This window comes from Lagopus leucura, unplaced genomic scaffold (genome assembly GCF_019238085.1).
Source record: "Lagopus leucura isolate 7727_CA_CO unplaced genomic scaffold, USGS_WTPT01 Super-Scaffold_1, whole genome shotgun sequence".
Lineage (NCBI taxonomy): Eukaryota > Metazoa > Chordata > Aves > Galliformes > Phasianidae > Lagopus > Lagopus leucura.
In genome coordinates, this window is record NW_024962250.1 from 39,272,463 (window position 1) to 39,411,859 (window position 139,397).

The 139,397-nt window shown below is 46.0% G+C and overlaps 7 protein-coding genes and 1 non-coding gene across 22 annotated transcripts in view; 3 read left to right on the forward strand and 5 right to left on the reverse strand.

The window, feature by feature from the left end:
- Positions 1-19,640, forward strand: part of DLGAP5 (DLG associated protein 5) — a 22,315-nt gene extending 2,675 nt beyond the window's left edge. For 2 of the 3 annotated variants that reach the window (XM_042872542.1, XM_042872550.1), the window contains 18 exons: positions 1-239; positions 1,884-2,092; positions 2,537-2,629; positions 4,193-4,277; positions 6,398-6,496; positions 7,582-7,652; positions 9,511-9,776; positions 10,019-10,137; positions 10,220-10,349; positions 10,726-10,811; positions 11,268-11,428; positions 11,949-12,041; positions 13,560-13,779; positions 14,797-15,028; positions 15,377-15,434; positions 16,960-17,158; positions 17,504-17,553; positions 18,435-19,640. The exon at positions 1-239 is cut by the window's left edge and continues 12 nt beyond it. In XM_042872542.1, the coding sequence (XP_042728476.1) occupies positions 1-239; positions 1,884-2,092; positions 2,537-2,629; positions 4,193-4,277; positions 6,398-6,496; positions 7,582-7,652; positions 9,511-9,776; positions 10,019-10,137; positions 10,220-10,349; positions 10,726-10,811; positions 11,268-11,428; positions 11,949-12,041; positions 13,560-13,779; positions 14,797-15,028; positions 15,377-15,434; positions 16,960-17,158; positions 17,504-17,553; positions 18,435-18,557 (2,533 nt within the window). In that variant the 3' untranslated portion in view covers positions 18,558-19,640. The remainder of the gene's footprint in view (positions 240-1,883; positions 2,093-2,536; positions 2,630-4,192; positions 4,278-6,397; positions 6,497-7,581; positions 7,653-9,510; positions 9,777-10,018; positions 10,138-10,219; positions 10,350-10,725; positions 10,812-11,267; positions 11,429-11,948; positions 12,042-13,559; positions 13,780-14,796; positions 15,029-15,376; positions 15,435-16,959; positions 17,159-17,503; positions 17,554-18,434) is intronic. The other variant, XM_042872559.1, reaches the window with a different exon arrangement.
- Positions 19,641-21,033: 1,393 nt separating this feature from the next.
- On the reverse strand, positions 21,034-24,378 carry LGALS3 (galectin 3). 2 transcript variants are annotated; one of them, XM_042865383.1, is made up of 6 exons: positions 24,291-24,378; positions 23,278-23,300; positions 22,582-22,818; positions 22,285-22,373; positions 21,877-22,045; positions 21,034-21,312 (listed from the first exon to the last, which is right to left on the reverse strand). In XM_042865383.1, the coding sequence occupies exons 1-6, from the start codon at positions 24,361-24,363 to the stop codon at positions 21,157-21,159; spliced, it is 747 nt and encodes a 248-aa protein (XP_042721317.1). In that variant the 5' UTR covers positions 24,364-24,378; the 3' UTR covers positions 21,034-21,156. The 2 variants fall into 2 exon arrangements, with proteins under 2 accessions (XP_042721317.1, XP_042721307.1); XM_042865373.1 differs by having other exon boundaries at positions 22,582-22,866.
- A 6,130-nt stretch (positions 24,379-30,508) lies between these two features.
- On the reverse strand, positions 30,509-38,940 carry MAPK1IP1L (mitogen-activated protein kinase 1 interacting protein 1 like). Of its 3 annotated transcripts, XM_042867448.1 has the most exons (5): positions 37,771-38,509; positions 32,769-32,796; positions 31,971-32,253; positions 31,540-31,751; positions 30,509-30,977 (listed from the first exon to the last, which is right to left on the reverse strand). In XM_042867448.1, the coding sequence occupies exons 1-5, from the start codon at positions 37,842-37,844 to the stop codon at positions 30,966-30,968; spliced, it is 609 nt and encodes a 202-aa protein (XP_042723382.1). In that variant the 5' UTR covers positions 37,845-38,509; the 3' UTR covers positions 30,509-30,965. The 3 variants fall into 3 exon arrangements, with proteins under 3 accessions (XP_042723382.1, XP_042723373.1, XP_042723363.1); XM_042867439.1 differs by lacking the exon at positions 37,771-38,509 and adding an exon at positions 38,857-38,940 and having other exon boundaries at positions 31,540-32,253; XM_042867429.1 differs by having other exon boundaries at positions 31,540-32,253; positions 37,771-38,507.
- An 8,161-nt stretch (positions 38,941-47,101) lies between these two features.
- SOCS4 (suppressor of cytokine signaling 4) lies at positions 47,102-60,234 on the reverse strand. 4 transcript variants are annotated; one of them, XM_042864180.1, is made up of 3 exons: positions 60,140-60,230; positions 54,622-54,704; positions 52,153-54,178 (listed from the first exon to the last, which is right to left on the reverse strand). In XM_042864180.1, the coding sequence occupies exon 3, from the start codon at positions 54,079-54,081 to the stop codon at positions 52,771-52,773; it is 1,311 nt and encodes a 436-aa protein (XP_042720114.1). In that variant the 5' UTR covers positions 54,082-54,178; positions 54,622-54,704; positions 60,140-60,230; the 3' UTR covers positions 52,153-52,770. The 4 variants fall into 4 exon arrangements, 3 of the variants coding, with proteins under 3 accessions (XP_042720114.1, XP_042720096.1, XP_042720104.1); XR_006177607.1 differs by lacking the exons at positions 52,153-54,178; positions 54,622-54,704 and adding an exon at positions 47,102-47,666 and having other exon boundaries at positions 60,140-60,234; XM_042864162.1 differs by lacking the exon at positions 54,622-54,704 and having other exon boundaries at positions 60,140-60,234.
- Positions 60,235-60,331: 97 nt separating this feature from the next.
- On the forward strand, positions 60,332-91,596 carry WDHD1 (WD repeat and HMG-box DNA binding protein 1). 2 transcript variants are annotated; one of them, XM_042863895.1, is made up of 26 exons: positions 60,332-60,389; positions 60,947-61,039; positions 62,496-62,607; positions 65,461-65,612; positions 67,324-67,435; positions 67,734-67,784; positions 70,122-70,217; positions 71,919-72,011; positions 72,459-72,565; positions 74,908-75,043; positions 75,574-75,769; positions 75,974-76,167; positions 76,781-76,965; positions 78,107-78,348; positions 78,816-78,953; positions 79,229-79,385; positions 81,041-81,155; positions 82,407-82,538; positions 82,891-83,108; positions 85,028-85,158; positions 86,789-86,845; positions 87,688-87,731; positions 87,874-88,026; positions 88,453-88,586; positions 89,815-89,950; positions 90,549-91,596. In XM_042863895.1, the coding sequence occupies exons 2-26, from the start codon at positions 60,963-60,965 to the stop codon at positions 90,747-90,749; spliced, it is 3,369 nt and encodes a 1,122-aa protein (XP_042719829.1). In that variant the 5' UTR covers positions 60,332-60,389; positions 60,947-60,962; the 3' UTR covers positions 90,750-91,596. The 2 variants fall into 2 exon arrangements, with proteins under 2 accessions (XP_042719829.1, XP_042719836.1); XM_042863902.1 differs by lacking the exon at positions 60,332-60,389 and adding an exon at positions 60,854-60,875.
- Positions 73,705-73,776, reverse strand: TRNAG-UCC. The gene has a single exon. It is a non-coding gene; the product is annotated as a tRNA-Gly (tRNA).
- Positions 91,597-95,441: 3,845 nt separating the features above from the next.
- On the forward strand, positions 95,442-114,690 carry GCH1 (GTP cyclohydrolase 1). Its single transcript, XM_042865443.1, has 6 exons — positions 95,442-95,812; positions 105,242-105,351; positions 107,551-107,606; positions 110,376-110,407; positions 111,578-111,662; positions 112,541-114,690. Exons 1-6 carry the CDS (start codon positions 95,512-95,514, stop codon positions 112,665-112,667), a joined length of 711 nt encoding a protein of 236 aa, XP_042721377.1. The 5' UTR covers positions 95,442-95,511; the 3' UTR covers positions 112,668-114,690.
- Positions 114,691-123,564: 8,874 nt separating this feature from the next.
- SAMD4A (sterile alpha motif domain containing 4A) overlaps positions 123,565-139,397 on the reverse strand; it is a 65,239-nt gene continuing 49,406 nt past the window's right edge. For 3 of the 6 annotated variants that reach the window (XR_006177809.1, XR_006177808.1, XR_006177811.1), the window contains 10 exons: positions 136,465-136,728; positions 132,228-132,337; positions 131,546-131,632; positions 129,952-130,246; positions 129,255-129,340; positions 128,487-128,605; positions 127,173-127,374; positions 126,702-126,828; positions 124,772-125,680; positions 123,565-123,783 (listed from right to left, as the gene is read on the reverse strand). Coding sequence is in view for 2 of the 6 variants with exons in the window: in XM_042865408.1 (XP_042721342.1) it covers positions 123,755-123,783; positions 125,597-125,680; positions 126,702-126,828; positions 127,173-127,374; positions 128,487-128,605; positions 129,255-129,340; positions 129,952-130,246; positions 131,546-131,632; positions 132,228-132,337; positions 136,465-136,728 (1,403 nt within the window). In the remaining 4 variants the exon portion in view is untranslated. The remainder of the gene's footprint in view (positions 123,784-124,771; positions 125,681-126,701; positions 126,829-127,172; positions 127,375-128,486; positions 128,606-129,254; positions 129,341-129,951; positions 130,247-131,545; positions 131,633-132,227; positions 132,338-136,464; positions 136,729-139,397) is intronic. The other 3 variants (XM_042865408.1, XR_006177812.1, XM_042865428.1) reach the window with 3 other exon arrangements.

The window sequence follows — 139,397 nt, forward strand, 5'->3', positions numbered from 1 at the left end:
GGCTGCTACCTCCCACTTTGTCGGTCGGTACAAAAAGGATTTGAGCACAGAAACCATCAGAACGAAAGTTGCTCGCAGAAAATCCATGCTCCAAAAGGAGAGCAGACACAAGTTGTTTGAAAAGGGCAGACAGTTTGGACTGACAGATGTCAATGTTCAGGTGTCAAAAACGAGGGGGATTTCTCAAGGAAGTGGGGCAAGCGAAACGTGCTCGCAGGAGAACAGCAGTTTGAAACAGAGTAAGTAAAGCCTGGTTATATAGCTTTTTAATTTGTTAAATGTGGTCTCCATGTTTTAATTTATAACTATCAAGAAAATAGACTTAATACCATCCTTTATGACTCCAGGACTGTTTTTAGTCTTAATTTTGTCCACAGCCTCTTAAGGAAGGATGCATTGTGCTGTTAATATTCGCTAGGATGGCTTTGTTATTCAAGAAGTGAACCTTCGATTTATAATCTCATCTCTGTAAAACTATCTGTCACAGGCTTTAAGAATGGTTAGAAATTGGCAATGTATCTTACAATTTTATTTTTAATTTACTCCTTTTTGTCAATTTCTCCTTTCTGTGGGAAAATGAGTCTTGCACATACTGGATTCTGCCTGTGTGGCTCTTCTGTGTGCTGATGGCTAAAGAACTAAGTAACTTTAATGGTATTAAAGTGTTCTCCACCTTCAGTATTTTGATAGGAAAAAATAATTGAAGGAAAGACTCAAATCCCTATGGAATCACATCAAATACATAACTTGAGAAATTCCAGCCTGGTCATCTTTGATGAACTTTAACATCAGTAGGTTTGTTTTGTTTTTCCAGACAGACACGTCACAAGGTTTTGTTCTCTCACATTTCATGTCATTTACTCTGAGCTTCCAGCAGACTTCAGTATTTGGTATCTAAAGCTGACTTGATCTTCAGCTTCCAGTGATAATTACACAACTGTAGAGTTGACTGCAACTCATTGAACATGGACATAAAGTCCATGCAAGTATTTCAGTAGAGAAAGCTGGTACAAAACAGCTAATCAACAATCTAATGCCTAAGTGTTTACTTTAGAACTAATAGCCTTGCAGGAGCAGCCTGTACACTATAAAATGGCATGAACTTGCAGCATTTCTAGCATGCAGATTTGAGGACGTGTATTTGTAAGCTGGAATTTATCACTGAATACATTGCAGAGAATTTAGGCTTTTAGCAAGCTGACAGTTTGTGCGTTTGTGTTATAAAACTTACATTGAAAAGTATAGGCATGTACTCCAGGCAGTCATTTTATAGAATTCTAGAATGGCCTGGGTTGCACAGGAGCACAGTGCTCATCCAGCTCCAACCCCCTGCTGTGTGCAGGTCGCCAACCAGCAGCCCAGGCTGCCCAGAGCCACATCCAGCCTGGCCTTGAATGCCTGCAGGGATGGGGCATCCACAGCCTCCTTGGGCAGCCTGTGCCAGTGCCTCACCACCCTCTGGCTGAAAAACTTCCTCCTCATATCCAACCTAAACCTCCCCTGTCTCAGTTTAAAGCCATTCCCCTTGTCCTATCACCATCCACCCTCACAAACAGCCGTTCCCCCTCCTGTTTATGCACTTTTCAAGTACTGGAAGGCCACCATGAGTTGTCCCTGGAGCCTTTCCTTCTCCAAGCTGAACAAGCCCAGTTCCCCCAACCTTTCCTCACAGGAGAGATGCTCCAGCCTTCTGATCATCTTAATGGCCCTCCTCTGGACCCGCTCTAAAAGTTCCACATCCTTGTACTCTTCTTGCTGACCTGGTGTGTTCATCTTGGGTCTTGCAACATTTGTCTAGCAGTTCTCCAACTTGCTTAGTTTCTGACTTTGACTTGGATGAAAAATATCTCCAATGTAATAAATCATGTCTGTCTTTACCTCAGAACAATCTACAGATGCAGCCACCAAGAGGGTGAATGAACGCAGGGAAATGCTTCAACGCTATAAAGAAGAGAAGGAGCTCCGAAAACTGAAAGAACAAAGAGAAAAAGCAAAAAAGGGTGTGTTTAAAGTTGGGTTATATAAACCTACTGCATGTGGATTTCTTTCACTTGCACCTGAAGTTCCCACAACAACAAAGCCAAAAGAAAAGGTAATGAGAGTAACATTAAATTTCTAAATGAGTCTTATGTAGCTTATGACGTTAAAATTTATGGTTATGTAAGTTTTATGCAAGTTATGTGAAGTAAATGTAGTATAAAGAATTCATAAATATTTTGTAGTAAGGAATGGTAATGGAGTAATTTCATTCTTTTTTTTTAACAAAGCAGGAAATATAAGAGATGTGTTAATTTTTGTAGTTGTGACTATGGCCTTGGTTCAAAAAATAGTGATTCACCTGCAAATAATAGAGCTAAGCTGTTTTAGAACTGGTAACTTGTTTGTATTCAGTCCATCTGACTTTTTCAAATCACTCGATATGTTTGGACTCTCAAGTGCACAGGCTTGTTGCTTTACCAACTTAGGCTTCACTCTGGCAGTGATGGCAGGGAGAGAAAGGAGTATGTTAACCTTGTTTCCTTGGGAATGTTTCCAGGCAGCTCCTGCTTTCTCTGAGAGGATTACTCGATCAAAGGCCAAGAACCAAACAGAAAAGGCTGCGATATCAACTGCATTGAAGCCCTCTACGGTTTGTCCCTTAAATGAACTTTAGTGAATAAACTGGGAGAAAAAGATGCGATTATCCTTGAGCCTGTAAATCAGGGTTGTATTCTGATGTGAAAAATGATACCTCCAAGCAGGTTTTCCTGATGAAAAGGGCAGATTAGGTCAGAAAAGCTTTCAGCAAGCTGATAGAATTTATTGTGGTGATTTGAGCGTTGTGTTGAACTGAGCTACAGAGTTTGATTGAGTCAATACAGAGAAAAGTGCAATGATCTTTCAGATTCCTTTTTCCCTGTGAAATATTATTGCAGTCAGCAAGGAATGCAAGTAAGAATAGAGGCAGTAATGAGACTGAAAGTAAATACTTTGGCTTGGAGAACCTGTGAAGCTCTCCTGGCCGCAGAAAGTCTTTTGTGAATGCAGACTATGAAGTCAGTTCTTCTTCTGCATTTCACTGCAGCTTCAGAAAGTTGAACCCAGCAAATGGACTGCTTGTTACACACTGTACGTTTTTGCTCTCACAGTGGGGAAGAGCACTTGTTCTTAAAATTCAACCTAAAAGCATTATTGTATGTTATGCCATCTTATTTAGCTACCTGTTTAAAGGTGTGTGATTGAGACGTCCATCAGACCCCATACATTTGATTGCATGGAGCCTGTAGTGACAGATCTGAAATCTGATTGATTTGGCATCTTAATTTCATACTGATGAAGTACCTAACTTGTAGAATATTTTACCCCACATTAATGTATGTAAGACTATCACTGCCAAATGTATTATTTTCAACAAGCTGGGTATGAAGCTGTTTTATTTTGAGAATTTCCTATGCAAGAAGATCTTTGTCTTGTACTTTCCACCTATTTTGGATAATAAGTAAGTAGAACCAGTGGCTAGAAGTCCAAGAAGACGTAGCAGTTGTGCAATCTTCCATTTAATGCTGCAGCCTTCAAGCCTTATAAATGAAGATGTATGTTGTTGGAAAGCAATTACTGTAGCTATCACCCATGATTAATCTTTACTGCTAAAAGTTGGAATCAATTCACTGTTGGCATATTTTACTAGGAATCTTGATAGGCTCGTGGTTTTATTTGTATTAAAAAGTAGGTTTTCTGAGGAATGTCATCTGCAGTAATCTGCAAAGGGAGCTATAATTTGCATCTAGCAATCTTGCCTTATGTAATTTGAATGCATTTGGAAGGTTTCCAATCCTGGCTGCGCAAAGGGAGAACTGGGTTAATTCTGATCTTTTTTTTTTCTTTCCTCAAAAGTGGCTTTTAGATCACACAATATGTACCAAGATGCAACAGTAATTACCATCTACTTTCAGAGTAAACTGAGTAATTTTCTTCATTCTGTTAGATAAAATCTTAATTAGTTGGTATTTTAATATCTGAAATGAGCTATTTTAGTTATCCTTAATATCACTGGCATTTTTACCTTTGTAAAACCTTTGTAAAACAAATACCTTGGTTCTATATTACCTGCCTTTTGTTTTACTGGAGCCTAGGAGAGCAAGATGAGGAAAGAAGCTTGGCTACTTCACTTTGGCAATCCTGGTGCTTCATGAAATGTGATGTTCCTTTGTAGGTCTGTGCCAACGGGCAGAGCGTGCGCCCCACACAAGCAGCACGTAAGCAGATGAGCACAGAGAAAATGGCTGCAAAGGGCAAAGGTATGAAACTAGAACAATCCCACGTCTGGGTCTGAAAGGACATGGCTGTTATTCTTTTGAGCCAGTAGTTGTAGCACTGTGAGAGTGAGGCAAGGAATGTTTTTAGGAAACATCCCCAGTGTGTGTGTTGTTGGGGTTTAGGGAACAACAGAGTTTTTAGGATGACAGTTTCTTGCAATTAGAACAAAGGCAACTGCTGAAAGACTATGGATCATGTGACTGTAGGTGTTTTATGTACTTGTAGCTTCTGTAGACTGGGGGAGGTGGAATGCAGGATATTTAATGCACTTGTGGTTACTGATGATCACTGCAGGAAAGGGAGAAGGAGGTCAATAGGCAGAATTGCATGGCTGCTAGCTGTCTGACAGCTGGAGCAATACAGAGCTTCCTATTTACCTCTAAGGGAAATATCACATGTTGCTGCTGTTATTATAGATTAAATGACTGGAAAAAACAAGAGATAGCTGATAGAAGTAAAATATGCATTTTGGTGTTACAACTGTCCCCCAAAACAGCTAATTATGTGAGCTGTAAATATTTTGAGTGAAGTTTGATACTATGCAGTAGTTATGCTACGTGAAACTTGTTGCATAACGTGACATTGAAATAGGTTTAGAAAGAATAGTCTTCTGGCAGAGCACGTGAGCATACAGCACAGGGAGCAAGAGCCCCAACTGCTGATACACACTGATGTAACTGAGCACATGTGTGGTTGTCTGCTTCCATAGATGACAAGCACAATCTGTTGTTTTCATATTTCAAAACAGCTCCTTCTGTATCTGTCTAGCTGTTGCACTTCCAGAGTGAAGATTCCATACATTTCTCGAGAAAACAAAACAAAATCAAACAAAACCAACCCAAGCCATCTCTGTTTAAGCAAGTAGAGAATACATTTAATAATAAATTCTTCCTGGTAGTGCTGCAGTGTCAAGGCTTCAAGTTGTTAATGCTAAGTCATGTAGAATAGTTAACACATGATATTCTGTAATTCAGTGTGAAGTTATTTTCACATCACCATGTAATTAAGTCAGCAAGCAGCAGATGTCTATTTAAATAAATTTCATTCATGCTTTCAGTGAATGCTGAACAGATTTCTCATCAGTGTTTGAATAACAATTAAAACATTAATTTAGATTGATCACTAGATTTGATAATGCTTTTGGGGAATGAAGACTATGCATTATGTGCTTAAACACTAGCATGAAAACGTTAGGGAAGTGTATGTTTGGGTAAATCCAACGTTATGGTTATTCAGCAAGTAATTTTTTTCCCAACTTATCAAACAGCAATTCTGTGGGAAGCAGAGCAGCATTGTAAGAGACAAATATCATTAACAATAACCAAGTGGGCTACTAGATTTCCTGCAGATATAGAAAGGCAGAGCATGAAATCAAGAGCTGTTAAATTTTTGTGTGTGTTAATGCTGCTGGTTTTGAAGGTAGTAAATAAAGGTACTAAAACACATGGATGAAAACGATTAAGATGGCAGTGCATGAACTTGAGTCATATTTTATAAAAAAATATTTCAGGTATGATTAAAATTAAAGGATACTTTAACGTAGTTTAATAAATTCACACTTTAGAATGCTTTACTGTAATGACCAAGGCATCATTGGGTGTTACAGAGTTGCTTAAGATTCCAGCTGTGCAGATAACTACCAGTTATTCCTCCAGAAAGCTTCATCTGAAAGATAGGATGATGTCAACTCAGTGATTGCAGGAGCACTGAGGAGGGTTCCTTAAGCCTTGTGCTTAGCATCTGGCACGCTGATATGTTGGTCTTATCGTGACACTGGAAGCACTACTGTACAATGAAGATGTTTTCTGTCAAGGTTCTGCAGAGCATTGCCTTGATGCCAAGGCTGAGCTGTGCTGCCTTTGTTTAGCACAGAAGTGACAAAACCACCCCTTGATTCTGGTTGGTGGCCCTGCCTGTGGCAGGAAGGTTGGAACTCAATGGGTCCCTTCCAACCCAAGGCATTCTATGATTCTATCAAACTAATGCAACTGATATTTACTTGTACAGCTTTCTGATCACTGCAAAACCAAAACTTTTTATTATACTACTTAAACACATCACCTGAGCAAGCTTTGTAATCTCTGGAATTAATATTTCTTAGTGTTGCAGCCTTCAGTCCAGACAGCATCAAATGTAAGAGTCACCAGAGCAGCTGCCTCTGCAGCTAGACAGGTGCCAAAAACAACTGCAGCTGCAACTGGTAAGTGAGGCAGTAAGTATAGCTGTGTATAACTATACATGTGTAGCTGGTATCTAAGGATTTCATATGGTGTACAGAGGTGTTCTGGCTGATGCTGTGTGCGTGAGTACTGGAAACGACGTGTGAATTTGTACTGCTGTTAAGTTCACTGTCAAGTGATACACCAGGACAGCATTGTCTTTAGGGTCTTGTTTATCCCAGACACTCTGCTCTACAGATACATATCAGCTTGTTCTGAACTGGTTAGCACACTACATTCTGCTGTGTAGCATCTCTTTGGAATAGATATTAGATAGACCTTAGATCTTAGACTTAGATAGACCAAAGCAATCGTGCTAAATTGTCACATAAGAAACTGAGCAAATACCCATGACTTAAAATCTCACCTGGACCTCTGTTGGAATATTTAAATAATGATGTTGAAACCAACGTTGGGCAGTTTGCTGTAAAAATCCATCTGTGTGGGCTGTCAATATCAATAATTATAGATTGAAAGAACAAAAACTGGACTGGTAAAGATTTGCCAGTTTGGTGCATTACTGCTTAAGGATTGATAAGACTCATAAAGAATAGCTATGTCTGCACAAGATGGGAGCCCATATTCTCCAACTCAGGAATTTTTTCTTCATGTTTGCTTACTCAAGTAGGGGAATTTGATGGTTTAATGAAGGGGATATTTTTAGTAGTATGATCTTGTCCTCATGATAGTAATGGTTTTGGTCCATCTGTAGAAGTCCTGTGCCATGCATAAAGTCACAATCTAAACTCATTTGACTTCAGTCACTTCAGCCTTTGAGGAAATGAGGTGACTCTTTTGAACACCTGACGATGTGTGAAGGCTAATGGCTTAATGAATCTCTTTTCCCAGTGATTTATCTCTTATTAGACTGTTAAATCCTAGGCCAGGTTTTCTTTTGAATGAACACTTGCAATTAGGTATCTGCCCTTTAGTTCCCTCCCACTCAAGAAGCAAAGCCATCTCTCCCTGTCTTTAACCACCAGACTTTTGCATCAATCTTTTGAAAATGCTGGTGAATGATTCTTTTAATCAGACGTGTTTTGACTTGGAGTTTGTTCCTCTTCAGGTAACGTGTCACAGAGAAAGCCAGCAAATGCAGCAAAGCAGAAGAAAGCAGTCAAACCTGATGTCATAGAGGTAGGTCATGAAATATTTGAAATGGAAAAGCTGATTTAAGAGCCAGTAAAAATAGTAGTGCACGTGTTTCTTAAATATAGTTGTACTCGTGTGTCAAAGTAACAGGAAGCTCACTGATAGATTTTGGGACAAAACTGTACTTATGTTGTACTGTTAAGACCTAAGACTAAATTTGCTTTGCAGGTGTGGATGACTTGTTTACCAATCCTCCAGCTTTGGACAGTGATTTAACCTTGAGATCTTGCATGACAAATCTTTTACGTGATGTTTCCACTACTTAAAGAAAAAAGACCTTTTTCAGTTTTCTGGTTCTATCTAATGTTCATAAACTTCATACGGTGCATTTATTCCTGCAGCTTACCCTGAATGCATCCCTTCAGTGATCAGGGAATAATAATGTGAGGCTTTAGAATCTGAGGATGAAATGCATGTTCAGTTTTTGAATGCCGAGAACATGGCGAATATCATAGGGGAAAAGATTCCCAGCTATAATTAAAGATGGTCACTTTTGTTATCCCACTGAAAATGCAGACCAAACTTCACTGCTTCTGTGTAGAGACCACTGTATTTGAATGCAGTGTGTCCTCCAATTCAGGTTCCTAAATGATTCACGTATGCATTCATGCCCTGACAGTCCTGTGCAGAAGCATCTGTTTCCTTCCCTCTCCCTACACTCCACTCTTCCCTCTCGCTTAGTGCTTCCCCCACAGCTCCCTTCTCCAGTTCTATTTCAGCAACTGCAGCTGTGTACAAGCATTGTCTTCAAGCTGGTTTCTTTGTGCACAAACACTGACAGGAGGTAAAAGGCACTTGAATCTTAATTCAGATAAGGATCTCTTCACAAGCAGGAGTTGCTAGATGCTGCCAGGTGGTAAGCCCTTGCTGTAACCGTAGTCATATTGCCACAAGAAATCTGTTAAAATTCAAAGCTTACATTCCAAGCAAGGGTATCTAAAGTACAACAGAACTTCCAGTGTCTTGAAGATGCATCTTTGCTCAAGAAACAGTCTCAGATCTTTTGGCTAATTTGAGCTAACAATATCTCAGTACAGGTACCTCAGAAATGTTCTGAGTAATTGCCTTGTCGCTCATCTCATAGGAATGTGAACTTCCTTCTCTTTCAACAACATTCTCTGCTTTTAAGTGCACTTGTACTCTCCTTTTCTTGGGCTGCATTCCTCGACTATCACAGAATCACAGAATGGCCAGGGTTGGAAGGGACCTCAAGGATCATGAATCTCCAACACCCCTGCCACATGCAGGGCCAACAACCTCCACGTTTAATGCTAAACCAGGCTGCCCAGGGCCCCATCCAACCTGGCCTTGAACACCTCCAAGGACAGGGCATCCACAACCTCTCTGGGCAGCCTGTTCCAGTACCTCACTACTCACTGGGTAAAGAATTTATCAACTTTTGTTAGTTTGTTCTTCAGCCTTTAAGTTAGGTTGTGTGTATAAACTGATTATTCCACAGGCCTAGTTGGATTTGGAGCCAGTATGCTACTCAGCTCTTGAGGAGCTCATCACCTTCAAGCATTTTCCTCTAACAGTGAGAGAAGCATCTGCTGGTTTGAATTACTGCTCCACTAGGCCAGGTGTTCTGCTGCTCTGGCCCCTTCAGTGGATTATTACATTCCTTGTAGTCAATTGCTACTCCTGCTGTGAGAATGATTTGCAGGTGTCAAAAGCTAGTTGGCCTATGGTAAATCAAGACTTCTGTACATGCATGCAGTTGTAGAAAGCAAATTACCTGAAATTGTTTATTTTTTGTTGGCTTTCAAGCAGTCATCTTACAATTCTGCTAACATCTATTAGTAAACACTTTGTGATTTGGTAATATGGTGCTTCTTTTGTGCAGATAATTCCTTTTAAACACGAAGTGAACGAAAATGCTCCACTGGATCCAGTGATTTGTTCAGCATCAGAACTTAAACAGGAACAGACATCTGTAGAAAAGAACAACTCTGCTTCTGGAAGACCCAGAACGCGCTCCTTTGCACCACAGAATTTTGTGTTTCAGCCCTTAGAAGGACTAACAGCCTACAAAGTTACACCCATGACTCCATCTAGGGCAAATGCATTTTTGTCACCTGATGCCTTCTGGGATTTTTCCAAATCTCCAGTGTAAGTTTGTTGCTTCTAATAACCTAAAATGCAATGCAGCTTTTGTGATGCTACAGAGGAAGTGGTGTTTCTGTCGTGAGATTCCATGTGTAACAAGTTGTTGATACACCTGATCGCAGTTGTTGTGTGAACCAAAAATAGTCTTCAGAATTTTGAGGTCTTGTGTGTTTGGTCATATTTGAGGTCAATTTCTCAACATTTCTGAATTCTTAAGCATATCTTTTTTCTTTTTTTCCCCTTAGTAATACAGTTGAAAAATCCAGTGAAACTAAGGTACAGGAGCCTAATTTAAGAAGTCAGATTTCACCTTCTGATCAAGACATTCAAGAACAGCAAGTGACTACAAGTTTGCAAGGAGAAGGTATCAAGTTCACATATGGTTGATCACTGTACCTTTTCTAGTTTTCACCAGATTGTGAGTAAATGCCTTCCATATTTCTCAGCACACGAATCAGATAAAGAGGCTTCCATTCAGAGATCCAATGAAACAATTCCTGTATCTACAGAAATGGCACTGACTGAAACAAAGTCGGGTGATATAAGAGAGCAAGAGCATGATGTGCCCTATTTCAGGTTTGTGTCTATTTGTTTGCCTTCCTGGTTGTCTGTTCTGGGTCCTGAACGAGTAACAACTTGCAAACAGTAGCTTATGATGGTTGATGTCTGTCAGTAGCAATTTTGGTGGTCATCATTGCTGTCTTTCCTTTCCTATTGTTAATAGCAAGTAAAGAATATAAAATTCTGAAAACCAATGCTCCATCCTGTGTACATAAAGCTTGAAAGTAATATAAATTACATTACAGCTAGTCTTAACTGAAGCAATCGAATGGGTTCTGCTCAAAGACTGTGTAACTTGTCTGAAAGCAAAAGGGGAATAATAATTAACAGTTACAAATAGTGACAACAGTTGGAACATCCTCAAATTACTTTTCTCATTATTTATTTTAAGAAACATTCTACAATCTGAGACAGAAAGACTGATGTCTCAGTGCCTTCAGTGGGATGGAAGACTTGAGCTGGACATTCCAGAGGATGGTAAGACTGAGCTGTGATAGGCATAATTAGTAATAGTAGGCTCATCTCCTAATGTTACATCTTAAGTGTGATGTTTGAAGTGACAGTAGTGAATGCTGAGCTGCTGGTAGTTAATGTTGAAGTGCCTCTTGCTTTTCTGTAAAGTCTAAGTATGTCTGAATGCATGAGATTTAAGAAATATATATAAATGTTTTAACTTGCCTGTGCTTTTTTTATTTTAAAGACTTGCAGAATTGGTAGCAATTTTATTTTTATTTTGTTTGAAAGGAAGGTTAGAGGATTTCAGTGGAGAGATGGGCTGCAGGTAAACTGCATTGCAGGTCTGAGCTTAGTTTAAAGAGCAAGCAGATTCCAAACTCTTCAGTTACTTATTTATATCAGTTGTGGAATGATGGCTTATTCCAGTATATTCTAAATATATTCTAATTTCTTCCCTTGGTTTCTTGTTACCATCAGCTAAAGATCTCATTCGCACAGCAGTTGGTCAGACAAGACTGCTTGTAGCAGAAAGGTTTAAACAGTTTGAAGGACTGGTGGATAACTGTGAATTCAAGTGGGGTGAAAAGGAAACGATGTGTACAGACTTGGATGGATTTTGGGATATGATTAATTTTCAGGTATGTCCTTGCAGGTTTACCTACTGTAATAAATGATGGAGGTACTTACAAACAATGCAGTGAATCTATTTTATTCATTTGAATATTCAGACTCAGATATTTTTTTCTGTTAAAAATATGCGTCCTTGCTTAACGTTTTGTAGCAGTGAATAGCACCAGCTGGTATGCTGTGGTTTTACACTTCATGGACCAGTCAAGCAATCTTTTGTAGAACCAGTTACTGGAAAAAGATGTCTAACTTAGGCTTGCTGTATCTCAGGGGGCAGTTTAGGTTTCTTCTGGTCATCTGCTGGTTTACATGGAATCACAGAATTGTAGGGCTTGGGGGGGACCTCTAGAGATCATGGAGTCCAACCCCATTGCAAAGGTTTAGTTTGCTTTGGTGTTTGAAGCAGAAGTATTTAACAAATATAAGCATGGCTGTGCATTTCATCTAACTTCCTAAACCAGTGGTTTTTTGTGTGTGTGAATCTTGTAAATCTTGTAAATTAAAGTTGGACTTCTCTGGGATTTCCAATAGATTGAAGATGTGAATAAGAAATTTGATAATCTGCAGAAGCTTCAAGATAACAAATGGCAACCAGTTGCTGTACCAGGCAAAGAAGCTGTCAAGGTATGTATGGCTCCTAAAGCATTCAGATACAACGATGTACTGAGATATTTAAAATAACTGGTAGGCTATTGGAGTCCTGAATACTTTTCTTAAATGAAAGTTCCTTTTAATGCCCTGCTTATGGATGTTGGTGATGATCAAAAAGTCCAGCGAAATTCTTCTCAAATTTCACCTTCCTTCCTTGCATCTTGCATGTGTGCTCAGAATTGGTGCTTTTGGTACTAGTTGCTCCTTTCTGTTGGGAAGATTAGAGCTGAGAATTAGCAGTGGCTCACAGAGTCCTTGAACTCTTTGTTAGTAAGGCAAATTAGTTAAATTTGGAACAGAAATTTACCCTTTGGATGTGAAACATTTTCTCTGAGCTACCAGTGTTGGCACTGATGTGTCACAGGAATTTAGAAATGCCTGGCAGTTTGAAGCAGTGAGTGCTAAGTGATAAAGGTGACTTATTAAGGTAGGACCATGGGCAGCTAATCCTCTGAGCATTAATAGGTCTGACACTGCCCCAAATGTGGGATTGATTATTGCAGAATAGGCTTTAATGTAGGTTATTTTATTGACATTTTGGTCTGGAATATAGAATCCTAGAATGGCCTGGGTTGCAAAGGAGCACAGTGCTCATCCAGCTCCAACCCCCTCCTGCGTGCAGGTCACCAACCAGCAGCCCAGGCTGCCCAGAGCCACATCCAGCCTGGCCTTGAATGCCTGCAGGGATGGGGCATCCACAGCCTCCTTGGGCAACCTGTGCCAGTGCCTCACCACCCTCTGGCTGAAAAACTTCCTCCTCATATCCAACCTAAACCTCCCCTGTCTCACTTTAAAACCATTCCCCTTGTCCTGTCACCATCCACCCTCATAAACAGCCATTCCCCTCCTGTTTATCCGCTCCCTTCAAGTACTGGAGGGGCACAATGAGATCTCCCTGGAGCCTTCTCTTCTCCAAGCAATATGTAGCTGTTCTTAATCACTCAGCATTAAGAATCATGTTCACATTGCCTGAACTCCATGCCATTCCTCAAGACTGCTCAACTGATCATAACAATGATGTGAAGATCAATAAGAAACTCCATACATGGAACTGGAGGAAGTGTAGTCTTACATCAGCTGACCATAAATGTCTCAACTGTAGTTACTGTACACGACACAAAACTTCCTTTGAAATATGAATACCAGGAGAGACTTCACTGCTTAACGAGTGTCTGCCCATGAGTTACTTTATGTCCGTGCCACTAGGAGTCCCTGCACCCCACTCTTTTCAAAAACGTGAGCTACAGCAGTTAGAGAAAGCACTAAGGAAAATTTATACCAAGTATTTGTGAGCTGAGAACTTGGTGTGAGAAACTGACTTAAAACTGCCATTGTAAATGAACCTTGGCAGATAAATGGCAGACCAAGACTTTCTAGAGATAAACAGAGATCTTGTCTCTAGCAGAGGCCTGCTGCTGTCTGTGTCCAGCAGCCTCCTGGATGTTCAAGTGCAGCTATTTGCCTGAAGCTTCTATTTTCTTTCTATTTCAGAAGCAGACTGTTCCAAATATGGTCTGTAAACCAAAGCTGGGAGCAGCTGGAAGGACTGCTGCCCGAAAGAGGCTTGCTGCTGTGAAAGCTGCTATGAGGGATAAAATGAAGCAGGATGGAGTTGCTGATAGTGCGTATCAGGATAAGCAACCAGAAGTAGAAAAAGTGGTTTTTGAAGCAGGATTTTTCAGAATTGAAAGCCCTGTAAAAAGCTTTCCAGGTGGGTGAAGCTTAATCATTATTTCTCTGACCTGAAAATGCTGAAGAGATTTGAACCAAGCTCACTGCAGACAGATTATGCTGTTTATGCTGGATATAACTCCAGTGCTAGGCACAATTAATGTTTCATCTAATGATTTGTTACGTCAGGGAACCAAAGTAAACCGTTGTGCATGATTGCCATAATTGCTCAAATCAGCACGATGTGAAATCTTTACCTACATACAGAGTTACAAGCAGTTGGACCCATTTTTTTTCTTAACGTACGTTTAGCAATGAAATTTTCATCTGGGCATTCCTAGACTTAGCAGGCAGCACGTTCAGAGTCAGTGCAGGCTGATGGCTTTTATTTGTAAGATAGGAATTGGAATTAGTGTGAACTAAATTTTGCTGGCTTCCAGCTTGCAAATACAGCACATCTGTAATCAGAATTCATGTGCAACAAGATTGCAGTATATTCCAATCTGCTAGGAAAGCTGCTGGAAGCTTTTCTTGAGCAGAAGCTCCAAAGAAGGCTGTAATTTGGGCATTTATCTTATTGCAATCTGTGAAGCTCGTGCTTTCTGTGATCCTGGTTTAACAGCTGTGCTGCTTCTCTCCCCTATTTCAAGTGCCAAAGATGATTTTGAGTTTCCAAAGATTCTCTCAATGAGTGTTATAAAAATCAATTAGGAATTTATCTTTTTTAATTCTATCAAAATTATATAATATGAGATATTGAGTTTCATGACAAGAGCTTCCACCGCGTAGATCTAATGAGAACAGCAAATCTCATTGTTTCAGGTTCTGTGTGAAGAGTAGTAGTGCTACATTGCTGAGCTGGTGTAAAGGTAGCTTTGTAACTTATTGCTGTGGTTGCCACCACATCATTTTTTCAGTTTCTGCTTGCAGTGTACAGAACAAATATAATATTTATGTAAAACACACAAGAAAAAGTAGAGTGTTACTAGCTAGAATCCTAACCATTCCATCTTCTGGAAATTGCTGTTGTAACAAAGCTTTAAATACTCTTTTTTAGGTTCACTTTCAAAGACGCCTCGCAGATCAGGGCAGCAGACTTGGGAAGGTCTGACAGCTCCAAGATCATCCAGGAGAGCTTTGCTGCAGGGCAGCTCTGTGCCTTGTAACCCTGAGGATACAACTGCAAAACAAACGACGCCACTGCTTGAAGGCTGCCACCCAGCACAGCGTTTGGAAGTGCACCCATGTCCCACTGAAACAACTCTCCCTGGTGGTTTTCTTGAACAAAGGTAGCCACGTTCAGGCAGCTGTTAATTGAGCTTTGTGCAACTAATTGTCCAGTTTCAATTAGAAGAATTAATCTTAATGTCCATTAAGTGTTAACTTTCTTTCAGTGGGGGAGGGACAAAGGTTGTGAAGTTGTTCTGTCTTTTCCATCCCTCAAGCAGACGTTAAGAGCTCTGCCCAAATGTTGCTTCATTGCAGGCTAGGAGTTTGGGGTTTTTTTGTCCAGAAAACTTTATATAGCTGACTTGTGCCAAACCAGCAAACACAGTTGGAGAGCTCATTTCAAATCAGTTGTGCATGTTGCAATCTTTTGATTGAGAAGAATTAAAAGATTGTTGTTCCTCTTTCAGCACTTCCCCAGCTGCAGAAGAACACAATCCTGTTGCTGGTGCAGCACAGGGCACCTGGGTAAGTCATGCTTAGTTCATGTATGTCCTTTAAACATCTTTCTGCTATTAACTGAAGACAAAGAGTGACAGATATTCACATCTTAAGTGGGTAGGCACCTTGATTCATTATCCTTGTGTGCAGAACAGTGATTTGATGCTTCAAATCTACCTATTGCAGCAGCTCTCGTTGCCTGAGGAAATTCAGTGCTGTGTTCAAAGCTTTTCCACTTGCTTCTTTCTTGCCCTGTCCCACTCAGGATAAGGGTGCCCAAGTGCCCAAACCTGATCTGCTGGTTTCACAGTTGGTTTTTATTAGCCCTGGGTACCTGGATATCTGATCAAACATTCAAAGTACCTTTGGTGTTCCTCAGGATGAGGCGTTTTCCTGTTCTGTAGGACAGACTGCTGCAGCTTTCTTGCATTCTCTCTATTTTTGGAGCTACCTTTTGGAGCTCTTGTTGGCTCTGCTGTATGATGCTCATCACTTGTCCCAGCACTGCTCCTTCAAGCCCCCTCCTGTTTTTCTGGTGTGAATTTTTAAATGGATTTGCATTTAGGGGGCTAAGCCTGAAAGGAATAATAGTCTCTAGCTCTCTGGGTCTCTGTTGCCACATCAAAGCACAAGGCTGTTAAACTGTTCAAAGGTGCAGCAAGAGCATAGTTGGTAACGCAGGCATCAGAGTTCAGAGGAATCTGTGTCCTGATGTGTCTGTGGGCTTGGTGACATGCCAGCTTCTGAGTAGCCATTAAAGTCCAGAATGCAGCCTCCATAGAAGTTCCTTTCATTGGGAATCCAGGGTCTTCATTTTTGTTTCTTCTTGGATCTGTACATTGCTGCAGCAGTCTTTGTATATACATACATGTGCACACGTACATGCTTGTGTTTTAAAGTCTGTTACTGTTTGCTCTTCTTTTTTTCTGCTGTTTTCACAAGTCACGTGAGGAATCACTTGTTGGTGATGCTACTATCTGGAGAATCTGGCAATCTGTAACATTTGGTATTGCTGGTGCTATTTTTCTGAGGCAAAGTCTCACAAGAGAGCAACCTCAGAATGCTTTTTGGCACTTTAAGTTCAAAATCCATTTGTGGAGGAATTTCCCTATATACTCTTTAAAAGATAATCCCATTTATGAGGGTGCTTGGCAAATAGTTCACGGGAAATAAATCGCAGTGTTAAGCTCACAGCTTTGCTTTTCCTGACCTTTGTACAAGCTCAAGTTCAAAAGCTCTCTCTCCTAAATTGCCAGTGAGACCTGTAGATGTCATGTATGAATTGTTTAACACAATACAGGTGTGTTGGTTTTTGTAAACTCGCTTCCCTTGAATGTCCTGGCCACCTCTTCTCCTTTGTGCTTGCTGCATCAAAGCTACCAAAGTGCCTTTTACAACAGACAAAACAGAAAAGGAAGCTTCCTGGTGTCATTCAAACTGCTTTATGTCCTGATTGTGCTGATGTTTTGCTTCTGCCTCTCTGGGAAGCAAACACAGCTGACATCTGAGCTCTACAGAGGGTTAGGAACAGTTAAAATTCCTGTTTTTTCAGGTGCTGGAAAACTGTAGCAGTGAATTAAAAGCAGTGGATGACATGGAAGAGATGGAACTGTCTGCTCCAGAGCAACAGGGCCAAGATCCCACCATGTGCAGCCCAGAGAAGGTTACGTGCACTGGATTCAGCTTCACTCAGCCTGGAGAACCAAAAACGCATCAGATGGGTACACATCTTCAAGCTGTTGCAGTCTGTGGTATTGCTGGGTTATGTTTGTTCTACAGACTTTATAGTCTAAATATTACTCTTTGAAATCACTGCTGTTGTAGCTTTGTGAGTCTGTGCGTGCTTGTAGCAAAACCTGTGTTTGTTAGCATGACTTATGTGTGCTCTGCACGTGAACAAACAGTTCCCATGGCTTTCCTATGTAGTTGCCCTGTGGTACATGAAGCAGAAAGCTGCTAGAAGAGGCTTGCAGTAAAAGTAGTTGCCAGCTGATCTGTTTTGCTTCAGTAAATGCAGGAAACAATACTGTTTTTTCAGCCTTAGCAATATCAGGCTAACCCTCAGAAGAAAATAACAAAGTGTTCTTATTTTTCAGACATTTTCTTGAGAGATTTGGCTTCCATTGACAGAAATCCTTCAGATACAGTAAGTTGACCTTTCAGTTTATTTGGCTACAGTCTGCTTGTTAACAATACCATTAACCTTTTCTGCAGAATCAGTTTCTACATGAAGTAAATTAAGCTCTGGAGGGTGATGTTATCAAACCAAAGCACACAGCTTACTCTAATAAATGCAGGCCACAATTCCTGTCCCCTTGCCCTGGCTCACACTCATTCCTCGTTGCATACATCACAGGACAAATTGAGACTTGTAACAGAAGAATGACTGATCTCTTTAGGCTGATCACTAAAATGACTTTTCTTGTGGATTTCCTTGTAGATATTTACTAACATAATGAACCACCTGACCTCTTCCTTCCACTTAGTTGGAGTTTTCCAACTCTGTTCCTTCCCATCTCTATAGTTTTATCTTCTGCAGACAGAAGCAAGGTGCAGCAAGGAAAAACAGATGTACAAAAGCTTTCAAGCAGCTAAAAGAACTTGGTTGTACAACTTTCTTGGTCTCAAATAGGAAAAAAAATCCTCTTTAACTCATAGATTACTGCGTTAAGTAATGACTGCCTTCATAAAGGACCACCTACTGGCTCCTTATTTTCTGCCTAGAAATAAGCTTGCAGGATTCCTTAGGAAGGCCATGGAACTTGCAGTGGTGAATGACTTCTTCAAAGCGACATGCACAGCTCCAAGCACCACATAAAGACAAGGACGTGAGCATTTCTGCATCCACCAAACTGCTGTGCATTTCAGGAAGGGTTTCAGATTTCCCTTTGCTGTGCATGTTGTGAAGCTGCAGTGTGCCCATAGGGGATTTGCCATTAGCTTGCTTTGTGTGCCCTTGCAGTGCTGGTTTGTAGAGCAGACACCAGTTGCTTTTGAGTGCTTATTTCCCACTGATTTCTCCCATAGCCCATGCTGGATGCTGAGCTTCCCTTCACTCCAGTCAAGAACAACGTCCAGAAGTTCACAGCAGCTGAAACGTTCAGTGACCTGATTGTATTTTCTCCTCTTTCTCCCTCTGGAGAAAAATGAATGACTGGAAATTTGAAATGAATAAATTGTATTCAGTAGAAAACAGAAGCTGTCTGGAACACCGTCTGCAACCCCTGAGCTGTGTTCTTTGTGACACCTGTGGTATTTTCAAGTGGAACTTGATAGAAAACTTGGTAACATTTCTGCTGTGAGCAGTGGTGCAGTCACTGCTCTGTGCATATTGCTGTGCAGTTTGCTGGCTTTACCTCCTGCATCCAATGAAATATTCTGAAATATTCTTATTTGTTTATAATTTCATGTATTTCTTGTCTCCTTCGAGTTATAAAACTGTCCACCTTAAACCTCTTCTGTCTTGGCCTTAATTACTTCGTGAGTTGTTTTTATGAGAGATGGGATATGGGTTGTGTAACAGACATGTTCCATTAGCTGCTCCTATCTCCATTTGTGATGAGGGTCTGTCCAGAGGTGCCTGTTATCTACCCCAAAGCACTGTTTTGTATTCAGTGCTGTTGCAGCCTTTAGCTCCAGTACTCTGTGCATTAACTGCACCTAATCAGCAGATGGGATGAGGTTAGATTCTTTCCTTTCCTGTGGGATTTTTCCTATTGCCTAACAATCACTTGCTTGAATTTCTGCTGTTACGAAGCATTTCAGAACCAGATAATATCTATTCCTTACAGTGTGTTAATAGGGAAGATGCTCAGTGGTGAGCTGTGTCATTAAGTACCTTCAAGCTAAATTCCATTTTCTTTTTCATCTGGCAGTCCCTTAACCACTCTCCTTGAACATTTGGCTGTTAACCTCAGCTTCCTCTTGCATCTTTCTCTCATCTGGACTAATCTATTTAAGCACAAGGAGTGTGCCAGTTCCTGCTACTCCAACATGGAGTTTATATGTAGTAGAGTACCTCCAGTTCTTATATTTTTAAGAGGTGCCTGATCAGCCTGCTTCTTGTGATGCTGTTCTTTGTGTGCTGCACACATTCTTCCACTGGCCTTTATTGTCAGCTAAGCAAATGCCACACAAACCCTTCAGCAGAAGGCATTGTTGTTACATCTGGGGCTTTGTTGTTTGACTGCAGTTCTGACTTGGAAGCTGTGTACTGATAGCAGTGAAATAAATGGAGGAAGCTGACCTGACCCAGGTTAATGTGCTGGAATGAACTTTTGGTTTTATAGATAGCTTCAAAAAGATAAAAGGCAAGTCAGTAAGAGCTCTTCACAGAATGGGTTGGGTTGGAAGGGACCTCAAGGATCACAAAGCTCCAACCCCCCTGTGCCATGCAGGCCCACCAACCTCCCCATTTCACAGCAGCCCAGGCTGCCCAGGGCCCCATCCAACCTGGCCTTCAACACCTCCAGGGATGGACGGGGCATCGCAGCCTCTCTGGGCAGCTGTTCCAGCACCTCACCACTCTCACAGCACACATCTTCCCCCTGACATCCAACCTCCATCTCCCCTCCCTCAACTTCAAGCTGTTTCCCCTTGTCCTGCTGTTCTCTACCCTTTCAAAGAGTTGCCCCCCATCTTTAGAGGCTCCCTTTAGGTACTGAAGGCCATACCTCTTCTCAGTGTTCAGAGCTGCAATGAACAGTGGTAACAGTGGCTCTACTCGTGGTGTGCTGGTCCTAGGCAAGAACTTTGAACGCTGGGGTTGTTGTTTGGCAGCTCCATGGATAAATGAAGCAACTGTTACAAAAGGCTATGGGATGTGTTGGAGAGATCCTAAACAACTCCAGTAGTGGCTCTTACGTTGTTGTTCTGCAGACAAGACTGGAAGAATGTTCCCTCTTCTGTGAGTCATACTTGATTTACCAGCGTGACTCATGGGCTGAGTTTGCCAGTAAACCTCCACCCCACCCCTGAAACTGCTCTTGGCTGATGGAGAAGTGCTGAGGTGGGAGAAGAACCACAGGGCTCATGCTCTGTGTGATGGGGGGTGCAGCGTATGTAAGGAGTGCATCTCCCTCGGGTTGGAAATGTGACAAGGATATGCAGATTTAGGCCACTCTAAGCAGCTGAGAAATGGAGAAGGGGGGCAGTTTTGCTTCCTCGAGCCTTAACTCTGAGCCCCCTCCTGAAATGCCTTGTCTGATCCTGACCAGAACACTTGAGCTTTCAGTGTTCTCTGGTGTTGCTTAGTTGCTTAGGTCACTGAAGTGGCACTTTGTCACTTATGCACAAACCTTCCCAGCCTGGCTATGCAATTCCTATTCTCGTTTCCCCTTTAGAGAGAACCAAAGCACCACTTTGCAGCACTACTTTGATACAGGAATGACTGCTCTACTAACAGAGGAACTGAGGCTAAAACATTGATCAGTTATCTGGGACTTCCAGCAGTAATCTTCAGCCCTATCTTAACTCATTCACAGGACAACTGCCTGTAGGCTACATACAGCTTTCCCACATATTCTTCCTGCAAATCAGAAATGATTCATAGTCATTATCCTCTGGCAGAGGTTCAAATTCTAAAGCAAGAATTCGGCTTTTTGCACATCCAAATACAGCTTGCATCTTAACCAAAACCAAATTTTACTTGTGAAAATGCTTTATTGCTTCAAAATAATCAGACAGCAAGGCACTCCTGTTACAATTCTCTGAAGAGTGCTAGACTTGTGTTAAAGGCACAGCTTGCTAATTAAATCATGGAGGTGAAAACGCTGGTGAGAGTGATGTCCCCAGCAATGCAGAGCTTGGTGATCTCATTCAGCTTCTTCTCACGGAAGCTGTACTGCAGCAGGTGAGCATCGTTCACTGCTACCTTGAAGTGATCCCCCTCACAGAGCACCTGGAGCTGAAAGAGAAATGCAAAGTGAGCCAAATTGGAACCATCAGCTGCAGGAACACCAGTGACCTTTGCCTTCCCCAGAGCCCTGCTGTGCTCATCTTCCTTGATGATTCAGCTGCAGTGTCTGTCCCATGACTACGCCTTTCAAGCAGCATGAAATGCAGGGAGGGCAGAGTGCACCCGTTTGTTTTGCAGGAGAAACAGACTGGGGAGAGAGCTGGACTGCACTGCAGGTTTTAGGAGGAAGTTTTTCCCCCAGAGGGTGGTGAGGCACTGGCACAGGTTGCCCAAGGAGGCTGTGGATGCCCCATCCCTGCAGGCATTCAAGGCCAGGCTGGATGTGGCTCTGGGCAGCCTGGGCTGCTGGTTGGCGACCTGCACACAGCAGGGGGTTGGAACTGGATGAGCATTGTGCTCCTTTGCAACCCAGGCCATGCTGTGATTCTGTGACAATGGATGCCTTACAGCAACCTGCCCAATAGCTGCTGCACAATGACAGCACCAGTAGGGAGAATGCAATAAGAAATGGGAATAACAGATTTTTTTTTAATTTCTTTTCTCTGTTGTTACCTTGAAGGGGGCTCCAGGTTCAAATGGAAATCTAGGAGCTGTTCTCTCCTCTTTTCCCCAGCTGTTGTGGAACATTGAGTTACAGACGATGACCCTTTTGTGGTCTTCCTTGAAACGGGGGTTAAAGTGGAAGGCAATGTCTTGCCCCCTCTTGAAATCCAGTGAAAACCTGCAAAGGCAATAATCTGTGAGCTGCTTTTTCTGCAGAAGACACGAGCTGTCTCCCAGGGCTGCTGGAAAGCAGCAGCAAGCGGACATAAATGCACAGGGCCTGCTAGGTAACAACAGGGCAGTTCTGGAGGATTTGCACGGTCGTTTTGAGTCACGTTTGATTTCACAGAAGGTGGGTGCTATTTGCTATTCAGAAAGTGAACTCTGCCCCTTAACGCTGTCGCAACCCATCCATACCTGCTGGGGTTTGGGTTCACAGTCCCCGTGATGGTTATGAGCATGCGAGGCATGAGTCCTGCTGGCAGGGGCAGATCGTAGGGGACTTTCTGGAGAGGACAGAGATTTTGGTGTTAGCAGAACAGCATGTTGGCGAGCAGCATAGGCCTGACGGTCAGGCAAGGGCTGGGTGTTGGTGTGACAGCAGTGTGGCTGCTCATGCAACTCCTAAAGACACACACCCCAGGTGCCACCCACAGCTGAGCACAACGAGCAACCAGAGAAAGCAAAAGCTTTCAAATATGTCTGAGCTGTTACCAGTGGAGCAGCTGGTGCTCCGGAGAATGGTGCAGCTGGTCCTCCAGAATAGGGTCCTGCTGCTGCTGGTCCTCCCGGATAAGGCCCTGGTGGTCCTCCAGGGAATGGTCCGGGTGGTCCATGATGTGGTCCAGGTGGTCCATGATGCGGACCAGGTGGTCCATGATGCGGTCCCGGTCCCCCAGGGTATCCAGGGTATGCCGGGAAGGCCCCAGGACCTGGGGGCTGGTTCCAGCCCTGGGTTGGGGGGGCACCAGGGTTGTGAGTAGGCAGGGCGTCAGAGAGCTGGGGATGGAGGGGAGAGTAGGAGGAGAAAGACAGGCAGCATCCGGTAGGGCTGCCAGCACCTGGCCTTCATGGCCTGCGCGACGCCAAGCGCTGCGTCTGAAACGGCCAGGAGCCCCAGTGGTGCTGAGAGCCCAAAAGTCCCTTAATGCTCCTTGATTGGTGTTACACGGATTGGTAACAACGCGGAATCGTAGAATCACAAAATCATTAAGGTTGGAAAAGACTTCAGAATCACCATTCTCACTGCCCACATCCCTCACAACGCATCCCCACGGTTCCTGAACGCCTCCAGGGATGATTTCCTCACCGCTCCCTGGGCAGCTGTGCCAAGTCCCACCACAAGTCCCCACCTTCACGCAATGACCACCACGGGGCCCCTGCGTGTTTGTTCAAGAAATCAATACTCACAGAGAAACCGTCCGACATTTTTCCTACAACAAAAAGAAGGAGGAGATCGTGAGGTCGTTTTGTGCCCCTCCCAGGTTACACGGCTGTTTGTGGTTCACCACCTCCATCATAACCGCTGCTGGGCCCAGAGGTGCCACAGAATCCCAAACCCAAAGGCCTGGCCTGCAGCTGGGATGGGATGGGAGAGGAGGGGTCCTACAGGGGGGACCCCCTGTGCTGTTCCTATGGGAGACGTGTGGTCTGCTTTGGGGTTTGCAGCCACCCCAAAAGGCGAAGCTGCGCCATGCAGAAATGCTGCGGCCTGGGGCTGAATTCCTGCTATCAAAGAGTGCATTCATAAACCAAGAGAGGAGAAAGAAAAAAACAAACAAACAGGGAGAGGCAGAAATGGGAGGGAAAAAGGAAAATTCCAAACGGAAAGCAGAGAAGTCTAATTCTCTTCAAAAGAAACACTGAGCAACACAAAGGTCTGAGTGAACCTGCTTCAGCAATACGGAAATCACGCCGAGTTTCCCCAGCACCAAACCCTTCCCCCAGCAAAAGGCAGCACAGAGCCTGCGTGGCTTCCAAGCAGTCCTGCAGGCACCGGCCAGGAGCAATGACTTTCAGCTGCCCCAACCTGGCAGTGCAGATATTTGCCTTCTGCTTTTTCCATCCCTCTGCTTCCCAGGGTGCAGGACCCAGTGCCCCACTAACTGCAGGCAGTCCCAGCACAGCCAGGCAGGTGCCAACGAACCCCACGAGTTCTGAAAGTCCCACTTTATAATTCGCTGGGTGGTTAAGGTTGGAAAAGACCTAAGATGGCTGAGTCCAACCATCACGTCGGCTCCTGCCAGGCTCAGCCTTTGCCACGCACTGGGAAACCATCTGGGAAAAGGATTTCGAAGCAAAGCAACCTCGATACGTGAAGGATGGTGGGCAAAGCCGTACAACCCAACTCGCCAAGGATGAGAGCTCTGTCCAACCCCGGACCCCCAGTGCCAGCACTCAGCCCCTTCCCGGAGCTCCCTTACCTGCAGGTGTCGGGCCGTGTATCAGGACCGGGTGTCGGGCTGTGCTCTGGGGCTGGGCAATATCCCCACCCATAGCTGCCCCAGCCCCGGGGCGGAGCAGAGCAGAGCCCAGCCCCGCGGGCAGCACGGCACGAGGACACCCGCGGCGTCCCCTCCCAGCTGTTAGGAATGCCACCCCACTGAACACGGAGGAATCGGATGCATTGAAGGTTCCAACTCACTGCTGGGCCATCGCCCATCCCGGCGGCGCCCGACGTGAGTCATAGGATCATAGAGCCATAAAACCACCGAGGTTGGAAAAAGACCTCAAAGATCGAGCAGCAGCTAACGCCCAGGAGCCCAGCACAGCACGCTGAATCCAATCCTGGAGCGATGGCAGCGCTGCTTAAAGCGGGGCGAAAGGCAAAGATGTGCAGGAGTGCTGGAATGCTTTTGCTGTGCAGGCAGGCTGAGGGTGCAGCCCAGGACAGAGGGCTTTTCCAAGAGGTTCTGGTGTTTTTCATCTCCTGCTGCAAAAGTGTTGCAGCTTCAGTTACACAACAGACACAGCGTTACAAAAGCAGAAATGAAAACAGGAAACAGAACCCGAGCGTGGGTTCATTCACAGAATCACAGAACGGCCCGGGTTGGAAGGGACCTGAAGATCACAAAGCTCCAAACCCCCGCCACAGGCAGGGCCACCAACCTCCACATTTCACAGCAGCCCAGGCTGCCCAGGGCCCCATCCAACCTGGCCTTGAACACCTCCAGGGATGGACGGGGCATCACAGCCTCTCTGGGCAGCTGTTCCAGCACCTCACCACTCTCACAGCACACAACTTCCCCCTGACATCCAACCTCAATCTGCCCTCCCTCAACTCCAAACCATTTCCCCTTGTCCTGCTGTTCTCTACCCTTTCCAAGAGCTGACTCCCCTCCTGTCTGCAGGCTCCCTTTAGGTACTGCAGGCTGCACTGAGGTCACCCCACAACCTTCTTTTCTCCATGCTGAACAAGCCCAGCTCCCTTAGCCTGTCTTTGTAGGGGAGGTGCTCCAGTCCATCATTCATCTGAATGGGCTCAGAAAGCCTTTGCACGCAGTGCTGTTGGGCAGCTGCAGCATCAAGGAACTGGAGAACTGATGGGTTGGACCACGAGGGCCAGAAACATTCTCCAAACACAACTTGCTTCCTCCTGAGTTTATCTGACGGCATCATTTTGTGGTAATCCAGAAACAAAGGCAGAGCTGATCTGTGGAGCTGAGTGCTCACCCCACCCCTGGTGCTGTTTCACAGGACATCCTGGCACCACCCGCCCTAAGACAACACAGCACTCAGCGTTTCCCTTTGATAGGCTGCCCTGCAATCATCCACAGAGCTTCAGTCTACTTAATTGTGTTTATTGAGGAGATTTCGTGTCATTGCCTCGTAGCAATATTTACTGTATGACTGCCATCTGGGTCAATTAACTGCATGCTCTGTTAGCTCAGGTTAAAAAGGGAGGAGAGGGCAAACAGGTTGCAGGTATGCTGAAGAACTGCACAAAACCAAGCAGAGGATGCAGCTCTGGGCAGCCTGGGCTGCTGGTTGGTGACCCTGCACACGGCAGGGGATGGAACTGGATGAGCACTGTGCTCCTTTGCAACCCAGGCCATGCTGTGATTGTACGAAAAATGAATTCAGAGACTGACCCAAAGCTCCTGTGCCCCTTTGCAGCCGCCAGTGATCACAGACTGGAATTACCAACCCCTTACCATCGGTCCCAGAATGCTTCACACTGACCTATAGCAAGACTTAATGCCTTACAGAATCATAGAACCATTCAGGTTGGAAAAGATTTTGGAGATCCCCAACCTCAACCAACCCCTGCCGTGCCTGCATCCCTCCGTGCCACATCCCCATGGTTCTGGAGCACCTCCAGGGATGGCGATCCCAGCACTCCATGGGCAGCTGTGCCACTGCATCACCACTCTTTTGCAGAAGAAACATTTCCTCACATCCAGCACGAAGCTGTGTGCTGCTTTCCATCATTCCTGGGGACACCGAGTCCTGCAGAGACAAAAATCCCAACCTCGATGGCAGAGCTATCTACGTGGGCTTAAATCACTTCAAACCAAGAAACTGCTGGCTGGAAATGAACAATTCCTGTCTACTTTATAGGGCTGTTTGTTTTTCAGTGAGCCATACAGTCAACCCATAAAATTGTGAACCATCCAGGCTGGCAAAAATCTACAAGGTCATCAAGTCCAACCATCAGCCCTATCACCGAACCCCACCCCTCCACCACCTCCAGGGATGGGGAACTCCATCACCGCCCCACGCAGTGCCTGATCCCTCATCCACATGAAGGAACTCCTCCTGATGTCCAACCTAAGCCTCTCCAGCACAACCCGAGGCCGGTTTCCTCACATCCTATCATTTGACACCTGAGAAAAGAGACCAACACCTCCTCAGCGCCAACCTCCTGCCTTTGTGGCTCCATCCTAGAAAACGAGAGCGCAGGCAAAAAACCAGCACTTTGTGGGAGCAATTTGTGTCAATGGAGACTACAGGAGCCCCCGGCCCCCTCCAAACCCAATGCGGTTTGATGCAGGTCTGTGCAAAGAAGCAAACTTACAGTGCCATCTCCCAACCAACCCAAGGGCGCTGTGTGAAGAATCACAGCATGGCCTGGGTTGCAAAGGAGCACAATGCTCATCCAGCTCCAACCCCCTGCTGTGTGCAGGTCACCAACCAGCAGCCCAGGCTGCCCAGAGCCACATCCAGCCTGGCCTTGAATGCCTGCAGGGATGGGGCATCCACAGCCTCCTTGGGCAACCTGTGCCAGTGCCTCACCACCCTCTGGCTGAAAAACTTCCTCCTCATATCCAACCTAAACCTCCCCTGTCTCAGTTTAAGACCATTCCCCCTTGTCCTATCCCAGAAGCCACCACCATCCCCAGCACCACCCCACACAGCAGCCCTCCTTACCCCAAACAATGCTGCCAGGCACTGAACTGCTGCAATTGTCTCCTTCCTTTTTAAATCCATTGAGTACGTTCAATGAGGATGTCTCAAAGCAGAGGTCCCCGAGGAGAGCTCTCAAACAGCAGCACTGCCCTCTGCTGACTCCGGCGAGGCTCTGCTCTGTACGTGCAGCCAGCAGCTCGTTCAATCAGCACCCGAGCCGTTTAGAGCAGGTAGCAGACGAGCAGCTTTTGCTCGGTGTCAGACGCTGAGGAGCAGCAGAGCACCATTCAGTGATGCTACAGAGCTCAGCGGTGCTCAGCTCCTGTGCTGTGGTGCCTCTGCTACCGTGCTGTCCAGTTCAATCTCCAAGGATGGAAACTGCACGGCCCCTTTGGACACAAGCACTGCAGCACTCCACCAGCCTCGTGGTGAAGAGGTCTCTCAGTTTTACAGCAGCACCACCCGCTGCTTGCTCTAAAACGCTCTCCCCACCAGCTGGAAGCTTCTCTTTAGACCTGAGCTGTGAGCAATGCCCCCCATCCCACACTGAGGATTTCAGCCGTAGCCTCAGTGTCAGCAGAACACAGCTGGCCATAAGAACATCGGGTTGCTCGGCTCCTTCCCAACCTCCCCCCAGGGTCAAACCTTCCCCAGATCCAGCAGCTCACCGTGGTGTCCCTGGTGATGGCCAGGGAGCAAAGTCAGCTCCCACGTGAGGCCTTCAGCCATTCTGCGATGCTCCACAGGCTGCTCTGGGCACACGCCGTCCTGCTGAGCAAACCTCTGTGGGATCTGCATTTCCTATCCCAAATCACAGAGCGAACTCCTGGCCTGCTATTAAGCACGGAGGTTGGTGGCCCTGCCTGCAGCACGGGGTTGGAGCTTCGTGATCCTTGAGGTCCCTTCCAGCCCAAGCCATTCTGTGGTTCACGCACAGCCACGCACCCCCTCAGCACTTGTGAACGTGCTGAAGGCACAAAAACCACAAAAGGAAGAGGAAAAACACACAAGTCCAATAATTCTGATTTTATATTCAGTCGTTGCAAACCAAGGACGTCCTGTTTCTTTACTGTTTAATTCAAGGCTAAAATAAAATAAAATAAAATAAAAATCTACACAAGCATGCCAAGGGCTGTGAGTGAAGAACAGTGAACACGACCGTCTTGAAAATACGTTTAATGTCTAATCTTATACAAAAGTGACAGCATCTTCAAAAAAATATCAAATCCTGTATTTATAGCTTCTCACTATCATACAGCAATATTTGTTTCATCTAAAGAAAATACAGCAGCAGGTGATAATCTATACTTTAAAGATGTGATTGCTTATATTTCATATTGTAAACAAATGCAGTATGTCAACCTCAAAGCACAAAACGAACTCCTCAGCAATTTAACTCAAACGATGCATAGAAATGGACAAATTCCATTGCAAAAGCTTCAGGCCAGAAGTTGCTCACACTTGACGTAACATGTGATAAAGTTACTACACGGCATATAGTGACAACTTGAGTTTTTACACGATAGATTAACAGGGATACCCTTTTTTTCACTGCTATGCAAAGAACTTGGCTCACAAAAACAAAGGGGTTATGAAACAGTTCTCATGACCTCAAGAAATACGAATATACATTGAAAAAACATCCCATATATACTGAATTTTAGCCTAAATGTTCCGGTAATTGATCCTGCCTACTTCAGGAAGAACCTGGAAGCCTGGTTACCAAAACAAATCCCCTTCCAGCAGTCATTCCTTGCTACGTTTGCTGCCCTCTCCTTTCCTACCTCTTCCCATTCCGCACAGAGACACAGAGTGCAATGTGGAACTGGAGGGTGCTGCACGATCCGCTCCTTTGGGACAGGTGTTGTTCATCACATTGATTTATAACCTAAGGCTGCAGGTATTGAAATTAAAAGCACTTGAGCAAATGTAGGCAGTGTTCTACTGTGTTTATTTGGAATTGGTCTTGCCAAGATCTAATGAAGTGCGCTGCCCGGGGGGCCAAGGGGTTTGTTTAAGGTAATACTGACAACTTTGGGTTCTGATTCCTAGGGTCAGAGCTGGCATTTATGCTGAAGTGTTAAGCATTTCTCTTCAGCTCCAGTGCCATCTTCCTATAACTGAGACAAGAGATGCTCGTACCTTCGGTTTTCACGGCAGACTCAAGGAGCCCCAGCTCTCCCCTGCAGGGACACCGCAGTGCTCTGCCATGGGCTGCCACAGCCAACAGGCACCACTGCCAGCTCAGCCCACTTGTTCTGAAGTTCATCACATGCATGCAGGAAGCCATGGCAAGGTTTGGGAAGCGAATTAACTTGCTTTCACAGTTCCACGATACGAAGACTCCCTAACGAGCTACACGTTAAGCAACACTGATTCCTAATTCTACCTACAGAGGCTAAGTTAGGAGATCCCCACCTGAGGAGAAGCGAAACGTCCACGCTCAAATCCAGGCTATGAAATGCCACCAGAGCTCCTCAGCAACGCGTGGCTGTGCCTCAGTAATGCCGCACCAGCAGTTACCCCAGCACAGATATGGCAAGAATATAAAGCTTCCTGCAGCGCCCCTTCCAGAGCAGGGGCAGCCACACAGCAGCACACAGCTTCTAAACATCCCAAATTATGCTCTCAGTGAGGTATGCAGGCACCTGGCCGGGAACGGAGCGCTGCTCTCCATTCCCACGTTCAGTGGAGCCCCGGTGAGGTTTGCTCGTCCCCAGCTGTGGCAGTAAGGATGGCACAAGGGAATGGCTGGAGCAGATAGAAAGAAAAGCCTCGCCAAAACCTGCTGGGAAGGGAATGGCCAGGCTGGTTTTCTTCACCTTTTAAGCTCAAGTTCAGTTTCTAGGGACTCTGAAAACACCCGCTGAGTTTACACAACTCGGCAGACAAGTCAAATTTTAAACAACCAGAACCCAGGTTAGATATAGGGAAGTACTTTACCTACGTGGGAGTTAATGCTTTACACAGACCAACTCAAACCTCCAACCACCACAGAACGAGAACTGGCAAAACGAAGTCCTCATTGGCATGCACGAAACTCACAGCGGTCCATGAAAGGGAACGGCACGTCCAGCTCACTGCACTGCACAGACAGCAGCAGGGCACTGACCAGTCAGACCCAGCATTCCAACACACGCCTCCTCCTCCTCCTCCGCAGTCCCAGACCGGGCCATTAACTGCGTGCAGGATTTACAGAGTGCTGAGAAAGCCTTCGAGTTCACGCTCTCCGTCTCTGTCGTTTCCATTGCTGTAGCACGTTCAAAAATTACATTTCTTGACCAAAAAAAAATCTTGAAATACTTTTTATTGACATTTTAGAATAACCTGAAAATAGACAAGATACGACCATCCATCCATTCAACAACCAGCACGAGTCCGGCAACGAGACTTAAAGCATTTGTGGAAATTTAAGCTGTTTCTGATTCGCAAGTCCTTGTGCCTGATTCTTTAGGATCCTTACTTGGCAGCTCTCATTTTCCCAAGGAATATTGGCCAGAGTAAGAACCACGGATTTCAGTTTTACTTCTGCTCTCTGTAGCTCGTTTTATTAAACCAAACAATTACGCCAACATACGAGCAAGTTAATGTTATGCAAATTGCTAAATTGCTCCTTCATACCTCAAATGCACATACAAGAGGCAAGTATTCTTCATAGCCCCAAACATTACTGAAACAAAAACTGTAAAAATCTCTGTAAGTAGTGGATGAAGGTGGAAAGCTACAGTACTTTGTTGCCCAGAACGTGTTCAACGGTAAGGCTGCAAGAGACAATGAGAATTGGTGGTCATTGCAGGGCTTTCACAAAGCAGTTCATTAGCATTACAGCACTTCTTAGCTCAAGAACATTTGACCATTGTTATTCCCCGTGCATCCTGAAAAGCAATCTCTCCAGACTACACACTACAGTATCTTTCATTCCTAACATTATTACAAGCTCTTCCCCTTTATTTTTTCTGTCTTTTAGAGAAGGCTTTCCAGCAAGTGGAAGACCACTACAGTGCAGTGCTCAGACACGCTCCACCTCGATGGAATGTGACTGCTCTGGTGCACGAAGTTCAATGTTTAAGCAGAAAATTGCCTGTTATTCCACTGACTACGCAGACGAGCCCTTAAAGTTCTTACCTGCATTAATAGGTCTTTCGCTACCCAATTCCCACGCTTAAAAGCATCAAGAACAATTCACTGATAACAAAAAACTAAGTCATAGAACGGGTTGAAAAGGACAACAGTGAGCATCTAGTTTCAACCCTCCTGCTACCTGCAGGCTCGCCCAACCACCAGAGCAGGCTGCCCAGTGCCACATCCAGCATATATACTCACATGGGGGCCGCCCGGCATGGACGGAGCACCAGCAGGACCAGACGGCACTTGAAAAGGATTAGGGGGCGTAGGATAGAGTCCTGGAGCCGGGTACGATCCTGCGGGTGGAGGAAACGGACCTGGCGGCGAAGGTCCCCACGTTCCAGGTGGGACTGTGCCCCACGGTACCGTCGGCGCCGCTCCCGGAGTCTGGGCAGGAGCAGAGTACGGCCCTGGGGGGGGATACGGCATGCTGGGTGCGGGATACTGCCCCGCCATCGTCGGTCCCCATGCTGCAGAGGGCATGGATCCCCACGGCCCGACGGGAGCGGGAGGCGCAGCCGGCTCCGTCGGACCGCCATAAGGTCGTGGAAGCTCTGGAAAGGGCATGTTTGGTGGAGGATACTGCCCCGGAGGGACGGGGCCCGGCACGGCTGGGGGCGGATACGGACCTCCGGGAGGAGGGCAAGAGGGTCCGCTAGGAGGAGGAGGAAATGGAGCAGGCGGTCCGGGGGGCATTGAAGGATACATTCCTGTAGGAGGAGGTCCGAAGGGCACGCTGGAAGCGGAGGTGTTGGGCGGCAGCGCCGAGGGCCCGGCAGGGGGAGCGCTCGGGTTGTTCCAAGGATTCGAGGGCGGCCAACCCTGAGGCGGCTGGGAGGGCTGCTGGCCCGGCTTCGCACCGCTCACTTTGGGGGTCTTAGCGGGAGACTGATCGGGCAAAGCATCTGCCAACTGAGAGAGAAAGGGCCGTGAGCATGGCAGATCCCTGTGGGAGCTGCTGGTTGCCCACCTTCACCCACTACACAAATGCACTGCAGCTGCCTGAACAGGAGGAAAAGAGCATCTGTCGCTGCAGAGGGCTGCGTTCACTTTGTGCAGCTTCTATGGTTAAAGGAGAGAGGCATCCTGACGTGCCACAGTTCTAAAGCCAAAGATAAAAGGCAACCTTCAGCAGTAGAATCATAAGCAATTCTGGTATAAATCCAGGAAGAAGAGTTGTAAGTTTCCACTGTAGCTATTCTGATGCTATCAGGACAAAAGCCCTCTGTGAGCAACGCAGCAGAAGAGAGCCTGCGAGGCACACCTGGAGGCCACAGACTGTTTGCTCTGCCCCAAAGCAAAGAGCTGCTACTGCAATGCCAAGGCAATCATCTCAGCTGAGAGCTGCCCCTCTTCTCACAGAAGTGCCTGAGCAGAACAAAGTAACACAACTGGCAGATCTTCAGGAACAAAAAGCCATTACTTACCGAAAAATCATCAGTTCCAGACATTTTGCTGAAAAGTAAGGTAAAATAGAGTGAAATTCCTTGAAAATAAAGTACATCGAGGAAGAGTTCGATAAAGAATAAAGAATCGGACATTTGTCTCATTCAAACCCAAAGGGATGTCCAGCTGGCAGAGCTTCTCAGCAATGGTTCCATCCCAACCACTGGGGTGCAGACAGACAGCAGCCACCCAAATGCTCTCCCTCAATACAGGAGCCAGGAAACAGCAGAACTGCAGCCTCCATCTCATCTCAGATGGGAGCAATGCAGTGTAAATGGGTCACAACACCAAGAAGAAATATTTCAGGTATTCGTGCCAAACGAGCAGCCTCTGCAGCAATGCCAGCAGGTATCCAGGCTCTATTCTAAACTGGGACTCGGAGAAGTTGGTGAAGTCAATGCCCCTAAAATTAAACACGATTACACCCCCATTCAGATCTTATTTTCAGAAGTACCAAACGTGGGTTTTAAATACACTGAAGTCGGTGGATGCTCCGATTTGCTTTCACTGACTTCAGCCAAGCAGCCTTGAATGTAGACACAAGGAAAGCCTCTAACAAGTGCCTGATTCCTGACCTCTCAACACCTAAAGAAATGTTGCAAGACGGCCCCAGCAGAAAGGCTTATAAGCCTCCCACTGAATTCCAATCTACATAATGCAAATATTTCACATGGAACTGAACCTGTATTAGTAAGGTTTGTTTTTAAATCGACACAATTTGCTGATGGTAAAACAGCACTGCTGTGGGCAGTGGGACAATGAGCTCAGCCCCCATTTCATCTTCAGCAGCGTCTGCAGGGAAGAACAGCAGCAATGACAGCTCAGTGCTTCCAACCATCCGAGGCACCTCTGTCACCTTCAGGTGATGCTCCTTCATTCTGCAGATCTGTTCTCACCCAGCCCTTCTCTGTGCTGCTCATTACTGTGTGTTCTTCCCATTCTCTTCCAGCCATTCCTCCTCCGTGCTGAGATGGAGCCGATTCCACTCACCCTTGCACAGCACCTATTCCATCCCCTCGAGTATCCTCACTGCTTCTCTTTGAGGTGCCTCCAATTCTTTTGTATCTCTTGAGATGAACGACAAGAAACAGCCACAAAGAATCCAAAACGTGGGAGAGCCATTGATTTATACAGTTCCATAATTACGTTCTGGTTCATCCTCTATTTCCTTCCCAATACTTGTTCATGTTTGTCTTCTTTTTGCTCACTGCTGAAACTGACTCCCACAGCAGTACTTTATTCTTCAGTGTTAAGGGTCAGCCCATCATTTTATATACGAAGTGATGCACACAATTTCACATTCAAGCTCTCTGAATCACATCACATTTATCTACATTGAATTATGTTTACCATTTTATTACCTAAGCCTTACTTTCCTGACAGCACGACTCTGCTCATTTCCCAGCAACGATCCATCAGGCAACCAAAGCCCTGCAGAAGCAGAGCGAACTCCTCAGCTGTAGGTGAAGTTATGGGATGGCAGAGACCATCTGCCATGGTTTAAGTTGGATGTGAGGAGGAAGTTCTTCAGCCAGAGGGTGGTGAGGCACTGGCACAGGTTGCCCAAGGAGGCTGTGGGTGCCCCATCCCTGCAGGCATTCAAGGCCAGGCTGGATGTGGCTCTGGGCAGCCTGGGCTGCTGGTTGGTGACCTGCACACAGCAGGGGGTTGGAGCTGGATGAGCACTGTGCTCCTGTGCAACCCAGGCCATGCTGTGATTCTGTGACAACGGATGGCTGCAGCAGAAAGAGGCCTGCCTGCAAAGTGCCAGCAAAAATCCCCAATATTTATCAGCTGATTATTTCAAAAGACTTCTGTGCTATGAAAATTAAGGAAACAACTCTGCTGTATGGCTGTTAGGAGAAAACCTGCAGCAAAGCACAGCTTCTGATAAAGATTTAGTGGCTCTCTCACTTTGGCAAGCAGACTGGAGCAACATTTGCTGGCAACATTTGGCATAACTGAGACAGTGCCAAGCATGTCAAGGATCCTCTTGCAGACAGGATGGCCTCGTCTGGGGACCTTCCTCAAACACCCATTTCATCTGTGCAGTGCCACCTCCATTTATTAAAGGAGTGACTCTGGTGCTGATAGACACACTCACCACACAAACCCATCTAGAATCCATGTGCCATTCCAGCTGCACAGCACCGAACTCCAGTCAAAACCTCCCTGAAATACCAGTTCTATCTGTAGCACTGCCCAAGGCATCCACGTGTTCATAAAGAAACTCTGACATTGTTGGACCGAAGATCTCAGGGTCCCCACTGCCAACCTGTGGGCTCACCATCTCAGAAAACACACTGTTGCATTGATGAGGCTTTTAGCACAAGTGGGCTTGGAGTCTCCCTTTGCAGTTCTGTGTAGAGAAAAGCCAGTCACAGAATCACAGCCCACAGATCAGACATCTCTTCCTGCTGCATTTAAACCCTACTTCAGACTGCACTTTCTTGGGGCGGGGGGAAAAAGAAGAGCGAATAGAAGGAGGAGGATTCAAGGAGTTTAAGTAATTTGGCAGGCAGGAGAAAGGCCACAGAACTGGCAGCATTCAATCCAAAGTCCTGCTTGCATCCACGCTGCTGCAGGACAACATTTCCTTTGTGCTGTGCAGACCAACGCCCCTGGCAGCACCCTGTGCTTCACAGAAGCACTCAGCCTGCAGCTCCAGACACAGCATAGGGCCAAAAACATCAAACTGAAGTGAGGCAAAGAGGAAACACCGGTGTCTGGGATAAACAGAGGGAAAGCATGAGGAGCAGAATCTCCCATCCTTTATCCCGAGCTGAAACTTGGCACGGAGGACTTCCAGCACACCTACCCAGAAACTACAGAAACAGCCTGCAGACAAGAATCCAAGGCCTCCTGGACACCCAACAGCTCACCTCTAATTACTAGGAATTAACAACATGCAGGTGAGAGTGCCCCTCTGCAGCACCGCCAGGCCAGTCCTACCTGCAACACCAAACACCAGCTGAATACACAGCAAGCTTCAGAGCTCTGTGAAAACCCCACTGCTGGGCTTGATGCTCCGTAAGGCAAACCAAACCCTTCAGCCTCCGCCATAAAACAGCCCCACGGTGTTTCTTCAGCTCTGTGTCCTCTCTGCTCTCATCAGAACCAAGTGGAAATGAGCAATGCAGGAGTATTTTTCCCATGCTCTTGCCCTCCCTGGCTTTTCTTCATCATTGGTCCCCGGTGGCTGCCATTAGAAAGAGCTGCCCCAAACCCTGCTTCCTTCTTTTGCTAAAGCTATTCAAACAAAGCCTCGACTGTTTTCATAACTTCATCGGCTGCACAACATTTTCTGCACTCCTGATGTGACAGATTGAGTTCCCATCTCCACAGAATCAGAATCACAGAATGGCCTGGGTTGGAAGGGACCTCAAGGATCACGAAGCTCCAACCCCCCTGTGCCATGCAGGGCCACCAACCTCCCCATTTCACAGCAGCCCAGGCTGCCCAGGGCCCCATCCAACCTGGCCTTGAACACCTCCAGGGATGGACGGGGCATCACAGCCTCTCTGGGCAGCTGTTCCAGCACCTCACCACTCTCACAGCACACAACTTCCCCCTGACATCCAACCTCCATCTGCCCTCCCTCAACTTCAAACCATTTCCCCTTGCCCTGCTGTTATCTGCCCTTTCAGAGTTGATTCCCCTGAGATCACCTTCCAAAGAGCAACAGAAATCCTCCTCAATGCAACAGGCACAGCTGCATTTCCACCGGGTGGCACAGCTCTATCAGCAAAGAGGTTCTTTTGTCGCTGTGACATGACTAATGCCTACCAGCAAAACCTCAGCTACAACAGGATTCCTGCCCACATAACTCTAACTACCCAACACAGCTACGCAGATCAAATGCAAGAGAGACCACTGCCAGCTTCTACTGCAGCTTCTCCCTTCAGGCATTAAGCATCAGCAGTTTATAGCTGCCCATTCTCCATTTTTAGGGTCTTTTGGATGCCACACTCCAGCACCGTGCAACAATTTCTCCTGACCAGTGCCTTTATCCATTAGGGAAATAAACGGCAGGCAGACTGAAGATAAAAAGCAACAGTTGCATAGTTAGCAGCTGCTTTAGATGCAGTGATCTTTTTGTTCTCTCCTCCGCCTGTTTTGACTGAAAAGGCAGGAGGAGGGTTTTTAGTCTTCAGATTGTCAGCACTGATCTAATCGTGAATGACAACCACAACGACGCTCGTTAGCGCGTTTGCTATAAATTACCAACGACCAGAAAAAAAAAACCATTCAAAACAGAAGTCTTACCAGTTTCCAAGGCCCACAAAATACACGGCCATAAGGAACTGTAATCTGTTCCATTTCTCCACACAAGACAAGCCGTTCCGTTTCACAGCTGCCTCCCCTCCTAAGATGAGACCTGATCAATTCGGGTGGCCCCAACATCACAAACAGAAGCTTCCCAAACCAGCAAACATACATCAGTGCTGAGGTGGCTTATCTGTGTGCCAGCTGTGCTGCAAACCAGCAGAAAACTGCAAGTCTCCACTGCCAAAGATCACTCCTGGCCACAACAGGGGGTGGTGAGGCACTGGCACAGGTTGCCCAAGGAGGCTGTGGATGCCCCATCCCTGCAGGCATTCAAGGCCAGGCTGGATGTGGTTCTGGGCAGCCTGGGCTGCTGGTTGGTGACCTGCACACAGCAGGGGGTTGGAGCTGGATGAGCACTGTGCTCCTTTGCAACCCAGGCCGTTCTGTGATGATTCCATGAAGATCCTACCCTGGGAGTTTTACAGAGATGTGAGTTGAGCAGCTCCAAGAAAATTAAAACATCTCTTCCAAAGCAGCTTCTGAACATTCCTCAGAGACATGCAGTCCATTTTCACCACATTGTCCTTGTTTTGAGAAGCCTGCTTATGTATTTCCAGCTTTAGCTTTGTTATCAATTCTTTGGAAGGCTTCCTGAACTACCTGTAAACGTTAATGAACACCTACATCCTCCTCCTAACAACGGTACATACTCACCAATTACCAGCTAAATGTGAGCAGTTATCGAAGGTCCTCCTTGTTTTTAAAGCAACACCAAAACTATGTGTCATCTTCCAGTATCAGCCCCACCGATGACAAACAGAACTCCACGCCCTTCTGCTTCTCTGCAGAGATCCTTCTCCAGCATAACTGCTTTTCAGAATACAGCCTCACCGAATGGACACGGTGCCTTTTCATTCTTGATTCCTCACTGAAAGGGTATGCTTGAATGAACTTCAGCTTCAAAATTACCTGAAGTGCTCTACAGGAGGAGCTTGATGGTTGGCACACATTTTAACATCAGTCATTGGTCCCACTGCTCTAGGGAAGGGATGCTTCAGGATGTGCCTTCTAAAAAATTATTGTTTAAAAAATAAAGACCCCTTGTTTCCTACATCCACAGACAAAAAGGTTGAACAAACAGCAAGAAGTGATCATTTTCCTTTGATTGCACCTCAAAACCCATCTCCCTGGCAAAGAGGCAGCTCGGTCTCCAGGAAATGCTCTCTTCAATTTTGCACTGTGCTGCCTTTGTCAGTGAGTCACCCACCTGAACGATAGCAACACTCGAGAAAACAAAATGACTTCTCACAAGCCACAATCACAAACCTGATTCGGGACTTCTCTTAATGAGAAACGTTTAACGGTTATATATACACCGCATTTATATATTCATTTATAAGCTCAGATCCTAACAGCGGAAACCGACCAAATATTTCACCCAGCCGAAGCGGAGCAACCCGCTCCCCCGAGGCCTAAAATAGGGATCGTCACGAACCAGCCAGCTCGGCTTCCTAGCCCCCAGCCCCACCTAGGCGCAGGCGGCCGCAGCCACCGTGCAGCCCCTCCCCGTGACCTCGGAGCCCTACGCCCACCCCAAGCTCCCGCCACTCCCCTCAGGGCAGCGACCACCGGCGCCGCCCCCGCACGGCTCCACGGGGCCTGGAGGGGCGCAGCCGGCTGCGGCCCAGCGGTCCCCGGGGGCGGCTCCGTGGTTGCGGGGAGAAAGGCGGCGCCCCGCCGCTCGGGCCCGCCATCCCCCCCTCCCTCCTCGTGTGCCGGTGCCCGGGGCCGGGCGGGTACCTGCGGGAGTAGCGCGGCGCGGCACAGGCCGGAGCGGAACCAGGCAGCAGGCGGCGGCCCGCAGCACCACCGCCTCCCCTACGCCCAGGCGGAAGCGGAAATGCGTCACACGCCCCGCCCCCGCGCCGACCGGAAGGGTGGGCGAACCAAGCCCCACCCACCCCACGTGACAATCCCCCATTCGTCCCGCCCTTCCGCGGTCACGTGGCGCTGCCCCTCCCCCACCGCCGCTGAGGGGAGATGGGGGTGGGCGCGGTTCTTCCAGCCCTTCAGGGCGCCGCGCGCCGCTGCCGTGCCTTCGGGGCGCCGCGCGCCATGTTCGCGCCAATGCGCGCTGCTTTCCCGTATTCACATTTATTCACATTCACCCCTAGCTCCTGTCAGGGAGCTGTAGAGAGCAGTGGGTGCTCCCCGAGCCTCCTCTTCCCCACACTGACCCACCCAGCTCCCTCAGCTGCCCCCATCAGCCCTCCCCGCTCCCTTCCCCTCCCTTAGCACACTCCAGGGCTCCGTGTCTCCCTTTCGTGCCACCGACCCATGGTAGTGCCAGGAGCAGTGCTTGGAGGTTCTAACGCACAGCCCTGGCTGCGTCCCATTGGAAGACATTGCAACACGCTCCAAACTGTGCAGTGGGAAAAGAAAAAGAAAAAAAAGTTGGGATGAAATTACAAGTTCAGAGCCTGCATGCAATTCTTAGGGAAGACAATGCAAGCTGTGTGTAAAAAAATTGGCTCCGAATTGTAAGAAGCGTTGTTTTCCATCAGTCCATTTTGAGTCCCGCTGTGGGATTATTTCAGTTATTCAGAAAGGGAGTTTTGTGCCTCTGTGAGAGCAGCTCTGCATCGTAGGGCCTGTGCTGTTGCCTCTGCATTACAAACCTGGGCCACTGTTTTTTATCATATAAACATTTGGGCTGCAAAGCAGCAGTGCTGTAACCTCCTGTTCAAAACAGGGCCAGCTTTGAACCTTGGCCTGTTGGGTTTTGAGCATCTCCAAAGAGAGAGATTGCACGACATCTCTGGATATCCAGTGCAGTCCTTACACACCAGCACAGTGAATACCACCATTATGCCCCGTAATAGTCAGACTTTCCCTTGCTGTGACTTGGGATTCGTTGTCCTTTCGCCACGTGGGAGCATCTGTCTGCTCTGTAACCCCCCATGCACTGTGCCCTCCCCAGCTGTATGAGAGAGCTGCCTTCTCAATGGATCAGGATCCCTTTTGTCTTTCAAAGGCCGAACTGTGAGCCTGAGAGCAACAGACCATACCGAAAGTAGGTCTGTTATTCTGTACTGCAAGCAATATGGTACTATTCACCAGCAGGCTGACCTCAGGAGGGCTGAGAATGCAATGGTGTAGGCAGTGTGAGCATCCGGATCTCTCCTGTTGGATTCTTGCTTGCATGACACTGGATTTCACTTCATGACTTTCCAGCCTGTCAGATTTAGTACTTTGCAGGGACAATAACAGAGGTTTTGAAATGTGACAAACATTACAGTTGGGAAACTTTATTGCACCCAGAGGGCAGTGCATGCCACAGGCAGTAAATCCAGAGGAACAACAACAGTATGGATTTTGTACCTTCTGCTTTTACAGCAGCCAGTCAGAAGGTGGAAATCTGACACATGGCGGAGGCGTCCCTTTTTCACATAACTGGAAAGTGAAAGGATGTTTTGTGGGGTTTTTTTCTTTTTTTTTTTTTTTTTTTCTTTTTAATAGGATTAAAATGATGGACTGTGACATCAGTCTTAGTGAAGAAAATGCCAGCCTTTGATCATAGAATCCTAGAATGGCCTGGGTTGCAAAGGAGCACAATGCTCATCCAGCTCCAACCCCCTGCTATGAGAGGGATACCAACCAGCAGCCCAGGCTGCCCAGAGCCACATCCAGCCTGGCCTTGAATGCCTGCAGGGATGATGATGGGCTGGAACAGCGAGATTCGAGATAGAAAGCTTCAGTTGCAGTGTTGGTTCTCTCTGGGTTATGTCACTCCACTTTTATGTTCATGCTTCAGTGTACACTGTGAACATTATGCACTCAGAAGAATGAGCTGAGCCACCCTGAAGCTCGATTTTAAAGGATTCCAGATGGTATGTTCAGTGCACGTGGTAAGCTTTTATATGCTTTCCCCTGTGGCCAATCACCGACTGATAATTTATTTCAAAGCCCTCATAAAATAAATCACTTTGAAAATGACGCTGTCTCTAGTTAATAAGCGCTCCTTCTCAAGGCAAAAGGTTGTTGCCATGAAGATAAAATCATAGGACTGGTTCAAAGTGCGTGGGGATGGCAAATGCACCCCATTGAGAAGATGAGATAAACTGGATTGAGCTGGAAAGGAAGCATTGCTGCTTGCTTGTTGTGAAATTATGAGCAGGTGGACTGCCATTAGAGGCACTTGGACAGGCACTTAGGTTCCAGTATGGGTGTTCTGTGACAAGGAGTGAATTTTTGGGGTACGTTTTCTTTGCACAGTGGTGGATGTGTAGAGCCTTGATCGTACATCAAGCCACCACGTGAGCTTGTTTTCACAGTTCAGAGCTGCTGACTGTGGCTGGCGGCAGTAGAGAGTTCTCTTCACTTGTTCTTCAGTGAATAGGAATTAGAAAATTCCTCTCTGTGTGACATCAGTGAAACCCACCTGACTTCTCTTCTCCCAAAGAGGCCCAAACCCTCTCCCTTCCTCATGGCTCCAGGCCTTTCTCAATTCTGTTTCTGTTCTCCCCTCCCCCTGCCCAATGGCTGACTTTGTTTTCTGTCTGGTGTTGCAATCCTCAGTCTCTCAATGAGTTTCGTGCCATTTGCTGCTTGGCTTTCAGCCTCAGATCCCGCTGACAGATGATAATATGAAATCATGGCCCCTTCATTTTCTGGAGGATCACATTTTCAGGTGCTTGCTGCAGTGGAGACAAGCTGGAAAACTTTTTTTAGGCCAGCACTAAATTAAAGGTATTGTTCCTGCCATGGGATGTCCGCTGATCATCTCTGCAACCATGTGAGCAGTTCCAAGCAGGAAGAACGTGCCTGGATTGCTAAAGCTCCATCACTCCGTTTTTCACCACCGCCCTGCCATGCCATTTGTGGCCATATATTCGTGCCTCGTTTTATCTTTCTGTGCAAAGCACTTGGGATCCGTGTGTTCATCAAGAGATGCTTCTGTGCTCAGGCTCTTTTTCTCCATCTGGCACTCTGCACTTCCTCTGCAATCCCTCTGGGGGCCTTTGAGATCTCCAGTTTTGCACGACCACTTTCACATGCATTTCCATATGTGAAATTAATCGTTCAATACCAAGTCACTCATGTCTCTGCTTCAGATGCGTATTGATGGCATAATCATACTGCTAAGGTCAACGATCTGCTGATTGGTGCCAAAGAACCCATTTACAGTCAAATGGCTTGTAGTAACTCAGGGAACGATGCACGTAAGGATCATTTGGGCTTGCGAGGGCTCAGTAAGTTACTGATAGGACAAAGGTGCTACTGAAGGGCGTGTGATGAATTACTATTCAGTGCAAGATATCGTGTGTGAAGGGCTACATCCAGATCTGATGCAGTCAGTGTGAGCTGAGCTTCTTTTTCTCTTTGCATGAGGTTTGGAGGCTGGCTCCTCTGCCTCCTGCTCTACTCCTGCATCTGGGAGTGCCCTTTTATTTTAGCAGCACAACAGAAGTCAACCACCTGACCCAAACCCCTCCAAATGAAGACCAGGTTGATGTTCACCTGCTGTCTCTCATAGTCGGGGTATTTCCCCCAGTGCTGCCATGACGAACCAGGCTGAACATTTACCAGATACATGGAGCAGCTGAGAGAGCGTAGTGCCTTCCCCACCGACATCAGTACTTCTTACAGCACTGATACAGTGGGACCCACGGCAGAGAAATATCATGCCATGTATCATTTCCTCCATCCTCACATCGTGGCTATCAAGAAAGTTACTCCGCTAGGAGTCGTTTTGCTCTGGTGCGGTGTTTTAGCTTTTTCCAGCAGTAACACGAGCGTTCCGTTAGCTGGATGTCCCACACAGTGATGGACCAGGGAAACAGAAACAAGAGATTGATCAAGAAGAATAGATCGGGTGGAGTTGGAGGCGAAAAAAAGCAGCTTCAAAGAGGACTGAAGTTTGGAATCTTACTTCCTTCTCCCTCACTGAAGATAGGGACTTGATGACTTGTTGCCGTGTTAGTTTCAGGCTGCCCCATCAAAAGAGCACAGATCTCATCCACTGCAGCTGCAATAGGGTAAATTCTTGTCGCTCAGCTAACAGTCGTTTAATGCTCTGTGAAAATCCGTGGGAATAACACCCATGTCCTTCCTCCTCCTCTTTCTCTTGAGCTTTCAGCCCCTGATTCAGCAAATAGCTGAAGTGCCGTGCTGAACTGGTGCCTTTGAGTTGCTAATGCCGTGCAAAAACGCCATGAGAATAAAACAGTCTGCATGACCGCTGCTAAGAATCCACTTCCTTCTTTGGGTCTTGTTTTTTCCACCAGCCTGCTGGAAGGGCACTGCTGGAAAAAAGCTTAGCCTGGGAAAGACTTCTGAGCTAATAAACCCGCCGCAAAAACATTTCTGCAGTGATATTTGAGGTCAAATGGATTTGTCGAGTCAATAGCCACCAGAGTCTGAAGGATTCCTATAAATAAAAGTGACTTGAAATGTTTTTCTTGTCTGACAGAGCTCCTTTAAAGTGCAAATACGGCTGGAATGAATTGAAGTCCGGATGAAAAGAAAAGAAACACCTACTTCTGAACTTCTAAACCTTGGAGTTCTCTCCAGTCACATCCTCAGCTGATAATGAATGTGGCAAATTCAATGAAGAATTTCTGCTCTTCGGGCTCTTGAGGCATTCAGCATGATTTCACAGTTCCTCTATTCCTCTTCTGAAAACAGGAAGAAATTATGCAGGGTAGTAGCTGTTTAAATACTAGAAAGTCTCTCCGGGGAGAATTACAGACATCTGAGTGATAAATTGGAAGTGAGATAACGGAAGGTTTGAAACGAGCCTGATGCAAAGTTCATTTCAGTCAAAGTTTCCTCACTGATGTTGGAGCTTTGTATGAGAGTCTTGTGACGAGCAGCGTGTTGGGTGATGGTTTTGTCATGGCAAAGGGTTCCCTGTGCAGTTTCCACAGGAGCAGGGCAAAGGAGAGGGGAAAAAAGGGGGGAAAAAAAACCTGCCAGTTCATCCAGCACTGGGTTTTGTTCATGGAAGTCGTGCATCCAAACTGCACCGAGTGATCCTTGCAGCCAGGCTGCTGTTCTCCTGCCAGACCTCTCCTGTAGCTCCGGGCAGTGTGGGTTTGTGTTATGATTCCGTGTTATGCCAGAATCTCCCCTTCCCAGCAAGCTGAATTAGCAGAACCACTCCACACAGGCAGCCATTTCGAAGGAAAGGCACAGACTGCTGGGATAAAGTGCCTCACAGAACACGCTGGGCTGCTGGAGCAGCATCGTGGCACCCGAGGAAGGGGACGCAGTGGCTGTGCTGCTTTGTGCTCCCTGGGCACTGCTGGAGGCGGCTGAGCAGAAGGGGTGCTTGCAGGCTGCCTGCAGCACAGCCCATTGCCACATCTGCCTGCCTTCCCAGCTCGGCCTGCCTTCGCCCAGCTTGGCAGCAGTTCCTTCTCCTCCTCCAGGAAATTCCTGTCCTTTAATTCCACACCCCGTGACTGCTGCCCCACGCTTGGTTAATGCCAGTGCTGCAGAACTCCCTCCCTTGGCCACCGCTGCTGTATTCCTGAGCCTATTTTAGGCTCAGACCTGACGTTCTTTGGGACGTGGAGCATCTCCTTGCTTTAGTTTCCAGCATCCTGAACAACGAGGTAATAGCATCGAGCCACTGTTGTGACACAAATAATGAAGACAAATGACTCTTTCTCAGTAGTATTTCGGCTCAGTGACCCGAGGTCCAGGCTGGTTGGCAACCTGAGAAAACCAGTCTCATCCCGGACTGCTTCACACCCCTCCCTCAGCCCTCCTTCAGCTAAACACATTCCGAGCAAACAACAAAATGTGCTGCCAAAATACAAGAAAGAAGCAACTCCCTCAACAGGAGTTTCCCCGGCCCCGCGGTGTGAACCACAGGTTTAGTGAAGAGACAGGCAGCAAAAACAAGAAGCACGTTGCTGTTATAACCTATGAACACAGAATGAATCGCATAAGCAGTTTCTAAGGAACAAGGAGGTGGTGAGGACTGCGGGATCAGACTCGGAAAGGATTGCGCTGAAGCGCAGGAGAAATGAATGGACTCTCCCTGTCTGCAAAGATTGAACAGCTTGCGTCGTACTTAGGCCTGGGATTGCTGAAAACTGCTCCTCTTTTAGATGAAATACATATGGTATGCCTGCTGAAATGTGTTTTCGTGATTAAAAATAAGCTGCCATTGGCCCATGAGGTAAGTAGACGTGTGGCGGGGTACCTCATTCATTCACCACGTTGCAGCCAGTTCTCTGCAGTGATTGTCCCCACTGCTGGAAATTCACAACTACGGCCACATTTAAATAGTAGAACCACCAGCATCTAGTGCCTCTTTCGGAATAGTTTAATAACACTGCTATTGCTAATGCTGATTTTGGTAGAGACAAAGCAATTATGGTCTGCTTCCATTATCTGTGTGACTGTCCCTCAGGCATTTACCAGCGCTCACCGGTACTTGGCTGCATGGATGCTTGGCCAGTGTTGTGCTTTATATCGAAATAGAGAAGACATTATGAAGGTATTGTATCAGAATATGGATACGATGAAGCTGAAGGATCAGTTTTCTGGCCAAGAAACGAAATGAAAGAACTTTGGCTTTGGATGTGTGTGGTGGTACTGCAGCCAGTATGAAGCGGAAAGAAGCACAGACCTTTTTGCTTGACTTCTTACCACTGTGCTTTTCAGGTTAAGGGGGTTAGGATATACTCAGCTGTGTTTTCAGCTGCTACAACACCGTGTGTTATTTGCTAATGCCATATGTTGTCTGTGCGATAACAAATGTCCCTTTCCCTTCCCTGCCTGGAATCACAATAAAGGAATGTGTCCAATACAGCGAGGAATTATTTACTTGTGCTTTTGCTACTAAAGGAAGAGCAATACCCACCTTTCAGTCCATCTTCTCCAGTACAATATTCTCCTATTTTCCCTTCACATTTGCCCTCCTTTTGGGCACGGGATCAAGATGACTTGTGTACAAGGGCCAGCAGCATTACACCAAGATGCAATTTGGCTCTGAGCATGTAGAAATGACAGGATAAAAATGACAGGATGTCCCACGCGCCAACCTGGCGCTCCCCTGATGGCAGCCAGATCTCAGGCATCTTCTGGTCTAGTGCCAGCATCTTTTTACTGTAGAGATACAGTGAAGAAAACCCTCCAGCTTGTCCTTAGCATGCAGCTTGTCAGGTCACAAGTGTCCTGGGAAGTGAGGAATTTCAGGGAAGGCTAAAGTTGAGGCAGTGATGTTCTCCACCAAAACCACGAGGGTGGTGTTGTCCCATTTTTACTGAGAGAGCTCGTGGCCATGCACACAGAAGAATGTTTCTGCTGTACCCTGGCACGGGTTCCATCCCTCAGTTCAGCTGACACCCAAATTCCCCTTTCTTGCTGCAGTTTCCACTCAAGTTCCCTTTGTGCTCCCACAGACGTGCTGGCATGGAGGTACCCTTTGCTTACTTGATTTATTAGATGCCTCGGGAATAACACTGGGGTGCAGATAAAGTAGAGAAATTAAGTTCTGGGGCTTGTCCTATTACAACCAGACAAATATCCACGAGCCCTAAATTACCTCTGTGATTTTGCAGCTGTGTTGGTGGAGAGGCACTCCGTGGCAAACACAGTAGGGCTCTGCCCTTTCCCCAACCCCCCATCAACCCTGCAGTATTTTCAGGAGACCTTTCCTCCTTCGCTGAGAGAGAGGAGATGAAGGCTTGGGTGGCTCTGGCCACGCTGTATGGCCACGCAGCTCAGGCTGATTTTTCTTGAGTGAATTTGCTGGATTCAGGCTTTGGATATCAATTAAAAGAACACTACTCTTTTGTCTCGTGTGTTGCCCCCCCTAAAAAATAATGAGCTGTTTAATACACTAGAGGCAATTTCAAATTATCTCCCTTAATGAGGAAGGTTGTGACAGAAGATTTATTACCCTTTCTGATCTGCTGATGTATTTCCCTAACCGTTCCAGCAGAACCAATTGCTGTATTTGTATGATAGGCTCTATTTTCAGGGGTTCATTAGTTGTAGGCTAAAAATAACACCAAAGGTCTCAGTCTGAAAGCTAATCCAATTCTTTTAATTGGAAATAAAATTTGATAAGACAACATTCGAATCGTAACAGCATCAAACATTAAGACCCTCACTGGGCGTTTTGTCCAAATTGGAACTTCATGTGACTGCACAGAAAGACCTGACCTAGAAACACCATTGCATCACTGCTAAAAAGGACCAAACCCAGCCTCCTCATTAAAAAAAAACCCAACAAAACAACTCACTTTTGTACAAGCAATGGATGGTAGTCTAGTCCAATCGATGCACTTAGAAAAAAAGGTTTGGCAGTGAACCTGTTCAGCTGAAGCAAACTCAGGGATGCTCTTAGCTAGAGGCTGGTTTAATGAGAACGGGGAAACGACTAGGATTTCTTTTCCCATGGAAAGAATTAAAGAGAAAAGAAGGAAAGTAATATGGAACAGCTCCCAGCTGGGCGTCCTACCTCTGTGCTGGATTAAACCTTGCTGAAGCTGCTACAGCCCAGCGATGGCGTTGTGCCGGGACATGAATGACGGTGCGTAACACGAGCCCAGGGCTTTTCCTGCTGCATCATTCCAACGGCCACGGACCTAATAGGGAGACAAATGCTTTGGGTCTTACAGGCTGTGCTCCTTGCAGAAAAGGAGAGAAAGCCTTGCTTCGGAGTTCCCAGGGAATTCACGTTCCCTGCAGGATTCATGGCAGCCAGCCTGAAGGGAGCTGGGGCCAAGGAAGCCTTTGGGGCTGCTGGCGCATCACAGGTAGCCGGGGGGTTGTTAAGATGGATGTGGAGAACAGGGAAGTCGTTGTGACTCACTTCAGCCTCACCCTATAGATTTTATATGCATCAATTATATATTTACATCTCAAACTCTATTATTCATCGAGTTGAGTAAACAGGCATTGATTTTTGCGCTGCAGCACAGCCGCATGTTTCTGAGGGTGGTGTTCTCTGTAACCTCGTAACCCTGACCTCATCCGTGCTTCCTGAGAGCAGGATTTCACGTGGGTCATCAAGCTGACCAAATCTGCAAGCAGCCACAGTCTGAATGGCAATCGATGGGCTTTCCGTTCTGAACGGGCTCCTCCACCCACCCCACGTCACACAGCTGCCAATGCACCTCTAGGATGCAGAAGCAGCCAGAATGAGATGGAAAGGACGCCTGCCATGGTCTTGGTTTGTCAGGCAACAGCAGCTCTCCCACCTCAGGGAAAGAGAAACGTGGTGGCTGTGTGGATGCAGCACCAAGGGCTCACACAGTGCAGCTCAGAAGGCTCCTGCAGTCAGCAGGTGAGCTCCCTACCAAACCTTATGATGCTTCCAGGTGCACGTCAGGGGGGCAGAGAGAAACCCTGAATTGCATTCTGGAGCCCTGCCTTATTTCAGAGGTGAAGAAAAATGACCGACTTCATAGCTGGCTTGGCTATATTGAATCAATGTACAAGTTCCTTATTGGATTTTTATTGCAGATAAAATTGACAGAGAAAATCACTGGGATATACTTAAAAATGGGAAGGAAATGTGCGTTCCCAATAAAAAGGTCTCTGAAGGTCTCTTGTTTCATAGGAAGGAAGCTGTCTTTATATTACATGAACTATAAAAAATGATTAAAACTGAAGAGAGACAGGAAGCTGATAATTTGATTTATCATCTTAATGGCTATGATTCATGAATAAATAATATAATGGTTTATGTCTCTCTTGTAAAAGAAGTAGAGAAGAGCAATTTGTCTAACAAATGACTTCAAAAATTACAGCTGAGCCTTGTTTGCCACATTTGTTCTATTTAAAAAGAATGAGCGAGTATCTTACGTCTTATTACTTACTAGGACATTTGTTGTATTATTTATAAGAGTCAAAAACCTTAACTAAAAGCCACTCATCTCTGACCACAGTCTCCCATTAGCTTTAAATCCAGGAAAGAGAAAGGGATTGATCACTGGATCAATAAATCTAGCCTTCGAGCTGACTAAAAGCTTCCTTTAGCCTCCTTCCTACAGCATCCTTTTTCAAAATTAAAGCATCCCCCTTTTTAATTATTGAAGAAGGCGTCGGTTTTACAGTAAGGCCACGTGTGTCTGCATCACACAAGGATTTCTTTTTCACGTTGGAAACAAACCAGCATCTTTAAAAGAAGAGCATTTCAATTACGGTCGCTAGGCTCAGTTTTTTAAATGTCTACTAAAGATAGACACATCCTTCCCACATGTGCCTCAGATTTAAGTGTGACAGCTGTCGAGAATAGGAAATGGAGAAGAAACGTATACTCCAAATCACTGGACAGACAAACTACCCCAAACCCATCCTGGGAACAGAACCAACACAGTGGTTCATGTTTTCAAAGCACCCTGTAAAAACAGCTTGTAGACGTTGTTTGCTCAGCCTGCATCAAGAACCTGAGTCCCTTTATCAGAATCATTGATCAAAATCAGATCCCTCTTCCTTATCACAGTCGGTTACACTGATGTAAGGCATCGCCCTCCCACAGAACCACAAAATAACGTAGGTGAGCCTTCAAAGCAACAGAAACCACTTGATGGACAGAATTCCTGCATAGAGTTGGCTGGGTGTCTCCTCTCCAAGCAGGGGCCTGAAGCCAGGGCTGCTACTGAGGGACGACTCCATCAGCTGCGTGCCTGCTGGCACCTCAAGCACTTGTATTTCTCCACACCTTTCTTTGTTCCATGTTCAATCTTTACCTGACAAGAACCTGGGATGACAAAACAGAAGTCCTTACCCTGTTTCTGAGGCTTTCTGAGAGATCTGAAGGGCTTCACTGCTGATCTCCAAGACTTGGTTATCTTTGGAACATCCTTCAGATGGATGATGCGAGGTGTTACAAAGGATTATTCAAACACCAGTGAGTCTGTTAATCACAGAATGATAGAATGGCCTGGGTTGCACAGGAGCACAGTGCTCATCCAGCTCCAACCCCCTGCTGTGTGCAGGTCGCCAACCAGCAGCCCAGGCTGCCCAGAGCCACATCCAGCCTGGCCTGGAATGCCTGCAGGGATGGGGCATCCACAGCCTCCTTGGGCAACCTGTGCCAGTGCCTCACCACCCTCTGGCTGAAAAACTTCCTCCTCATATCCAACCCAAACCTCCCCTGTCTCAGTTTAAAACCATTCCCCCTTGTCCTATCACCATCCACCCTCACAAACAGCCATTCCCCTCCTGTTTATACACTTTTCAAGCACTGGAAGGCCACCATGAGGTCTCCCTGGGGCTTCTCTTCTCCAGGTTAAATCCAGTTAATAAGAACAGCAGGAAGAAACTTCTGGATGACCATGCTTTGCACATTGTAAAATCAGTTAATTTCTACAAAGCTCATTAAAAAGAAAAACAAGGAGAGAGGGGACATAGGTTTTAGCAAAATAGAGTTTTTGATTTCTCACATCTCATGAAAAACTGCGTACTTCATGAAATACATCTCTCAGACTGCATGCACACACAAAATTCAGACTGTACCCAGGTCACACTCACAGTATGATCCGGACAATTGTAACAGGAAAAAAGCACAGGGTGAGCTTCCACAGCCTGTTCATTAGGACTTTTTGTGTGATTTCAGATCATAGAACGGCCTGGGTTGAAAAGGACCACAGTGCTCATCTAGTTTCAACCTATATGCAGGGTTGCCAACCACGACACCAGGCTGCCCAGACTCACATCCAGCCTCAAAAGGCACTATTTTTACATGCAGCACCTTCATCCCTCATCTGCTATACTATATAGGGCTCCTAAAAACGGAGAGCTGTAGACGTTTTTGGGGTAAGCAATGCATCAACACCCTGTGGCTGCCAAAGCAGTGTAGGCTGCAGAAGGAACGACACTGAATTGACAGCAAGTTGCAGACCCGAGCCCTAAAAGGTTCTTTCATGACCTTTCATCCTGAAGGGACATTTCTCAGATGGCTTTGAAAGAGCTGGTGGCCTTTGATACGTTCCAAAGCGGATGAGACTCTTGGCTGAAATCTACGTTTTGTGGACCTGTAGGAAACATAATAATGGGAACTGCCATCTGAAACTGAGCTGAACTGTTTCTGAAAGACTGCTAGTAGCTCTGAAATCACTAAAATCAAGTCAGATTTCAAGCCAGTTACTACTATTTTTGATTGCAGCAGTGCTTTGTATTGACAGGCAAAAACAGCAGATTTGTCCCCTGCTATTCTTTCATTTTGTGTAAGGAAAATGGCAGGGATAGATCAAGAAGAAATAGATTTACTAATAGGAAGCTGTTCTTGAATAAACACAGCTTATGCAAAAATTAGTATCAGTTGAATGGAAGCAGCACAAGGAAAACATTGCCCCAAAAAAAAAAAAGCAGTAATTTTTCTGACATCAGTCATACAATTATCATTTGCATGTGGAGGAGGGAGACTCTCAGCTGGTATAAACTGTTCTAAGTGCATCAATAAAGCCATGCTGATTTATAGCAGCTGAGAGTTTGTCCTGCAGCTCATTCATCCATGTGCGATGCGATGGATTGATGTGTTTGCATTTTCTCCCTGGAGACTTTGGTTCGAAACCTGTTTAAAACACAGTGAAAACAAACTGGCTGGTCTCTAAGCAGATGTCCCTGGAAATCTATTTACATCACAGTGGCACCAGTTCAGGGGAAAGGGTGTTCTTGTGCAGGGGCAGTGTGGGCAGGAAAGCAGGTCCCCAGTGGAGCTGTATTGCAGAGCTTCCCTGCTAACTCAACAGGCAGCTTCCAGGACGGCTCTGCAAATTCACAGTGTGCAGCACCAGGTGAAATGGAAATATTCAGTGAGAAATATTGCTTGTGCTCCTGTAGCCCTTAGTCTGCAACCCAGGAGCAGGACTGGGCTGTGCTGCGTGCTCCCACTTTTATCCTGCGTATGTATTTTACGAGCAACTGCCCATTTTGGATCTTTTCCACACATAAAACCAGTGACAGCAGCAGATCTGACTGTCCATCACTACCTCAGGACACAAGATCAGCTAGTTTAATACCCACAAACTGCAGGGTCCTTAAGGAGGTGTCTTCTTCCTCCCCCTCCCACGCTGTGCTTTATCGTTTCAGAAGCAGCAGCTCCTATAGAAAGGAGTTTGTTCCTGTACTCAGCACTGGCCTCAGCATGAATTGTTTTTCCCCCTCCCTGGTGTTCAGTCCCCTGATGTATTTATAGAAAGATCATATCCTCTTTCAAACTTCATTTTGCTAGGAATAGTAATGTTAGAAATAGATTGATGAAATTACTGTATTAAAGACAGACATACACACAGACACAAGACTAGAGACTCGTTTTAAAAGAAATGCAGAAAATACAGATGAGTCAGTCTTCAGTTAACAGTGCATTATTTCAAACATGTCAGCAACAGATGGAAATACAATATAAAAGATGGATCAAGTTCAAAACCAATTTCTAAGGTTTTTCGATCTAAAGACTATCCATCTATAGAAATACCAGAAAGCCTACCTGAAATTCCATAAAACTAGTTTAGGAACAGTACCAAAAGCCCACAAGGAATATCATTTCTAAAAGAGAGCTGGGAAGACTCAAAGTACAGTTGGATAAAAAAGCCTTAAGCAGAGGCCTGTTTGGGTTGAATGATCTGCAGAAAGAGGAAGAAAAACGTCAAACTGCCATTGAAAAGAAACTTAAAGGGAGGAAGGACTGACCACACAATTCACCTGTTTAGAGACCATTTCATTCTGTCACAAAAATATTTTCTAGCTTTGCTGCTCTGGTACATCGATCCTGAGTACTCTAACTTTCGATTTATAATGGTATTCCTTCAGATACAGCTTCACTGATGGAGGAATGGGCAGTGCATCAATACCATCGTAGGTCGTACAGTTGCAAATAACTGTTCTACATATATGCTGAAGGGAGAAAGGGAAAGTCCTGTTCAACGGAGTGGACAAAAGCGGTTCGAAGAACATACAGGAGCTTGGATCCTTATAGTGCTCTAGGAGTCCCGTGATGTCAGGAGAGTGGAAGACACAAGGATCGTGAGCATCAAAGCTGAAGTTATGATTCCACTGCTCTATCCGCGCGTGCAGAGAGCGGCTGTAGCGCCTGAAGCTCACGGAAAACAAGTAGTCTTCCTGGGCAGAATCTCGTAACAAAAACGTTCCCTCTGGCTTTCCTTCCAGCAGTGCTTCGGCTGCATACTTATCCATGACTCCCCAGTAGCAGGGGTTGTTGTTGATCTGCAGGAGGTCTGGGACTAGGCAGTGCACATAATCGATCTGCGTATGGTATTTCGGAGGCGTTTCCATCCGCAGCAGCTCATCGTCAGCTTCCCATTTGGGCTTGTTTCTTTTCCTAGAGCTTGTGCACAGCGTTACAACTTCATCGTCGGAGTCCATGTCGCTGTCTTCTTTACTGCTCCTTACCACCTTCCCTACCACCAGCTCAGACCGTGAGTCCCGCCTGGAGGGAATGCCATCAGTAAGGTCAGAGGATGGGGAGGGAGCCGATGGAGGATCGGACTCTATCTCATTGTCTCGTAGGTCCTCCTCCTTTTCCTCATTCTGGGATAAGTCAGCAATTGTCCAGTCTTCTGCTTTTTGGCTTATAGGGGCTGTATGCCTTTTAATCAGGTGCCACCGAAAAGCGAGCTCCGAGCGTGGAGGAAAAGGACACTTATCTAGCATCAACTCACTGATATGAATTTTTCTTTTCGATTGAAGTCCTGAGGCGTGCCGACTGGTACAATTTTTGATGGGAAAGCACTGACCCACAGCATCTTGCAGTTTTTGTTTGAGAGACCGGCCTAAAAACCTGTGTCCACACGAACGATCTAGATCCAGCTCGATAGAAGAGCAGCTATACTTTCTCTCCTGGCTCCTTAAATTAGGCCCTGACCTTCCTGCAGCGTTCGCCGTCTCAGTATCAGAACAGCGCTCAGTCTTTTTCGACCAGGAGAGTTTCTTTCCACTCCAGACATAACCATCCTTTCTGTCTGCACTCCTGCTCCGGCTGCTCTTGGGTCTCACATCTGTGTTTTTAAGATTACTGTCCTTATTCTCTGCCATTTCGACAGCTCTGCTCCCCAAGTTTCCAGAAAGCGCAGTTTTTTCTTGCAGGGTTTTCTACCCAAGGAAGCTTCTTTGTGGTGCTTTCTGAAAGTATCTAAGGACAAAGAGAAGACAGCTAAGTTAACAGCTTTGCATGCACACAACACAAGATGAATGCCTGTGTATGCATGACAACAGCGACAATTAATCGTTAGCCACCTATAAATAATGATCAAGCTGAATTCTTGAGAGCCCTCCACAAATCCTGGTCCGATCCCAGCCAAGGATCTTAAGCCTTCCTTGTAAAAAGCATCCTCCAGAATAAACGATTTGATGTATCTTTAAAGCCCCTATTCTGACTATGCAGCAGAGCAGAAGGTTGGAGGTGCTGGCAATCCTCTTTTGCAAGGGAACATTTGAAGATGAAGCACTTCACATGGCAGGTGACGCTGCTTTAGTTGTTTTTCGAGCAAATTCTGCATCTCTTCCAAATAACCTTTCAAGAAGAAACAAGGCAGAGCAGAAACAAGTAGGTCAGAGTACAAAGAGCTACTGTACCTAGATGATACGCCTGTTTGCTGCTAATCCACAGAGTGGGATGCCAGAGATCTTTTTCTTAACTGACACTTTTGGGTCACTTTCTGGATAAAAAAAAATAAATTATATCAGTCACAGATTCTGTCAATTTCTGAAAGCTGTTTTCCTTTGCCTTTTAAACCGGAGCTAGAAAATACTGAGCCCCCAAGGGACTGAAATATCTGGGGCTTTACATACTGAAAAGGATTAAAACAAATCCAGTCCCTTACTAAAAGCAATTTTAAAAGGCCATGAAAGATGGAACCGCTTATTACTCATTAGAGAAGAAAGTTTACATTATTAAAATCACTGCTGCTTTGAGACCCACAGTTGCTGATTTCATTCGCTTTTGTTTTCAAAAATGCAGTGAATGCTCAACTAGATAAGAGATCTCCTTTTGAATGTTGCGCTTTGAAGAACAAGAATTCCTCTTTTGATTGCTCAGTTGAAAGTAGAGCAGAGATATATTTTTTTTTAAGGAACATAGCAATATGCTGTGTATGATACACCCTGCTGAGGCATGGCAGGATGCAGAACTGCTTTCCATCACACACCACCATGCCTTTGCACCAACACGAGATTCCGAGCCTGCTGTCCACCGTTGGTTTTTAAAACTAATTGACCTGGCAAATATTAAGCAGGAAAAGAAAAGGGCATCCACTTCCTCTCTCCATTCAATTCGTCCTCATCATTAGGATTAGCCAGCATGACACAATCTCCCTGCAGTCCCCCAGGGGCTGAGCAGGCTGAGGTCTTGCCTCTGCTTTCAGTAAAGAGAAAGCCTGCTGTGCCAGAGGCTTACATGCAATCTGCAGACCAAATGCAACCCAGATGGAACTTGCGCTGAGAATTTTTGACATTGTGTTCATTGCTTACAATCCACAAACCTGGGGGGGGGTGCAGAGGAAAAGGGAAGGGAAAGGTGGAGCAATGTGAGGAGATGAAGGAATGTGGAATGAGGGTAAGAGAGAAAACATTGCAAATATGTGGGAAAAAAAAACAACCCTGGTGTTAGAGGCAGCTGGATGAACAATCCCTCAGTGGTTGTGGAAGCAGAGAATGTGTCCACATTTCAGCAATTACAAATCATCAAATATTAAAGACTGTTTTCTTCTCTCAAGGTTTTACACACCACTTTTCAGTGAAAACACTGCAGATGTAATACTGACAGAAGAAAGACTGCATTTAAGTGAAACTTAAACTGCCTTTATTTAGACCAAAACTTGGTGACTGCTTCTGCACTATCTCTACTTTTCATCCAGAGTGGAGCACTGAGTTTTCTACGTAATGACTGAAAAAAACCCCACAAACCTATTCTAGATTCAGTCTGTAGGAATCTACTAACTATATATATGGCATTTTTAATTGGAAAGGGAAATCTCATTTCATAGAATCACAGAACGGCCCGGGTTGAAAGGGACCTCAAGGATCACGAAGCTCCCCCCCACCACACACAGGGCCACCAACCTCCCCATTTCACAGCAGCCCAGGCTGCCCAGGGCCCCATCCAACCTGGCCTTCAACACCTCCAGGGATGGACGGGGCATCACAGCCTCTCTGGGCAGCTGTTCCAGCACCTCACCACTCTCACAGCACAGAACTTCCCCTGACATCCAACCTCAATCCTCCCTCCATTTATGGTACAAAGTCAGGTACTTAAAAATTAGGATATGACAGTTTGTAATTGACTTTGAAACCTTTAATTTCCTCATCCTGCACACCCAGACCATATAAGGAGTAAGAAGATGCAGAAATGGGATTTTAATTAAAAACTTTGAAACGTACAAAACCCAAAAGTGCCGAAAAGGTCTGATATCCCCCAGCATGACAGCACAGCATTAAATTAGCACAGCTGAAATTACTTTGGCATTTTCTGTCATCTCTGCCTTGTTGAGCTGTTCTTGTATTTAACTGCAAAGCCACGTTCTACTTCCTACCTTTCCTCCATCACGTCCCAGTGGTATCTGAACCCTGCAACTCAAAGTGAAGCGATAGCACATGATGTTGTAAGACATGCACCATTAGCCAGCAGCACAGAAAGCTGCTCCCAGGGGCTGACGGCTGCTGGGAGCAAGGCACAATCCTGCCACGTCACAGAAGTAATCATTCATCAGACATCCATGGAAAGAGTGCAGAGTGGGTGAAGAAAATGGGACATCATCCTACTAAAGCCAAATCTGAATCTGACCTTGTGGAAGAAGAGTGAAGGATAGCTCAGCACACACCCCAGCACCACATGGAATGCCCAAACTCCTCTGTCTCACGTTCCAACCAGGAGTCGTGCCTTCATACTTTTCCCAATCCACAACTAAGAGCCCTGCCTGTAAAATAGCAACTAAAAATGTTTTAGGTACGCAGACATAAAGGACACTGGTGCATTCAGTGCTGTATTACCCTTAAGGCCACCTACCTAAACCGACCATCCCCTGCACTGCACACTTGTGAGGAAATACAATGTTGTACCTATATCCCTTAATGGCTGAATGCAACTGAAAGAGCAGAAGAGGAAAGGGAGAATAAAAACCAGGGAACACAGAGTGTACTTTTCCCTACAGGCAATGCTAAATGGGAAAGTCGTGCTCCGCATAGCTTACATACGTCAGTTCTGAGATCTCTCCTTCTGCAAAAAGTGAAGAGACAAGCACTGGTAGAGAATGAACAGCACAGATACGATTAGTCCTCCGCCTACAAAAGCTTTCTTTGAAGTGGGGATACCTTAGGCATCTCAGAAGCAGATGTATTTGACAAAAAACCTGATGTTCGCAATTCTAAGTGAGCGGCAGAACAAAAGCAACACGCAGGGATAAACAGAGTTCACATCAGGCCATGGGATCCAGCTTGCAGTTCAAGGTTATCCAACACTGCTGTGGCTTGCAATCCCCGAGGAGAGGCAGCAGGGTGGGTTCTGTTGTTGTTTTCACCAGGGCACAGCTCCCTGAACACGCAGAGCCTCTCCGGCTCCATCCGCAGGCTCTGGAGTGGATGGGGCAGCAGCTGTTCCAGGTGCTCTTTCCTTCCAGCACCGATGCCCTAACACTAAACTTCAGGCCTCCCAGCCAGCTGCAAAATGCCATCTCAGTGCTTATCTGTGAGAAGGCACATTCAGCCTCACCATAAGCCTCCTTATATCACCTGCAAAACACCCAGTAACTCCATCAGCAGAATCAAAACTCTCAGCGTAGGCAAATCCTCCCCCCTTCCAATAAATAGTGAATTGCTTTAACTAGATATTTACACCCTGGACCCTTGCCTCAAGCCTCCGAGTCCCTTCTGTGAAGCTGCTTCAGTCTCTGTGCAAAGAAGAAAGAGAATGTCATAACATCCCCTGGGTGCTGGTTGAAAAGCTGCCTGCAGCCCAACCTCCAGCCCTCCAGAGCTGGAGAGTCTGTCCTGGGCACCACAAGGACAGAGGCCCCATTGCCTCTGTGGGCAACCTGCTCCCATCTGCGTGACCCTCATGCAGAAAGCACTTAGGTTTGCTGTTCTCGTACAGAAAAGCCAAAGGGTCACTGTATGATACCTCTAATCGTTTCTAAAAGGGAAGATTCATACACTAAATTAAATGAATCTTGTTATTTTTTTTTTTCTAGTCTTTCTTTCTGACAAAAGCCTGACAAAGGAGCGAAAAGGAAAAATGCTCCAATTTATTACAACTTACATAGAAGTCATTTCAAAAATCTCTCAGCGATCACATGCTGTTTTCATTACTTTCACCCAATTAAATTTTGGCTGCGAGACCGCATTTTAAAACCTGACCTTCCACTGAAGTTGAGCTGTTATTGACTTTTTTTGGAAAAAGGCCCAGCCTATTAAGAGTGAGTTTCAACTCCTCTTAACTTATTTTTCTCCATTTTGAATGCGTTTATTTTGATTTATGATACAGCATCCAAAATACCTAACTCCAGAATGGAGCTCTACTCCAGCTTTCAACTAATTAAAGAAATTATCACATGCACAAAACAGAAATTACTGCCTAAAGATACAGCTGGTAAACCAGAATGACAGAAGCAATTGCCTGGAAGTACGCCCGATCCCCACTGAGTCTGTATATTCCCAGAACTACAGGGCATGCAGCAACACCTCCCTCAACCCCAAAGCAGGGCTCTTTTATTCATACCTGAGATGTGGATGAGGCTTGGAAGGCTCAGACCTGCTGCTTTCAAGGCACCCTGTGCATGGGTTGCAGGAGAGCTGGGCAGAGCGCTCAGCAAGCTCTCAAGCACTAAATCAGGAACAGCTTTATGTCCCATGACCAACACCTCACTCGTGCTCCACCCAGAAACCCTGCAGGTGAGCAGCATGCTCCCACCCTGCCACTTCTGCCCTCCCAACCAGCTACACCTCCTCATAAAGCCAGCTGCTTTAATTTCCAACTGGATTTAAAGGCTAACCTTGATGCCTCGTTACTTCCAATGGGACAGAGCCAGGGTGCCCTGTTCCCTTGGCCAAGTGACCTTCAAACCCACAGACCCCAAAAGCTTTCCCAGGAATCACAGAGCTCTTCCAGCAGGCAGCACCTCTGGACTGTGAATTGGGACATCTGCATGAAGCTGAGCTTTTATACCATAAAATGTTTCAGGTGCAGTTTGCACGAGACATTCTGCAAACTAAAATAAATAATTAGAGGCATAATAATACAGCTGGCACACGCTTCTCTCAGCCCCAGGAGCTTGCTATAAGAATAGCTTGGCCTTCCCACTCATCCGGTAAGTGGTTCAGCTAGAATCACGGTGCTAGCACACATTATCCTCTCCAGAAATCACGCTTTGCTGAGATATGTCAGGGTACACCCATGGAAAACATGTCTTCACACAGCTGCCACGGGGTTTAATAATGAAATCCGGGCATATTCATTAAAAAAATTAAGTAAAGGCAAAAACGAAGCATGCCTACTTGGCAACGCTGCCTCACTCATTCATGAAAGTAGCAACAGAGTGTTATGAAGAGCCCGGTCGCATTTCCAGCACAAATAGATCCAGTGCTCGCCCAGCACCGATCGCAGGGTGAAACTGAGGATCAAAGGGCTCTGCCTGCAAGCCATTTTCCTTAGAAGAAGGAAGAATTTGGGCCAGAACATTGAAATTACATAAAGAAAAAGCAGAGAACTACAACCTTCTTTTTGTTTGCCCCCCCCAAGGAGATTATTTTCTGTTTATTTCAGGTACGCCAAGCTCCCACACGTCTCGTCCTTTAAGAAACATAAAGAAGCTCAGCTCCTATTTTGCAGCCTACGGACACGCTTCATGTCGTATCGTATCGCGACCTGCTTCCAGCGCCAGCTGTGCTGACAGAGGCACGGCACAGCTCTGACCCGCGCGGATGGCAGCAGCCCTGTGCCACCATTCGGGACCCACGAGCCCGAGGAGCTCCTACAGCACGTTCACTGAGGCAAACCGTGCAGGCGAAGAGGAGGAAGAGAAAGAAGGAAGGAAGGAATGCAGGCAGGCCGCCCGGCTCGGCTCCGCACCGCCGCGCTCCTCGCGTCCCCCTCGGCGCTCACCTGCCGCTGCCGCCCGGCAGTCGTGAGGAGGCAGCCCCGCTCCGGCCCCGTCACCTGCCGGATCTCAGCCGCCTCCGAGCGGTCCCGGCCTCGCCCGCCGCCGCCATCCCGCTGTCTGCCGGCCGGGCCCGGCCCCCGCCGCTCGCAGCTCCGCCCCGTGTCCTGACGGCGCGCTGACGGAGCAGGGCCCGGCCCCGGCGCGGGCGGGAGCGCGGGAAGGCTCGAAGTGGAGGCTGGGACGGGCCGTGAGGTGAGTTGAGTTGAGCCGAGCTGAGCTGAGCGCGGCCTGGGCCCGGCGCCCGGCCTGGGGCGGGGGAGCTCCTGGTCCGCACCCCGAGGGGCTGCGCAGCTCTGGGGCCGCTGCTACGGCGGTGAGGCCGCCTGAGCCTCTCTGTTTTCCTCCCCGTTTTGGGGTCATGCTGGGTTACGGCCCTATTGGGGAACAGCGCTTCCAGCTTCCGTGGGTGGGATTCCCCATCTGGGGCTCTTCCTGAAGTCTTTTCACTCTGGATGTGGTAATGCCGAGCTTTTCTTTCTCTCTTTTTTTTTTTTTTTTTTTTTTTTTTTTGGTGTGACTGTCATGTGAGGGGATGCTGCTTTTCTATTTGCTGTGAGGAAACGGGGTTGTTTTGTTGTTTTTCTACTCGGGATAAATTTCTCCTCATACAGAAAGAGCAAAAAGGGCCCTGTATATCAGATAAATCCCGCGGAGAGGTACTAACTGTGCTTGACAGAGGTCTGTGCTTCTTCCTGTGATTCTGTGATTCTTTCTTTAAAAAAATTGATGTTATTTCCCACCCTTATTAGACAGGGAAGAAGAAAAATGCCGTCAGCACAAAAGCCAATGCGGTACGGACACACGGAGGGACACACAGACGTGTGCTTTGATGACAGCAGCAGGTAACTGCCCCAGTCCTAGAGAGAAGGGGAAAATATCATCATAAAAATCATTCCAGGGATAGGACACCTCCCTGCGAGGACAGGCTGAGAGCTGGGACTGTGCAGCATGGAGAAGGAAAGGCTTCGGGGAGACCTGAAAGCCAGCTTTGGGTATCTGAAAGGGCTGTGAGAAAGAAGGGGACGGATTCTTTAGTGGGGTCTGTTGTGACAGGACAAGGGGAAATGGTTTCCAACTAAAAGAGGGAGAGTTAGATTGGTCATAGGAAAGATGTTTTTCACAGTAAAGGCTGTGAAGCACTGGCACAGGTTGCCCAGAGAGGTGGTGGATGGCCCTGCAGACACCCGAGGTCAGGCTGGATGGGGCTCTAAGCACCTGATGGAGCTGTGGATGTCCCTATTTGTTGCAAGGAGTGGGACCAGGTGGCCTTGAGGGGTCCCTTCCAACTCAAACAATTCTGTGACCACCTAGGGGATGGATGGTCACATTCCTGTCTGTTGCTTTCTGAGAATTATCTCTTCAGCTGCAATACTGGACAGGTGGACCTATGACCTAGCTTGGTCTGGCACATCCTTTATTCGTCTTTGTTGAGAACAGTAGGTGTGTAGGACATACAGAGTCATTAAGGTTGGAAAAGACCTCTAGGATCATCCATCACCCCCAGTATTGCCTACTAAACTATGTTCTTTAATAGTGCATTTCCATGCTTTTTAAGCACCTCTAGGGATGCTGACTCCACCACCTTCCTGGGCAGCCTGTGCCAGCACCTCACCTCTCTTTGGGATCAGTTTCCTATCCTATTCCTATTATGTTTCCTAATATCCAACCTGACTCCCCCCAGGTGCAACTCAAGGCCATTACTTCTCATCCTATCACTGGTTATCTCGGAAAAGAGGCCGACCCCTACACACACACATGTATAAGATCCTCTATATATTCTCTTTTACAGAAGTGATTTCATAGACTCTAAATGTATCTTGGAAGAAGATATGTTTGCATATGCTGTAAGAAGTCAAAGCTATATCTATCTCCAGCAAACTTGACAGTTGAACACCATGTTAATATTTTTATGGTTCTGTAGGTCTGAAACGTGTTAAGCTTGTTAAACTTAAGTCAAGTGTGTGTTAACGCTCTTAGTTTTGCCCTCAGCTGCAAGGTAAATTTTCAGAGGTTTAAGAAGCAATTAAATGCTCAGCTGGCAGTGAAATCAGTGCTCTGAAAAATCCCATCTAGATCCTGGTGAGCATGGATTGATAAGTGAAGTTCAGTTCAGTAGTGCCAGGCCTAGCGGGTTCTCAGAGACAGCAGCACCGTGTTGTGCTACCAGACCTGTATTTTTTGTCATGTTTATTAAGTACAGTGTTCAGTGAATTATGATTCATATGTATTGTGTTGCAGTAAATAAAAAACAGCCTACACTTTGTTTTCATTTGGTTCAAATCCTGTGTCTTTGAACAGCTGCATCGTAACTTGCGGCAGTGATGGAGACGTTAGGATTTGGGAAAACCTGGATGATGATGATCCAAAGTCCATTAATGTTGGAGAGAGGGCTTATTCATGTGCTCTGAAGGTATGGTAATTAACAGATCTGTTAAATTGTGTCGTGCTGATGTTGATATTTGTCTGTTGAGATACTGCTGGTGTTCTTAAGTGACGTTTACACGTAAATTGAGGTAATATCTGGAAAAGGCAAGAATGATATTGTGTGCAGCACATGTCAGTCTGTTTGTCTTCACATCAATGTATGGGAAACAGCATTGAGTGGGGGTTAATCAGTGGCAGGTTTTATTTAAAGTTGAGCATACCACCACTTAGTATCTTTGTGTCAGTGAAAATATTTAAATAATACTGAAAACACTTTTCAAAAAGCCTCTAGAATTGTTGAATATTTTAGCTAAATGAAGTACTTTATGTAAACAAGAGTACTTCTAACAATTCATTTTTCACCATGTAGGCTTGTAGAGGAATTATTCATTATACTAAATTTCTGTAATGTTCTTTTTTTCCCCTCTCCCCTCACAGTCAGTTATAATTATTCCAGACTTTGATCTCCTTTTTGAAAAACAAACCAAGCAGATTAAACTCATTATTCAGTGAACTCTGTAGACTGTTTCAGTATTTTCTCACAATGTCAGTCACTAGAAGATTCCCAGCAGTTTATGGTGCAGCTGATTCCTGCTCTTCTGCCCATCCCATCTCAGAGGCTCTGCACTGCTGTTGAAGGGCATATGAAAATAGAAAGCCAAGAGCTTGTTTTCTGTGGCTCTGTTCTGAGGTCCAGGGAATTATAATATTTGTTAATCAAAAAATTACTTTCCTGAGTCAGTGTCTGGTAATGCTTTGATTGTATATATATATATATATATATATATATATATATAATATATATTAATAATTAGTTGATATTTAGCTCTCAAAATTGGTACTAGACCAGAATTCAGACATTTTGCTCCCCTTTGTCCCTTCCCCTCCCTTCCGAGTCGGAGGAGAACAAGATTTGTCTTTAATAGTAATTAATGTAAGAGCATACAGATTAGAGGCTCTTCTGTCACTTGGCTGACTTGTTCTGCTGTTTGAAGTATGGCCTGCTCTGTTTATTTCAATGCTAAGGCAGTTCCTTGTAGTGTATCTAGAAACTGTGGTTGTAAATAAGAAGGTAAATAAGTTAACTTTATAAATTTGTGTAATAGAAAGTAATTCTCTTTAATACACTTCTTCGTGTATTTAGCTTGAGAATTCTCACACAAATTCCTTTGTGTGCAATTATTCTTATGTTATGTTAGTAATAGAGGGTCCAAAATGTTGTCTTATAGCAGAGAGGAATTCTAGAAGTCTCCATCTGTTCTTCAGGTGTCATAAAATAAACTTTGCAGGGATAAAGGAGAATTTAAAATTGGTTTTCAACTTGTTGTGGTTTTGAAGGGGAGTCTAACAGATGAAATAAATGAGAATTCATGCAGATGTATGATTTTAAAGCTAATCATTTGAAAACATATTCGGAATTACTGCCTTAAAACATCTTTCTTCTTTTTCAGACATTCCTTGTATCTTCCTTTTAACATAACTTGTGCACATTCCCCAGTCCTCACTGCTTCTGAGTGCGTTTTGCTGTTGGTTTTCATCAAGTCACTTCCAGTTGCTCACACAAAGTGAGGGGGTTTTGATTGAGTTCGTCAGTGTCAGAAACGGTGAAAATTAGTGCTGAATACAGGAGGGAAACATCTTGGTTGTAATTTTTGGACATCAGTGGGAACAGTCATGTGTTCTTAGTTTATTGGAAAGGACTTTTAGCTCTGATCTCTAGTTTTTCCTGTTTTCTCAGGTTATTTAGCACTGACTACTGCTTTCTTTTTGTTCAACATCTTTACTGTAACTTTAGGCTTCTTTAAAAATAAGAAAGAAATGCAGCATTTTTCAGTACGCTGCCAAAACTTGTTGCTGCATGCAAGTGAGGAATCATATTGTCACTTCAGCAAGACATGCTACTGTTCCAAGCTTAGGATAATTATTTCTTTGTTTTGCAATCAATTTTAACCTGGAATAATTTTTTAGTAGACATCTCCCTTCTGTTTCTGAAAAGGACAAAGCTCATGAACTCCTCATCTTTCCCTAGTGAAGTTTAACTGTCAAGTTTGGTCCAAGGCTGCCCTCTCCTGATGATGTAGCATATTGATCGACACAGAGTGCAACATCCTTCCTGTTCTAAGAGCTTTTTTACCTATTTAAAAGGATGGTTTTTTCTATCCGACTGAAGAAGAGCAGACGGTTCTCTGAAATTCATTAGTGACTTTTCAGGGTATTTGTTATTTTAGTGAATATACAATTACAGAATCACAGAAGCATAGAATGGCCAGGGTTCGAAGGGACCTCAAGGATCACGAAGCTCCAACCCCCCTGTGCCATGCAGGGCCACCAACCTCCCCATTTCACAGCAGCCCAGGCTGCCCAGGGCCCCATCCAACCTGGCCTTGAACACCTCCAGGGATGGACGGGGCATCACAGCCTCTCTGGGCAGCTGTTCCAGCACCTCACCACTCTCATAGCAAAGAACTTAAGTTGGGAAAGTCTCAATGATGTAAATTGCCATATAGTTAACATAATGAATTTTAAGTGTACTGAAACAACTGGAGTGTATTTCTACAGCACTGAAACAAAGAGAATCATTGTATTAGTTTTTAAGTAGTTGGGTTAATGTGAGAAAGTAGTAAAGTTGTTGTGCTACTCTGTATTTTTAATGGAAGAAATACAAGGTAAAAGAGTATTTCCCCCACTACTCTTGCTGTCACATGTCTTTTGGAACTATTGAAGTCAATCTGCCCAAATATTGGGAACATCAACTCATTTCTTTGGCTTCTTGGGCGTAAATGTAGTTTCACCAGTACATTTTATGTTGTTGCTTGTTTTTCTTTTGTTCTCTTTTTAGAATGGCAGATTGATCACAGCAGTATCAAACAACACTGTTCAGATACACACGTTTCCTGAAGGAGCTCCAGATGGCATCCTTACTCGTTTTACCACGAATGCAAACCACGTTGTCTTTAATAGTGATGGTACCAGAATTGCTGCTGGATCTAGGTAATGTGTGCATCATAAGGAAAGGCATTGCTGTTGTTCAGAGTGTGGCAGCTTCCTCACACAGTGATTTTTACCCTGGGGTTATTAATCCACATACCTCTGAGGGTTTTAAAGTAATGCATAATGCCTTCCAGGGAGGGTGGCAGTGGGGGAATGAATGAAAAGAACTGTTAGGCAGCAATTCTCTGGGAGGCATTTGATCCACTAAATAGTTTTAGGAAGGAAGTGTGGTGTTGTGGAATAATTCCTGCTCTTGAGGAGCTTTGAATTTTCAGCTTTCAGTCCTGTAATGCAGAAGCACAAGTGTTTGCCCACATGGATCTCACTGCAGCATCAAGGATTTTGTTACTGCGTGCTAAAGATAATGGCCTGTCTCATCAGCGTCGTAATGTGGCAAATGTATGTATGCACACATGCAGAAGTTGGCTGAGTGCTGATCTGATGAGCTTTTTAGGCACTGTGGCTAATCCAGACTGCCTGCTTGCTTCTCTGTTGGAATTTGTCCTCCATCCCTGCAGCAGAGATGGCTGAACGTTACATCTGCTGCCTGCCTCCTCGAAGTGTGAAGTGAACTAGAAAGCAGTTTGGATCGATGCTGGGCTGTAAAGCCTGGCAGCTGCAGAGCAGACATGCCAGCTCCACCAAAAGTGGGAGACTGGAGAGCTGGGGACAGTAACTGCTCTAATCTCTAAATCTGACAGAGATCATGAATTTGGGCTCTTTGCCAGCGCTGATTTCTGAGGGAACAGCTCTGCCCCAGGCTGTGACTTTGATTTGAGAGATAAAGCAGACAGCAAATTCCTTCTGCTTCCAAAAACTTTTACCCCCCAATCAGTACTTCTACAGCCTGATCAGGGCCCTCACATGAGATGCTGTAAAAGTGAGCTCCCCCCTTGATGAGATCTTCTGTAACACACTGAAGGAGGTCGACAGCTGTGGCATAGGGGAGTACAGCTAAGAAGAATTGCTTTTGTTATCACAGATTTCTCAGTTTTTCAGTGAAGTCTGTACACTTGAGTTTTGTGGCAGCTTAATGTAGTCAAAGGAATGGCTAATCTTATAAAATGAGTGTCTAAAATTAAGTTCCCCTGTGAAAACATAGCAGTGAAGTAGCACAGGGAACAGTACCGAAAGATTCTGACAGGAGCTCTTTGGCTTAGAAGTTATTAGCATGGCTGCTTTGAATTCAACTGTAGTAATGTTTGTCATTTTGGAGGAGGGAATAAAGTTTAAAAAAATGTAAATAAATGATAATAATAATAACAAATACGTAGATCTGATACTGGTCTTAATCATCTTGTTAACAGCTTTACAAGATGAAGCATTTGCTTTACCTTTTTTGACCAAGAGAATTATTTGTAATAAATGCAGGTTCCATTTAACAGGTAGTTCTTGTAAAGTCAGCTGTAGGTATCTAAGCACCAGTTTTCCCTCGAGTTCATAAAACACTGTGTTTAGCAGCTGTGTGGTCTGTATGTATGCCATATCTTCAACCATATTTCATGAACTTTCATTTGAATGAAAATTGTCTTTTGATGAAGATAATCTGTCCTTGCTCTTATTGTAACAAACGTTCAGACTCTTCTCCTTTAGGTTGTTCTTCCCAGCAGATAACTGTTGTCCAAATTGATGTTTATTACTGTAAACAAATACTCTGTCACCATTGATACCAATGCTAATGCTTTTATCTCTGTGCCATTGTAATCTACAGTGACTTCATGGTCAAAGTTGTGGAGGTGGCTGACAGCAGCAAACAGAAAACGTTCCGAGGACATGATGCACCTGTTTTAAGCCTGTCTTTTGACCCCATGGATATTTATCTGGTAAAAATACTTCCTTGTTTACTTTCTACCTTGAATTTCCTTTTCCCTGTGAGGAAAAAAAAAAGAAATATTTGTTGAGTGAAATGAACAAACAAACAGAACCAAGTGAGTGGGCACATAAATCTTCACTGCAGTTAACTACTGAAACTACTTGGAATTACCAAGGTGATTTGACAGAAGGTTTTAAGTCTTAAAACAGTTTAAACAAGGAGGCTTTCTTTTTAAAAGTGCTTATGCATTCTATATCTGTGTTGTTGGTTATAGCATTTAAGTTCATTTGCAAAACTCTCTTCCATAGGCATCAGCAAGCTGCGATGGTTCTGTCAGAGTATGGAAAGTGGAAGATCAGGTAAAAGGCATTCCTTTCTGAGTTGAGTGTTTCATGGGAAAACAGGGATTTCACAGTCAGCAAAAGGAACTGGACTGAAGTAACCCTGCTGGAATAAATGCTGCTTATCTTTTTATATGTTATCAGTAACAGCTGACAGCACTTACAAAAACTGTTTATATAGGGGGGTTCATATGCATGTAAAAGGGCAGCTATACTCTAAAACACCTGGAAGAAGACGTGCTGTATGTTGAATACTGGCTTTTTTTAGTAAGAAATTTGAGTGTACTTTATAGAATGCTTTTATCTATTTCTGGGAGAAATTCTAAGCTGGAGCATGAAATGCTGCCTGGGCTCTGGGCTGTTATCCTGTGGAATCCCTGATTTTTTTTCTGTCCCTCTTTCTTAATTGGCCAACATCGTGTATTTTGTCCTCAGCATATTCAAAAATAACCCTCTGTGCAAAGGTAACAGCACTGGATGCCTTTTTTCCTTAGAATTACAGAATCATAGAGTGGTTTGGGTTAGAAAGGGCCTTAAATATCATCTAGTCCTTACTCCACTGCCATGAGCAGGGATACTAGGGTTTCAGAATATCATCTATTGCTTTCAGGGTTACAGAGTAAACTTTATGCTAACAAACTGTTGTCTAGGTGTGTTTTGTTTTCATTTACCTTTCCTGAGCTCTCTGTGAATTACCAGTCAATTTTCAGACTGACTAGTGGCTTCTTTGACTTGGGTTTAGGAAGGGATTTGGGATTCACATGCCATGGTCTCTTCTCACTTGTGACAGGTGACAGGATGAGGGGAAATGGCCTCAAGTTGCACCAGGGTAAGTTTAGGTTAGCTATCAGGACAAACTTGTTTACAGAAAGGCTTGTTAAGCACTGCAATGGGCTGCCCAGGGAGGTGGTTGAGTCACCATCCCTGGATGTGTTGAAGAACTGTTTTGGTGTGGTGCTCAGGGCCATGGCCTAGCAGTTAGGGTAGTATGGTCAGGTTGTGGTTGGACTTGATGATCTTTAGGGTCTTTTCCAACCTGGGCAATTGTGTGATTCTGTGTTCAGTGAGATGATGCCCACTTTCCTTGGTAGAGGTCTTTGTGCAGTGGTGCTTTCATCTCTCTTGCTCTCTGCCTATGGCACACAAACCTAGTTTGCCAAGGACTCAAGGTTCAACTTACTGCATTTCAGTCTTTTTTATTTGTGGAGATGGGGCCATGCTGTAGTGAGTCCAAGGCTATTGAGAAGGGACTTGGTATGCTGTTTTTTAGAAACAATCAAAAAAACAACAGCAAAAATAATCCATTGCAAACTTCACAGCAGTTTCTCACAAAAGAGGGATGTAAATCACAGATTGAAGAACATAATACTTAAGAATTACAGTCATTGGGCTCAGCTTAGCAATATTTGTGTCAAATAGTTCAGGGCACGTAAGAAATAAGATTTGGTGAGCCTGCTGTCTCTGCTGGCCTTGCAGTCTAAGGAGCTTGAGAAGAAGGTTTCAAGTGAACCTATAATAAAGCAGTTCTGCATATACATATGGGATTGTTTTTGCTAAATGCCATTATTGACTGGACGAAGTATCCATGCAGAATTATTCCTGTAAGTATAATTAGGAACGTACTCTGCTTGTGCAATTGCTACTTTTTCAAACAAAGACATACTTCTAATGTGAATTTCATACTGACAGTGGGTGCCTTTTGGGGCACTTAGGCTAACTGTGTCCTGGGGCTGTGGCAGTGGTGTATGGCATCTGTGCTGTAGGAGAACTTAGCAATGCCTTCATCTTTACATTGCTGTTGTAAGATTCAGGCTGCTGTGTGTCACCTTGCTGCAGTCAGTCTGGATTTGACAAGAGGAGTTTGGCCAGATTTCTCTTTGTAACCTAAATGTATGAAGCTCTTTTGTTCTGTACGTCATTAAAAATACTTTTGCTGTAATCTTAACTCATAAGTACTTGCACTGTAATTAAATATTTTCAGGTCTACATTGGCAAAGTATTTTTCGGTCTTTTTTTTTAAAGGAGTAGGTACTTGTATGAAAGAGTTTATTTCAGTTCTAAAAATTATATGCCTTTTTTCCTTCTAGCTTTTTCCACAGAATCACAGAATGGCCCGGGTTGGAAGAGACCTCAAGGATCATGAAGCTCCAATCCCCCACCACAGGCAGGGCCACCAACCTCCACATTTCACAGCAGCCCAGGCTGCCCAGGGCCCCATCCAACCTGGCTTTGACGGGGCATCACAGCCTCTCTGGGCAGCTGTTCCAGCACCTCACCATTCTCCTTTCAGGCTTTTAAAAATACAGTAGATTTTCATAGAACTGGAGAACTCATTTTTGAATATTTTGTTTTCAGACATGCGTGACAAACTGGCTGCTGCTGCAGAAATGTAACGATGTGATAAATGCTAAATCCATATGCAGGCTTGCCTGGCAACCTGGCAGTGCCAAGGTAAGTGAGAGATTGTTGTAACCACATCTTAATCCTTCGTTTCTGTTTGTACAGTAGAACTCAATCCAGGCAAGTCCAAATTCCAACTCCAGAGAGTAAGGAAAATATTTGGGGTGAAGTTCACTTTTAGGAAAAACAACAACTTGGAAGTGTTTGCTCGCTTAAGTGCCAGACTGTGTTTGGCAGCAGTCCATCTGTCAGCCCCAAACAATGTTGAACAGTCACACTGTGCTGAGTAGGAAGGAACATTGTGCATGAGGGAAATGACCTAATTGTTCACAGCAGAGCGTCAAAGGAGTTCAGTCTCTCTGTGGGTAAATTTTATCAATTAGTAATCTTGCTCTGCAAATGTCACTAAAGTAGTAAACTATTCCTGACTTAGTGGATGGTATCCCTGCCTGTGGTAGGAAGGTTGGAACTGGATGATCTTTAAGGTCCCTTCCAACCCAAACTGTTCTATGATTCTTAACTGAAGAACAGAGTTAGTGCTGCTGTGGGTAATGGTGGTGCTGACGATAATACATACTATGTATCCAGTGACTGTACGTGTGCTGATGCAAGAGCACTATGTACAGATCACTTAGCACAAAGAGGGTAAGGAGGAGGGAAGTTTGCATAGCTGTGTAGATGTCTCTGTATCATATAACCTAGAGCACACCTGCCCCAGCTGGTAACACAAAGGAGAGAGGAGCAGATAGATTCAAACCTGTATGAAATGAGGCATGCTGCATCATACTTCAAGTAAAGGACAGAATTGAGCAAAAGGTGGTAATTTGGGAAAAATTGCTTGGTGGCTTTTGTTCTTGCCTGCTGTCTGGAAGGATGAATAATAGGTTCTGTCAAACTATCGACATTCTAGTATGCAGGGTCTAAGGAGTGTTTTCCAGTGGTTTCTCAGAGTTCTGACTTGAATAATCTTCTATTTCCCCAACTTAGCCTTTTGTGAGCAGTGTCTGCACGTGTCCACTCTCTGAAATACCTAGCATTATGGATTACTGTTCTGTGGGAGCCACAATGTCACTTAAAGCACAGGTTACTTTGTACACATATTGCATAAAAGCACAGACTTCAATGTTTACACGACTTCACTGTCACACAAATGTCATCAGCTGCTTCACTCCTATTATACAGCAGATTATTAGAAATCTCTTTAAAACAAAAATAAACAAAACCAACTAACACACAAATCCCATGAAGTAAACAGGCAGCAACAGCTATGCAGGCTTGCTAAATACCAAATGGACTATTTCAGGAACGAGCTATTCAAGTAAGATTTATAGAGGAATTGTCATCTGATAAGAAGAGGGATGGGGAGGAAAGAAGAGAGAGAACATAAGATTTGTGCTCAGAGCACCAAAATTTATTTATGCGTGTTTCTTAGCTGTTACATAAATAAGAACTTAGAACCTTATGGTGCAGCTGTCATCAGTTTTCTGCCAGAAATAAATGAAGATTAAAATAAAAACAAACATTCTTTGCTGTGTTGCATATGAAAACCACTGAAGAACCTTGTAATTCAAGATTATTTCAGCATTCTTTACTTTCTCTGTTGGTATTGCTAGGATGCCAAGAGAACTGCTGGACATGTAGGCTGACACTGCTGTAATACTTTTGAATGAAGAAGCTATGCTTTTTTTGCTTGAATGTTTTCTTGAAAGATAACTTGTTCTAAATTGCCTGATTCTTGTTTCCTTTCAACAGCTGCTGGCAATTCCTGTAGACAAAGTTGTTAAACTATACAGAAGAGAAACCTGGGATAATCAAGTTGATCTATCAGATACTTCTATCACTCAGGTAGGTACACAAAACAGCTGCTTGCTAAATCTTCCATACTCTTAAGTGTTCTTCAGCTAGAAATTTAACTTCTGCATAGGATTTTTTTCCCTTCCCACTTTTATTTCTGATCCTATTAACTTGATGTCAGAAACCAAGGCAAGAGATATTAGATGAGTGTCAAACTTGTCTATGTGTCTCTGTTTTTTGTCATGGGTTGTTTGACATGGTTTGTATCACAGCATTTAGTGACAGAAGTTGAGTATTCTGAAGGAGAGTAAGTGTGCTGTCTTTAAAGAATGGTTTTGCTGGGAACTTGGCAGTTGAAGGCAGTTCTAGTTTGGGAAGCTGGATGTGGTTTGCTAAAGATATTTTTTTTCCTTCTAGAACATCCATTTTATGATTCAGAATATGAATGCTTTGTGTGCATTGGTAATTCTTCTCCCTATAATTTTTCCTTTTTCCTAGCCCCTGAATGTTGTGGTGTGGTCTCCCTGTGGGCAGTACCTGGCAGCTGGAAGTGTGAATGGGAATATAGTGGTGTGGAAGGTGGAAACCCAGGAGTGCATAGAGAGGTATGTAGTGCTGTTCCACAACGCCCATAATACATCCTTTTTGTTAAAATAGAAGTGTTATATCTCCTCCTTAAAACTTATTTGTGCAAATTGAGAACCACTGAATAGTCTACTTGAGATTTACAGGGTAAAACAGTAAGCTTTCTGCTAAAGTTCCACTGCAAACTGTACAATCATGGAGCATCCCTTGTTGGAAGGGATCCACAGGGATCATCGAGTCCCAGCCCTTTGTCTCCACACAGTACCACCCCAAATCACCCTGTGTCTGAGTGCATTGCCCAAATGCTCTTTCCAGCAGCTTGGGGCCATGCCCCCTGTCCTGGGCAGCCTGTTCCATGCCCATCACTCTCTGGTGCAGAACCTTTCCCTAATCTCTACCTGGCCCTCCCCCAACACAGCTCCATTCTGTTCCCTTAGGTCTAATTGCTGTCACCAGAGAGCAGAGATCCCAGTCCACAGCTCCTCCTAATTAAGTATCATCCACAAACTTAGATACTATGCATTTGAGTGTGTGTCTAGATCATTTATAAAAACTTTGAAGGGATTTACTGTAACCCTTCGAGTCTGAGCCATCAGCCAATTGTTCACCCTTTGTGTTTTATGTTGGGCATTTTGTTTAGAGGGATACTGTCAGAAACAGTACCAAAAACTTTGCTAAAATCCAGAAAGATCATGTCTATTGGCTTCCATTTGTCATCTAGGTGGACAACCTTTTCATGAAGGGGAATTAAGTTTATCAAGCACTGCTTTCCCCTTTGAAGACCGTGTTGGCTGTGAGCAATGACTGCATTGTCTTTCAAGTGTTTTTCAGTAACTCCCAGAATAATCTCCGTAATTTAACCAGGCTCTGAAGTGAGACTGACAGTCCTGTAATTATCAGGGTCTCCTTTCTTGTGCTTCTTAAAAACTGGGACATCTGCCAGCTTCTGGAGCTCTCCAGATTTCCAAGACCCTATAAAAGCAATTGAGAGAGGTCTCAGGTTGACATCAGCCAGCTCCCTGGGATGCATCCCATTGAGCCCCATAGGCTTATAGGCTTTAGGTAGAGCAGGTGTGGGGTTGGCTGGGGTTTTATTGTCACTGCAGGTCACAGTCATCCAACTCAGGGCTCTGAGGATTCCAGAACCCAAAATGCAAATTGCGTTGGCCGGGAATCGAACCCGGGTCAACTGCTTGGAAGGCAGCTATGCTCACCACTATACCACCAACGCTGTGCTGTGCTTGCAAGAACTCCAGGAGGCAGCAAAATAAAGGCTTTAGCTAAAAAATCCCATCTATCTGATCTTGTAGATTGTCTCTGCAAGCACATCAGGAGAGAGGGAGAACACAGGCAAGCACAGGTTTGGAAGAGTGGTGTCAGGTCTGGGTGGTCCCTGCTGTGATGCAGGGCCACTGTTCAGGCTAGGCTTGAGCAAGGGAGCAAGAGGAGGGCTCTTGCCTTATGCAATTTGGGTGAGGCATACTGATACCTAATTTATTGTGCTGATGGGTATTCAGGGGCTGCCACATCGTTCCCACATTCTGCCAGGAAGCAACTTCCACTGATGTCTGTCAGGTAGGAAAGTGGCACTGGTTTGCCTTCCCCCACCATATGTAGTGTGCATAGCTAAAAGAACCTGGAAGCATTTCAAAGGCATTATTTTTTTATTACATTTTAATCTTCTAATTGATTAAAGAATAGTTTTGATGGAAACAGATCTTCAAGTTACAGAGTTCAAGATTGTTGGCAGTAAGATGCAACTGAGGAGAAATACTGACATGTCAGTAAGTCAGAAGGCAGAAAAAGGACAAATAGAACTTTATGTTGGTTAGTTACAGTGAGGAACAGAAGGGGGGCTTTATCTATCTTGAGTCAGAAACATGATTGTTACTCTAGTGCATATGTAAGGCCTTAAAGACATCGTGTAAATAATTCATGGGAGGATTGTTTTCTGAGAATAAAGGGAGCAGAAGATAAAGGACTAAATCATCAGTTTGGTACAAGAGAAACAGCCTAATGTTCTTTTTATAACTGGATGGTTCTGGAACATACTGTCTGCTGGGGAATTACTTTGTATTCTGCATGCGTCAGGAAGCTGTTGTTTTATGAATATGAATCTGATTGATTTTAAAGCTTAAATAATTTCCTCCATAGAAAAGGAAGATCTGCTGTATTTTTTAGCATAACTATTTATTCCAAAGGTAATTTATTAATTATTTTGTCACCTGTATATATATACTTATGTTATTTTCATTAGTATTACAAGTGCTTACAATAGAATCATAGATAGAATCATAAAACTTGAGGGCGTTTGTGCTCTGAGAGCCTTAATAAAAATAGGGAATTTTCATGTTCTTTTTAGGATGAAGCATGAGAAAAGTTACTCGATTTGTGGACTGGCATGGCATCCCAAATATGAGCAAATAGCTTACACAGATACTGAAGGAAATCTGGGCTTGTGGGAGGATATCGGTGGTGGAAAGAAACCAAACGACGAGGTAATCAGCACCAGTTATTTCTTACATTAAACTGATAGCTTATGTCATCAAATTGCATGAAACGTTCTCTACTGAGTGTTGAAAGCTCCTTCTTGTGCATGGATTCATTCCTTGAATTCTGTATTCAAAAGAAGATGTAATCATAGAACCACAGAGTGGTTTGGGTTGAAAGGGACCAGACCGTCTGGTTCCAACCCCTGCCGTGGGCAGGGACACCTCCCATCAGCTCAGGCTGCCCAGGGCCCCATCCAGCATGGCACTGAGCACCTCCAGGGGTGGGACACCCACAGCTCTGGGCAGTGCCAGGACCTCATCACCCTCAGTTTAGCATTTTTTCCTAATGCCTAATCTAAATCTACCTTCTGATAGTTTGAACCCATTACCCCTTGTCCTATCGTTACACTCTGATAAATTCCCTCTCCAGATTTTCCCTCCTTTATATACTGGAAGGAATTAGAATTGCTAATAATAATAAAAATAGGTAATAATTGTCAACTGATAATTAATTATAATTGATAACATGGTTTTAGGTTGCCAATACTGTTACGAGAGACTATGAAGATCTCTTTGATGGAGATGATGATGACTATTTAAATGGAGATATGATTGAACCACAATCTTCCCCAAACACTGGAGCTAATGAAGATCATGGTGATGATGATGACCTTATGCCAACATCAGGCCATCCAAGACGGGCAATAATTGATGATGATGATAACTCATTAGGTACAGAATAAGCTAGTTTTCCAGAGCTCTGTAATGCTGTTATTGAAACGATTTCTTAGCATCCTTTCTTGGCATCATCTATTTACCTACATTGTCTTATTTTTCCGGATAAGTTTTCACTGTTTTAATATTTTTACCTATTTTCTGCTGCAATAATAATACTTGGAAGATATCAATATATATGTATGCGTTTGAAACTTTTAGATATTGGAATGATAAAAGCTAGTTCCAATCTACTTGAAAAGGAGGAGGAGGAGGATGATGATCGGATTGGTGGCTTTCCAGCTTTGCCAACATCATCTACACAGCAGCCTTTCTATGATGGGCCAAGGCCAACCCCCAGGCAAAAGCCATTCCAGTCTGGCTCCACTCCTGTGCATCTCATGCACCGCTTCATGGTAAATCTCACTTCTCTGTGATTATGTAGATGTAGTTGCTTTATTAACATTGTCCTGGTTTTGCTTGATCTTAATCTGATCTTTCTCAAATCTATATTTGTATGTTGTGGTTTTGTTCTTTTATTTATTTATCTATTTTTAAATGCTTCACAGCGTGCAGCTAACTAGTAAAAAGCAGGCTTTGTGTTAATGCATAATTTTCTGCCTTGTGTTTTGGTTGCTTTTGATGTAGAAGTAAATATTTGGCTTCAAGACAGAAATACAGTTTGTACCTGTGCTGTGGAAGTGAAATGAATCTGTTTTGAACTTCCTTTTTAGTCAGAATTTGTGGATATTCTTATACTTCTAAGACTTGTACACTCATCATTCATTATTTCTTTATAACTGCAAGCTGTTAACGTTTTATTTTGTAAGGAGAAACATGGCTAAGCAATGAGAACAAAACAGTTTTTTGAGCTAGTTGAGCTGTTTTAGAACCAAAACCAGACCTGCCTGTGTAACTCTTCAGCCTTATTCCAGTTTCCCACCTAGTGCTGGTTCAGGTGGTTATCTTACAGCAGGCTATTTGAGGGCAGTCAGTATGATGGACGATTTTATTATTTCTTTTTAATAGGTTTGGAATTCTGTTGGTATCATTCGTTGTTACAACGATGAACAAGACAACGCTATTGATATAGAATTCCATGATACCTCCATACATCATGCCACACACCTCCCTAACTCCCTGAACCACACCATGGCCGACCTCTCTACTGAAGCTGTTTTATTGGCCTGTGAGAGTACAGAGGAACTCGCAAGGTGAGCCATGGCTTTGCTCTGTCAAGCTTGTAGTGTGGAATTACGCTTACCACGTTTCACATATCTCAGCTTTTATCACTTTAGCTTAGATTTTTTGGCTTCTGATCTTGTTCTTTTATTTATGGGGCTGCTTTTGAGGAGGATTTTTCACCCCCACCCACGTGCAATCTTCAGGATATTTAAAGATGTATTTTGTTTCCTGTGGATTTTCTTCAAATCCTTTTTTTCTTTTTTCCCAAACACACACATACTAGAAAGTGCATGCACTGCCAGCACAAAGGAAACTGTAAATGTGAACAATAGTCTTTCAGTCTGCTCAGATCAATGATAAATTGTGAAGTCTGTGCTATTTCTTTTCATAGCGTTGCTAAGGAGAGATGTTTGGAGATACCCACAGTCTTAGAAGAAAAATTATAATGTGAAGAGCTTAAGAACATTTAAGAGCAGCAGCAATACTATTGCTGGTTTTTTTGGTTGTTTTTTTTTCTGTAGAAATATCTTGAAGGAAGAACTTTTTTACTTACTCTGGCACAAATAGCACTGTGACAGGCTGAGAAGCAATCTTTGCCTTTGGGAGTATTATTTGTATGTATTGATTATCTGATGTTGGACTTTTTTTTTCCCAAAGCGAGGTGAACATGTGAGTTATCTATCAAAAATAATGGTGTCTGTGAATTGGTTACAGACAATTTTCAATTATTAAGATGTCAGAAACAAAGTTCCCTTTTTTTTTCTCCTGAAGGACAGCATGATTTGACAAATACGTAATTAAGGCTTGTAGTCAGGAGTACTGAACACCTTCACTTCTTATTAATGCTAATTAAGCACAACACTTGTCTATTTCCATCTAAAAATCTCCTTTCAGACCTCTAATGTGTCTCTTATGCTTCAGAGGCTCTAAATCCACAGTGCTGGAGTTCAGGTTGGTTCTTCAGTTTTTGAATAGTAAGAGCAGGGCTTTGCAAATGACTCCTTGTAATCTGTAGGATGACATTGTTCCTTTCCAGGAGAGCCACAGATTCAAGGGCTCTGATAGAAACTTATTAGGTTAGTATAGTTGAAGTGCATGGTATATTTTCAGATATTTTATTTATTTTTTCTTGTTTAAATACATACCTCTTGTTCTTTTTTTCTCTTTCAGCAAACTCCACTGCATTCATTTTAGCTCCTGGGATGCAAACAAGGAGTGGACAGTAGATATGCCAAAGGATGAAGATATTGAAGCTATCTGTCTAGGTCAGGGCTGGGCTGCTTGTGCCACTAGTGCCTTGCTGGTTCGACTGTTTACAGTTGGAGGAGTTCAGAAAGAGATATTCTGTCTCCCAGGTCCAGTGGTGTCTATGGCAGGGCATGGAGAGCAGCTGATGATTATTTACCACAGAGGTATTTCTCCCTTCTGTCCTTTTTATGTCCTGAGTTCGTGTTTTCATTCCTTGTCTGTTCCTGGCTTCAGATGCTGTGTTTGTGTAGTCATCAGAAGTATTTTACTTTTCCCCCTTGTCTTGATGATGGTTACACTGTCACAATCTGTAAGTCTTCAGCATCTGACAGTAAAGCATATGTTTTATATTGGGATGCCTAGATTAACTTGTGGGGAACAGGAGAATTTTATAACAGTAGCACAAATAGATTGAACTTAGGTTTCAGTCATGCCATGATTAATTACTTGAGGAAATTAAGGAACTAGTTGTTATGCATACTTTGTATGTCCGAAGTGGCAAGTAGTCTGGGAGTTTGTTTGTGAATGACACTGCATTAGACTTAGCTTTTGATTCAGAAGTTACCTAAATCTAGCTAAGTGACAAAGACCATTTGCTTTCTAACACAGTCTTTGACCAACTTCTTCCTAGGTACTGGATTTGATGGAGAGCAGTGCCTTGGGGTACAGCTGATGGAGCTAGGAAAGAAGAAGAAACAAATTTTGCACAGAGACCCTCTTTCTCTTACACAGAAGTCCTATTTGGTGTGGGTTGGATTCTCAGCAGAAGGTATGAAATTAAATGAAATGCGAATGGAATTAATAAGATAAAATTAATTGAAGTCCTGAACTGGGATCAGTTCCCTTGCAGTAGCACTGGCTGTCAGAAGGTGGCGCTTCTTTCTAAGGAAAGCAGTTTGCCGGCGCGGTCGCGCTGCTTGGGTGAGAGGATATTGAATTTGAGTTATGTAAAACGTCATTTCCCAGCACTATCCAGCAGTTCAAACTCAGCCACGTCATAATTAGTTGCCTGTCAGAATAATGCTCTGCATTTGTATCCAACAGGTACCCCGTGTTACGTGGATTCTGAGGGAATTGTGAGGATGTTGAACCGAGCACTTGGGAACACTTGGATTCCGGTGTGTAACACACGAGAGCATTGCAAAGGAAAATCTGATCATTACTGGGTCGTTGGCATCCATGAAAACCCCCAGCAGCTGAGGTCAGATATACCCCAAAGGAAATGCTCTGTTTGTCTTACCTTCTAGAAGGAGAAACTGGAAATGAGTTTTACTAAAACAGATACGCAGTAATGGCTCTAGTTCCCAAATGTAATTCAGCATGGATGTTTCGTTACTAAGCTTGTTTTGAATAAACTCTTGGTTTTATAATGTGTAACAAACTAATCTTAGCTTCTTGCCTTGGCTGACAGGCATGTGCACTTTGTTATGAAATCACGTCTCTGATGCAGGCACATTTGTAAGACTGCACTTTGCTTATGGTTGCTCTTAGGATTCTGCTTCTGTTGCTGATATATTTTTTTAAAATTTCTGAGTTTTTAGCTGTATTTTTCCCTTTTGTCCCTTTGAGAAGACTCAAATCCTGTAACTAATCTACATTGTTGGGCACAGATAAATAAGAACAATCTGGCACTATGTTAATATTTAAACTGTGGCCACAAGAAAGATTCTGGAAAAGTGCTGATGTGCTCAAATAGTTATCTAGCTGAGAGTGACCCATTACTTTCAAAATGTGAGTATTCCTCTCTTGTTCAGTGATCTATGTCCTTTTCCCACTGGATCATAGAATCCTAGAATCCTAGAGTGGCCTGGGTTGCAAAGGAGCACAATGCTCATCCACCTCCAACCCCCTGCTGTGTGCAGGTCTCCAACCAGCAGCCCAGGCTGCCCAGAGCCACATCCAGCCTGGCCTTGAATGCCTGCAGGGATGGGGCATCCACAGCCTCCTTGGGCAGCCTGTTGCATTTTATTGAAATTCAGGCTGTCTCACTTTGCTGCTCATGCAGTTCACCACAAACGTGCAGGACACGTTGCATTGGTGAGGTGATCAGCTGCAAGTCAGTCCTCTTGTCTTTCTGCTCCAACAGGGATGGTGCTGACCTCTGAATTGCAGAGGGCATTCGATTCAAAGCCACCAGCATACTGAAGATAAGGAGTGGGGAGGGTTATTGTAGGAACAACATGTGCTGTAATCAACGTGGATAGCCAGAGCACTAATGCTTCCTGTTCCTTTTTCCCCTAGTGTCTGAAACAGCAGCTTAGAGCTATGAAAGCAGACATTTTTGTCAATGCTTGTTGGTGCTGCTGGAAGCACAGCTCTTCTCCAATCACTGTGTTGCTTAAGTGATAGTTACCAGAACACTAGTTCAATGAAACATTAAGACTACGTTGTTAGTATCTGTGTATCTGCATGCCCTCCCTTTTTGTTTTTGCCCTCTGTGTGCCCAAATACATCACTGTTAAGTCCAAAACCTTCATCAGAATAAGCAGTCTGTGCCTGCTCTTTTTCCAGTGGCCTTTTGTTGTTTGGTAGGTTCTGCGTTTGATAAACTGCACTTATGTTTTGTAATTGCTGTCAAATTGTGTGTTGTGTGAGATAGAGATCTGTGTCTGCTCTGTGCCATACTTGGAGTTTCTGATGTGAACAAGAGCAGCGTGTGCCTTGCTGCTTTCAAAATCTTTTATTGGTTGCAATGTAAAAATAACCCTTCATAATGCAATCTTACATCTTGCTATATTTAAGTCAGTAATTTAATTACTACTTTTTAAAGACCAAATCCTCTTAAAGTGCCTTGCTTCTTAGGAGACGTGGTTTAGATGATGAGGATCACATCTGCTTTTTCTTTCCCGTGCACAGGTGTATTCCTTGCAAAGGAGCCCGGTTCCCTCCGACACTTCCACGTCCTGCAGTGGCAATATTATCTTTTACACTCCCTTACTGCCAAGTTACAACAGAAAAGGGACAGATGGAGGTATGGAATGATGTTGAGACCACAGCTGATTGTCTTAGACATCCGCATAGCAGGGATTATACAAGCTTTCTATTAATCATCTCTGCGAGGAAGAGAGTGGTACAAACTCTGCATAAGGCACCTGGCAAAGGAGGTTATCTGAGTTCAGGCTTTTGGGTGGCTTTTTTTCTGTTTGTTTTGCTTTACAGCTGGTTCTAGACAAATACTTAATGAGGCTGTTAGAGTTGACACAAGGTTTATATTTACATTATAAATTATGTATACTGTATATATAAAACAATATTTAAAATATTTATTTATATTTATAAATAATCTCATTCTGACCAATAAAGGAGAACACCTAGAAAAGCATATCAATTATCCAATTTTTAATTGATTTGTGTATTACGGTGTCGTGGGGTTCAGCTGTAGTACACAAAATAGAAATGAAAATGAAATGCTGGCTTCAAACTTAGAGACTGTCTAGTGCTGTTGGAAGTTTATTCTCATTGATAGAAGTCTAAAGAGTTTCAACAAGTGCTTTGCTTCTGTGAACTCATTGGAATTCATGTTGAGGATCTATTTATTTATTAATGTATTCTTTATTTGATGGACCATGGTGGTTTGCTTGTTTTGTTTTGTTTTTCCTGTCCTTTCCAAACAATAAAAGGGAAACTTTGGGAACTGTCAGTTTAGCCTGAGGGAATGTGTACTTTAGTGTGTGTTGTGCTTATGAAGAAACAGATGATTCCTAATAGATCTAATGAATGGCTTTGAATGAGTTATTTTTCCACAGAGCTAGGCTGGTGCAATAACCATACCAGTATTTCACTGGAAAACATCAGCTATGGGGTTTTTTTTTCAGCTGTCTCACAAATGAGTGTTACTCCTACAGTTCCAGTGTTACTGTGGAATCCTTCCACTTTGCTGGGGGACAGAAATTACAAGATAAAACAATCAATTTGTTCAAGAATTGCCTGTGCTGGTAACAATGTGATAAATATCTAAGAATCATCCTACTGAAAGCACGTGGTGCAAATGGGATTTAGAATACATGGAGTCTGTTCAGTTTGTAGATGGATGTTAGTGTGATTCATCCTGAGGAGGCATTGGCATTTGAGGAGAGCTGCCTACCTCTCACCATTGTTATAAAATGAAAAAGAAGACTTAAGAATGAATGATAAAATCCTTTGTAAGTTGTTGGGCATTGAGCTCAGAGCTTCCTTGTTTCCCCCCCACCTGACCTCCAGAATGTCTCTTTCTCTTTTTCAGGAGCAATACTGGCGTTCAGTTGTATTTCACAACTATGTGGATTACTTATCAAAAAATGGCTATGAGCTTGATGAAAATGCTAAAAGTCAGCCAGTGAAGGAACAGCAGGAACTTCTGATGAAATTGTTTGCTGTAAGTACAAGGAATTCAAAACCAAAAACGATCCCTGAAACTCTGAGTAGATGGCATTTGATTTAAACTCTGATGTGATTCTCTGAGTGGAAGTTTGGCTCATCCAGTGGAAGTTGCTGCTCCCCAAATGCAATAAGAGGTGGATGGCAGGTCATGTTGTTATTGCTTATCACAGGATAGAAAGAAGGAAGGCTTCCTAACCAAAAATCAAAGAAAAAACAACCCTCTAAAAGAAGGTTGATAATTTTTGGCAGTTTGTCTTTATTCACGAACCTCATCATGTTCTGGTCCTGTAGTCTTCAGAGGGCTGTGTCACTGAGCTGTGTAACTCTCAAGGCTTTTCTCCTTCCAGCTTGCTTGTAAACTGGAGCGTGAATTCCGCTGTGTGGAACTTGCTGACCTCATGACACAAAATGTTGTGAGTTTAGCCATCAAGTATGCATCCCGCTCACAAAGACTCAATTTAGCTGAGCGACTCAGCGAGGTGGCTGTAGAGAAAGCAAGTGAATTGGCAACAGCCCTGGAGGATGAGGAGGAGGAGGAGGATTTCCCAACTCACGTGAATGCTGGGTAATGCAAATTTCTGGGATTAAAAAGCTGGGAATGTTTTTACTGATTTCTTAACAGTGGCTTCAGAGGCAAAGTGGAGCTGATTCTGAGTTGCTCTGATTATTTTTTTACTTTTGTTTTCTTCTAAGATTTTGTTGTTTTGATCTACTCCAACCTGTTTTTCTTCTCTTTGCCTTTTACCTCTTTTTCATCCACACCCACCTTAAGGCCTTTTACTTCCCTCCAGCTCCCTCTTCTTTCAGCTACCTCAGGGTATCCCACTATGTCTTATTCCCTCACCTCTAATCCCAGCTCTTCAAAACGAATGAATCATAGAATCATAGAATCACCAAGGTTGGAAAAGACCTAAAAGATCACCCAGTCCAACCGTTCACCTATTCCCAATAGCTCCTACTAAACCACGTCCCTCAACACAACATCCAGTCTTTTCTTGAACACCCCCAGGGTCGGTGATTCCACCACCTCCCTGGGCAGTCCATTCCAGTGCCTGACCACCCTTTCTGAAAAGTAATACTTCCTCATGTCCAGCCTGAATCTCCCCTGCCGTAGCTTGAAACCATTCCCCCTGGTCCTATCACTAATGACACGAGAGAAGAGGCCGACCCCCAGCTCACTACAACCTCCCTTCAGGAAGTTATAGAGAGCAATAAGGTCTCCCCTGAGCCTCCTCTTCTCCAGGCTGAACATTCCCAGCTCCTTCAGCCTCTCCTCATATGGCCTATGAAATATTACAGGTTTGCAGTTCATTCATTTCTTTATATCTGTGCTGCCTACCTTTCCTCCTATACCTACGTCTGTTTTATCTGGAGGCAAAATAAGTTTGTTTTCCTCTCTCTGTTTATTGTTGTTTTGCATTTGTTTTAAACTGTGGAACATATGGGAAGAGCTGTGTGTTCTTGCTTGGCATCTGGATGATGCAGCTGGAAGGAAGCAAGTAGCTAACCACCAGTCAGTTAAAGCAGAGAAATGTCATAATGTTTTATCAGAAGCAGTGTCCTCCCACAGCAATTTTCTGTATGCAATTTGTAACTTTTTTAAGCAAGAGGAAGTGATAAGCTGAGGGATTTATCTATAGCCTTTCCCTTTTCTCCTGTGTGAAACTGCATGTTTAAAACTCCTTGCCAAATGGTCTGCCCCCTTCTGGAGCATGAATGGGAGTTGCTATCCCATGTCTGCCCACTCCGAGGGCTGAAATACACCACAGACACTGCATTGTTCTTAGCACCCAAGCAATTTAATACTGGCATTCTAATTAAGAGAAATGAACCTTTTGTTTACATGTGCATGCATTTTAGTAATCAGTAAAGAGGGAAATGCAAGAAATGTACATGCTGTAATTTGGGAATTTAGAATATAACTGGGTTAAACATGAAAACCTGCTGCCTAAATTTCAGGCTGAACATACGAGTCTCTGTTGTCACGTGTGCATTTGTTTATGCAGAAAAGTAGCCTGGTATTTCTCACCATAGTGGAGGTATTTATATTTAAATGGAGATTACAGAAGGTATCTTCTGTTTGTGTTTACCTTTGTGGCAAAGTGTCCTTAGCAGCCTTGTTGTGAGCTCTGAAGAAGGTGGCAAAAGCTTGCTCTTTGTGTTTGAGTGTTTGCTCTTGTGTGCAGAGCTGTTTGAAGAATGGTGCCTGCACTTGTACTGGTGTGAGACTCAGGTGGTTTGGAAGCTGTGTGGTCTGTCTTAGAGCTACATGAGAACCACTGCAAGTGCTTTGTGCTGAACTGCAGTGGTTAATGAAACTTGATTTTTAGTAATCATTGCTTTGTAATCGGTGTAACAAGTGCCAAATGTTACTCATCTTATTTCCTAAATTAGTTAAGTAAGTTAGCCTTCATTTCAATTTACTGTGTGAATGTGGTGGAGTTTCAGGCACCTCTTCCTTCCTGATGAATTCCTTCCTTTTAGTTACAGCACCTCTGCCACAGAGTGGGGCCGGCTGCCAGGCAGAAGTGCTCAGCAGGACCAAGAGATGGAAGAGGCTGAGGAAACGGATGGGTGTGAGGAGGCAGAAGGAGTGCCTGAAGTGCCTAAACAGAGTAAGAAAAATCTGTTCTCTGAGTGGGATGAAAGCTATAGAATTGTTTGAGTTGGAAGGGACCCTTAAGGGCCATCTAGTCCAGCCCTGCTGCTATGAGCAGGAACACCTTGATCAGAGCCCCATCCAGCCTGAGCTTGGGCAGAAACAAAACAGAAGCAGGGCATCAACCACCTGTCTGGGAAACCTGTGCCAGTGCTTCACTACCCTTATTGTAGAAGACTTCTTTCTGATATGCAGACTAAATCTCCCCTCTTTTAACTGGAAACCATTTCCCCTTGTCCTATCAAGACATCTTATCTGGATGTGTTCTTCACAGACTTGATAAGGAATTCTGGAAATTCTCTGATAACTTTTAGTTTGGATAACTCAGCAGTATATAGCACCAAACAAGTAATCATAGAATCACGAGGTTGGAAAGGACCTGCAAGATCATGTAGTCCAACCATCCTAATGGAGTTTTCTCTCTATTTTTTATTTTTTATTTTATTTTTTACATAAAATTTAGGGAAGGCAGGCACACCACCTGACAAAGAGATGAGGTTCAATTTAGAAGCCAGTATAAATTAATTGTTTCTGTAGCAGGGGCTGTGTTTTCTGCAAGCTAGTTAGAACAGGCCTAGTGGTTTCTAATCCCTCTTGGCTTTAGCACATGAAAAAATATGCAACAGGTCTAACAGGGTGACATACAGAAACTTCTGCCCCTGAGCTTCCTGTTACCAGAATCCCCTGCATGACAGAGCCCACCTGATCAGGGTCTGTAGTCGCTGCAGAGTAACAGAATGTGCATCTCCTGCTCTGTCACAGCTCGCTCATGTATTGTCCATAACTGCTTAAAGGGATCCCTGGGGAGTTTTTTTGTTGTCTGACACTGTTTCTAATGTGCTAGGTCACTCTGTGATGCTATTATTTGATTTCAGTTCAAGTCCTGCAGGAGATGAACTGATGGACCAACAGTTCACTGAGTATTCCCTCTTCAGCATCTGGGCTTTTACTTGCAAAAGAATTGTCAGGCAGTCTGCAGTGTTCTGATGTTCCTATCATTACCAAAGGCAGACTGCTTTTTTTTTCCCCTTTACTTTGTCTCCATTCACCTCCTCATCTGTCCCATCCTGCTGTGTGTTTCTATGTGCTGAAAATGTTCATTTGGGGGCTTTTAAGTGGTGATTTGGAGGAGAAAAGCAAAATGAGTTTAGTGATAATCTGTAGGGTGTGTTAGCTTCTTACCTCCAAAGAAAGGAGACAAAAGATGGATGGATGGAAAGATAGCTTTACCTGTAAAACGAAACTACTGCTTTCTGGTTTACTACAGTTATGCCAATGCTGTAAAAAGTAAATATAAATATCTTACAGTTGTCTACCCCTTATTGTTAAGCATTTATTTAAAAAAAAAAGCTTCTCTCTTTCAGACATGACTAGCTTTTCCAATTCAAAAAAAATAGGTTTAAGAAATCAGTATAGAACTCTTAAGATAAATCCAGTTAAAGAAGATGGATGGCTTTGTAAAGGTGTGTGCACAATTTGGAAATGCATACTTTAAAGTACAGACTGGTTTCCTATGACTTGCTTGTGTGTTTAGGATTTTGTTTTTAACTGGTTATTACATTTTACTGTACCTTTTTGTTCCAAAGGGCCAAATCCTTTCTCCAAAGCAGTCTCTGCAGCAGAGGTGATTACTCCTAAGTCTGGTGAGTAAATCTCCATTTATTCCACTGTAAGAACTTTGCCGTGCCTCACCAGCTCCGTGCCTGTTTTTATTTTCTGTCCTCTCATTGCTACTGAAATACAGTGCCTAACAGTGCTGTCAAGGAGTAACTTATGCTGATTGTTATGTTCACATTTTCAAGAGGTTCCTTATTCCTGTTGATGTCATCTTTACCTTATGATGCTCTTCAACACCACGCTGATAACCTTGCTTGTGCCAAGTGCTGAATCAGTTGTCTGCCTGGCTGTGTCCTAAAGGTGTTCTTTCAGACAGGGAAAAATTAGAACAATAATCAGTTGATTTGTCTTCATAATTACAGATATGTGCCTTGATTGCACTCACAGAGCAGAGTTAGTAACCCTGCCATAGGACTGTTAGTCTGGTTTAACAGGCAGGGCAGAATATGGTCCTGCATTCTTTCTTGCTTCTTCCCTCCTGCCATCCTCCAGCAAGATGAATAGGAATGGAAATGGAGGAAATAATGGGTGTTCCTATGGATTTGTACTTGTAGGTCCAGTGTGGCTTTTCTGATGACTAATAGCTGAGGATGTATAGTATGACCTTCATGCAGTTAACAAAGTGCTTTTCTTTTTAGCCAAATGCTTTCAAGCTAAAGGGAACTTCTTTGATTTGGTGTGGGATAATGAATGCCTCTGATCCAGTCATCATCTTTAATTTTCAACTAACAGAGGCTGAAACATGAAAAATGAGTGTTAGCCACGTTTTTTGCAAATGAGGCTAATGATCTTTCATCTACATACCTACAGTGTGCGTGTTGTGTGTGCATGCATTTTTACATTCTTCTTTTTCTTTCCTATTAAATAGCTGTAATTGCATCAAGCAGCCAAGGACGAGTGAATCCCTTCAAGGTAAGAATCTTGAACAATCTGGTTTGATTGTGGCGTTCTGAAAATCACAGCAGATGATGATATCTAAATAAACAGTACAACTAAGATGGAAATCTTGGAGGGACAGAGGATAAAGGAAGTGTCTGTTTGTTTGTTTTGCTAGGTGTCATCCAGCAAAAAGGACCCATTGGTCCCCTCAGCAAATGTTCTAGACACTATGAGCAAATACTCAAAGAAAATTTCTAGCAGTCGAGCTGTAAACAAGCAGAGCCCTCCAGTTATAAAGCCTCTGATTCCTAAGCCAAAGTCCAAGCAGGTAATGCTTCTGGTCTTTTCATGTTGTTTCAATAAGCAAAAAACAGTCAAGTGAGTTTCACCAGCTTTCATCAAGTGTGAAACCTGTTGATTCAGTAAATCCTTGTAGATGGCAGTGTTCTTTTAAGCATAATGCAGAAATTGATGCAAACACAGAACAGGAATAAGAAAGTGTTTCTTCGTTTGCACAAATTATATTCTGCAGTGAATCTCATGCTTTTATTTTAAATAATGTGAAGTAAATGTCTGCTGTGCTGAAGTTGAGCAGTTTATGTAACATTCTTTGGATTAGTTGTTCCGTTCATGGAAATGATTGCTATGCCTTTAGGAAAAGCTTTTTGTTAGGCTCTATGATGTGCCTTGTTTGAGGGTGGCACTGCTGCATTTTTTCATTCACCTTCTTTTTTTAATGCACCAACTTCTGCAGGCTTCAGCAGCGTCCTTCTTCCAGGTACGCACAGCCAGCTGCAGTGAAAAAAGAGTGGGAGAAAGAGAAGAAAAAGCAGGAAATGAGCCCCCTGTGGTCCAAGTCACTGCACAGGACAACACAGAAAACAAAAGGTGAGTGAACACTTGCTGCTCAGTGCCATAGTCTGATCTTGATAGAACAGCAAGTCCACAAACTGCTTGTTTCTGAAGACACAGGGCTAGCCAAGGTGGCTTAATATCAAGGTTGAAGTTTTAGCTCACAAGTTGTCACATTTGGGGGTTTTCTTCAGAAGAACAGCAAACTGGTGCTTACGTTGTGGCAGTTTGATAACATGCTTATTACATTCACAGTGGCAGAGCAGAGAAAGTTCCTGCTTATTCGATCTTTCCAGTTATGCATGGCAGCTTTATTCAAAGTGTAAGTTTTGCATCAGCCTGAAACAAATCCATAGAGTGTGTGCATGAATGCGTGGATGAATAATAAACAAACAGTGTGTAATGCACAGTGTGTCATTTCAGGGGTGTAAGCAACAATTTCTGCCTTGATGATTTTGAAACTGATAATAACCTTTGAAAGATAAGCCATGCTGCTGTACTGTTTCCAAATACAGGGAAAGCTTAGCATTAAAACATGCCTAGGCAGACTCAGAGATCTGAAAGCTAAACGTTGTATGTGGATGTGTAAACGGTTAATTTTAATATGGGTGCTGCTGGTTTGCTTTGTGCTGTGTATTTTTGTTTTACAGTTTTATTCCTATACTTTTTAAGGAAAAACAGAAAGCCAAAAACTGGCATCACTGAAGCAATATATCTCTTTCTAGCTAACACTCTTAATGCATGTTATTCCTCTGCAGCAGATGTATTTTCCACAATCCCAGTCCTCATGAAACTTGCATTATTATAATGACTTTTCATTCAGACTTCATTTAGCTGAGGAAGTCAAATGTAATTATCATTCATTTGGACTACTATTCTTTTCATTGGCCTTAACAGATAAGGTTCTAAAGCATGGGACAAAGAGAACTGTGAAAAGGATTAGCTGAAACTGCTAAAATGTGCTCTGCTTTTAGGCTGAGGAGACCTTGTCAGAAAGGAAGAGAACCATTATGCTTTATCATTCTGAACCTGAAATGTTCATCTCCACATCTATCACAGAATTAATAAACACACTTGGATTAGCCTTGCCTTGTCAGCATGTTCTGTTAGCATACAGCAAGAGGAGAAAGTGAGCTGCTGACTATATATGCTGTTGCTTTTGAGAACAAAAAACCCTCTCAAGTGCTGTTTAGAAATGTTATTTTGGGGCATATGGTTTTCTTGTAACCTTCATTAGCTGACATTCTTTCTGTGCTTGTTTAAGACCAAAGACAGGTTTCCAGATGTGGCTAGAAGAGAACAGAGCAAACATTTTAACAGATAATCCTGGTCTGAATGAATCAGAAGTAATAAAAGAAGGCATGAGTCGGTTTAGGATTCTGTCAACAGAAGAAAGAATGGTAAGAAATGTTCTCTAATTTATTTTTATTTTAGATTTCTTTCTTCCCCCACCAATTTCTTTGATTATTTCCAGTTAGCACTTTTTTTCCTTTATATTCCAGTGTTGCCCCTCCTCAGGAACTTCAGTTTTGAATTGGACCATGATCTAAAACGTACACTTTGTGAAAATATTGCCTGTGTTGATGTCTTAATAATAAACAAAACAGAAAGCTGCTTTCCCAAAATGGGGCATCTGGGAGAAATGTAATCAATGAAGAAATAACAAATGAGAAGGGAAGGAGTTAAAAGTGATATAGTGAGACTTAATTCATTGGGGCTTGGTTCTAAAGCCTTTTGGCTTTCTTATGTGTCCAGAAAGACCATTAAAGCCTTCGGTTTCATTTGCAGGCTCAAAGGAATTGTACTTTTGAAGGTGAATGCTGTTACAAAAGAAAAGTGAGGACATTTTACTCAACTTGATTAGCAGCCTCCCTTAGTTCTTAACAGGAATTACTCCATTGCTCCCTTGCAATCAGAGAAAGAGGGCATGTAAAATAATGCAGTGAATTCTGTGGCCTGCTGTGTCCTTTTCTACTTACCGATGTGCTTTCTTCACAGGTGTGGACTGAGAAAGCAAAAGGTGGAGCAGGAAATGATTTCACAGAAGATAAAAAACGGAAGCGTCCCACAGCTGCTGAAGATGAGGCGAAAAAGAATGAGGAGCAAAAATCAGAGGAGTCGAATGTATCCAAAAAGAAGAAGCCTTTAGATCAATCAACCAATGTCAGACTGTCATCTTTTGCATTCAAGCAGAGCTAAATAATACCAGCAGAGCTGGTACCTCCTCAGCATCTGCTTTCTCAGTGCAGTTATGCAGTGTTCTCAGAAATGTGCTGCTGCACCCAAAGAGCACTAACAAAAGAGGAGTGCCTTGCTCCAAATGTTTTTAGAAAGTATTTTGTGATGGACTCTTTAGAGAAGTGTTGAATCCATTCATCAGGTCTCTTTGCAAGTTGCTAGTGTAAAGACAGACAGAAGAACTAATGCTAATGGACCTGTTACCTAGAAGTGCAGTGCCACAGTTTTGTGCAGCCATGTGTCTGCACGCTCATAATATTTGGTGCTAAATATGGGTGGGTTGTTTTGGGGAGCATATGCTATGTACAAAACTGTCCTGTGGTTTTAGAGCCGTGGCTTCTCTGCCATTCCTTCTGCCTGCTGCAAACACTTGTAAGAGAAGGACAGTGCAAGGAATGAGAAGGAGGGGAAGATGATGACTTAACATCTTGATGGTCAGCTGCAGTGTCAGCATGTGAGGCAGTCACTGAGAAGCCTGACCCAGGCTGGGACAGCAAACCAGGGCAGGTAGGACCGAAGCTGAATTAGGAGTGTTAGGTGTGCAAAAACGAGCCATGCCAGACTGTGCAAATGTGCTTTCCCTGTCTGTACTTCAGTGCTCAGAAATTGTGTGCATTGTTCCACGTGTTTGTTTTTAAAATGAAATGGGATTGTTCCTTTCCTTTACAGTTTTTGTAATTAAACAGACTTTAAGGCAGTCATATTTACCCTTCTTTGGGGAAGAGGCAATGTGTCTAGTAGATACATTTGAAAGAAATTCAAGTTTCAGAACTTTTTTTTTTTTTTGAGATAAACCAATTTAACATAACAGCATCCTGTTGGTTTTTTTTTTTTCTGGCTTTACGAATCTTTTTATTCTTCATTTCTCTTCATTTTATTACTGAAAAGCCAAATGATTCTCCATTGGGAAGACATTTTTAACATTAAAATCTGTAGGTTGAAGATCCAGAGTGATTTTTGTACATTGCAGAGGTGTTCTGCAAAGAAAAACCCCTCCTGTTTTCCCTGTACTTAGAAAATAGAAGGGTGATGATGTCAGCTGGGATGGTAAACACATAGGGAAAAATCTTAAGACCCGTTAATTTAAATCCCTTTTTTAGATCCACTGTTCTTACAATTGTTTCTCATGTTATGGTTCAGTGCTGACAGTAAGTAAGAATTAATGTAAGTGTACTTACACAGAGGGACTGCATTGACACAGCAGAAAATCCAGAGGAGTACTGGGATATTCCAACAGTTGCCTGCATACTTTGAGAAGAAATGATGGTATTGATGGCTGTACAGGATGAGTGTTTTAGGCAGCAAGGCATATTTCAGCATTTGGGTTTACTGAAGAACAACAGGATAGCAGTGGTAAGAAAAACATCCTGATAGAAAATCACTGTGGGCTTAGTGAACTGTGTAATGTTGTTTTTCTGCTGGACTGGGTAATTGTGATGACAGTTTAGAGTCCTCATCATGGTCCTGGGAGATGGGGTGAGCGGGAATGGACAACGTTTCTTTTTTTCTTCATATTCAAACTGAGCTACCTGCCCAGTGTCCTTTTATGCAGGCCAAAATACAAGAAGAAATTAAGTCTCCAGGGCTCCCTCATGAAGGCTGCATCGTGTACTTGTGCAATGCATTGATATTTTGGGCTCATGACATTGAAGTCCTTTGCAGGCTCAAAAGGTGAGCTGAAAAATCAGGTAGATAAGAAAAGAGTCTGGAACTGGCTTAGAAATGTACTCTGTGTCCCAAATTATGATAGGAAAAAAAACCAAAACAAAACATTTTAATGACTAAGATGGAAATCCCTCTTTGAAAAGAAGAATGTTCAGATTGGATGACTTTGGGAATATCTGGGCACGTGTCAGTGAATTATTTCTACCTTATTCCTCCTGAGCAGGATGCTGACTGGTAGCTTCTGATGCAGTGGCATTGTTTTGGAGGGAAAAAGAGTGCTGCTGATGAAAGAGAAACAGAACCAAGCTGGTCTGTAGATCCAGTTGTTGGGTCTGTGTCTGTTTGCTGTCTCACATCTTCAAATTGCACAAATCCAGCACAGTTCCTGCTCTGCAATGGAAGCAGGTAGGTACAGCTGGTCCCACGAAGCATCCAAAGTCCTTTTGGCTCCTGTAGGAGGGAGGAAACATCCAAAGTAAACTTGCAGAAAAGTTTTCTGGCTGGTTTCAGAGAGCTGGATCTTTGCAATCGCGTGGCTCTTCTGAACAAACATGCCAAAGGTCTGTTTTGAGGGAGACTCCTGGATTTAGTGGATGAATTCATGGAAATAACTGAGAGGACGTCAGATTCCATTTGCAAGTCCCCAGTTCCTGTTTGCTTTTCTCCTGGCTTAATTTTTGTTTTATATTTTTTGTGGGTTTCATCAGACCCAATGTCCACAGCCTGGGGGCCACAGTCTGAATCTCACTGCTGTGCACGGGGCTGGAAAGCAGCAGCAGAACTGCTTCCTACATTACAGCTGGGATCTCAGAGGTAGGGGGCTGGAGGTGGTGGTGTGTCCTTGCAGTCCTCCACTTTGCAAAATGGTGGAGAGGTGCAAAAAGGAACAGCATTTTAGCCCTGGCATTTAATTAAGCCTTAACTAAGCACTGCTGCTGGCCCCAGCACCAAAATTAGCAGCCAGCAGCAGCACCTGCCTTGCTTCCAGACCCCAGCTCTTTTATCAGAGCTGCACTCTGCTCCATTGCCCAGCTGCAGGCAGAGCTGCAAATAACCTCCCAGTGCCAGGAGGCTTCCACCTGGCTGGGCAGTGCCAAGCAGAGCTGGGTATTCACAGAACGGTGAACTCAAACCCACCAGAAAACATGGAATGGATCTTTAAGGAAAACTTAAAACCTGACTAGCTGTTTTTCTTTCATAATAGGACTTAATTCCCAGCTGTGGGGCTCTGTGCTCACCCCAAGCCTGCAGTGCAGCAATGGAAAGCGCTGCTGCATCTCAGCCTGCTCCCCTGCTACTGTCACAGCTCCTTTCCACATCCCGGGAGCACAAAGCATCTCCTCTCCCTCACTCTGCTTCTGACTGCTGCATTCTTCCATTTCATTGTGTTATTTGACCTTAAAGACAATCCCCATGCCAAAACCTGCTGTCTTGTTTTGCACGTGAGGTATTCTGTTATACATCAACAGATTGAGTCGTGCAACACGTCCAGCCTTGCAGGACAGATACAACTGCCAAAAACCAGCAAAAAAGACTCATAGCAGAGGGTGCAGCCTGCTGGCCTTTCAAAGCAGTGAGCATCCACCTGAGCTCTGCAGCTGGAGAGCGTGGCAAGCCCTTTATCTCTGGAGAAGATCTATAAATGGACGACTTGGCGTGCTGGAGCATTGCAGACCTGTTTGATTTCAGAGGGAGTGCCAGGCTCACGGGAAGCCAGACATTTATTCCGAGAAAAGAACACTTGTACTGTAAAGCAGTAAGGTTTGTGTTCACCTCCCAAAGAATATTTTCTTTGGCTTTCCAAGCTTTGTAATATAATTCTGCTGCAAAGGAAAACAATGGCCCAACTCATTCGTTTACTTAGGGGCAGGCACCACGCTGATCTTTACCTGGGCTGTGAAGAGCCACTTGACGCAGGACTTGAGTGGACACAAATGGTCAGGAAATGGGGGTGAACAATTTCAAGTGCAGTGTTGCCAGAGAGCAGCCTGCTCTGCGAATGGCTTTATTGATCCTGGGCTAATAATGCTGGGAAGCAATGGAGTGGGGAGATGCATGGGCACAGCGAGCTCCGCTGGTGAAGCTGAAGCCATCCGTGGTTCAGAATTGGGATGGAGAGCTCTGCAGGGCTGTGCTGGGGCCACGCTCTGGCTCAATGCTAATGGTGCTATTGATCTGCATTGCTCTCCTGCCTGAGCTCTTAGCAAGACATCAGGCTGACACAAATCGCTGCGGATGGGTTGAGGAGGAGGAATTTGTCAGCTCAGACTTTAAGTGCAGAGTTCAGTGCCCAGTGCTCCTACTTGAGTCAGTGGCAGAAAAAATACAGCGTGTGATTTAATTCTGCCATTTAACGGCTGTCAGTGCAGAAATTGCGTTTAAGAAATGCTTTTTAGATGGCTTCACTTGACCCAGAGAATACTGCCCAGGTCCTTCCTCAGCCATTCTGCCACAGCAGTGGTTCCCTTAAGGAGTTCTTAGTGGTCTTTGTTGCCCAGTGGGCACTGGGGTTAATTAATAGAGAATTGTTGATAAAATCTTGGCCCGAGGAGTACCGAGGAACATAGGCACCTTTGGAAACTCCTTTGGTTCCAACGACTAAACCCAGCAGCACATCCCCATTGAATGCAGGGCTGCAGGTGGGAGCACAGGAACACCAGCACACAGAATTATCCCATATGATGGAAACATACTGATGAATGTGTAATTGCACGTGGAATGAATGACGTATTTCCATCACGGAAAAGCGCTGTTTGACATATCCCAAGACCCCCTGAAGGCAGCAGCCAGTCGTTTTCCCCTTTCCCCCCATCCCTGCTTTTGCAGCTCCGTGCTCCCCACGGGCGGTTTGCGGGTGGTTCGGCCCGCGCCTCGAACCCGGATCCCGGCGGCTGGCTGAGCGGTGACGTAAGAGCGGCGCCAGCCAATGGGAGCGGCGCGGGCGGTATAAAGCGGGCCGCTGCGCTCAGTCGGGCGGGAGCGTGGTGGGGTTGAGGGAGGGCAGCGCGGGACGGGGGTTTGTGTAGCGCTCTCGGTCGGGCCGGCTCTGCCGGCGCCTATGGCGGCGGCACGGAGCTGCAACGGGTACTCACGGCGGGAGGGACCGCCGTCCCCCACGCTGGGCACGGAGAAGCCGCGTGTGTCTGCCGCTAGCGGCGGCAGCGGGGACGGATGGCGGGGCGAGCGGCCCCGCAGCGAGGAGGACAACGAGCTGAGCCTGCCCAGCCTGGCGGCCGCCTACACCACCATCCTGAGGGCGCTGGGCGAGGATCCCGAGCGGCAGGGGCTGCTGAAGACGCCCTGGAGGGCGGCCACCGCCATGCAGTTCTTCACCAAGGGCTACCAGGAGACCATCGCGGGTAGGCGGCCGCGCCGAGCCCGGAGGGGCACCTGGGGCGGGGGTTCACCTCGCCTTCCTTCCTCCTAGCCATGCCAGTAAGGGCTGCGCTCGGTGCGTGCTGTAATGCGGGGCTTGGGAAACGAGGGAGTTCCCCTCCGGTTCCCCTTCCGCTCCTTCTGACGCTCGTAGGTGAGTTTCGGTTGGAGGATGAGGGACGCGAGCGCTGAGCCGGGCGCTGCTCAACCCGGAGCCTGCCTTGCTGCTTCGCTTTCCCTTTTGGTTTTCCCGAAGCCCTTCTGCGTGTAACTCGCGGCGCTAACTCGCTGAGCAATTCTTCCTGTTGCGATGTCACGTCCTAAACTCGCCCTGGGAGCTGCTGCTCTGTCTCTGGGAGCGAGCCTGGTGTTCAGCTTCACGTCGGTGCTGGGTTGTCCTCTCGTTCGGTCTCGCCGCACGCCGTGTTTGGGATGGACACTCATCGAGGTCTCGCACAACGACACTTTGTCTGCTCAGAGTCATAGAATGGCCCGGGTTGGAAGGGACCTCAAGGATCACGAATCTCCAGCCCCCCTGTGCCACCCTGCTCGGGGGCTGCATTTGTCTCCTTGTTGCTCTGTAATACAGGAGCTCTCACACCCAACCTGCCTGGTTCAAGCAGGGTTTTCTTCTTCTGAACACATTTCTGTGCTGAGAGGTTGCTCACTCTCAGCTCCTCTCTCAATATTGCTGCAGCTAAACCAGATGGATTCCTGTTAATTCACCCCAAGCTTTTGCTTCGCTGGATAATGAGGGATGCTGGTTCATCTGTCCCAGTCTCACATGTGTTTCTTAGAGCAGAGTGGTTCTGGGTACCCCCTCCTGAATGGTCAGCCTTGGTGGCACTGGCACAGGTTGCCCAAGGAGGCTGTGGATGCCCCATCCCTGCAGGCATTCAAGGCCAGGCTGGATGTGGCTCTGGGCAGCCTGGGCTGCTGGTTGGTGACCTGCACACAGCAGGGGGTTGGAGCTGGATGAGCACTGTGCTCCTTTGCAACCCAGGCCATTCTATGATGATTCTATACACTGTTTCTATCCACCTGTTACTCTCACTGTTAGGTACTGTGCTCCTGGGCTGCTTTTTGTTTTGCTACTTTTCTAGGAAATAAGAGGAAGCTGTGATGCAGGCATCCTTTCCTGTGCTGGGTGGGTTGTCTCTTGTGCTTCTGGTCTTCCTGCTCTTAGTAGTGAAGTGAGGAGGGGGGGGGGGGGGTGTGAACTGTAGCTGAAGAACAGTTTGTTACAAGCCAGCAAAATATCTGGTGGTTGGAGTTGTGAATTGGTGTGGAGTTCAGTTCTGCATGGGAGGTCCTAAGTGCATTGTGAAACACAGAGCTGAAAACCAGACAGGCTGAAGCAGGGAATGCAGTACAGCTACAGGTCTTGAAGTCAGCCTTCTGCTTGGGTAACCACCTTGGGTAGGGAGGTGGGGCGGAAAGCAACTTTAATTTTACTTTTCCATACAGTACAGGAACACAAAATGATGTAATAAATGTATTTCCAAGCTGTGAAATCTAGGGGAGGATGGACAGGGTGCAGTGAAAAGTACACCAGAGGAGATCTGCAGTGTTTGGTGTTTCTGACTCGAGCTTCTCCTACAGTAAGCAAGAACAGAGTTATGTGGTTGGTCACAGCTCAGCTGCCTGCTGTTTGTTAATGAATGGTGCCTCGCTTTGATTTGCCACTGAGTGTTTCTGAGTGCAGACGGGGTGCTGGAAGCTGTTGTACTTCTTTATCCTTCATAAATAAATCCTGTGTTGCAGGGAGGATTACGTCTGAATTCTGCCCTTTCTCTCCATTCAGGTTTCTGTGAGTAGCAGAGAACCTGACGTAGCTTCTGTTGCAGGTGTATTTCCTAGCTTGACAGTGCAGAGTAACAGTGTTCCTGCTTTACGTTTATTCATCCTTATCTGTTTTCTGCAGCTGTCAATATTGCATTTCAGAGCCATCAGTAGAGTTGATTTGCTGAATACCTGCTTTCAGTCTTCTTTCTGGATGTGTTCTCCCTTTCATAGAATCATAGAATGGCCTGGGTTGGGTTGAATTGGGCCATAATGATCATCTACTTTCAACCCCTGCTATGTGCATTAATCCTGGTTGGGCTCCTAAAGGCCCAAGCTCTCACCTTGACAAAAGATGTTCAAATTAATGCATTGATCTCATCTTATGGTGGACACCATCAGATTTTTATTGAAGGAGCATGGATACCCCTGGTGGTTTCAGGTAAAATCCATCTGGGGAGCAGATCTAAAGATACTAGCAGTTTACTCTTGAGTTTGTGTATATTAGTAGCCATTGCAAGATACCAGAAGTTTTACTGCTTCATTTCACTCAGTGCTTCTGCATGACCCCACAAGAATGTATTTTTTTTCCCTGCGCCAGGGTCAGATTTATTGGCTTGTTCATTCTGGAAGCAGATGACAACAAAACAGAAATGTGTTCTTTTGATTAATCAAAGTAATCTGAGCTGTTAATTGCTGGCTGGCAGCCTTCAGGATCCTTGCAGTCGTTCAGGCAATTGTCTATCAAACACTCGAAGGCAGAATTTGGGGAGATCTGTCCCTCCTTCAGTAAGTGCTTGATGTTATGCTTGAAAGTGCTGTTCACTGGACTATGAATGCTGCACAGCATAAATGTGTGCATAGAGCATCCTGGCCTGGTATTAAATGTGGAGGTTGGTGGACCTGCATGTGACAGGGAGGTCGGAGCTTCATGATCCTTCAGGTCCTTTCCAACCCAAGCCATTCTATGATACACAGCAAATGGGTGAATATATGGAAATCAAAACTGCAGACCAACTTGTAACTGAAATCTTCAGTTATAATTTTGTGAGTTCCAGAGACAGCACACGTTGGAGATGCCTCAAAACAAAACACGGGACAGCAGATCCTGCTCCTTTACAGTCCTGCAGGAAACATCAGACAAAGCTGAACAGGTTCCCTACATCTGCAGGGGGAAGTTAACTTGTCTTCGTTGTATGTAAGCACTTCAAGCTGAGAGTTGTGTTTGCTAAATAGTTGCTGGTAATGATGGTTGTCGTATAAATAAAAGCTGGAAGACCTCTCCAGTTGGTGTGCAGCTTTCAATCACGTTAGGAGGTTCAGCTGTCCTTCTGGTGTGTTGAACCTTGTTAAAATCAGAGTCAGAAGATGGTTTGGGTTGCTGGACACGCAAAAGCTGCTCCAGTCCCACCCCTGCTATGGGCTGGGTGTCCCCCATTAGCTCAGTTGGGCCTTGTTGAACCTCATTAGATTCATCTGGGCCCTCTTTTCAAGCCTGTCTCAGTCCCTCTGGATGGTGTCCTTTTCTTCTTTTGTATCATCTGCGCCACTCAGCTTGGTGTCATCAATCAACTTGCTGAGGGTGTCTTCCGTCCCATCATCTGTGTCATTGGTAAAGGTGTTGTGTGTGGGGTGCACCACTCACGATCAGCCTCTATCTGAACGTAGATCATTGCAATGATCCAAGCAGCTCTTTACTCACCGTATAGCCCACCCTTCCAATCTGTATCTCTCCAACTTAGAGACAAGGTTATGATGTGGGACTGTATCAAACGCCTTGCAGAAGCCCAGGTAGATGACATCAGTTGTCTTTCCTTTGTCCGTTGGTGCCATCACTCCATCCTTGAGCACCACCAGATGGGTCAGGTGAGGTCTAATACCAGTAGATTAACACCTGCTGAGCTGTGTGTGTCTGCATAGAAATAGGCAGTGCCTTAAACAAACAAGGCTGACCGAAAGCACTGCCCTTTGCTGAGAGCTGAGGAGTTGCTTCAGTGGTTTGTTGCTGGAGGCAAAGCACTGCTGGTTCTCTTACTTTTCACTGGTATAACAGCCTTATGTATGAACTTAAATATCAGCAGTGTGGCTGAGGTTTGTTTCTTGAACTGAAGGCTGGGGAGGAGGGGTTGTCCAGGGTAAGATGTTGGGGTGCTTCTCAGCCCCCAGCCCTGGTGCTGAAGACAGTGAGAATCCTGTGCTCTAGCACTGGGCCTTCTCAGGATGACCTCCCTGACCATCAGTAGTTAAGCAACACCAAATTTCATACACTTAGATTTTTCCCCCAGAGTTTATTAACTATCTTAATCTCTTGGATCTTACGCTATTAAAGACTTCTGGTCTCTTCATGTTGCTTTTTCAAAGCGTTGTTACGTTGTCTGTGATCTCCATTTGGTTCATTTTCAGAAAGAAGCGTGGATGGGAGCTTCCAGCACCTTCTGTGAAATGAGGTGTTCAAATCCAGATACATATTAATGAGCGAGACGCTCATTGCGTCAATCATGGCCCTGATTTCCCTCTGTTTAAGAAATATATTGGCAAAAAACAACTTCCAGACCTCAGCTTAGCTTCATCTGAGAGTCTGCCATGACTCATATGAATAGACTTCAGTCTCTCTCTGCAATGTGGAGTGTCTTTGTAAGAGGGTGAATGAGTCCATAAAGTTGATGGCTAGAATTAGCGGAGCAGCCCTGGTGCTTCTCCTCCTTATTTAATTCTTCAGTGTGAGTTGTAAAAGAGCTGGACCAGATGTATAATTTCTGGCAGCTGGAGAATTAAGTTTTGCTTCTGAAAAGAATGTTCCTTTCTGAAGCAGAAGGTCTGTTTCCAGTCCTCTGGTGTGACAGTGATGGAGTCGGAAATGTTAGTCATAAACTTGTAAATCCTTTTTTCTGATGCTTTGCTTCCTTCCTGTTGGGAAGGTATACAGTGGCAAGGAAGCCACGTGGTGCTAATGCCTGTTTAATTATTCTCTGCAGGTTTGGAACTCTTATTGCCAGCTAAAATAGTCTCATTACAGCTTAGGTTGAGTCTCTTCGTAGAGCTGTTCAAGACTTCTGAAAGCAGATGGTGATTCTGTTGGGAATTGGCATACCCAGTCCACCCTCTGCCTTAGCAACCTGAAGTCATTAACTTTCTGCAGGAGTACAAGCTCTCTTTATATGAATGAGTTTTCTAGCCTGATTTTCCTCTTTTTATGCATAATAAATTCCTGGTACCTTTCAGGGCTGAAAAGCTGCAATAATTCTCTTGTGTTTCTTGGCTGGAATGTTTTCTCTAGCTTCAGTTGTATGTATGGATGCATGAATACGAACAGTCAGTTTTGACTCTCAGTCTCACCACTTAGCAACAACTGAAAGATTTTATAGCAGTTTTCTTCTTGGCTTGCCTACCATGCCTTCATCTATTAGCTCAGGTCTTCTGCTCTGTCAATTCCATCTCTTCTCAGATTGAGAGGGTGTGCCCAATAAAGCCAGCCGAGTGTATCTGCCGTTGTGCCTCAGGTGGTTCCATCTCAATGAACAGTTTGTCTGTGGTCTCTGGGCTCTTTGGAGCATCCTCCACACCTACCATGTGAGTGAGAGCAGCCTGGAGCCTTGCAGAACCTTGTGCTTATGGCTACCAGGATGGCTGAGCTCAAGGAGCTGGGTTGCTAAATCTGAGACCGCCTCCATCCCTCTTACAGTGAGCAATCCTCAGCTTGGCTTCCTCCTTGGAGTGAAGCAACCCAGCTCATACTGAGAGCATCCTACAACCATCTCAGGCTCTTATCTGAAAGATCTAGCCAAGACCAGGCATCTGAAATGCTGCAGTGCTGCTCTACAGAGGGCTGTCATCCTCCATGCCCCTCACCAATGGAGCCAGCTGCTGGGTGGGCTCCATCTTCTTTGGTTGCCAGAGGTGCATTTGCTTTCCCGTGTCACATTAAAGCTATGCAAATAGTTTCTATAGCAACAGGTCTTTTTGCTGAGCTCTGACGCAAAGTCCTGAAAGGTCTTTCTCATTCTGTCTTTATCCGGTTATGATGGTTTTTTTTTTAAATCAACTCTTGAGAAAGATAAAGGGGGAAATTAATTCTGATCTGTTTCAGGAGTTGCAGCAGGAATGACTGCTTAGTCTTTAACAGCCCAATGAAGTTTCTATATCAGAACATGGGATCTGGGCTGGCGGATGTACCGACTGGAATAACTGTCTGTAACTCTGTGCTTGCTCTTGTTCACTTCCTTACAGCTGTGTATTTTTATCCAAACCTTTGTATTCCCTTAACGTGATGCACCTGGGCTTAAGCAACAAGTTCACTCAGCCTTTCTTGGGTGGCAGAGAATGAAAGTAGTGATGTTTGCAGGCTCCTTTGGTGCGTTGACAGCGTTTGGTAGCAGCTCTCAAGCACAGCTGTGACTAATAAAAGCAGGGTGAATTGAGGGAAGTATCATCCCAAGGGGCCAAGAGATGGATGTGCCAACCTCCTTGTAAGCAGAGGATGTGCAAATCTTGTCCTTTTCTTGATATGGAGGATTACACGGATGGCACTTAGAGGGAGTTTTTCCTTGTTGAATTAAGGCGCAGCAGGATACAGTCCAGCATCTTGGCTCAGCTACCTTTACCTGACTCATCTGATGCCACTCAGGGCTTGGATTCGAAAGGATATGTGTGTATGGGAGGTGCTGAGACAGACACAGATTTTGAACGGTGCTCATTTCTCAGGAGAGGCAGCTTGTAAAGTGAGCAGGAAGGACTCGAGCAGGACTGGAGCTCTGCTCTTACAGCACAGTCAGGTGCTGGCCTTCTGTCTCACCTCTTGTTTTGCCTCTGTCTGCCTGGTATCACCTGGCAGTGGTGAAGGGGTAGCAGAGGGGTTAACACAAAGCTTCTTTCTTCCTCTGTGGCTTCTGGCCCTCCTCCTCCTCAAGGTGCTGGTTGTTCCAATTGACACAGCTTGCTGTGGGCACAACTGGAGAAGTTTTGCAGCTGAGCAGCTCTCGGCTGTCGCCTGGCTGCAGCTTGTTAGTAATATTCAGAAGATCTTGTGCAAAATTGACAAGATCTGCATAAATGAGAAGTTTGAAATACCCTGCAGCTCTGTGGTTATATTCTTGGCACAAAGATCTACGTGCTTATTTGCTTCTAAACTTCCTTCGCTGCCCAAGCTGCCATAACCTGACAGAGGATATGCAAAAAGGAGGGATGACCTTTGTGTACCTATTTAATTGCTTTGGCCATGGGGAGGGATGTATTTCTTTTCCTGAGGTTGCCTGTGTGACACTTGATGGGTCTGTTGGCCTTCTTTTTCCCTGCCCTACACTATGGTAACAGCTGCCTCCATAACACAACACAACTCCTCCTTCTTCAACTCTTTACAAGGGTAGATAATGGCAGGTCAAGGGGAAATGGTTTGAAGCTGAGGGAGGGCAGATGGAGGTTGGATGTCAGGGGGAAGTTGTGTGCTGTGAGAGTGGTGAGGTGCTGGAACAGCTGCCCAGAGAGGCTGTGATGCCCCGTCCATCCCTGGAGGTGTTCAAGGCCAGGTTGGATGGGGCCCTGGGCAGCCTGGGCTGCTGTGAAATGGGGAGGTTGGTGGCCCTGCATTGGTGGGGGGTTGGAGCTTCGTGATCCTTGAGGTCTCTCTCTTAACCCAAGCCATTCTGTAATTCTGGTAACTGATCTTGGCCCCTTGGATGAAGTGTCTAAGGATCCACTTATATATATTTCATCAATGAGTTTGTATATGCATACATTTATGTGTGTTTGTATATTAATATGAGACTTTTCCATGTTGAATTACCTTCTGCTGTGTGACACAATGCTGTCACACATTACGGTGGCTCTTAATGAGGATGTGAACATTTCTGATTGTCCTGAACATTCTGCTCCACAACTGTGCTGACGTAAATCCATATCTAACATCAGGCCCCGATGCGCTGCTGGCAGTGCTGGTGTGAGCCAAGCTGGTGGTCTAATAACAGCATCAGTTGCTCTGGAGATGCTTCTGGGATCTGTTTGGCTTTTGTTTTATCAGTGCTGGGCATAGCAGCAGGTTTTGTGAAACCGCTGTTTGCCTTTCTGCTGTGGAAATGGCACATCTGTGGAGCGCGGGGTGAGTGCTGAGAACCTGCATTACTGCTCTGGCTTCTCTTTGTTGTCCTCCAAGCCTGCTCTCTTCCAAATTCTGTCTCTTTCTGGCTGCATTCATAATACAACAGCATGATGCTTCCCATGTAATCAAAAACCTTCCCAACAGTGTCTGGTGTAAACTGGGCTGTAAAATTTGATGCACGAAATCATGTGCCTTTATGGGATTTTTTCCTGGCCTCTTTTGTGCCCTCTGTCCCTGCTCAGAAACCTTCTGGGCTTCAGCCCTGCTGTTCTGCAGGTCGCCAGCCCTTCTTGGGAAGGACGTGCATAGCAGGCAGAACATCTTGCACACAGTTTCCAGGGTTACCTGTGTAGTGCTGATAGCAAGCAGGAAATTAAAATGCTCCGTGATGATGATACGTATCGACAACAGATGGTGGCCATTAGGTGTGCGTGCATGTCAGGGGAAGGCATAAAGGCATAAAGCCAAACAGAGTGGCTCCTTGTTCCCTTACGGCCATGGTGGGTCTTACTCTGCTTCTTGGAAATGACTCCAAGTGTGTGTGGCTTCAAGCTAACTTCTTTGCAGAGCTCCTTGTGCTGATTGTCAGCCCTTCTGTCCCTTCCCTCACTCTGTTTTTCCCTCTGTTTTCTCTCGTCTCCTAAAAGGCTCCCTTACCTTGGGGCTGTTCTACTTTGAAACTCTCCAAACACGGTCTTGCTCACTGTGGCCTTTCTTTGTGGAGACCACAGTGATCTGCTGTAACCTGAACTGAAGGATCCTGGGGGACTTTAATATCAGGGGGTTGCTAAATCTTGGAAAACCAACTGAGGATCTGTTGTGCTGAGCTCTGGGACTAGCAAAGTCTCATGCTACATGTTCCTTTCCTTACTGCACCAACTCTTCCTCTTCGTGGTTTTCTCCATATTAAGTCTCCATTAAATCTGAGGTGCAGAATTCAGAAGCAGTATACAATGCGTGCTTGCTCTCAGTGCAGAACAGCAAATATCCCCCTGATCTTTGGCTACAGATCTTTCTGACTGCTGCATGTGCCTGGTCAGCTGCTGGCTGGTGTGCTTCAGGGTGAGATGCAAAGCTATCGTCTGGGCATGGAGCATCCTGGAGGATAGCAATGCTGGTGTTGGGGCTGCAGAAACCACTGTGATGGCTTAGTTTTTCTCAAACCTAAGGCTCAGCTTTGCTCGAGGTATGTGCAAGCACAATGAAAGCCCATCTAGACGTGTGCTCTGCTCCTCATTGCTGGCTTGATGAGCTGCAGTTTTAATTGATATTAGATGCTAGAAGTTCCACAAAGGCTGGATTTGTTCTAACCTGGGCACAAACTATTATTCAAATGGAACACTACAGACTGACTTTTGACGTAGTGTACATGTGGTTGTGATTGTGTCCAAACCAAAGCGTGCTGGTGATGCTACTCCTTGCTTCCCATAACTCAGCCCTAAAATCTATATTTTTGAGCCACAAATCTGCTGAGATATTGGCTGGAAGAAGCTTCCATGCTCGTGCATGTATTTTTCTTAATGCAAATGTTTAATTTCAGATGTTCTGAACGATGCCATCTTTGACGAAGACCACGATGAGATGGTAATTGTGAAGGACATAGACATGTTCTCATTGTGTGAGCATCACCTCGTTCCATTTGTTGGAAAGGTAACTCTTCCTCGTCAAACAAACATGGGAATACGTGATAAAAGACACATGTAAAAGACTTTGTAGCTGTAACTGCAAAGCTTTTAAAGCTGTAAGTATTTACTGCTTACGGCTATGATTCTAAAAGTCAATCTCCAGAGAATACAAATAAGAAAGACCTCCTTAATGTGAGTTTTATTTGGATTTAAAGCTCTATGCTCAACCTTTCCTAGTCTAACTAATCTAATGGTTTCTGACATTTCACATTAAAGCTCTTCTTTGTGAAGCAGCAGCAAGCCTCGAGGGCAGACATCTTGATATTAAACCAGCTCACCCTGCACGCTGCCTCCGTCACGGATTTAGTTGCTGGCTCAGAGCTATCCTGTGCCTCTGTGAATGGAGCAAACTTCTGATTAGCAGCCCTCTGTTAAATGGGCTAGCAGGAGGCTGCATGGCTTGGGACTCCCAAGTACAGAGCTGGTGTTTCAAATGGTGCTACCAACAGCTGAATGCTCCCCCCTGATCCCCACCACCAACAAAAACAACTCAACGTCTGTCAGCTTGAATAGTTCAGTGTTGGTAGTTCTGAAAACCTCAGCCTCCTCACTCTTGTAAGAGCACAGGAGGATGGACCTTATTCTGATCCGTCTGTTCTCCATTGAGTGCTCCCAGGACAGAGGAGCAAGTGCTGTTGTAATCTATCAAATTTGATCAGTACCACAAAATGTTCCAAGTAAACTGTCCCCCAAAAATGAAACACCCAGACAGAAACCAACTGTTTATTGAGTCAACTCATTTTCCTCCGCTTTCTTTTCTTACTGTTAGCATTTTCTACCAGAGAACAAAATAACTTCTGTTCCTGTGAAAGCTTTCTATTTCACCTGTTATTCTTGGTTACTCGGTCTGTGTGTGTTCACTTCATTACTTCTGTGGCAATCCATGCGTTCCTTTTACATCTAGCAGTTTAGCCTGTGTGCTTTGGAGAAATCTCACAAGCACTGAGTTGGTCCTGCTCATACAGTGGTCTGCTGAATGCCTGAGTACACCTCTAAATGTTCTCAGCCTAACCATTCTCCTGCTGGGTACATCAAACAGGCTGCAAATCTCCATCAGCAGATCTTGTATTTGCAGCTCTATGTTGAATGAAATCCGGAAATTCACACACACACACACACACACACAAATTACTCTGTGGGGAACAAGATTCAGCACTTATTTCTGAGTTATGTCTCTTGCTTTATCTGAAATGTTTCGTGTCTTTTCAGGTGTCAGTGGGTTGATTACCCAACAGAAGTGATAGGAATGAGCGAGTTAGCCAGGTAATTAGGTGTGCTGTGGTGCCCCTACCTGCAGGTACAGCAAAACAGGGCTCTGAGGTGGGGCCTCCAGGCAAAGCACGAAGGCAGAATCCTACACTGATGCTCCCCTACCTTATCGTGGCTAATTTTTCAAGTCTCTGATACAGTGACATAAGTGCTGGTTTGTAATCTGTCACTAGTGTGAGCCCACTTGATTTCAGCAGCCTTCTGTACAGCAGGAAGCTGAATGCCCTTCCTTCTCCCTTCAGATCTGAGCACTTTTCTGCTCCATAACTCATTTCAGCCTAGTGCAGTTACATGTTCCTGATGAGTGTTCAGTCAGTCCGTGGTCAGGCAGGACAGAAGCTGGCTGATTCATACAGTGATCTGTGGTGCTACTGGTAGCACATGAGTTGGCATTAAAGCAATAATAGTAGAGAAACAACAGTAAGTGCAGCCTGGTTTTGGTGGCAAAGTACTTCTTGCCATCAGATCCTTTACTGGAATGGCAGTCCTTCTCTCTCCCTTTATCCACTGTAGGACTTGAAAGAAAAGCATGCCTATGTCAGATGGACATGGCTGCGCTGAGTAGTAACAAGTAATGCTTTTTGTGCCTAAAGACAGCAGTGCTCTGTGGCATTCCTGAGACTTGGAACATAAGCCTTGACTTTCAGAGAACTGATTTTCCTCTCCTGCCTCAGAACGCTCAGCTTATCCTGCACCAGGACACTGAGCTCACGAGGCATTACAGCCTTTGATAGCTCCACAGTTAATTTTTCAGGCTTGTTCCTCCCACATGCTAAGATTTCTGGGCTGTTCACACTACTGGGACATATGCACATCTCACTCTCTATGCATGGGTTTCGTACACATTTGGAAGTTTGGTTTTCATTCTGCTAATGGCTTGTTCTCCTCTGTCTAGGTACATATTGGCTATCTTCCTAACAAACAAGTACTTGGCCTCAGCAAGCTCGCTAGGTAAGTGCTAATGTAATGAAAGTGATGCTAATTTGTAAAAAGGATTCCAAGCTGTGCTAACTGTGTCAATCTTGCTAATCTTGTCCCCCTCTGAAGCTCAGCACACTTTGTGTCCTGGATTTGGATTTAAACCAATCCTCAGCATTACACGTTTGTGTGTGTGTGTGTGGAGAGGACAGATGAGTGTTAGAGCTCTGTCTTAATTAATATCACAGTTGATTGGAATAGAGCCATAACACTTCTGCACGTCCATCTGTCCAGAACATTGGTGTTGAAAGAGAACGCAGAAGCAAGAACAAGTGGAGAGTCTTGGCTGTGTCCTAAGGCAGATCAGCAGGCAGAATGGGGATCTCCAGCAGCTGGAGATCTGCGTGTGTTTGGACTGATAAGAGCAGGGATCTCAGACTGCAGACCAACACACCGTCTGGATCTGAATGCAAAGCTGTCATCGGATAAATCTGGCATTTCTTTCTTTCTCTCATGGCCTGCTGAGAGAGTCATGGGGTAGACTTTTTTGCTAGGGCTCCGCTTTAGAAAGAAAGTATTTAAGATACACTGGAGAAACCCACTTGTTATGTAAAATATTGTTTTCCCTGGCAAGTGCCCTTGGGTCAGGGCTGTTGCTGAGTTGTGTTATAAGGTGACAATTTAATGGGGGATGGTAGATCCCTCACCTGGGCAGATGATTGGGCACCTGAGTGGAAGGATGTCTTGCAGCTTGAAAACACGGGCTGTAGTCCAGAAAAACCACATAGGACACACTTATACTTTCCTGATACATCTGTTAATCTTTCTGTAGTTCCAGTCACACCAAGGAGAATTAGCCTAGTAATTCTGCATGCCTGTGAGTTTTCTTAGTGGGTAAGAGATGTGTGGTGTGTGATGCTGAAGTGCTTTAAAATCAGCCATCTCTGCTCTGTGCTCTGCTTGCACAGCAGTGAGTTTGGGCTGGAAGCAGAAGGGCCCTGGGAGGTCACGTTTTGAACCTCGTATTACAGGGCAACCAGCTTCACATCTTCTAGCAGCGCTTGCAGGAGTGGAATTTGCTCTGATCAGAAGGCTGACACAGTTAAACACTTAAATTCTCGTGGCAGACATTGGTTATGCCTGCACTTAGCTGCCTCCTGATATTGTAGGATCTGCCATTGCCTCTGGGTTTGCTGGTTTAGAACTGTCTCAAATGGTCCTTAATGCAAGTGGCAGCATTGTGCTAGAAGAGTCCAGTTTTCCCACTGTTTATTCTCAGTATGAAATATGTTTGGGTGTGTGCATGTCTTCCTGCACTGTTCTCTGAATGTTAAATATTGCCCTTTTTTTCTCTTCTCAAGTGAGGGTAAAACTTCCATATCCTTCAATAATGAAAAGATTAGATTCTTGTATAACCAAATCTTCTCTATCCTTGCTTGCTTTTCTGTACTCGCCATGAGGAGATCTGTAGGCCAAATAGTGCTTCCTTTTCTCGCCCTATATAATGCAACCAGTGTTCACACAAAGATTTGTGAGGCTGTTGGTACTGGAGACCTAATCTTTCATAATAGGATTAGTCTAATGTGGTGTGTTCCTGCCGTCGGGATGACCTGCATTCAGCAGACAAACACTTTTCCTTGGATTTTAAGCTCAGGTTTGATAACACCACCTCTGTTTTCACGCAGACATGCTTACAGGACACACACAGAACAAACCCCAAGCATCAATTGTGTTTCTAAATGTCTAAATATTATGTTGCTTTGTTCAGAATAGCTATAACACGGCCATTTCATTTCTGGAGGGGACTTTCTGCATGTAATTCTCTCTCCAAAGCAGCAGGCAAGTCTCATTGTCAGAAATGTTTCTTGTAAGTGATGCCTCAGGCTGCCAGCCAGGGTCTGGCTTTTGTCTGCTCTGACCAGATGGGTATTGAATTTTTCTGCAGCAACTTTTAACATGGCCACTTGACGTGTAATTAAGCATTTGGTCTGCATGCATAAGGACTGCATGAATAACTCGCTGAGTCACAGAGCAGCCATGGACTTTTTTTTCTTGAAATATGTGGATTTCGGCACTGTGTTGATAGATGATCAAACCATCACTCGAATCGCTTTGCAGATGGCTTGCATTTGAAACCCTGTTAGAGATGAGCACCAAGGTGAGCCCTGCACTGAAATGCGAAGGATGGGTAGAGAGTATCTGCTTTATTGTAGGATCATAGAATGGCTTGGGTTGGAAGGGACCTCAAGGATCACCAAGCTCCAACCCCCCTGCTGCAGGCAGGGCCGCCAACCTCCACATCTAATAAAAACAATTATTTTCCCACAGCTCTCAGTTAAATCTGGGGTTAAATGTAGGAATCTAGAACATCTCTTGCTTAAGGCCAGTAGCCTTCTGGGAATCCCAGTATCCGAACCTCCTTAAAACAGCATTTGGTGGGCAGTCTGTTAACTCAAGGATTAGCTTTCAGGGAGTCTTTGGCTGTGGATTCCCTTGCAAGCATGTGGTCCAGGTGGGTGGTAGAACAAATACTTCAAAAGTAACAACCAAAGCAAAGAAGCTCCAAGGAGAAGTGATAGGTCTGCCCCTAAAATGGTGGAGTAGCAGACAAGGGGTACCTGCCACTAGAACCAGCAATGGTAAGGGAATTCATTGAGCCATGCCAACCAGGGGCTGAGCACAAGCATTGCTGGATGGATTTCCAGGAAGAACTTTGATCAATGCAGTGATCTGTTGGTAGTGGAAAGATCAGACAATATTCAGAAAGGAATAACTAAAACAAATTGCCTTTTTCTCTTCTAGGATTGTGGAGATATACAGTAGAAGACTACAAGGTAAACAACTGGATCTTCTTTTTATTGCTTGTGCAGCCCTTTGCTGGCTAGCTTGGTGTAGCAGTAATTAGAGGTGGGCTACAGCTGTTCAGATTTTAGAGAGTGAAGAAAAGCAGTGCATTCTTGAAGAGGTGTTTCTCATCTGTCTCCTTACTTAGCCTCTGCATTTCCCCTGAGGGGTAAAATGTGCCTATGAAAATGAATGTAGGCAGGAACTGATTCGTGGGATAAATGTAAGATACAGCTGCAAGGAATAACTGGAGTTGCTGGATGCTGCTGGAGGTGTGCTCTCCTCCAGATGATTGAGCATGCCTTCAAGGAGTGTTGTCAGAAGAGATGGACTGAGAGCTGCTGTATTAAGGAAGTTTGCTGCTCTGGAGAAGCTACAGGAGCTACAGCTAGAGGAAACCACAGAGCTGCTCCAAGGCTTTGGATCAGGCTCAGCCAGCTCTCACTGTCCTGTGGTTGAATTTGGCCAGGTTGTGGCAACAGAAGTCTTAGTGGCCGTTAGTGTCAAACTGGTGAATAGCTGCAGGAAGTAAAGCTTTGGAGGGCAATAGGCTCCCTTAATTTGCTCTTTAATTTTTTTTTAAAGCTCTATATCCTTTTCTTAAAATAAAGGGAAATTGTGAGTGTAGGCAGTGGAGAGTGTAGCAGTAAAGCCAGTGAGTAAATATGTGAAAAAGTAAATAAAAGAACAGAGGAAGGCAAGAAAATCTAACTGTATAATTCCCATAACTGCAAGTCACAGTAATACAAACTCCTGCAAACACATAATGGAAAATGACTTCCAGTATAAACAAGCAAATAAAAGATTCGTTCCAAGGTACAAAATATAAGCTAAGGTTTGGTATTAATAAAATTCATTTGGAGAGAACAGAGCTTGGGCTGGGGGCAGGGAGCAGAATCATAGAATGGCCTGGGTTGAAAAGGATCACAATGATCATTTAGTTCCAACCCCCTGCTGTGTGCAGGGTCACCAACCAGCAGCCCAGGCTGCCCAGAGCCACATCCAGCCTGGCCTTGAATGCCTGCAGGGATGGGGCATCCACAGCCTGCTTGAGCAGAAGGGACAGGCACGCTTGGAAGTGAGGATGCTTGCAGGGAATGATGATGCATTTAAGCTTGTCAGTTTTAAGAGTGGTTCTGAACTCCCTGTTGTCCTTTCAGTCCAGGAACGCCTTACCAAACAAATTGCAATAGCCATCACAGAAGCCTTACAGCCTGCTGGAGTTGGAGTGGTGATTGAAGCTACGTGAGTTACCCCGAGCTGCTCTGCAGCAGTGTATGGGCTGGGTGTGATAACAGCTGTGTGCTGCAGAGCTGCTGTGTGTTGCCTCAGCTCTTCTAAGCTGTGTGACACTTACCTGAAGCAGAGAGGAGGTAGACAGACATGATCTTGGCCCATTCAGTGCAAGGGGTTGGAGCTGTTTGAAGTGTGGGCTTGCCTTAACCATTGCAGAAATATGACAACTGGGTCAGCTGTCCCATTCGCACAGGATCCCCAAGTACAGCAGAGCTTGAGTCTAGCAACAAGTGTGTCCTTGTGATGATCACAGTGGTAAGGTGGGATTTTCCTAGGATCTGCAGAGAGAAGACAGCACTCAGAAGCTGAGAACTTGACTTTCTTTGTCCCAGAGGACAGCTGATATCCATTGGCCCTTCTAACAGTTTGCCATTCATGGAATCATAGAATGGCCCGGGTTGAGAGAGACCTCAAGGATCACGAAGCTCCAACCCCCCTGTGCCATGCAGGGCCACCAACCTCCCCATTTCACAGCAGCCCAGGCTGCCCAGGGCCCCATCCAACCTGGCCTTCAACACCTCCAGGGATGGACGGGGCATCACAGCCTCTCTGGGCAGCTGTTCCAGCACCTCACCACTCTCACAGCACACGACTTCCCCCTGACATCCAACCTCCATCTGCCCTCCCTCAACTTCAAACCATTTCCCCTTGTCCTGCTGTTATCTACCTTCTCAAACAGTTGACCCCCTTTCTAGATGTAGAAGTTTTGTTTTAGCTTCATTTTTCCACAGAATTTAAGGTGACCCCGTAAGAAACACTTGTCTTCATGGCACTTCTTATTTCTTCCTAGCACATCTCATTTACTGACTTCCTCTCCTTTCTCCTAGGCATATGTGTATGGTAATGCGTGGGGTACAGAAAATGAACAGTAAAACTGTAACCAGCACAATGTTGGGGGTATTCCGGGAAGACCCAAAGACCCGTGAGGAGTTCTTGACACTCATCAGGAGCTGAAACTGTTACTCTCTAAATGCACTCTGGAGGTTGTTCTGTCCAGTGTCGCCGTCTGTTCTTACTTGTTCCTACGTCGCACTCTTAAATTAAATGGTCGTGAGCTGTTGTCATAGTCTTTGTTCAGTAAAAGACTTGTGATGGCAAATGAGAAATGTCATGATGAGGTTGGCTGCTCCTGGATCTCCAACTGGGCTGATATTGCAGAACTACAGGCTACGAATAGGGGGTTGAATGTGGTTCTTCACACCTACCATGCAGAGCACACTGCTGTGAGGGGGAAAGCGTGCTTTGGGAATGAAATGGGTGTTTGTGAAATAACAATGTTAGTGGAGTAAACGTGGTGCAGCACTGGAAGCAAACGGCTGTGGATCCTTGTAGGACTGCTTACACGCTGCCAATACTGCACCTCTGGTGAGAAGGATGGTTGTGAATTGTCTCTGGGTCGTTATTACAAGTCCTGCAGTGGCTTTTTCAGTGTCTGGATATGTCTGTTATACCTCTTTGAGATGTTACCTCTGGTGGTGTTTTATATTCCTGCTAGTATAAACTCTGTTTGTCGTACTTGAGAATTTAAAACACATTTTTCCTAACCTCTTAACATGCAGGGAATTCACTTCTAAATGATTTGGAACGCAGTTTTATCTCAATATATAAAGGGTTTATGCACCTTTCTCTCTGTGCCTCAGGATGTCTCACCACTTTAACTGTCAGTTTCGTACTATTTTTAAGCAAACTCTAATGGGGTTTTGGGAGGAAGACCCAGAATTTGTCTGCAAAGAGCTCAGATATCCAAAGAGGTATTTTTCCCTGTCTTTAAGTTTTCCCCCTTGGATTTCCATCAGTCAGACTGAGAAGCTAGATCTGGTTTGATCTCAAAATGAGGATTTCTCTTCAAGCATTCCAAGGTTTGCATCATGAACGTTGGACCAAAGGTGAGCACTGAAATCCTGAGCAGAGCACGTTGTGTTTGTGCCTGATGGCAGTTCATTCTGGGGCAAAGCAACCTGAAATTACAGCTTATTTCATAAGAGCGATTGAGAAAAGCATTTCCAGGGGCGTCAAAATGAATTAAACTGCAGTTTTCTGTCTATGTGGCAACCTCTGTATGTGGCAGCGTTGGTGCAGAAAGTTTTGGGCAGCTGAACTGACTTGAACTGCTTATACTCTGTTAGGATTTTAATGGGAGTTGTGTAACTCTTAATTGGGAAAACATGATGTGCAATTGAAAGCCACCCTCCTTAAACTAAGGACAGGAGACAAAACAAAAGCAATGCCAGCTGTGCTGTGGGATGCCCGCAGTGCAGGTCCCCACAGTCTGGCTTTGCTGAATATGAATCCCAAGGTGTTCAGCTAACCTGAATCGTAGTTCCTGGTTGGCAAGCTAGACCTGTTGAGTTAGGTGCTATGGAACTGTCTGCTATCATGAACAAGCTGTGCTGCACACTTACAAAATACACTAATTCATGGCTTTAGTTCTCCTTATTGACAGACAGCAGCTCCTGCCTCTCTCAAGTTCAGCGTTGGTTTCACACATCCAGATGAAAAGCCTTAAGTCTTTCTTGCTTGAAGTTCAATGTAAAACTCTCTCCTTTTTAGGTTGGAAGGAGAACTTGGGGACCAAAGAGGTGCACAGAAATGTATTTGTTTCTCTCTGCTTGCTTTAGTTGTTTGAAGTTAAGGCTTTGTAAAACACAATCTTACTCCTGAGGTAGTGAAATGGTTGTGTTTTAACCACTTATCTCTATTCAGGATAAAGTTCATATTTCATCACTGCTGCTTTTTATTTCTGTGTGACCTGTAGTCTTTAAAACATACCTCTATACTTGTGGCCTTGGATTTTGTTCCCTATTTGTTGTAAGACTGGTGCACTTTTTTTGGAACATGTCAAATACATCAGCTTTAATGACAACCAGTGTGTGTATGTGTGTAGTACAAACAGCCTGCTGTTGTACCTCATCAGTGTCCATTGTCTCAAAAACATTCATTGTTTCAAGAACATTAAAGCACAGTGTTATCCTTTGGAGTGGTAGCATCCTTGGTGACTGGCAGGTGATGGCAGCACAGGATGAGGTGGGTGGTGGTGCCATAGAATCATCACCAAGCTTGGAAAGACGTCCCAAGATCATCCAGTCCAACTGTCCACCGACCACCAATATTTCCCTGTAGTTTCAGTGCTTGCAAGTGCTCCAGCCTTGTGACGATGATGTTCAGTTTCTCTTCTGAAGCAGTAGCAAGTTTCTGTTTGTTGACAGAGCAACAGAAAAAAAAAACCAAAAACAAAACAAGCCCAAATTCATCTTCCTTCAAGGTTGGTGCAACCTTCCTCATTCTGGTCTTCAGTATCAGAGGATTCAGCAACAGGAAGAGGGGAGGCAGTGGCTGCTCTGGAGGATGTTGTGTGCACTGAGATTCATATGGGCTCAGAGTCCTTTTGTGGACTGAAGCCCTGCTGAAGGCATCATTGGAGGTCTTTCCATAGACCAGAGCCTCTGTCCTTGACTCTCCCAGCTGGAGCCAAGCATCTTGGGCTTGAAACTAGGTGATCATTGTGGTCCTTTCCAACCCAGGCCGTTCTGTGATCTGATGGGGAGGATGCAGCGGTGAGTTCTGCTGCCCCATAGCCAGGGCTGTGCCTCTGTGAAATGAGCAAGAGCCACCAGGGATGAGAATTTTAATGCTCCTGTGTTCAATCTGCCCGAATGAATATACCCCAACAGCAGAAAAGATGCAGGTGTGATCCAACCTTGAGGATGAAGTTGTGCTTTATCTTGGCTGAGTCAGCCCAGCGTGTACCATGTAAGCAGTGAGCTCAGCTGGGGCCAGCAGCTGCTCCTGCAGGATGGGAAGGCTGTGTTAAAGGAACTGGCTCTGGTGTCCTCATGGGATGCAGATACCTCTGAAATTCAGAGACGAATCCTTGAAAATAATAAAAAAGACTTGCAGAACCAAGACGCTGGAAGGGATGGCAGCCTAGGTGAGCAAATGGGAGGAAGAAGAAGGAATGAAACGCTTTTAAGGAAGTCACCATCGCTTTATGAATCTCTCATCCACATCTCTGTGTCAAAGCACAGATGAGGGTGAGAAAAGGCACTCAGAAATGTTGGGGCTACAGGCGATGGGGGATCTACTGGGTGCAGCCAGCTTGGTGGGTGAGCTTTGTGGTGGCCACAAACAGAGGAGTGATGAATGGGAAGGCCCTCCAGCCTCATGTGTTTCTTCTGAGGGACCCTGTCCTGTTTGGAAATGGCTCTCGTGGGAAGCCTCAGGAGCATTTTTAAGAATTGCCTTTGTTGTGAAGTGGAGTTTCTGTTCTCGTTGTGGTTGTGTGTTGAAGCTGGTGGCTATGGTGGGAAACAGCCTTTTGGGCAAAGCAGATGCTTCTGCAAGAGATTTTCTATTCCCTGCCTTGAAAACAAAGCAAAACAGAAACAAAACCGACAGTGTGGGATTTGAAAGGAACCTCCCTGGTTTTGTAATCGTGTGAAATTCTGTTTTCATTGAGGTGAAAAAAAAATAGCTTGAAAGTCTACGGCTCAGAGCCCGGAGGAGAGAGCTGTGGTGGGGTCACCATCCCTGGAGGTGCTCAGTGAGCGTGGAGATGTGGCACTGAGCGATGTGCGAGTGAGGATGAGTCGGGGATGGGGATCTTAGAGGTCATTTCCAAACTGAGTGCCTTTATGTAGCCATCACAACCTGCCAGCAGCTCCTCGTTGCTTAATGAGCTCGGATTGCTCATTTATACGGCCTCTGCTTTCTGCCCCTGCTGTCTCTATGTGGTTATCAATGTTGGGAAAGACACTGCGGTCAGCTCTGCCCTTTGAGCCTTGGCTAAACCCTTCTGCTGAACTCTTGGAAATAACCTTGCTGCAAAGCCTGCCTTCCAGTTGTATTTAAAGCTGCGGTCACGGTTTGGCAGTTGAGAGGATATGAAACATTAAAGTTCTTTTTAGTAAGTTTCGGGCCATGCTGGTAACAGGGACATCCATTAAATCACCATGCACAACATCACAGCCAAATTTTGCTGTAATAACCTAAGGGTATCAAAGCAAGGTTTGGTGGGCTTTTTTCATCAGCTTTAGGCTGTGGTTTTGATGCTGGAACATTTCAGAGGAGGCTTTACTGCTCCATTTGCATTACTGATCTGATGGCAACAGTGGAGCAAAAGCTAAAGATCTGTCCTAAGAGTGGTTGGATTATACAAGCCCATTTAAATAAGAGCAGTGAGGCAGTGCACAACCTGCCCAAGAGGTGGTGTTGCCCCAGCCTTGCAGACACCTGAGGCCAGGAGATGAGCTGTGAGCACTGATGGAGCTGCGGGTGTCCCTGTGCACTGCAGGGAGGGGGACCTGATGGCCTTTAAGAGTCCCTTCCAACTCAAACCATTCTGTGCTTCTGTGATCCACCAAACTGTTTTAAAGGTGCTCGGGCAAAGCAGAGCGTAGGAGGCAGGGTTCGTCCTTTAGCCATAAGCATTGCAGGTTTTGGGGTCTGTGGATAAGTTAATTATTGGGAGGCTAAAAAGCTTCAGCCCAAACGTCTGCCCCATTGGTGTCACCTTTATAACGCAGCTGTGGGATGAGTTTGCTTTTCAAGTCACGTGGGGTTACAGCTTAGAGCTGTGTTAATGCTTTCCATTGGGACCTGAATTCAGAGGCCTGGGGGGGGTCAGCCCAGGGCAGTGCACATCTGGCTGCGTCCTCCTTCCCATCACTGCTCACTGGGGAGGTGAGCTGGATGGAGGGAGGTGTTAGCACACGGGGATGGCAGGGATGGAGGAAGGAAAGCAAGGAGGACAGGCAAGGCTGTTGCAATAAAGGAAAATGAGTCTGGTCGTGGAGACCCTGTCCTCTCGGCTTGGTGATGCTCAGGCTGCTGTTGCAGCCCTGGTCACGCATCAACACCCTGAGATGCAGAAATAAGGCTGGGAGGAGCAGACTCGGCAGCAGCACAGTCTGTGGCTCCCTCTGCTGAGCCCAGCCCCGTCTCGGTGAGCTGCAGGCCTCAGAAACAGCCGTATTTTCTGTACAAAAGTGGGAACTGTGGCTGAGCTGGGCGATGTGCCCCCAGCTGAGCAGGGGCAGAGCTGTGGGCATCTCCTGCTACCTGCCACCAGGACCCTGCCCCCAAACTGCACAGAGGTGGGGGCTGCTGATACAAACAGACATAAACATCCACCCAGGCACCTTGCTGGGGTGTGGAGGGCGGCCTTATCTTCACAAGACTGCAAACGCTGATAGTGTGGAGATGCAGAGATTTATGGCACCCGTTCAGGCTGGCATATGGCAGGTAGTCCTTATCTATCTGCCTTTCCCTGTGGCATTCAGAGGCCAATAAAAGGCTGTTCCTGGCCTGCCAGCACCCCAAGGCATAGGGCATATAAGGGCAGACCCGCTGTCCCCCCACGCTGCTTCCACCTCCCAAAGATGCCAGCGCCTGCCTTGTGTTACAGAGCTATTTGCAGCTCCCTTTGCTGGTGGGCATGCAAAGAAAAATAGCTTGGAGACTGCTGAGCCCGGCAGTGAGGTCACCCCTGGTGCTGCCAAAAAGCCCTGCAGAGTCACAGCTACTTCTGCAGCCCCACATTGGGGGCTCCATCTTCTCTGGGACTTGGCATTGCTCCTAGGGGCATGGCTCTCCATCAGGAGGAGGGGACAGAGGCTGTGATGTTTTGTCCCTGCTGCCAGCCCTGTGCAGGGGTTAATTATTTCCTCTGACACAAGGATCTCACCCGGGAAAGCCCTCTTTACTCATATTAAACTTCTGAGCATTGGGAAATCCCTGCCTGATGCTGACAAGAGGTTGTAACCTTGTTAAGGTAAATAGGAGTTCTTTGCACTTGCATGGGGATTTTGTGTTTAGGACACAGGAGGACGGGAGCAGGGGGCTGGAATTAGATGGTCCCTCCAACCTCAAGCATTCCCTGGTCTGCAGTTCACCTCGAGCAGCTGGGCACAGGCTGCAAAGCCGCAGCTCAGCAGCCAGACGGGGCTGGAGCATGGCACAACCCCAGATCCTCAGCTGCTGGGGGCTGATCCACGTCACCATCTCCCAGCAGCATGGAAACAGTTCTTTGCTTTTCCTTTTTTAAGCCTCTTTCCAGCGAGCCCAACAGCAGGCCCTGCAGACGTTTCCTAACCGCGCGGCTGCTGCAGTCTTCCCCTGGAGCCCTGTCAGCCCTTCCAGCTCCAATTTTCCATCCGAGGGCTTTTTTTTTTTTCTCCCCCTTCTTTTTCTTTCCCTTTTCATTCGGTAGTAGCACAACAAACACATGCTTTGAAATCCAGACTGCAGACTGTGGAAAGTCAAACTGTTTATGGAAGGAAAAAGCATCTCGCTGGGTTTTAGGTAATGCTTTTCTTAGCACAATGCAGTGCGGTTGGTGCCCTGTGTGCAGCCAGCCCAAGCTCTGGGCAGGGTAATTTGGGTGGGATAGAGCAATGCAATGAGTCCTTCCCTCCAGGGCTGGCCCTTCCTGCACTGCCCAGGAGCAGCTTGAAATAGCAGGAGCTTCACTGAGGTTGCGCTCAATGCTGTCGTCTGTCATTGAAGCCACAGCTCAGCTGGAGTTGGAGCTGATGAAGGACAGGGATGTCCCATGGGGGCTGGTGGGATGCACTCAGGAGCCATTGTGAGGTCGCTCTCGGCAGTCCTGGGGCGGCTGTGGTAATCAGGGATGTTTCTGAGGATGGGAAGAGAGCAAAGATGACTCCTTCAGAAAGCCTGAAGGTGTTGGGGGAGCCGATCCTGGCACCACCTCCAGGCTCCTGAAGGACGTGTAGTCATGGGGAGCAGTCAGCATGGATTCACCAGGGGGATTCATGGCGTCGTTCAGCTTAGAAAAGACCTCCAAGATCCCCAAGCCCAACCTTAACCCCCACCTTGTCCACTGCCCGTGTCCCTCAGTGCCACATCTCCACCACCAGGGATGGTGTGCTGCCATCCTCAGGGACTTCACTGGGTTGTTGGGATGGCCAAAAGGAACGTCATGCTGCTCAGCAGGGCCACAGCAATGGAAATACTGGGGCCAATGGCCTGGCAAGCAGAAGGAGCTGGGAGTTCTGGGGTTGCTGGGCCTTGAGAAGTTGAAGCCCAGGAGGAGCTCAGTGCTGTGTGTAAATATCCAACGATGGGGATAAAAAGCTCAGAGCTACGAGAGGCAATGGCCACAAGCTGAAGTCAAGGAAATTCCATTTCAATGCCAGGAATTGCTTTATTTTTTTTTTCACTGTAAGGGCTGTCTAACCCTGCAAAAGGTCGTGCATTGAACTGTCCCAAACCCAAGCAGATAAGGGATGCCCTGAGCACCCACCATGGCTTGGGTGGGACCATCTGCTCTGAGCTGCGCCTCTTCAGCCTAGTGCTAAAACAAGAGCTGTGGTTTCTTCCCTTCCTTGGTGCTGCCCAGAGCGCAGCTGTTGGCATCTTGCAGAAGCCAAGAAAGCTGAGAAAATACGGAAGAAAACAGGAGTTGTGGCCCTGGTATCCACACTACCCATGTCCATGTGGGACAGATGCAGAGGGAAGGCTGATTTGTATCTACCCATACAGTGGGACCGACGGAAGGAAAGCACAACCATCCTGGGGAGCTGAGCGCTCTTCCCTCCCATCCCTCAGCCCGCCATCGCCTTGGTGCTTCCCTTTTGGCTCTCAGCCATCCTGCCTTGAAGAGAGCAAAATGAAGAGGCGGCACACCGCGGTGTTACAAAACCTTGTATTAATCATCTCCCTTCACTTTCAATATAACGTCGATATGAAATATAGCCATGACTCCTAGTTACATGGGAGCAAATGAGTAATAAATACATTGGAGCAAGTTGAAATCACGAGGGTGTTTCACTGGTAACAACATTTGAAAACTGTACACTTGCAAAGACCAGCATCTCCAAACATTAGTATTTCTGTATATCGGGAAGCTTTTACATGTAACAAACATGCTATTTCCATATATGACAAAATTTAAAAAATAGGCATTGCTTGGCAACATGAACTAGGCAAAAATATTTCTTTGTGCACTAATTTTGTACAGAAAAAACAGGACTAAAGGCATGCATGTACAATAAAGGGCTGCCCGGGAACGGCATGCAACAGAAGAGAGGTCAAAGCTCTTGGAAGTCAGCTTACAATAGGCATAAATACAGAGGGTTATATATTAATAAGGGAGGAAGTATTCTGTTTAACATTATTAACATTCCTGGTTGGGTTTGGTTGGTTGTTTTTTTTTTTTTTTCCTCTTTTTTTGGTTTTTTTTTCTTCTTTTTTTTCTTATTTATTTTCTTCCTATTCCTCCCAGAGGAATACACATTCACCTTTAAGTAAAGATAAAGGAATACAAAAAATAAAACTCACTTTTGCAAACTCTCGATGACTCGTATAAAATCAACTTTTAGTGTTCTCGGAGCTGCGTGTGCAAAATGCGACGTCTGCAGGACCAACTTTCCATCAGGCACATCCAAAAAAAAACCCACCCACCGAGGAAGGTGACACCACAAATTCCTCAACGCCGAGTGCTGACCGGAGCCTGCGATGCGGGATCACAGCGCGCTGGGCTCACCGGGATGAAGCCCCTCCCCAACGCCGGGCTTCACGATGAGCTGAGAAGCCTTGGGTTGCCCCTCTCCTGGCTCGGCTAAGGGCTCATCCCCAGCGGGACGGCGACACCTCAAAAGAAATGGGGTTATCCTCAGCGTCGCGGCCCCATAGGGCTGCCCCAGCGGGGCTGTGGGTTCAGGCTGTGGGGCAGCAGCACCAGGAGCTGCCGGGGCCGCGGGCGTAGGGAACAGTTGCACGTGGTGGGGGGGGATGAGAGGGAAATGGGTGGATACAAAAAAGAAAGGCACTGCCGCGTTATTACTAAATATCTGACTTCACAGCCTTATTCATGCAACTCTTTTTGTTGGTTTTTTTTTTTTAATTCTTTTTTCTTTTTTTTTTTTTTTTTTTCTTTTTTTTTTTTTGCCTGTGTTGTGTCTTATAAACACCAGGATTCGATCCGTTTCTTTGAACAGAGCTCTGCTGTTACCTGCACTCAGCGCAGGGCTCCGACAGAGCCAGGAGGGACTTCCAAAATGGAAACCGAAGCCGCTTTTCCTTACTTATAAAAACAAGCAACAGCAAACACAACGGAAGAGCCATTAACCCATACACTGCCAATGGGAAACAAGCTTTGAGAAAAAGAAAACAACAAACAAATAAACCAACACAAAGAACCCGAATGATTCGGCGGTTGTTAATAACAGACATCATCATGGTTACCAGCCATAGCACGTTCACATGTAATATATCCAAAATAATCTCTCTTAACAATCAGATAACCTCTGTTTCTATATTCAGCAAAGGAATAAATAGGATTTCAGGCTTTCCTCGTGCCGCCCTGCCCTGCTTGTCCCATAGCACTCCCACTTTGCTTCTCCCTTCTCCGCTCCCCCACGTAAACATCGCCTCAACACCTTCCGGTCAACAGCAAACCAAGGAACAGCAAATGTAAAACATTGCATTTGGCACTTCTTTTTATATATATATCTATATATATACACACACACACACATATATATATAGATATATAGATGCATATGAAACTACTTAAAAATGCTGCATCGCCAATGGATTTGCGCATCTGCCGAGAGCTGCACAACCAGCCCTGCTCAGCCCCTGGAAGAGCAGCACTGCTGGTCACACCTCAACTGGAGCTGCCCATTGGTGCTGTGGGTTGAGCCAATGTTGGGAACCCTACAGCCTCATATATGAGCAGGGACTGAATCCCATTGCTCATATGCCCTTCTATTAGTAGGGACCGACTGCAGTGCTTACAGCAAAACCCACCCAGGGGGCACCACGACCATTCACCTCCTGCTCTGAGCATCTTTAGGTGTTACTCATTTCCTCCACTAAGTCCATTAGGGGTGAGCATCATTCATGTCCCCTTCCTGATGCTTTTTATGCCCCATAACAGGGCTGAGTTTTGGTGCCCGCTCTCATTTGGTTGGTTCTGCTCTTCCAGAACGTCCTCTCTCATCTTGGGGCCAGGATTACCCCATTGCAGGGCTGGGGAAACCCCATTTTAATGGGCTTTTAGTTGGAAATTCTTTACTTAGAGGATGGTGAGGCCCTGGCACTGCCCAGAGCTGTGGGTGCCCCATCCCTGGAGGTGCTCAGGCCATGGTTGGGCCCTGGGCAGCCTGAGCTGGGGGGCACCCAGCCCACAGCAGGGGTGGAACCAGAAGGTCTTTACAACCCCTTCCAACCCAACCATTCAGCGATGCCACGATGAATGTGGTGATGATGCAGTGATGGTTTGGGCAGGCTGGGCAGATGTGCAAACCCAGGATGCAGCACCTTTCTTCTACCACACACACAAGACAGAGACACGGACACCCATCACTCACTGCATCGCCCCTCACCGACATCCCCAGCCCTTCACAACCCAACAGCAGGACGGGCGCCCCGCAACACCGCACCGACGGACGGATCTCTGTGCCGGGTGCTCTTTGCAAAACAGAAAGGCAGGTTTGTTTCTGCTTTTTCTTTTTCTTTTTTTTTATCTTTTTTTTTTTTGATTTTGGTTTTTACAATTCAGCCGCCGGTTCCATCCATCCCAAGGAGCCTTTTTTTTTTGCATAGGCTACAGCCCAGCCCCCATGGGATGAGGACAAGGACGGGCCAGCTGGCAGCGCCCGCGGGGTCCCCTATGGCAAATCCTCCCTTCAGGGCTTTGGTCACACACAGGTGACATTCACCACCCATGGCGAAACCACAAAGTCAGCACTTTTCTGCCTCACCCCCCACCCACCCCAGGCATTTTTTTGCTGTTTGTTTTTCTCAGCGTTGTTTCTTTCTTTGCCCCCCCCCCCCCCCCCCCCTTTCCGTTTTTTAGCACGGATGTAAGAAAGGACAACACAAATTCCAAGTCTAATGGTATGTTCACAAGGACAATCTACACGTTCACCAAATTAAAACAGGAGAAAAGAGAGGAAGAGAGAGAAAGACAGAAAGGATGCAAGCTGTCACTGAGGCTCCCGTGCCTGGACCTCTCCGCTGGACCTGCAGCAGTTCTTCTCCCATCAGCACCGCCGCCATCAGGCTGTCCTCCTCTAGATGGTGGAGGTCCGGTCGACACCGTCTGCAAGTGGGAAGGCAGAGTTAGGGGCGGCCCTGGGGTCACACTGCTCTGCTCCTGACTGCCCCTGGTCATCCCCTGAAGTGGGATGGAAGCGGGGCAATCCCCCATTCATCCTCCCGTAGGGTGGCAATCGGGTCTTTGGGGGCTGATATAACCGCTCTCCTCCCACAGTCTCTTTGCAACCCACATTGTTACCATGGCCTGAGTGGGGTTTTGCTCCTGCCACGGCCCCCTGTCCCCTTCTCCAGGAGCAGATGGGGGTTCCTGACAGTTTGGTGGCAATGTGGCCATGAGTTTGGGACTCCCCATTCCAGCACGTGGGGATGGAGCCGGCCCTGGGGTACTGCCTTGCTCCTCTCCAGACCGTCCAACCCAGCAGTACCGATTGATAAAAGCCCCACAGCCTTTTCAATCCAGCACAGCAGGGATGTGACCAGCCCACAGCCCTGCAGCCAAGGATGTGCCACCCAACCCAAAGCTGCACAGCAGGACCCAGTGCAAGCATCCCTCCACCTCCACCAGCGCACAAGGAGGCTGCCACAGCGCACAAAGTGCAACCCAACCCTATTTCCACCCCCCCCAGCACAAGATGCCCCCCTGCATGAACCACAGCACACCCCCAACCCTCCTCCAAACCCCATCCCAATCCCTGGGGTGCAGAGCGGGGCTACCCTCTCTCCCCACGCTCTGCACAAGGCAGAATGAGCTGCATTGCACTCAGGGGATACGCAGGGGCAGCACACAGCAGGGTTTGTGCCCACCCCAACAGAGCACTGCCTGTTCTGCTCAGCCAGGCGGGATTTAAGACTTGAAAACAAACAGGTTTGTTACTCTTAGATATTTTTTTCCCCCAAAGGTTTATTATTATTATTCAATATTATTTTTTCTGCAGAGCTATTTATAGCACAGCCGGGTTGGAGAGGCTTGGGGGGGGTGGGGAGGGGGGGAATACGACCTGGAAAAAACAAATAACTTGGAGGAGCAGTACCCTGCACAGGAACAACACAGCTAAGCCTCGCCTGGGCGCGCGCCGCAGGAACGCGTCGGTGACAGCAGTGTCCTTGTGCCCACGGCCAGCACCCTGCTGCCACGTCCAGTCCTCGCTCCCACGTCCCTGTCCCTGGGCAGTGCCATCGCTGCAGGGAGCCTTGTCCTCCCCGTGGGTTCCCATCCTCCACCATCCGACAGTCTGTGGTTTTTGGGGCCGTGTATTCAGGAGGCTCTGGGCGACGCGGGCTGCTCGGCTCGTCCCATCCTGGCGTCCCCACGCCATCCGGGTCCGCTGCGTCACGGCGTGTCCGGTGCCTCCCTGGGCTCCCCTCTTGCACTGCTTGCAGCCTGGACCTCCTCCTCCCTCCCTGCTCCTTGTCCCCACCCAGGCTGCCAGCATCACCGCGACCCCAAAGGGATGGCTGCAGCCCTGGGGGTCCCCGTGTCCCCCAGCAAAGCAGGGCTTGGGCTGGCAGAGGGGTAGAGCACTCTGAAGCCTGTGCACCATTTGAGAGCTTGGGTGGCTTTGTCATTAATTAACAGCAGACTAGTGAGCTAACACTAATGATGATTAGCAAGCTAACTAGTGGCTAAAAGCACAGGCTTTGCCAGCGCCGGGCGCAATCCCTGCATTTAGTTTTACCCCTCTGTCCCGACAGAGCTGGCTGAGACCTCTCCGTGGGAGCAGCAACCATCCCACCCTGTCTCATCTCTCACAGCCAAAGCTGGTCCCAGCCCTTGGGGGGCGTGGGGCAGCCCCTGGGGGGCTTGGCTGAGGCCGCCTGGACGTGCTGGAAGAGCCCAAGGAGGAGGGAGTGCTCACCGCTGAGCGCGTGCTCCGTCATGCTCAGGCACAGGGACTCCAGCCTGTTGTTGATGTCAGGTTCAGTCACCGGCACCTGGAACTCTGCAAGAGACAGGGACAGAAGAGCTGGGTCAGGGGACACGCTGGGGACCTGACCTACACCCCTTTGGCTTCCCTTTGCTTGGGTTTCTCCCACTCCAACCAACACCCACCCACATCCCAGCGCACTATCACTGCACTTAACACTCCTTTTTCCAGTGCAATAACCTCAGTAAAGAGAAGTTTCCAAAAATCACCACGTTTCTCCTACACTTCCTATCAATGTATTTCCCATCCTGTAAATCCTACATTCTGTTTCCTATCCTACAAATCCTGTATTTCCGATCCGATAAATCAGGGAGAGCTGGAGTGGCAACACAAGATGGATGGGCCAGAAGGCTGTAGGTGCTGCTGCTGTCCCTTGGCTTTTCCACCGCCCTGTCCCCAAATACCCTGGCTGTAAGTGATCTGCACCCCCAGCCCGGCGGCATTTCAGCCCGCAGGTCACACACAGTGCCAGCTTTAAATAGAGCACACGTGGGAGGCCACGCTTGGTCCCAGTTTGTCAGGGGTGTAATGCCCCATATGAATTGCCATAGTAAGAAAAGCCATGCTCAAAGGCTGCCCAGAGGAATGGGGACGAGCATCCCCACGGGAAGGATGGGAACTTCACAGGAACCACTGAATCAGAGGATGTTCCTACAGGAGCTCCTCGAGCTCCTAGGGAACATTATCCAGGTGTTCAGGAGGGAAGCAGAGATGGGAGCGTTCACCTTCATAGGCATTAACAAAAGAATTTCCTTTGAGGCATCCAGTCACTTCTTCCACACCAAGGCCACATGCAAGTGACAAAGTGACCACAGAGCGACAGTGTGAAGTGAACTGCCCCAGAGGGAAGTTATGCAGGGCACCGGCACGGCTGCAGTGTCATTTGTAGGGCCAAGCAGTATCTCTGCTTCAACCCATCCCAAAGGCATCCTGGTGGCACGATGTCCTGAATAAGAGTAAGACTGGCTATTGGCTGGCACGGCCACTTCCACACCATGGGATGAGGAGAAGCAAAAGGGAAATGCTTGCTTCCTACCTGGCTGCTGGAACATCAGCATGGTCTGCGGGGAGGTGTGCACCGGCAGCGAGCGCGTCCTCTGCACTGAGCTGTGGCTCCTGCTGGGCATGCTGTTGCTGCCCCCAGGGTTGGCAAACCAGAGGTTCTGTAGGATGCAAAGAACTGAGTGAGGAGGGAACTGGTGGGAGACGATGGCGTTGGATGGGAGATGATGGGAGATGAGGAATGGGGGGAGATGGAAACTGGTGGGAGATGGGAAATAGTGGAAGAAGGGAAACGGTGTGCATTGGGACAGTGATGCTCTCATCCACACCCATCTGAGCCTCTCCACCCTCCTGCCAGGTATTTATTAATACACACCCCCGGGTGTGATATACATCTATGGATCAATACCAAAGTACCCCGTGGGCTCAATTCTCCCCCTCTGTGCACCCAGCTGCCCTCCCTCCTCCAGAGATCGCTCCCCACAAAGCCACGAGCAAGACCAACCTGTCTGCCTTGCTTGAGGATGGCAGGGCTGGTGGCAGGGCTGCGCTGTGGGGTGCCCAGCAGCCCACTGGGACCCAGCAGCCCCAGGCGGGCAGTGGGGAGGTTGCGGGAGGGGATCTGGAACTGGCGGGGGTTTCGTCTGCCCAGCCCTGCCCCGGTGGATCCAGCTGTAGGTAAGGAGTTGGACTGCCCAAAGCCTCGGCTGCAGAGAGAGAAATGCTGGGGTGAGACTGGAGGGGCTCTCCAGGTGGGTTTGTGACGGTTGCAATGGGGCTCTGTGCCCTCCCACCCGCCGACCATGGGTCCATGCTGTCTGTTTTCTTGGGGTTTGGTTTAAACTCATCTTGCAGCTGGGGCACAAAAGAAGTCTCTCCCATTTGGATTCCTTAATGTCTGATAGAGGCTCAGCTCATGCTGTTGGAACCTTCTCTTCCACGAGGTTTGTTTTTATGAACAAAGCCCTCTCTGACACTGCCCCAGTTTGGTAAGATTTGGTCATAATGGCTTTCTGAGACACTTGGGACAGACTGAGTGAAAGGCAGCCAGGTGGTGGGACCTGCTCTAACATCACAACCCCAGGTCTGCAGCAGAATGGCCCAGACCCAAGATCAGGCGGTCACAAGTGGAATTAATGGGGGCAGACATTGAGGCCATGGCCCTGGCCGTGGTAGGGTTGGAACCAGGTGTCCTTTAAGGCTCCTTCCAAGCCACTCTATAACCCTGACAGGCCTCTGTGAAATGCAAAGTGCAAGGCAGTGCCACGTCCCCTCTGCCCACCACCCCCTCTTGCTCTGGCAGCAAGCAGTGCTGATTGCAATCACATGTATTTAGTGGAATGAAGCAAAAGGCTGACATTATTGTTCAAACTGGTCTAAAAATAGCCTTGTTCTTGAAACAACCCAACTGCATTCTAGGATCACCCAAACCCCAGCATCACCGTGGATGAGTAAACAATGTGTTCATAGCACCGTGCTCCCTAACAGCGGGCTTCCAACCTATCTGCCAGCTTTCTGATGGCTTTTTGGTGGAACTCCAGCCCTGATCTAATGAGCAGAAGGCAGGAGGGAAGTAGGCAGGGTGAGAAGTGGCACAGGGATGCCCTCTGCTTGCTCAGCTCCTCGCTGGCTGAGCTTCCCATCTGTGAAATGGGTGCAATCGCGCTGCCCTCCTGCTTCTGGATGGATTTAATCTGCTAGATGCCTGGGATCAGGGCCAGGCTGTGGGATAGCATCAGGCAGCAGCATGAGCACCCCCATTCAAAATGGAGCTGCAGGACTGTTTGCCACCCCTCCATCCTCCCCAGTGCCCACATACCTCCGCTGCTGCCGATAGCCTGACAGCTCCAGGAGGGATTTCCGAGGGAAAGACCTAAAGAGTTTTTGCACCTGCTGTTTCCATGACAACAGCCGTTTCTTCTGTATCTCTGTAAACGCCTGTCCACCCCAAAAAAAAAAAAAAAGAGAGAAAAATAATAAACACATGAGTATTTTTCTGGATGGAATGAGTAGGGCTGTGTATGTGCATGCACAGAAAGCAGCAGGCAGTGGCATGATCCCATAGCTGTGGTCACAGCCCTGAGCTGCCAGTTCAAGAAGCATCTGGACTCTACTCTCAGACATATGGTCTGATTTTTGGGTGGTCCTGTGTGGAGCCAGGAATTGGACTCAAAGATCCTTATGATTCCCTTCCAATTTGGGATATTCTATGATTCTATGATATAAAAAAAAACAACACCCAGAGATTTCCCTATCCCTGCCAGGACACAGCTGTACCTCTTGCACCATTTCCAGGGGTCCCCGGGGGTACCAGCTCAGTGGGAACACTCCTTGGATGCTCACAAATCAGCTTGTCTTTTATTTAAGCTGCATGCACAGCTTGGAGCTTAGTAGGGCCAGGCTGGCACGAGGCACTTCCCAGCTCCACATCCATGCCACCATGTAAGCACTGGGGGAGCAGTGTTTCTGTGCACCCTACTGGCCCCATAATTACTATTAATACTCCCCAAAAATATTTGTGTTAGAAACCAGAGCGTTTACATAAACAAATACTTTGGAAACAACAACAAGATTTGTCACAACTCACCTCATGTATTAGACATTTGTCTATAAGCTGTAAATAGGAGCTTATATTCTCTTCATCTGGTCGGGAAACTAAAAGTTGTGTGCACACTGCAAGAAAGAGAAGGGAAAATCAGAGGGAATGTAGTGCTGAGCTGGGATCAGGGCCTTGGATCCCCCCTTCCCTTGTATCAATGAGAAAAAAAGCACGTCCCTAATTCCTGTCCTATATTTAGGGTCAGATTTTGTTCTCAGTTACACTGGTGTCCATTCAGATGAGTCCCCAGAATTAGACCCAAGCAAGCCAGGAGCACAGGACTTGCCCCCTTCCCATCTCCCCATTACAACATGTGAAAGGCAGCAGACGACAGCAGGTTTTTAACAGAGCTGCTGTTTCCCAATGCACCCCAGAAAGTTTCCTTCTACTCTTGGTCTTCTGTGCACGCCTGCTGGATGCAGCCAGCATGAACACCTCAGATACCATGGAGGGGAAGCAGGATGTGTCTAAAATACCTGCTGCAGCAGCCCTGTGTATGGCACACGATGCTGCTCTCCACCTCGCCCTTCTACCATCCACCCCCTGGCACATTAATCCCAATGCAAACCCTACACCCCGCATGGAACAGCGCCTGCATGTTTGAATGTCCTGCATCTAACCCGCAGTTTAAAAAGGGGCTTAGACCCAGCTGGCCTGTGTGGGACACTCACAAAACCTCGCTCACCTTTCCCCATCACCCTTGTGAACTGTCCAGGCAGGTCACCTTCAGGCAAAGGGCCTCCCCCCGACTCGCCCTCACAGCCCGGCAGGTGATGCTGCTGCATGCCCCCCGCTGCAGAGTCCTTGCCATCGGAGCCCTGGCTGTCTGAGCCCAGCAGGGAGGGGGGATGATGTGAGTCCGTGTCCCGGCTGTGCTCCTCCGGGCTGGAGATTTGGGAAGAGTAGGCTTTGATGGGGGTGAGGATCATTTGGTGTAGTTCCTGCAGCGGGACACGCAGGTTGCCACCTTCCAGGATGTCCTGTGGGTTCAAGGCAAGGGAGGATTTGTGGTGAAGAAAGGGCACTGCTTACAAACCAGACCAGCACCATTGAGTTGGTTTGAGTTGGAAGAGACCTTAAAGCCCATCCAGTCCCACTCCGTGCCATGGGCAGAGGCACCTCCCATCAGATCAGGATGCCCGAAACCCCATCCGTGGCCTTGGGTGCCTCCAGGGACGGGAGATGGGACACGCACAGCTCTGTGCAGCCTGCAGTTGAACTGAAATCCCTGCAGCAAAAAAAAGTCAGCCTGGAGATACAGGGATGCACGATGTCAGGCTGTTGGGCAATACTTTCTGGGGAAATCTGCTGCTCTGCTAACCGGCAGAGAGGGTGGAGCAGCCTCTTTCCAAGAAAGCAGCAATCTTCAGCAGCAAGACAATGCCCCAAAAAATCCATCACACACACATGCTCTTGCTTAACCTCAGGATAAGAAAAAAAAAAAAAACAAAAAAAGAAAACTATTTGGATAGGAAGCCTGGAAAACCAGAGATGTCTCTTCCCAAGTGCAGCAGCACTGAGTTCCAGCACAGTGTGGTACAGGGAGATCCCCCAGCCCACACCCAGCGTGTGAGTGCCATCCAGAGGGAGCTGGACAGGCTCGAGAAGTGGGCCCACATGAACCTCATGGGGTTCAATGAGGCCAAAGTGCTCATTTGGGTTGGGGCAATCCCAGGCATGTGTACAGACCAGGAATAGAATTGACTGAGAGCTGCTCTGCTGAGGACTGGAGGGTCCTGGTGGACAAAAAGCTGGACGTGAAGTCCTTCCCAACCCAAGCTATTCTCTGCTATGAGTCTGTGATTCTAAGCAAAGCAGCCCCTGGCACTTCCCTCCTTGTATCTTGCAGCATACATAGCTGGCTGGGCTGGCCTTGTGGTCAATGCCATATCCCAAAACCTATGTGGAGAGGAGGGAGTAGAGCTGGAAAACACATCGCAGAGGTGAGCTCAATCCAGTGGGCTGCCTCTTGGATTTAATAGTGATTATTAATGTATGGCAGTAAATATGACTTAATTAGCTCCTGCAATACTCCAAGTACAATCCTGTATTATAAATAAATAGCGAAGCAGTGAGCTAAGGAAAACACCAATAAATAGCAACACACCACAGAGGTATTTAAAGGCCCCTAGTGGGAGGCTGTGCTGGTTGCTGTTGGAGGATGGTGCAATTAAATATAATACAATATCCCAATAACAAATAGCAAAAGGTCAGGCGAGCTGCTCCCACCGGGTCTGTGGGGGAAAACAGGAAACATAAAAGCTGTTGTCATTACTTACCCTTTCTAATGATTTGAGCAGGTTTTGTCTTTCTTTTAGCTTTTGGATGCTGATGACTATTTTGTGTCTTGCGCCTTTGGTAACGTTCTGCAAAAACAGCACACAGCCTGGCATTACCATTTCCATGGGATGGCCTGAGCAACCCAAAGCCCTTCCCTCTGAAATGGAACGGGCTGCTATAAATTAATCCAATTTCTGATCTGCATAGAAAACCAGTCAGGAAGTTGCTGGAGATGTAGATTTCTAGCTAACCCATCCCTACCCTGCTATATCTCAGAGAGTGAAAGCAAAGGTGTTGCCTGGATTTTTTTACACCAAGGCTAACACAGATATAAGCTGAGACAGGGGACGTTCTTAAAGGTTTACTCAGAAATCAGCCACCAAAATCCCACTGACTTTCGGGAGCTACGGCCTGAAGCCTGTGCCCCCAAAACGCCCAAATCCCAACATGACCAAACCCCAAGCACAGCTCCCAGCGACTTCGAAGAAGATGGGAATTCCAGTAAGAAATCAGGGATGTGGCCTTCTCAAAGTACACTGAGTTTTTTCACTCTCCCAACGCTCCATGCTCCTTTGGCTGTTTGCTCTCCAACCAGCCACGAGGGCACAAGACGCATCCAGGTGTCCCGTTGCCAGTGGGATGCGCTGGGGCTGACAGCCTTGTGCCCTTCTGCAGACCTACTTGTGCCTCGAGCTGGCATTCAGTGAGGGCCATCATCTCCTCGTACGTCATCTGTGAGAAGAGCGCGGCGTACTTGTGCAGCCGGAGACTCTTCAGCCAGGCTGGAACATCTGCAGCACAAGGGCAATGGGACAAGAGCTCCCCGTTAGTTACGATGCTGCTTAACGACACATGTTATCAACAGCTGGGTCAACTGAGGAGGCAACAGAGGGGTTTTTTAAGGGCTGCTTTCCCCATGTGCCATCCCACTGATGCTGCAGGTGCCCAACTGAGCTTCACGGGGCCCTAAGGAGGCTGAGATGCTATGGGTGCAATGGAAGGGGGACTCAGAGTTAGCTCCCTGGCTCTTGAAACCACTCTGATCCAATCACTCTTGTCTACACTACACCCGAGATAAAACCATTAGGATGGGTTCCAGCATCTGCTCCACTCATCACAAAGCATCCCACCAAGCTCAGTGGGTCCAGACCCACTACTATACACTCAGTCCCTACACAGGGCCCCTTCACAAAATGACCTCAAGTCTTTCCCTAAAGCTGAGTTGGTTGCCCTGATGCCCATCTGCAGCCATGCGATTTGGTGATGCTACATGGGGGCCTGGTGTTGTGCCATGGCATGGGCATGCTCCTCATGCTTTGTTGGAAACATGGAAGCTGCAGAAGGGAATGGTGGGATTGAGCTTAGCACCAGCAAATGGCTGTGCTGCAACTTACAGACACTGATATACAGCGTGAGGGAAGATGAGGTGTGCTGAAAATTTAAACAGCTGCTTAAAGAGAAACAAACAGATCGTCATTATTTTACATTGGAGAAGGGAGAAATGATGTGCTGTCAAAGATGGTCTCCAAAACCCACTTTTGTAGCTTCAGCCCCACTCAGAGCTTCCCCTGGGTTCTGCAGGTGATGGTTTCAGCCCATGCTGCTGCTTCTGCTCTATGTCCTACAGGCTTCAAATGCTCTGGCAGATTGGGACCTGACTCATTTAGCACCTGAACAGCACCATGTAGCCTGCCAAGCCCACTGCACTCCATTGGCACCCTCAGCAATCCCATCAGTCCCATTAGTCCTTGTCCCCTGCCTCATCCATGAGATATCTTCCAGCACCATCTCAGCCTGCACTGGGTAGTACAGGAATAAAAAACAGCATTTCAGCCCCAAACAGCATTGAAGCCCACACTTATGTAAGGCAGAACATATGGTGGGCCCTGACTGCCTGTGCAGGAAGGCACTGACCGTGAACGAGGGTGGGAGGGGAAGGAGCTCCCTGGGCTCTGCCTGCTCAATGTGCCCATCAAGGAGTACCCACTTCCCCATGCACAGACCCCTTTGCTGCTTGCTAAAGGAGGGTCACCTGTGTCTCATCCCTGTAAAGACCCCAGTGCCACACTCAGCTCACCTCAACAGGTCCCCAGTGAGTTTTCATCTGCAAACAGGCAAAGCTCCCACCCTCCTGGTAAGACCTCCTGCTCCATCCCTGCAATGCCCAAGGCCAGGCTGGATGGGGCTTTGGGCACCCTGGGCTGGTGGGAAGTGTCCCTGCCCATGGCAGCAGCTGGGACTGGATGTTCCCTTCCAACCCAAACCATCCTGCCCACTGACAGGCTCTGTCCACTGACACAGCTCAGGACTTGTGTTCCAATTAAATCCCTGAAGGAGATGAACCTCACACCCAACAAGGGGGCAAAGCAGTTACCAAGTGCAGACAAGTTCAAGTTTGCCATTTTCCAAGGGTCCCAACACGTGACAATTCTAAACCCCACTACCAAAAGCCTCACCCCAATTTTCTGCTTTGAGAAATGAAAAGCCATTAACAGCAAGCCCTCTGCTTCCAGCACAGTGCCTGGCAGGTTTGAATCTCAGCTTCATTTATGGGAAACACAACATTCTAGTGATGGCACATTAGAGATCTGCCTGTTTCTCTATTCCCTGGGGACATTTGCATTTGGCACAGGACAAAGTCAATGGGAAAGTCCAACTGGACACCAGCAGAAGAGAGATTCAACTTCACACACATGGAACCCTGCAGAAAATAAGGATGTGCAAAAGGCTACATAAGGTGATTTCATGGCCCTTGGAAAGCCCAACTCCCCAGCGACCCCATGGAGCAGTGAGCTTGCCTTCCACACACAGAGCTACTCCTTAATCATCAATTATTTGGACACAATTGCTAAGTCATGGCACGATTGCCCAAAACGCCGTGTCTAACGTGAGCAGCAGGATGAGGACTTCTGTGCTTCCTTCAGCACGAAGATAGATGGAAAATAGAGAAATACATAACATCAGGGGAGATGAACCACGGGTGGGGGTCCCTGGTGGGCCCCAATGCATCCAGTGGTTGCCCTGGAGGGTGGAAGAGAGAGCAAGTTTGGGGAAGGCACTTCAGAAGATGTGGCTGCAGCTCAGAACGGATCTGGCAAAGCCAGAACCCGACCTGGATGAAATAAGACACAATTCAATAAAAATGCATGAAGTTGTGCACGGATGTAGGAATAGCAAACAGCACAGAATGAGAGCAGGGAACGGGCAGTACTTTTTGCAGAGGAGATCTGGGGATACAATGGATCGCACGCAGCCATGCTGTCGTGTTATTTGAGCACAGCGAGCTGCACAGCACCAGAACCCTGTCCACGTGGCAACCAAGTCCTCTCTGCTCAGCTCTGATACAAAGCCCAGTTCTGGGCAACATATCTTCAGAAGGATATGGGCTTTATGGAAGAAAACCAGAGGAGAGAAGGAAGCACGATCCCAAGTTTAGAAAACTGGGAATAAAACAGGTCAGTGCAGCCTGAAGGAAATACAGTTGAGGGGACGGCATGACAGACTTTGGGCATGAGACCAGAGGCTGCAGACATCTGGTTTGCATGTCCCTGAGAGCGGGACAGAAGCAGATTGTCTGACTCAGCAGTGGGGGAACAGAGCAGGGATGTGCATGAAGCATCCTGCAGAGAGGGGCGAGGAGGGGAAGCGGTGACAAAGAGACTGGGCTGGGTTAGGAAGGTCCCGACGGGCAAAAGCACCTCTGGTTGTTATGTTTGGTTCTCTGAAGGAAATTGAGCAGCCTTGGCCATATGGGTGAGGTGTGGGGGATTCAATGCACTTCTCTGGGAAAATTACCACCCAGGTCACAATCATGCAGAGTGAAGCCCAGCCAAGTCTCTTCCCCAGCCTCACCAGCAGAGACCCAGATAAACGTCATGTGGGGAAAACCCACTCTGTGCCACCTGCCCTGATGTGGTTCTCCCTGCCTGAGCTCCCTAATTAGAAGCTTGTTAGTGAGCAGAGCCCCCTAGAAACCCCTTCTGTCACATCCACAGCCCGTGGCCACTGTCCCAAGGCATCATCTCAAGGCAAAGCCCACCCAGGGATGGGGCTCAGCACACAGCATCACAGGGCAAACCAGGAGTGTTTCCACACATTTCTTCCATGCAAATCACAGAAAGTCACACCGTGCCCGTTCAAATATTGCTCCACATTACAGAGGACTCCTCCATACCCAGATCTGTCTGCCATTAGAACAAAATCACCCCTTGTGACTACTGAAAAATATGTTTCCTTGTTCTAGTGCACCATCAGTCTTCATGCGATAGAGCTGCTTTGCATTTATGAGAAGCAACCGTCCCTGCTGGCACTGTGTTACACTGCATGCCTGACAGCAGTTGTTTAAATAAGTCTCTGCTAGCTGTGAGTTCATTTCCAGTCATTTTCTCTGCTCACAAGAACACGCAGGCTGTGAGTTTGCCCATTCTGCACAGTTACAGCGATTCATTCCCCTACAGCCTGACGTTTGCCTTCCATCTTTGCAGCAAAGAGGTTTCATTTCTGCCTTACTTACTAAAAGTCTCTGTGAAAAGCAGGCAAAATGGGAAAAACAACTGAGATACGTGGGATGAAGTCAGTGCAAACAAGCATCCTGGGCCCCAGATGCTCGGTGGGGTTCTGGTCACATCAACCATCGCAATGATAAATGACCCATGACTTGTTAAACTTATTTTTTCACTGTAATTGGAAAATTGAAAGAGGAAGAGAGCACCACTGGCAGCTAAAACCACAGGCTATGGAGAAAATGCAGCTTTTTGGAGCCTAAGCCATCACCCTAATATGGTGAGACCAAAACGATGACGCAGCGATGACGCCAACAAGGGTGCGACCAAAGCCCAAGTTCCCCAAAAATGGCCCCAAAAAGGTCCTGGGAGCAGGCAGGGGCAAAAAGGGGGGAGGCATCTCAGTTGTCACTCACCTTTCATACCACTCCCTTCCTCCTGGAATGTGTTACGAGCGGAAGGCTGATCTTCTAAATGTTCACTCCCACCACTTCCCGAAGAGGCTACACTGCTTTGTGGAGACAGGGGGGCATGATCGGAAGGGATGCACTGGGGTCCTCTAGCTCGTAAGTCCTCATGAGACATCCATCCATGTCCTAGAGGCTGGTTTGGCACATTCATGGGTGGGGTAAGGGACACAGAGCGTTTCAAAGGGCTGTGGTGTGTCTGGCCTGAGAGAACTGAAAAAAAATAAAATCAAACAGGTTATTCCCCCCTCGCGGCCCAGGATGCAGCAGAGTCCCCCGAAAAAAAAAATATGTATATTTATATATATTTATATATAAAAAAATCAAATGGGTGGTGACTCGGCACGGTGCCGGGGGCTTCATGGTGCCCAGGATGCTGGAATCCTGCTCTTTTTTTTGCTCTTTGCCTCCCAGTACCTGCAACAAGATGGGGTTACATGAGCTCCATGGGGATGCTTTGGTGAGGGTGAGCCACGGGTTTCTCTCCAGCCAAAAAAAGGAGCCTCTGCCTGTCTGATAAGGAGGATGCTGCTGGTATTTCAGGCAGAATGGGAAATTTCAAGCAGCTACGCTGAGCTCATTAAACATCCTGCTACCATCACACACTGCCCCAGAACCAACCCTTGCTGAGAAAGGCATGGAAGCTTTTCAGAAGGGGAAGCTTTTCCCTCTGGGCTAGCACTCAGCTCATGCCCTGAAGCAAGAGCATTTGCACATCTGCCTAAGGTAACCGTGGAGAAACTTATTACCCAAATAGATCTCTCAGCCTCTTGAAGTCCTACCAAGCTCCTGCAGTCAGCTGAGCTATCGTCAGTAATGAGAGCATCCCCGCTCCCCAGCCCAGCAGGCATGCTTTCATCTGCATGCTGCCTTCCCCAAAAAAGCAAAATGCAAAGCAGCAGAAAAAGCACAGCCTGGACATGGAGGTGAGTCTGAGTCCCCCACTGCAGAATTCTCCTTGGAAAGCTTTGGATTTGCTTTTCCCCCCACTTTTATGCATGTTTGTATTTCCTGCCTGACATTTTAACACCATCAAGCTCAATTTCTTTCTAATAAATGATTTTAATGATGCTGGGAAAAGAGCAATGGCTAACCCCTGCATTTGAAATTATTTCAGAGTTCTCTGAACCCAGGATCATCGGGGAACCCCACACAGGTGCAGGTCTAGTGGGACAATCTGCTTTAGCTCTGCATCCAGAGCTACAGCATCATAGTGTCCTTTGAGTTGGAAGGGATCACTAAAAGCCCTCTGATCCAACTCCTCTGCAATAACCAAGGACACTCACAGCTCCATCAGGTGCTCAGAGCCCCATCCAACCTGACCTGAGCTATCTGCAGGGATGGGGCACCAGCACCTCTCTGGGCAATCTGTGCAGTGCCTCAATGCCCTTCCAGTCCACGATTCCCCTGTGGGGTAATCAGGGCACATCTCTAGCATTCCTGTCTCTGACAGTGCCTTCCCTGCTGGCACGTACTGCAAGCATCACACAGAAAGAGTGGCTCGTGGTGAGGAATGTGCTCTCTTCCCATTGAACAACTACAGAAATGCCTCGCAGAAGCCTCTTGACAGAAAAGGACGTCAGTGCAGAGCTGGAATTGTTTTCAAAGCAGTGTTTCCTAAATGGGAAAACATCCTGACGGTAAAACAGAAATATTTCAGGTTTTCTTGGATGAGATATTTAAGTGCTGTGGCTCAGCCAGGAAAGCCAAACTGTGCCAAGCCCTGCAACATCCAGGGGGCTGAGGTCACCCCAGACAACTGTAGCATAAATTCCTTTAAGGACATATTCATGCAGAGATGTACAGGAATGGGGTATGGGCAGCACAGGAGCTTGCAGGGCATGAGCTGACTGTAGGATCATCATAGGATAGCTTGTAGGGAGCCCAGGGCTGCTGCTTGCAAGCTGTCCTCTCCCCAAGTAAGAGGATGCTCTGGGCTTAAATCCAGCACGGATTTCCTCCTGAGCAACCATCCCCTTGCAAACTGCTGCTCTTCCATCTTCATTTTACATCCCCTAATTAGAAGCCAGCGTCAGCTGGTGGAGAAATAATGGACTCTGCAGGCTGGTCAGGAACAATTAGAAACCACCCAGTGCAACACATAAAAATCAGTTCCACTTCTTCTCCCGAGATAGCACAAAGCCAGCATCCAGCAGGCTGCTGTATGAGCCCATTCACACAGCTCCTAAGAAATGCTGTAGGGAAACTCCTCCAAAAAGGATGCTGCACATTACAATCTTACTTTGTAATTGTGGTAGGAGGCCCTGGAGCTGGCAGGCAATGCTTGACCCAGGAGCATGACACAGCGTGGGTGCCCATTTGTTGGCACACTGATGAATGCTGCTGCTTGGGCTTCTGCTCTCTTGCTTCTTGAAATAACAGATGCAGCCGATGATCCTGAAAGCATCACCTCCTTCCCTGCTTTTGGAGCACTTTTTGGGTGGTCTGAGGTGAAGCTGGCGATGCCAATGGCTGAGCTGGGATAATCTGCTCCTTTGGTCTTCTGCTAAAATAAATGAGCTGCACGTGCTCAATCCTGGGCAGCCTCAGCCCATTGCTGCAATACAGCTCCTAAATCACCCCCAAACCACTGACAGCCACAACCTGGCCGTCACTGCTAAATATAACACCTCTGAGATCAGCCTGAGACGTTTGGCATCCTAGGGAAAAACATAATAAATAACCCAGAGCCAGCATTGAGAAATGTGTGCTGTGCTGCCGGAGCACTCTTGGGTTTCAGACCAAGCTTGGCGTCGTGTTTCCAAGGGACAAAAATAAAAGGGTAGAGAAGGAGCGGGTCTGCATCTGGGCTATGGGATGCTGCAGGAGGGACAGGGCAGTGAGGAGAAAACTCGGGTCACCCCTATGCTTCCTGGGTTTAG

Excerpts from the sequence above, each read along its gene's own strand:
- LGALS3 (XM_042865373.1), bottom strand. The coding sequence starts at position 24,363 with ATGGGTGGGGATATTGCCCAGCCCCAGAGCACAGCCCGACACCCGGTC. Across the intron at positions 22,374-22,581 it reads GAGCACCAGCTGCTCCACTG|AAAGTCCCCTACGATCTGCC; the intron begins GTAACAGCTCAG and ends TGTCCTCTCCAG. Across the intron at positions 21,313-21,876 it reads AACCTGGAGCCCCCTTCAAG|CTCCAGGTGCTCTGTGAGGG; the intron begins GTAACAACAGAG and ends TTTCTCTTTCAG.
- MAPK1IP1L (XM_042867429.1), bottom strand. The coding sequence starts at position 37,844 with ATGACACATAGTTTTGGTGTTGCTTTAAAAACAAGGAGGACCTTCGAT. Across the intron at positions 32,797-37,770 it reads TCACATTTAGCTGGTAATTG|CAAAATGTCTGGAACTGATG; the intron begins GTGAGTATGTAC and ends CTTACTTTTCAG. Across the intron at positions 32,254-32,768 it reads CTGGAACTGATGATTTTTCG|TTGGCAGATGCTTTGCCCGA; the intron begins GTAAGTAATGGC and ends TTTCTCTCTCAG.
- SOCS4 (XM_042864162.1), bottom strand. The coding sequence starts at position 54,081 with ATGGCAGAGAATAAGGACAGTAATCTTAAAAACACAGATGTGAGACCC.
- WDHD1 (XM_042863895.1), top strand. The coding sequence starts at position 60,963 with ATGCCGTCAGCACAAAAGCCAATGCGGTACGGACACACGGAGGGACAC. Across the intron at positions 72,012-72,458 it reads CAGATACTTCTATCACTCAG|CCCCTGAATGTTGTGGTGTG; the intron begins GTAGGTACACAA and ends CCTTTTTCCTAG. Across the intron at positions 72,566-74,907 it reads ACCCAGGAGTGCATAGAGAG|GATGAAGCATGAGAAAAGTT; the intron begins GTATGTAGTGCT and ends TGTTCTTTTTAG.
- GCH1 (XM_042865443.1), top strand. The coding sequence starts at position 95,512 with ATGGCGGCGGCACGGAGCTGCAACGGGTACTCACGGCGGGAGGGACCG. Across the intron at positions 107,607-110,375 it reads GGCCTCAGCAAGCTCGCTAG|GATTGTGGAGATATACAGTA; the intron begins GTAAGTGCTAAT and ends TTTCTCTTCTAG. Across the intron at positions 111,663-112,540 it reads GGAGTGGTGATTGAAGCTAC|GCATATGTGTATGGTAATGC; the intron begins GTGAGTTACCCC and ends CCTTTCTCCTAG.